This window comes from Plectrocnemia conspersa, unplaced genomic scaffold (assembly GCF_051122295.1).
Source record: "Plectrocnemia conspersa isolate PC_06_02 unplaced genomic scaffold, ASM5112229v1 ptg000005l, whole genome shotgun sequence".
Taxonomy (NCBI): Eukaryota; Metazoa; Arthropoda; class Insecta; order Trichoptera; family Polycentropodidae; genus Plectrocnemia; species Plectrocnemia conspersa.
The window spans coordinates 8,681,428-8,796,209 of record NW_028277169.1 but is presented as its reverse complement, the minus strand read 5'-3'; the positions used below and the strand labels follow the sequence as shown (position 1 = coordinate 8,796,209).

General features: G+C 26.9%; 1 protein-coding gene across 1 annotated transcript; it reads right to left on the bottom strand.

Annotated features, from left to right (window-relative positions):
- Window positions 1-48,891: 48,891 nt before the first annotated feature.
- On the bottom strand, window positions 48,892-100,427 carry LOC148234799 (trissin receptor-like). Its single transcript, XM_088185984.1, has 7 exons — window positions 100,370-100,427; window positions 79,438-79,731; window positions 76,349-76,493; window positions 76,123-76,282; window positions 70,945-71,142; window positions 70,072-70,215; window positions 48,892-49,478 (listed from the first exon to the last, which is right to left on the bottom strand). Exons 1-7 carry the CDS (start codon window positions 100,425-100,427, stop codon window positions 48,975-48,977), a joined length of 1,503 nt encoding a protein of 500 aa, XP_088042110.1. The 3' UTR covers window positions 48,892-48,974.
- Window positions 100,428-114,782: the final 14,355 nt, after the last annotated feature.

The following is a 114,782-nucleotide window of genomic DNA, read 5'->3' as shown; positions in this document are numbered from 1 at the left end:
AACTACTGTAATTATTGTACTAAGATTTTGTCATATCCTGAGCAAATAAAAAAAGTATATTTTTATTATTTGAAAAGTTTTTAACCTACATTTTTCTCTAGGGCATTTTTAAATTTGAAAAAAAATGGGAGATTGAATGTCTAGTAAATTTAAATGTATTTAAAGTATTAGTTTCATGATAATATATAATTAAAACAGCGCCAATTATTGAGTCATTAAAAAAACACATAAATGACAAAAAAATTTAATCTCATTTTATTGTTTATTTTTCAACATGTTTTTGCCACATTACTTTTTTTAACAAGTAGACATATTTTTATGTTTTAAATAGCTTTCCGAGCTATTTAAAAAAAAATATTTTTAGAATAAGTTTCATGGTGATATCATTAAAACTATGGCAGTTATTGTGTCTTTTAAAAGCCACACAAAAAGATATATTTTTTTTATTGCAATACAATTTTTTTAACGCTGTTTACTTCAATACTTTTTTAAATTTTTACTAAAGTTACGTGTTTTTTTTAATATCCGCTACTTTTAAATTAAATGGCTAGCGTCTGATCAAAATATTTATAATATTTATCTATAAAATTTCGTGAAAATATCATTAAAAATTTTTTTTCAAATATAATTTTATTTTAATTTCTCATCTAAAAAATTGTAATAAATTATTTTTTAACTAGAATCAAAAATAATTTTAATATAGGTTTTTACAAATTATAAAATAAACATAAGTAATTTAACGCTTTATAGCGAAAATATAATTAAAAAAAAACAATATTACAATATTAAAAGTTATTAAAGCAGTTAAATCGAAAAAAATTCATTAACCTTACAAAGAAAAGCAATACAATTTACGAATAATTTAAACTTTCTCATAAGTTAAATGGTATTCTAATAAAAATAATTACACTTTATGCTAAATTTAACGTTATATCAACCTAAGACACGCAAATGCAATAAGTCACGTCTTTTGATAGTAGTTAAATTTGAATAAACATTATCTTCTACGTTTTGTAGTGAGTCTCGAATTTAAAATATGTTGTAAACATTGAAAGATTTATATTGAAATTTTATTAAAAAAAAAACATATGTAACTCTCTAAATACAAATCGAACGCAATGTTTACGTTATAAATCAAATTTTAAAATAATCGCAAATGGAATGTTTTGAATTCACGTGATGCACCAAATTCATAAAGTAAGCATTGAAAAAGTAATAAATCATTGGGAGAATACTAGTGAATCATAAACGAAAATTTTACTACATAGAGATCTAATTATAAAAAAATATTATTAAACGTAAAAATTTACTCATGCGGCCCAAACACTTGTAATATTTTATCATCAGAATACACGATATCTCTTAGTATATTAAGTGTTAATCCGGATACTCCTATGGACAGTATCAAACAATATTGGGCTGCGTTGTTTGTTTTATTAATTAAGGATAATGCGCCCAAATAACGCGGTACCTTATCTCGTTTTACGGCATGAGAGCAAACTTATTATAAGCACACATTTGATCCTTTTATGTTACGGCACAATGAAAATTCTGAGTATAATAGATGTTTATAAAACGCGTTGTTTCATACGCGAATAAACGTAGCTCAAAGTAAGTTTTTTACCTTTGAATATTTACAAAATGCTAATATAATTTTATACTTTATAAATTAAATTTTACAACACATTACATATAAATTGACAGATTGCTTAAGCAATTTAAAAATTCAGAAAATATTTATTTTTATATTTTAATGTAATATATGTATATAAATTGATTTTTCCGCAATTAAATTAATTCGTTAAAAATATTTATATTTGACGCGATTCATATGCCTCACATTGATGACGTCACAAGCGATCTGTATGACTCTATATGATAGTAAGAATTATATATTAAGCTAATCAATATAATAATAAAAATATACTATTTAATTTACACAATAAGAACTAATTTGGGTAGTAATATTATTTTTAAATTAAAAAGATTCTACTATAATTATTGTTTTAACCTTTGACAGTTGCTTCTAATAATATTTAATCGTTTGCATAAACATTATACTATCTCGAGTGAAATGTAGGTTTTGCTACCTGATCCTGACTATGAGAAATGGCTTAGCTTTCCTTTTTATGCTTACGTTTTCAGCATCGTCATTGTATTGAAAGTTGCGCTAAAAAGTTGCTAGAAAACTATTGTTTTCATTAAAAAATCTTAATACTTTTAAGCTAATACATCTGTTTTTATATTTATTATTTTTTGATTTCTAAAAAATAAATAAGAAATTAGATGGCGTCTTTGTTGGACTAATTACTGTCGTATAACTGAGCATAATTAAATATTATGCGTATTTTTCGTTATAATCGACTTTATTGAACTATTAAATTAGTCGTACAAGATTTGTAAAATATTTATTAAATACGTCAAACCTTATAATATCAAACAGCAAAGCGTTCTTCATAATAAAGCCGAGCATCTTGAAAGATTTATCACAGACGTCGTGTATATGTAGAGAGAATCTCCACTTGCTCTCAAAAGTGATTCCGAGATCTTTAGTGGAAGTTTCTCTAGTCAAAATGTTCCCACCGAGATCGTAGGAATAAGCTGATAGCGTAGGGATCGAGAAAATGACACAGTATAGCACTTTTTGACACTAATGGGCAGTTGGTTAACGGAAGTTCATCTCCATAGAGTCCTCAACAGAACGAATGAATTTATACTATTTTAAATCATCTGCGTACAGAATAAAACTTGAATTTGTAACTGCCGTATTTATGTCATTAATTAATAACATAAAGAGCAGAGGGCCCAGGTTGGATCCTTGAGGAACCCCCGAAATAATCTTTTGACAATCGTTCGACATCGATCGCTCCAACAACTCGAGAATAACCGAGGTAAATCATCCGAGCAACCGAGGTTCAAAAATATTTTTAATAATAATCAAAGACAAACCTTGTCGAAGGCCTTCTCAAAATCTGTATATCACCACATATACTACCGTTAGGAAAGATTTAATATCAACGCACTCACCCACTCGATTCGAGTACATACATAAAAGTAAATTATTCAATAAATCAAAATATACACAATTTCCGAACGACCATCTGAATACATTTCGATCTCTCACGCATTCTTCTTCATTCGTAATTATGCTATTTTTATTTACACTTATCATTATTGTCGGGTGATAATTATCTTCCGGCACCAAAGTGATTTCGCTCTTAATTACTATGCAATTATTTACATTTGTATAAATTAAAACTAAATTTTAAATTTGTCATAAAAATTATTATTGATATTGAAATTTGTACTAAGCTCTATCGGGTCCAAATATACTAAACTAATGTTTGTCTAACATCAAGTACTGACTTTAACACTAATGAAAGAAAAATAAATAGAATCCCACCTTTTTTTATATTGTCTCAGAAACCAATTTTAATCAACGAAGAAATCCTATATTCTATATTAAAAAGCACGCTTAATAAAAATTATCTAGCAATTACTCCTAGAAACAGTATTCTAGCTTATGGAATGTGCTAACCTGTTTCTTATGTGATTACACTTATTTTAAGTTGCAAGATCAATTTTGTAAACATAACAACAATATGTATGTGTGTAGCTATATCTCCCAGATTCGTTATTGAATTTTCATCGCGTTAAATATATTTGTAAAAATCTATTTTTTATTTGCATAAAATTTTAAATAATTAGTTATATAAGCTAAATAAATTATTAAAAAAAATCTGCCTCATTATTGAAATGCAAATATAAAAAATACACTTAGTGTTATCTGGCTTTTTTTATAAATATTTTCTCGTCGGTAATTTTAACGCGATTTTTTTACCGATACCCTTATGAACGTTAGAACAGTGCTGATTTTAAGCATGTATTTAGTTAAATTCTCATAATAACGGTATAAATAGTTAATGATAAATTATTGAAAACAAAGTAACGAAATCAGCATATAATTTTCTAAATTAAAAAACATATATATGATATATCAACAAAAAACTAACGAAAGCAATAGACTATTTTAAGCACTTTAATAACAAACATAGGCATTGGATTTTTTTAACAGAAAAGTATTTTAAAATTTATGATTTTAACAGGTTAACGCCGAAGACTCGTTTACGAGTCTTGAAAGAACATTGTTTAGTGGCCTTGAACTCAGGCATGCGTCCTGCGTCATGCGTTTTTTTTATTAAAAATATACTGAGATACCATAAAGTTTGCCTTTATATATAAAAAGAGAGATGCTAGTTTACTGTTTCTTGATAATATTAAATAAAAAATAAATTATGTTTTACTTCAATTTTTTGTTAAAAGAATCGTCGCCTTTTTGGGGCGCGTGAATTTTTTTTAAAAATGTATGAACAATAATTATTCGTTTTATATAAAAAATTATATTTATGCTACATTTCTTAAATAAAAATAAATTTCAGGGTCAACATTGTCTGGCTAAGTAAACATAAAACCAATCCAATTAACAGAAATCGAAACATCCGCGGTTGATAATATTATACAGCAATTAACATGACTGAAATTCTGTATATTATTGCAAAATTAAAAAGTAAAAACGTTACGGTATATGTAAATAAATAAGATAACACAATAATCAAAGAGCTTGCAATAAAAAGCATCCATTAACTAACAAACATTGTTATTTTGATTCACAGATAAAGAAATCAGAAGAAAAAATCTAAAACGCTGTATAAGCTTATTGCCATCATTAAGTAAAATATTTAAAAAAAATATCGCGCTTAAAAGAATCTCTTAGAAATATATTCATGAACGAATAAGTAAATATTTTTAATTCCTAATATTTTGTATAAATTGTAAATCGTTTCCATGGTTATAAACCAGTTATTTATAATTTAATAAATGCTTCTGTAATTTTTTACATAAACGATTTATAAAAAAAATACCTATTTATAATATAATAAAATTTGCACTCACCAAATTTTACGGCGTCCTTTTTCTGCATACAACTGTCACCGACACATTTATTTTTATAATTGCACTTATAAACCACACTATACACTTATTTATATTTATTTTTATTATATACACTTTTTTATAATTGCCCTTATAAACCACACTATACACTTATTTATATTTATTTTTATTATATACGGCAGAATTTCACAACTCCCGCATGTGTATGCTCCATCTTTCCTTAGGCCGATTTCACACGTGCCGGATGGATTCGCCCGGCGCCGTGTAGTGGGGGTGGTGTTGTATGGGCTAGTACTGACCATTTCAGACGTGCCGACACGGCAAGATGTGGTAGAAACCGATGAAATGTCTTCAGAATCGATTGATTCCACTAAACTCACGATTAAAATTTTGATAGACACTGAACGAATAAAACAACGCGCATTGAAATAAATGAAAAAACAACCGTTTTTATTCATTCAATTGTTTTTCAAAATATGTTATTACGTAACTAAGTATTCATCGGTGCGATTAAGACCTCATATATTTATTATTGTCCGTTGAAGCTTATATTATATATTGTAAGGCCCGTCGTTCTGGTTTTTTCTCGTGTCTATCATCTGGCTGTTATGAAAAGTAAGTATCATTATGAAATCTCTTATCTTATTCGTTTTACAAATAAGCGTTTGACCTTTTCTGTCATGTTTCATCTGTATTGCATCATAATTTTATATTTTAGAGATTCTAGCATGCAAATGAAAGCATATTGCAACCGGACGACGGCTTTAAGGTTGCAAAATTGTTACATTTTTAATTCAATCCGTTGATCAAGGCGTTATGTTTCATGAAACGACATTACCGTAATGGTTTCTGGAAAAAAATGACAATACTGAATGTGATACATAGATTGAGTCGATCTTGGTACAAAATAAAGCAAATAACACTCGTTCGATCGTGGAGGAAAATTCTACTAAATGTAAAAAGTGATTTTTTGGATTCTATTGAGCAATAAAATATCTAAGCTATGTGAGCTAATGTTGATAGAGAAAATATTGGAATATGAATAATGTGAACCAGGTTTTCAAATAACGAGTGACGCATATATTAATTCCAATCTCATTAAGAGAATAAGACTGAAAGTGAAGAAGATATTATCAATCACATTAGTCACAACATGGCACTGATTTCTGATGACACTTCACTGTAGCCCATCGATTGAAGGTAATTCGAATATAACGATATAATAGCTCTAATAATAATAAAAAATATATATTAACGCCAAAAATTAAAATTTAGATATACTAACTGACTCTTGCTGGATGATGGTTGCTGGTTTTCTGAATAGAAAAATTAGGAAAATTGAATTCTTGGAGTAGTGAGGAAAAGTCAAACACGTTGCTAGCATAATAGGCTCTGTAAGCTCATTTAAATCCAAACTGGTTTTGTTGATATCACATCTACAGAAGAAGTCTTAAAGGAAATGGCAGGTAGCTGTAAATTTAATGTCATTATTTATTAATCACCTGCAATATATTTCTGCAAAAAGCAGTTTATTATCATCGAGACATCCTTTTACTTGCTAAATAAATATAATGAAAATAGTTGCATACATTGCAGAGCTTGTTCAAATATAGGTAGAAGAACTGGAGCTATAAATGTTGGACCTTCAGAGTAATATTATACTAAAATCATTAATATCATACGAGTACTTCTGGAATACAGTGGACAGAAAAAAAATTCTATTCCTAAAAAAAGTAGCATATAAAATAAAATCATTTTTCCGTTCCACATACTTTTGTGAATAATTTTTTCAGTTTTTTAGAAAATTCTTAACTATGAATTACAATTGCAAAAACCACACTGACTTTGAGAATAATATTATAATTTTTATATGACGTTTATTTTATATGTATGAGGCAACTATAGCGTGTTTATCTTTTTATAGAATATAAACAATAATTTTTATATTTTAAAATTATTTTTAATACTTGTTCAGAATGACGGCGCCACGCTCAAAAAGTATTTAGTATTCCCCGCTGCGTCACATTGCCGAGATTGACAATAGTTTGGCCCTAACGGCTACGAAAGCGGCCAACAATGTTTTGCTACATTAATACGTTTTAAAATTTAAACATGTTAAAAACATTTAAACCATTTATATAAGGTAAATATTGCTGTCAATATATACAATACACTTTTTAAGTAGATTCATTGCAGAGATTCATGGGATGTTCGCTGTTCTGACCAACGCCCACTTGCTGCCGCTCACTCTTTTAAATTTTAAAACGCCGCTTTTGTAGCCATTAGGACCAAACCAGCAATGTGACGCAGCGGAGAGTACATAACCATTGCGTTTTGAGCGTGGCGCCGTCGTTCTAAACAAGCACTATATTTTTTGTGTATTACTTTTTAGCTACTATAAATTTGCTTTGAAAAAATAGGTGGTGCCCGCTGCTCTACCAATATTTTAAAATGTGCTCAAGGGTACAAAAAATTAAGGGAAATGAATTTTCAAAAGGTATGTCTCAATATATTTATGCAAAAAATAATAAGAAAGCTATATATTAATTTTAAATTAAATAAGTTTTTTAATAATTGGTTTACAAGTTATAGGAAATTTACTAAAAAATATAATTGCTTGCCATTATTCTGCAAAATCGCCCGGCCACCAAGAAAAGTTTGGCAAAAACCTTAATTTCGGCTTAAGCAATTGTTAAAATAATTTTTATAATATTTTATCCAAACAAAAGTTAAATCGTTGTAGCTTCAAAAAAACAGGTAATGATTTTTCTTTATGGCAAAATATTTTATACAATGATACGAATTTTTTTATTTAATCACAATATTTTATACTCACAATTTGCGATGCAAGAATATATACAATAGTAACGTTTCATATCTTGAATTCAGTTAAAACATTATTAAGTTATTATTTCATTTAACTTGTTGCTACTCTTGATTTCCTCTTTAACTGAAAGTAAGTCGCACATCTTGATGCATTATTCAATTCCAGCATTTACAATATCTCTCAGTACGGTAATAGCATATCATATTACTTTTAAAGTCATATACTAGACGTCTAAAAAATATTATAAAATTCTTAGAAAACATACAAATATTCGTATGCTAAAAATAACTTTATTTACATACGAAAACATACAAATTTTCTGTTACAATGTATAAAATAATTTTATTTTTATATTTTTTCACGCGACGTCTATCGGTGCTTTTATCCTTTGGCTAACGTGAAAACGAAGTGACGTAATGTATTTCATTTTTGTTTGATTTTTCTTACACGTTAAAAAATCACGTGACGTAATCAGCCACGTCGCATTCCATTACAGTGTTCCGACTAAATATTGGTACTCATAGGGTAAACACAAAATACGGAGAGGTACTCTAGATAACAGCTCCCGGTTTATTTTTTAACCGTGGCGTTGAAAACGTAACGGGGACCAATCAACAGTACCATTCCGAATACTACGTCGATATTTTTTTCCATGACGCAATGAACCCTTATATTTTAAATAGAACACATGTCGAAAGTCTCATAGTATTTTTAATAAACTATTTGTATTAATTTTTCAAAATTATATACTTCTTATATCTTGTGTGGTTTTCTTATTAATCATATGAACTATGCGTCATCGTTTTACAGTAGCGGATGTTGATTTTCTTACATATTATATATACAATGTAACAATCGACGTTATTTGACATACGGTACATAATACATAAAACATTTCTTTACTACAGAGATGAGATAAATCGACCGTAATAAAACATACAAGATAAAAAAGGCAGTCATTTTTAATAACAACGTTTAAAATGCTGTTATACCATTTGTCTTTTTTCTTAGTTTAATTAGTTATTTTAATTTCTAGGACATTCTAAGGAGCATTTTGAACACATGAAAATATAAATCAACACATCAATTGCGTTATCATTTGGAAATATTGCATGGAACAGATCCGTCACATAAGTACCACCGACAAAAACTACTCTTTGTTTGTAGTTTTTTTGTAGTGCTAATCAACCATAAAAAGAAGAGGATTGTACACAATTTAAGAAGTTAGTACTATCTGTATTAATTACACCATGACACTGACTTCTGTTGAAACTTTATTGAAGTACATTGACCAATGCAGAAATGTATGTAACGATTTTTTTATTTTACTCTATGTACTTAGTTTGATTTTATTTAATCATTATAATATTTATCCGTAAGTTTATTAAAATCTAGGTAAAACAAATCTGTGATGATCGATCGAAATTATATTTATATAATAATCACTAATTCTGGTCTCTTAGTAACCATAGAAATTTACGTCTCGTCTATTGTATTGGTTATATATAACTATAACCGGTAGTTCCAATACCGGTAATACAAATATTGAGGAAAAAATTGATTCGTTACTAACGATAGTACTGAAAATATTTTTTTTGTCGTTTTTGAACTACAAAAACGATGCCCATATTGCTTGAAAGCAAAAGCGTAGAAAAAATTATGCTCATCTTTAGGATATCAAAGTAAAATAATATTATCTCATTAAGTCCAAAAACGATCAAAATTTCGGTCCATCTACGCAAAAAAATTTTGGCGCAAATTTAAAAAAAAAAATTAAGACGTATTTTTATATACGCGTGATGTGTTAACATTAAAGGAATATATTTGCTTTCCCCTAAGAAAATCTAACGGTACCTAACAGTTATCAGTAATTCTGTTATGTAACAGAGAAATGACCATGCTCTTTTTATGATAGGGATGGCTGGCGAAGTGAAAATAAAAGCATATATTTTTATCTCCATTCATACATATTCAAACAAACAGATTTACAAATTTAAAAAAAATATTTTAACATGTTCGATATTTTTGTATTTTTGTATACGCGTGATATGTCAATATGAAAGGAATACGTTTGTTTTTACTCAGGCAAATCTAATTGAACCGAACAGTTATCAGTAATTCTGTTATCTAACAGAGAAATGACCATGCTCTTTTCATGATAGGGATGGCTGGCGAAGTAAAAACAAAAGCATGTATTTTTAATCACTATTCATACATATTTTTACGTAAATATTTATAACTAAAATTTAATTAATGTTACTTTTAACATAAATAGAAATAAATATGTATGTAAGAAATAAATATTAAACGTGCAATTATGAAAATAAATAAATCACACCTCAATTACATACATATTAATATCATCAATTATATAAATCTGATTTTTTTTAAAATACATCATATTTTGAACAAACAGATTTACAAATTTCTATGCACTTCTTTTTTATAAGAATTTTCGGATAATCGAAACTATAATATATAATATATATTTCGGATAATCGAAACTATAATATATAATATATAATATATATAATATATATTCGACCATCGTGGCGCATTGGGGTAACCTGTTAGGCCACGATGGTCTTAATTTAATCTAAAATAAATAAAATAAATAAATAAAAAAATAGTGAGTAATTAATTTTATTGGCATAAATTGGCGAGTGATTATCTGATCCATAGTTTAAAAATTTTGGAGATATCCAGAAGTGGTCAATCTAAGACGATTTTGTCCTAAATTTGTTGTTCTAAAATTAAAAATATTTGGCACACGAATTTTCAAAAATATTTTTTTCATAATTAATGGAAATTAATTATAAAAAAAATTAAATAAAAAAATATGATATTGAATAAATCAAAACAATAGTTGCCTGATTTTTGGTACACCCATGGTAAATCATGCGAGCGGTTCTCGGATTATATTTTTGGTCAATTAATTAGTATAATAAAACCGGTATTAGCCGTTTTTCTCTCGGAAATACCGGTATTATTGCATTAAAAATTCATACTAATTTAGTCCCATCTTTGTAACAAACTGTAACTATTGATTTATATAAGAGACAAAAGTATTAAATTGCTAGTACTAATATAATATACAATAAATACGTGTCTTAATTTAATGTAAAAAAAAAGTAAATACATGAAGACTTTCGGCATTACTTACTTATAATACGCCCAGGACATTCTGAAAGTTTCCACGGTCATTCTATAATTTGTTTGTTTACGACAATTTTACTCCTCCTGTGTTTATTCAATTCTCGAGATTGTTAGCTCAGACTCGTATATTTTCAACTCGTATAGGAAACGTTTGTTTACAGCAAAGCCTCGTAAAAATGTTAGCCGCATATCTTTTCGGTTGAATTAAACAAAACAAGAAAAATGTTATCTCGCATTACATTGATTCAGATTCTGGATAATGTTTCTGGTAACGCTTATTTTCGAAAGTCGTTCTGGTTGGATAATCATAACACAATAATAACACATGCTGTTTCGATGTAAATATTTAGTTTACAGATTTTTATGATACTCGCACCGTGATTATTTAATCGGAAAATATCGATCAAATATGATGAAATGTGAATAGATAGATACAGGATGATTTCTATATTAACACACCAAACATACAATTGTTTAAATTAAAGCTGCGTTACTTTTTAAAGGTCTATCTTTAAATGATATTTCCGAAGATGGTGATTTATACTTATTAGTGTTTGATTAAAATAATGATTTATTAATATATTTTTTTTCTAAGACCCATATGTTTAAATTATGTGAAATTTTCTGTTATAAATTTTGTAGAATACAAATTAAATTCGTAAAATATGCAGCACTAAAACTGCTAAAATATTATTTCATATGACAATCTTATTGCTTCTACATTAATGATGCAGTATAAAATTAATAATGTATGCTTAATGGAATTCATGACAGGTATAATATGAATTAATCAGATCACGACTAAAAAAATGATTTGTGAAAAAGATTTATTTTAAAAAATACCAAGAATTAATTATATGGTAATAATTTATGATCAAGATCTAAGTAATGGGCTTAGTTCGTAAATTTTTCTAAAGCAGATCACAATGAGAATTCAAAACTATCGATCTTATTAGCTTATGTTGTCTGTATGTTCATATTAATAATTCAATAGAATCTTTTTTGTTGTTTGATTAATAAAAATATCCACAAGGTATTACTGTTTTTTTTTTATATTTATGGAACAGCAGAGTAGCACATTATCTTGTTAAAAGAAAAGCATTACCTTAGCGGATATGTCTTAGAAAAATAATATAAAATTTTATCTCCTCATAAAGCCAGAAAAAGTTTTTTCACCACCTCTACCCATAAAACTTGTTCTAATGGAACATTTCGTAAAAGCGTTAGATAAAAAAGATAAAATTCCCTAGAATTTTAGAGGGCAAGTTAGAGGAAAGTATAATGGTTGAACCAATGCGAAATATTATATAACAAGATGTTCGAAAAATATCTCACTGATGTAATAATCTAGATTCGTAGTTAACGGCTTTAAATGTTTCTTAAGCACGCAATTATTTTTATTATTTTATTTTATACATATAAAATTTATTTTATAAACTGAAATAGTTCATCATTTCAGCATATATGTGTGACCTAGCTAGATTTAAATTATTCAATTATCTGTGAGATTAGGAAAATCTAGGAAATCCTAATCTGCGATCGATCGAAATTATAATTATTTATTAAATACTGAATTCGATCTTACAGATATGAAAGAAATTAAGCAATTAAAATATATACATTTTGTATTTTTTCTTGCTGAAGAGTCGTTTTTTTGAGTACAATTCAGTACAATTCTTGGAGATTCAAAGTATTTGCTTGGCTGGACTAGATCGGACGATCGAAGTGGAAGCAACTTCTTCTCTGGATTTCTGGCATTAGCTAAGCTTTTTTAGGGTTTGAACTAAGCTCTCAAAAGTGTGGTAGTTCGAGTAGAAGTTTTTATTGAATTCAAAGTGAAGTAATTCACTATGGTTTTGCTGGACGTTGTCTTTGGAGATCTTTAGTGGGAGATTCTCTAACCAAAACGTTCTCACAGAGAGCGTAAGAATAATCTGATGGTGAACGAGATATAAAATGACACAGTATAGCACATTTTGATACTCAATCATTATATAAAAATAAAAAAAAACGAAAAAGATGTATTGCATTTAAACAATTTAAAATCATTTCTCTACAGATGAAAGCCTTATGAATAAATAACGTATGGATCAGAGGACTCGTGTTGGACATTTTAAGAACTCTTAAAGTGATTATATATTTTTTGACAATCCTTTGTATATTACGAACTATCTACGATTGCTCAAATAACTCGAGAACAACCGAGTTAAATCATCCAAGGAAACGCGGTCCATCAATTCTTTTGCTAACAACCTTGTCAAATGCCTTTTCAAAATCTGTTCACATAACGTCTACTTGTATGTCCACATCGAGAGATTTTATATGATATTAAATCTCAATGTAATAGTCACAAAGAAAACATTGAAAGAGTGATGGCCTTTTCTTGACACTAAAATTCAATTGAAATGTTTACAATAATTTAATTCTCATATATAAATGTTGTGTATACTTTTGTGCAAAGGCGTAAATTTATTATTAGTAAAATAAATATTGGTAAAATTAATACCCCTATACATATATACATAGATATTTGAAATTCGAGGAATATAGAACGTAAGCATTCCTACGCATTATTTACCTCAAATATATTTACTTCAAATTTAAAATTTGTGAATATTCTTGTTATTTCTAAACATAGAATCTCTATGGAGTATTATTTAATATATTGCTATTTACATAAATATTTTGATGGTTAAATTGTATTATCTTATGGCAATTACGCCCGAATATATATTGGCATATTGGCATTCAAAAGGCTATACTTTGATTTCATTAACTGTTATAAAAGTCTTCGGGGAATTTAAACTGTGAAGCTCTTCAAATACCAAAATTGTTTGTCGTCGCAGACTCAAAGCGACTGGTATAAAGCTTTTCTTTGAACTCTAAACTATTTTGTTTGTATCAAATATTTGATTTTCTAGGAACCTTTTTATTTTGTAATAGTCCATTAACCACATATAATACAACCTGTGAAATATCTAAACGTATACTTATACTAAATATTTATTTAAAATCAATGTATTGATGTATACATGATATCACGCCAATTGTTATAAAAACATAATATTTATTTCAAAGACCCAAACGTAAAATTTATAAATTTAGTTTTATGATAGAAATATAATAAAATATGGTTTTGCTGTATCTCACGAGATATTTAGTTGTAATATAAAATATATATGTTGGAAATCTTTGCCACCGTTGTGCTTATAAACTGCTGTAGAATGTGGTGTCGTAAAACGCTAATACCGGTTTCCATTTCCAGATGGTGCTCGTGCATATTCAATGCTTGAAAGTTACACAAAGAGCTCAAGTTCAATGTCTTGAAAAACACACATCGTTTCAGGAGAATACACCCACTGGAAGGTATTGAATCACGCGACGCTGATACATTTTAAATGTGTCTTACCCTTTTAACTCTCGAAAATTAAATTATTTCATCTCTCATAGAACTCAAATTGAATTCAGCTTTAATGAACGTGCCTTGATAGGTCTACGTATATATGTATATAAAATAATTTAAGAAATATTCTTTCCACATAATTATTCATAATTGTAGCACCAATTCTAAAGTGTCTATATCCTGTAACTAATAATACAATTTTAAATAAATATGTATTACTTTAATTTAAGGCGATTCTTTAATTACTTTAATTTAAGGCGACTCTGGTGTACAAGTGGACGTCGTATACACAGATTTTTAAAAAGCGTTTGATAAAGTTAACCATGCTTTACTTGTAAAAAAGTTATCTAATTTCGGGTTTTCTGAAGATCTCATAAATCTATTCTCAAATTACTTGACCAATAGATATCAATTCGTCTACTGGAGTAACTCAAGGATCCAATTTGGGTCCATTGTTGTTTTTATTGTTCATTAATGACATAGAAACAGCAATAGAGCATTTAGATTTTTTATTATATGCAGATGACTTGAAAATTTACAAGAAAATGCATTCGATTTCTGATTCCCTCGACCTACAGGAGGATCTCAACTCTATATGGAAATGGGCTTGCTATAACCAATTGCCTTTCAGTGTAAAGAAATGTCACGCAATTTCATTTTCAAGGTCATTAACGCCGGCAAAATATTCATACCATCTAGGCGGATATTTTCTGGAAAGGTTTTCTTCAACTAATGATTTAGGAGTGACTTTCGAAGAACGTTGGAAATTTAGCCAGCACATTGCAGAGACTCATAGCAAATCCTTAAAAATGATCGGTTTTATCTTGAGAAATACGCGTTACTTCAGGAATACTTTAGTATTGCGCACTCTTTATGATACTCTAGTCCGCAGCATACTAGAAACTAGCTCCATCATTTGGATCCCAGGCGTAATGAATCAATGTAATGAATTGAAGCTGGAAAAAGTACAACGTAAATTTCTTCGATATTTATACTTGAAGGAATACGGGTATTATCCGTTCTTGTTTCCCAGTGCTTTTATTTTGGGAGCCCTGGGATACGTTTCTTTGTCGACTCGCAGAAGTGTTTATGTAATTAAACACTTCTGGAAATTGCTCAAGGGCATCGTAGACAATCCTTCAGTGCTCGAGCAGCTTCAAATGTGGGCTCCTGAAGGTGGTTATAGTTCTCGGTCGCATCCACTATTCTTGCCTGTAAAGTCTAGAACTGGAGCACTTGCCAACTCTTCTCTGGCCAAGGCTATTTATCTGTTCAATTCTGTCCATAGTAATATTGACATTTTCTCTTGCACATATGGAGTTTTGGTTTAGTTCGTATGGGACAAAGCACACCTGTTGAGGTGATTTGTGTCTGTAGTTTTGTCTTGTTTATATTTGTATGTATTATGATGTATTAGTACTTTTGACTATCGTGACGCATTGGGTTTGCCTGTCACGTCACGATGGTTATAATTTTAATAAATAAATAAATAAATAATGAAAACACAAGCAACTCACATTTTAAAAATAATTTTGCGGTATTTAATATATCAGTAAATTATATACTAAAAATCAGCTCATACTTGATCAGACTTGTGCTTTTTTTGGACGAAAAGCACCTCGTTGTGATGCCGCAACCACTAGAAATACCCCCGCGATTTTAATTTTTTTCGAAAATTAAGACGACATTAAAATGACAGTCTTAAAAAAATTATGTTAACACAAAAAAATTAATGTAAAATCACATTATTTAACAAATATTTTGCAAATTAAGAAAAACACTGGTATAAGCTTTATTTGTGTTATTATAAATTTAGTCATAAGCTAAATTAATAAATAAAATAAATATGTGTATTATATCATATTTTAAGAAAGCAATGTCAATATTAAATATTAAATAAATACTTGTTGTAGCTATTTTTGCTATATTATTTTGCATTAAATGGCATTTAAAATCTAAAATCAGTGCCTCAATCATATTTTTGAATAATGGCTTTCATTCAGTTATAGCTAATTAAAGTCTTCTAAAATACTTTTCCAAAAACATCAATTTTTTCTTAATTTAAATGTCTTTTATCTCATGTATAACACGAGTTTTTATAGTAAATATTCTCTCTTTGAGAGAATTATTTTATGGCTAAATAAATCACTGCATCTATGACATTCATATGAGCGAAGGTCGCTTTCTAAAGGCGTATACCTATTTCGACGTTCAGCGAATGATCGCTGCATAATTTGTCGCCCGGACTCTGATGAGGAGAAGTCCAGCAGCCAATCAAAGAGACCAGCAGATTCACCGCCATCGACAGACGCAAAGATATGACCTGATACTCCCGAGCACGATCATCGCAGCAAGAGGAACTGCCTCCTGAGACTCGCGCCATCATCCCTGCGCCAGCTTCTCTACCACCGCTAGAAGAAAACGTTTCATCATTAATCGTCAGGTAAATATTGTAATAAAATTTCTATCTAGATTCCACCTTGTGTCTCATTAGCTACGGATTCACACCCCTAGGGTTCCCATACAAATAAAATCTAACATAAAAAAACTGAAATTAAGCCGCTATATAAACTAGGAACAGACTCAAATTATAACTAGCGCTTTTTTGCATCGTTAAGGCTTACATAAAATTGTTCACATATGAAAACATATGACATATGATTTGCGGTTAATGACAAGAAAATAAGTGAGTGCTAATAAAACCTTTTTGGAATGATAAATTAGATAATCTAAAGTAAATATATTTTGTGGGTTCTATCACCATTTAAAAAACAGCATAAATTCATATAATTAAAACACATCATTACTTTTATGTTGTCAAAATAATTGTAACACGTTTTTAAGAATTTCTATTGAAGTTAAACTTTAAACATACAGTACGGTTTAACCAATAATATTTGCGCTAAGCTTAATATGAATAATATTATAGCACTAACTGGAAATTACGATAATAACAAACTAAAATAGCACAAAATGGCAAAGCATACATTATTAATTGACTTTAATCGTTCGTTTCTTCCTTTCATCATTCAACCATTAAAAAAAACATTAAACTAATACCATACATTTTATTTCAATGTCTGTTTTAAAATGTGTTTATCACAGCGAAATAAATGTTTTATAACAGAAAATATACATTGTTATTATTATACTAGATGTATTAGTTTTTTACTAAATTTACGATGCATGTCAACAATTTTCGATTTTCAGAGCTTGCAAACTTGCAGAGCTAAAAATTCATGGAAAAACGAAACACAATAGGAAACATCCAAAATTCTTTATGAATACTTCTAATGAACTAACTTTTTATTTCAAATAAAATTGCTTATAAACATATCGATTTTTAATTAATTAAATAACCATCAATTCTGAACGCTAACCATCGCTCAAAGCGATACTCTTGGAGAGAATATATGTAGATATATTGAATAATCGAACACCAAAATTCAGTTTTAATTCCTTCCACGAATCGGATTATTAAATATTCCCATTTTGATTAAATCAGATTACTCGGGAATTTGAATAAAGTTTCGCTCGAATATCTTTCGTAGCCACAGCGACCGTTCTAATATTTCAACATTGAAACGTATCTACACCTCCCGTGTTGTTAAACTTCACCGTGTTGGCTATCTTCCAAAGTGGTTTCAAATGTCTATATCTTTACCTTTGAGCGAATTCGTTGACAGCAATAAATTGGCCGATAACAATACCTCGCGCTCGTTTGCGGCTTGCGAATGCCAGAATCTATTTCGTGAATTTGAACGTATAAATCAAGGCCTAACTTATTATCCCAAAAGCTCGTATTGTTTGCGCTTAATCTGACGTTTAAAGCTAAAATCTTCGTTTATGTGTCTTTGACGTGTTATGAAGATAATTATAATTTTAAATATACTGCGTAACATTGTAAGGTTGGATTAAATTGTTTAATCGGTTTTAAACAGTTCATTTCAAATATCAGATAATTCTAATCGTCGCATAATGAGAATGGGCTTACATGTTTTATATCAATACAGATATGGATAATGTTTTTAATTTTTATTTATTTTTATTAAAGGAACAATTCATAATCATTGTATTGCACGTATTTGTAGTACTATTTTGTTCGTACTGACTCACTGTGTGCTATCGAAACTCTCGCTCGCACCGACCGTGCCACGTACCAAGGCCACATTTTTACTCACTACACCAACTTTACCTCTTTAGAACAACATTAATACACCCTTCGATGCCAAGGTCTCCGCCTCTCTTTCTAGTTATATTTCACAATTATAAATTGCTAGGGGGGGAGCTACTATGTATAAAAATGCCAAAGTATAAAAATCTATTTGAAAGATAAATATTTAATTTTCTTCTTAAATTGTATTGCACGTATTTTGTAATAATATTTTTGTTCGCACTGACTCACCGTATGCTATCGAAACTCTCGCTCGCACCGACCGTGCCACGTACCAAGGCCACGTTTTTACTCGCTACACCAACTTTACCTCTTTAGAACAACATTAATACACCCTTCGATGCCAAGGTCTCCGCCTCTCTTTCTAGTTATATTTCACAATTTTAAATTGCTAGGGGGGGAGCTACTATGTATAAAAATGCCAAAGTATAAAAATCTATTTGAAAGATAAATATTTAATTTTCTTCTTAAATCATAAAAAAATCAAAGAGTTGAGTTAAAGTAAAATCTTTGATCTCTTTCCTTTTTTCAATCAACGTAAGTCAGAACGCTGCCGTAACAAAATCACTTTATTTTGGACGTAATTTGCACGCAAAGCTTTCTGTTAAACTTCTATACACGAATTCAATAAAACTAATACTGAATCGACACAGATGATACATTCAAAGTTTAGATATGAGTAGCCGCTTCCACTTTAATCGTCTGATCTATTCTAGCAAAGCAAATGTTGAAAGAGTTTTACTCGATAGGTGCAACAATTCTTAGGTTACAATAATGGCACACATTGTACGGCACATATTTTAAGTGTTGTAGACTATAAATAATTTATTAGTTTGTTAATACATCAACTCAAATGTACGCTAGTATATAATACATTCACACACTCTTTGACGGATATATTATCAATTTTTTTAATAAATTAATACTGCACACTTGAAATATATTTAAGCATCATTATACTTATTTTTTCTAGATCCTCATAGCTATCGCTAAAAACATCATTCACTCGTTGAGAAGGTGGATAGCTCGTGCAAGAGGAACGGTGTGAAACGCTGACTTCATGACCATGACGAACAAGAATAACGGACGTGATCGCGATTATTAAGCGCACTCTAAAACAGTAATATCCAAATTTTTTGATCGCGTACTCTTAAACCATTTTATTTTGATCTACTAAGTCAATTTTTTATCGTGTTTTTTTTTGATCGACAATGTTTTATTTATTTTATTTAGCTTATCTCAGATGGCATGTGTTTTTTAAAGGGATATTTTAAGAATATTACATAATAATATATATGCAATACTCTACTGTATTACAAACATTTTTTCATTCATCAAAATCTCTCGAGAAATGAGAATTCATCAAAATTTAAAAATAAATCTAAATACCTAGCTAGGTAGCATACTATCAATAGCCACTATTAGTCTTCAAAAAAAGCTGGGCAGCTTTGAGCTTTTATCTTTGTATGAAAAAAATGCATCCCTTATCATTTAGTTCTACTATTCTTTTAAGTACTTTTTCGCCGGATAACCAACAAACTTCTGTATGGAAAGGGAGATTTTTGTGATTATTGCTTATTTTATTATATATTATCATGAATATTCTACTATTTAAGAGTCTCGTTTTAATAAATTTAATTAGGCTGATAACATCCAGCAGTAGACTGTGTATTTCTGGCTGCAATATTTTGACTATTTAAAATACAGTGTTTGAATTTCATATGTAATGCTATTTCAATAATATTTTTTTGTTTTAATTAAAGCATCTGCTCCATCATCAGTTATATATACATATTTATTTAGTTTTTATTATAGCTAAAACATAGCGGTACTGTTTTAGCTATAATACTGATGTGACGTAGGCACATTCTCTTGGCGACTTTTATGGGTTCGTGCGGCCGGTGCGTGCCTCGTGCACTGTTTACCGGACAATAAAATACTACTGCAGCGGATTAAGCTGTGTATAATTTGTCGCTAAAACACCTATACAGATTTTCCATAAATATGTTTTATTTATATCTATAAAAAAACCTTGACGGTTTCAAAAAGTTAGTGCCAAGGTATTTATGGCGATTTTTAAAAACATAAAATAAAACAGCTATTTTGGCATATTAGTTATACAACAGTGATCTTATCATAGATTTAAATGTATTTTATAACAATAGTTTGTTTTTGCTATTTCTCTCTAGAAATATAATTATGCTGAATTTGCCAAAAGTACGTTTAAAAACTGAGGTATTTTAGTCGCACCATATTATAACACAATAAAAAATAGTAGCGTGGCTTAGCGTTGTCTACTTTATTTTTTTATTTGCTATGAAAATGGCGCAGTAGCTAAAAGCAACTTTCCTGCTCTCTAGTATTTTTATTTCTGCTTTATGTGTACGTTTATTTTAATATTCATTCGCAAATAGCGCAAATTGATTGAATAAAGAGAAAAGTTGAGGACCAAGGACTCCCATTGGAACTTTTCTCTGAGTGGAGTTTTCCCATCTGATCGCGATTAGATTTGTCACGCAAGTAATTAAATTAATAAATAAAACTTTATGCCACACAGTGTCAAAACCCTTCTCAATGTACAAACAAAGTATTATATATCTGTGTGTTTATAAACTCAATTGAATTGTTGTGTCATATAGTGGCCTAATCTATAACTAAATTAAATATTTTATATATTTTAGGGAGTAGTGCTCGATTTTAAAATAATATACTATATAATATAGAATGTCTATTTTGTTATTTTGTTAAAAGTTACTTTTTTTCAACTTTCAAGTTGCAAGTTGAGCTAAACAGCGACGTACTAACGTGCTACTGCAATACGCTAAAAATATTGTGTTTAGCAAATTGGTTATGATAAATAAAATAAATTAATTTGGGAATGAGCTTGAACCCTATTCCGGGCAAAGCCAGGTAATAAACTTCAAGCTAGAATGTTAAATAAAATTTGTAGTTTTTTAAATTATTCCAGTATAGTATTTTTATTAAGCTATGCTAAGCTAAAATTGGTTTTATTGACATACAATATGTTACAAACAACTCACCACATATTTCTTTTATAAGATAGTGTTTCTGTTTCGTGACGAGACTTGACGACATTAACCCTTGCATCGGCGGCTCCTGTCAGTTGCTGTCAGGCAATCTGTGATATTAAATTACAAATATAATGGAATAACGTATATCTAAAAAATTAGAGTTGAACGCTACCTGCATTAATGATCTCGTGCACAAATTACAGTGTGTACATAGTTGCAAAATATTAAATAAAGAATCATTGATTTTTTAAATATAAATTGTCGTTTTTTCAAAAAAAAGATTGACAAATTTATAGATAGCGTAGGAATGCTACAAATATCTGGATTATATAATATTATACATTTTTCTCGACAAACTACATGTAACTTAAATTCCAAAGTATAAAAAGCCTAATACCATTGATAAATATCTTATAAATCAGCTGCTAAAGCTATGTTAAAATTCGCGTTTTAATCAGAGACTAATATTAACCCATTAATTGCCAAAATTAAATTTATTTGCTTCTTGTTGGATTTGATACATTTTTACTATATTTTTAGTAAGATTTTTATTATTTTTTTCATTAAAATATATTTTTATAATCTAATATGCTGACCCAAAACAGTTTAAATTGAGCTCTCTTTATTTAAAATAAACATAACTAATTTAAAATTAATTAATTCATTAAAATAAAATTTAAAACTTAAACGTTTCCGCGAAAAAAATCACTAAATCAATTTTTTTTATAATAAACATATAGGAATAGTTGTATTAATTAAATATTAATGATATACGAGTATTAAATAAAATTGTCAATTTATATAAAAGTATAGAATTTATATTAGTTGTATATGTTGTAAAAACAATTAAATTTACATTAAATAAAAGCTAAATACAATTTACATAACAATTTAATAATATTTTACATTTTTATTTAGATAATATTTAATATTTTTTTACATAATATTTAATATTTTTTTACATAATATTTAATATTTTTTATCACACAATTATTTACATTTTTAGTTGAATATTATAATAAAAATATTATTAATAAAATTACTTTCCATTTGGTCAACTCTCACTAAATTAGCAATTGTAAATGTTAATCGACGCAATGTCATTTTAACGATTTCAGAAGCAGTTTCCAATTAAATTTTTTTATGCTCAGCACCATAATACAACTTTTCCAAGGCTTATTTTTAGTAAAAATCCGCCTTTAACTAAATTGCTTAAATTTATATTATTTTGATTGCGAAACATTTTACATAGCATACAGTAAAGAGCTTCTTTTAGTTTACTCCGTATTAACTATTTTCGTGGCAAGTGCTAAAATTTTACATTAGAAATATACGCGTTTATATTTACAAGTTATTGATCCATTTGCTAATATATTCATATTTTAAAAATAATTTAATGAATTTCAATTTCGTGTAATTTTATCTCTCTATCTTAAATATAGACACCGGCATAACTAGCAGAATACAATGAAAAAAGTATAAAAATATGTTTTTTTATTTATTATTTTAGGTCGAATTTTTGGAAAAAAAAACTATAAAAAAATTTCGAAAAAACGCGTATATTTTTAATTAAAATAAAATTTAGTCAAATAAAATATAATTGCCACTCAAAATAATAATTAATATTTTTACAAAAATGGGAATGCATGTCTATTTTTAAGATAAGCGTAAAAATATTGACAATACTAATAAAAGCGGACCTTTCCGAAGTTGCGACAAACGAATTCTATGAAGTTCGCCCATAGCAGGTATCAAAGACAAGTTGAATTAACTCTCAAGAATGAAGACGAACAAAAAGTAAGAATTATTTTTATAAAATCGATCGGTGACCCAGGCCCTCGGGCTATGGCCCCCCCAGCCCCCCTCTCTTGTGTAGGCCATGGTACTATCTATATTACTATTTATATAGTATTATTAAAAACCTCAAAAACCAAAGAGTTAAATCATAATTAATTCCAGCTTTAAAAATTAGTTGAATATTAAGTATTTAGTTAAATAAATTTACTGATTAAAATGCAGGGACGATTACTGATGCGCAAAAAAGAATTCCATTACTTTTCAACCGCAAAATAAATCCACCTAAGATTGAAAACCGTTACTATGGGAATAAACTTAGAGGTGAATGTGATCGTTTGCGTAAGAAACATTTTAAAGTGGAATATATTTTATTATGATAGAATTGTTTATGTAAGTATTTTTTATTTGAACCAAAATCAACTGCAGTTTATCCTCAAGTTTTTACATAATGTAGATTTAATGTCGTGTTAAAAAAAAAAATAATTTGTGAATTAGTAAAGTGGACAATAACAGTAATTTTATTGTGTCTATGTAATAAAAATACTTAAATCGACTATCAATTAATATACCTAACATATATTATGTTTATTATATGCCTTTATTGAAACATAATGTGTTCTATAATACAATACATTTTTTTTAATAAAACAATGATTTAATATACGAGTAAATACACATTATACTACGGAAAATTTAGCTTAAAAGAAATGGAAGAAAATATGTATATGAATATATTAAAATTTGAGCTTTCTTCGCGTGTAAAATATAATTTATTTTTTAATCATTACTTTAACACCTTACGCAATGAAGAAGTGTCTGTTTGCCTCACAAATAATACAATTTATAAATGTAATAAAAGTGAGAAGCACAATTTTATTAATATACAAGAAAATAAACCTATCACTGAATATGCACATACATTATATATCAATCATGGTAAATGTTGACATTTTTGACACTAACCCCACAGATCAAATGATATTAAAATACAACATCTGTTTATCATTAATCATAGTGATTTATTTCATGCTTATGTACCTAATGGCATTATAAACACCCAAAATAATATTCGATTCCTAGCCGAAAACGCCATGTTTACGAGGCGAAGGGTTGAATATAAAAATTGATTTGATTTCATGGGTTCTGACCTTATTTGAACGGTTTGACTAAAATACTGAGTAAGAAAAATCTTTGACATGAATCGGCATATTATTGTACCCTTTTTATTTGCAGATTGGTACGAAGAATATGGCAAACGAAAATATTCAGCGTGAAACCACATGTGTTGAATATATAATAGATAGTAAAATATGTATTTTTAAGATATTATAAAGCAAAGTTTGCGAATTATTCAGACATTTAGACGCTCGAAGAACTATTCAATATACTAACAGACAGCTAAATACACATGACTTTTACACTATGAAAAATATAAAGGGTGTTTAAAATTTAAGGGAATATAGAAAATTGATTTTTGTATGCATGACAATCACATCGTTTCTTAAACACAGCTCCGAAATTTGGTCACATCTTCATATAAACTTGTTAGATTACGATGGTCATAATAAATAAATAGTCTTAATAGCCACTCCGGCGATTAATAACCGGAAGGCAGAATAACAAAATTAATATGCGCAAGTGTATTGTGTCATTTTTAAATAAAGAGTTTTTGGCGTTACTCATGAGTAATTAACGTCTCAAAACGGGTATGCTTTTAGGTGGTCCGTGTTATATATAAAATTATAAATGCAATTTTTACCCATGAGATCGCTCTTTTATTGTTGTGAATGTTGTGAATTTATGGACCAGACTTTAGCGACTTTTGATATTTTTCTGTTGCTTTTAATGGACGTTTAAGTGCCCTCTAAATTATTACAAATTGTGCCAGTGGTTATACCTTTACAGAATATTATACTTCGGACTACTAACTCGACGTTGTACTCTGATTTTATTTACCTGGACTCTCGTTCTGCTCTTTATTTATCTGGACCCTCGATCCGTTCTCAATTTTATTTATATGAACTCTCCCGCATTCAACATCGCCGCCCGATAATGCCACTTGATTTAATTGTAAAATAAAATCTTTATAACACAGATCATCTGAGCGTCTTACTAGCTAATAAAATCACACAACTTGCTCCCAAAACTTAAAAGTATAGTAGTATTTTTAATATGGTACGCAGAAATATGTATTATTTGTATGTTTTTTTTAGCTTTATACAATTAGTTATTAGCAATATAAATTAATACATTTATATTATGTTTGAAGTATAAAAAAATATATAATATATTAAAATTTCTTATGTACTATGTAACAATTATTTCTGACAATCAATTATTAGTTTAACATGTTTTTTCATTTCTGTAAATTTGAAATTTCATTCTGATTAACTACGTCGTGTATATTTTAAAATAATGAGCAATAAAAATAACGTATTGTGAATCATACATTAAACTTAATGCTTAAAAATTAAAAATATCATTAATATAATTCATAAAAATATGTATTATGTTCACTTGTTGCCATCTACAATAAAATCAATTCAAAAGTTTAATTTTAGCAATGACTCAAACCTTTTAATTCATATTTATTTTTATATCCTATTTTTATATTGAAATACGTGGATTAAAGTATTAAAAATTCAATAAATATTATACATTTATATATTAGGAAATGTTTAATTCTAAAATTAACCTTATAAAATAAACGCGTCCATTGTATAACTGAAGCCCTTTCATTCAAGTTTATTCGAGTGCCACTGAGAGGGTCTTATCTCTCGTCTTCGTTCCTATCAAAATATCTTTTCAGACGAAATATTTCGTAGAAGTGCAGTGTTATATTATACTCTTATCTACATATATATATAATATATAATTAGTATTTTTTTCTAAGGAAGACTTGCGTATACCGGAAAAAATACTTCAAAAAATAATGTATTATGTTTCATTACAGGAAATAATAAAAAACGGGTCAGTACTTAAGATAAAAATAATTCTTAATCTCTTCAGACGGTTTATTTTTTATTATGCAGGATGCTCCAAAATTTATTACTCAATTAAATATTTTTTTTACAAATGCATTGTCTATTTAACTTTTATGATTTTGGATCATTAGGTAATTCTAAGAAAAAATGCGAAATTTCATTATAAATCATTCATACTTTAAGTAACTGTAATAAGATATATAGTAAAGTTTTAATTTATTATTTCAATTATAAATCTCGTTAATTTTTTAACAGGTGCTGAAGTTGGATGTATTATTATAAAAATAACTGAATATTTTTTTTATTGCTTTTAGCGTAAATCTAACTAGATATTTCTAACCTTTACATAATTTTAATGTTTTAGATTTATTTTATTTATGTATTTAAAGTAACATATAATTATTTTATATGTTGAATATTAATACATTTTTAAAAACTTGAGAAGATATGTTAATTTATCTCTGACACTTTGTAAATGCACCATCTCGAGCTTATGAATAATTTAAGACTTCCTCGAGCTTACAAAACTTCCGTCACGAATGCCTTTGTTCCGAAAATTTACTTTAATTCTAATGTATTATTTTCTATTCACTCTATTTACTCTCCTCATAATGCACCCTGCTGTAAAATATTTTGTGCAAAGATCAGAATAAAATTCGATAAAAAAATAATTTATTTCAATCAAGTCTACGCAATTAAATTTGTTTGAAAAAAAATCACGATTGGCTGAACACAGTGAAAGTTTTAATTAAATTTCTCTTCCCAAATACTGCGATTTCGACGGGTCAGTTAAACCCTAACTGCTATAGATAATTTAATAAGATAGGATCATTAGTTTATTCTATTTTATTTGTATAGTCAAAGCAAAAAAGTGTTAAGTATAATTTCATTAAATATATATGTACATACATACGTATTAAATAAGATTTTTAGGCCCACAAAAAATATTTTTTTAATCTGAAGCCTAGTTATTGTAAGAATTTTTTCAAGCATTTATATTTTGGTACAGGCTCTCTGGGGAGGAGCAGTGTCTTTGAGTTTCTAGGGGCGTTTATTAAGGCAGCCCCTTTATGAAGCACAATGGATTTTTTTCGATTTTAGTTTTATACGGTGAACTCGGGCCCTGGGAAAACAATGATTCCGGACCTCATGCAAAAATGACATTTTATACATTTTTAACATCATAGTATAATTTCTTAAATAAATAATAATAGGTATGAGCTTACATTTTCTATGCTACAAATAAATATAAAAATTAGCCACCGTTGCAACATATTTTCTGAAAATATATTTAATGCAAAATATTTTAATTCGGCATTAAAAATATCTGCTCATAATATTTACTTTATTATGTTTTCTTTGCTGCTTAGTAGTGCCATATAGTGAATTTCTAGTCCTGATCAATTGCAATATTATCGTATTAATATTAAGTATTTTTATAACAATATTACAAGCGAGAATCGAATAAAGCACATATAAAACCAAATTTTGACCAATAGCAGAGCGCAAAAAATAATTATCACTTCTCAGAAGTAAAAAATTCATATCAAAAGCTATAAAATCGTGCCGTCACCGGCAGTGGAAACACTTGCTACCGAGCGTTCACAGTGTGACGGAAACGAGCGCGTATGAATAAATCTACAATAATATGGGATAATTAGATTTTTTTTCGGAATTTATTGTTACATATTATGTATTTATTTTAAAATAAAAATAAACAAATTTATTTTTATTTTAAAATAAAAATAATAATCACAAAACTTTTATTTAAAATATTTTTTCTTAAAAATTTTTATATGTATGATGAAAACGAGAATGCTTTCGAAGCGCAATTTTAATTTTTATATGCGTATTTGTACTCAACGGCCGTTTTGTATATTCTGTATTCTGTGTTTCCAAAGGATTTAGATGCTAGATTTGCACTAGAAAGCTCTGTAATTTCAACGCTAGAATTAATTGGAATTTATTTTGTGCAAATCAACTCAAATAAGTGTTGTCTGGATATTTACATGACACAGCTATAATTATTCACAATAAAAAATATATGCGTAATACCTTACTAAAACAGCAAATTTTATACATACATTAGTCAAGATTAACTCTTAGAACAGAAAATTCCCTTGTGTCCAGGATCTGTTTTTTACAATATAAGATGATAGCTGTTTATAAATGTTGATTACAAGAAAGCTTTTTTAAATGAGCTGTCAATACAACGTATAATTCGTATAAGTTTTGTAGTATGTTCAGTCCTTAATTCAATATATTAATAAAAAAATTAAATATATATTGCTAATTAGATCCGTTATGAAATATGCCTAGTATTGTGAAATAAAGCTATATAAATAATATACAATAAACCTTGATTAATTTTATATTATATTTTTATTATTATTAATTAAAGAACATTGCTCTAATTGTAACTAAAAACATATTAACCTACTTATCTCGAGAATTATTATTTTATGTTATAGAGAAACATGAAATGCCTAACACAATCCTGTCTTAGAGCCATAAATTTGTAGTAATAAATGTCGTGCCCGTTAAAAAATCATGAATGAGTACATAAAAGTATTTACGTTACATATAATTTTCCAAAAAAGAATCTATCCCTTAATATTTATGAGCTCTTAATTTTTTTTCGATTATGAGAAGATTTAATTTTATTAAATTGATCACAGTGTGTCATTTGTATGTATGTAAAAGTTTACTTATGTTTCTAACTCTGACATTGCTTCAATTGCCATATTGATTCTTCTCTTAACCTTTGGTTAACATTTACTAGAAGCAGTGATTAATGAGTCTACATATCGCCATTACATAAAAAGCTAATCTATATAAAGATAATATAACTTTGAAACACTTTTTAAAAAATGAGAAAATAATTCCGGTACTAAAATACGCAATTTACGATTATAATATTTTCGTAATAAAATATTTTTTATTTATGCAAACATACAAAATTATTATATTAAACATAAATGATTGCTTTTCTTAGTATATTTCTTTTCAATACAACCAAAAAAATTCGATTTGTATAGTCTTTCAAGTTATTATGATAACAATATTTAAAAAAATCCCATTCCATTTTCATTACAGGACTTATTTAATTCATACCTTTTTGCTACTCCCAGTTAATTCTAAACATATTTTTAATGACATTGATAAAGTTATTGTTTTATATTTAAACTCAGTTAATGTTATTCATTTTTAGCAATAATATTTTTTATTTACCAAAATATGTATAATACACTTCTTAAATGCATATCATTAAAAAATGTATACTATATTACATGTTTACAAAAAAAATGGCATACAATATACAACACATTTCTTTTACTTTTATCTTTTTCTCTCTCTCTGATGCTTTGACCTTTTAACCTGGTATTACATTTTTGCGCTTTCATTCACTGAAATATTCAAGTGAGGGCATAGCAATTAGATTACGAAATGCGAGTACCAAAGGGATTTGACAACATATGAAAATTATTATACGGTTGGCTTGAAATTAATTGAACAATGACATTTCAGTTGTATAAGCCTAAGGTATATAGATACGATCTTCATGCCTTTAAACTGCACGTGGAGTGGAATACAAAGCCAGTCAAACTATGCAAACTGCATTTGTAACGCGAAATCAATAGCGATCGGATTCGATATAACAAGCACGAACGTTTGCTGAAAACATCGGTTTAATCAGCTTAACAAAAACACATAAAAATGTGTCTTTTATGAAATCAAAATTAAAAAGTCACTGATAAAATGAAGGTATAAGTAAAATAAAATAATTTATATGATACCCTTTTACGTCGTTCAGCTTTTATATTATAACATGTAGAGAAGCTGTCGAAAAGCTCTTAAGAATAATATCATATAACTAAGAATAGTTATTATTAAGTCCAATGACCCTAATAATATGTTATGTTTTATAAATATAATAAATAGCAGCAATATATTCAAATTTAATATTAAAAAATATTTAATATTTTTTACATTTTATTGAAAACGTAAATTTGTTAAATTGTTTAGTTGTTTTTGTACTAATCTTAAAAATGCACATACAACTTTATATTTAAGTTTGGTATTTTAAGTCAAGCTTGTGTATTGTGTTGTTTACTTATTATAAATTAATTAATCATTTTAACATTTATCGAATAAAATACAATGTGTTATAAATAAACAAATTATAATATAATATTGTTTGCTTAATATATTATGTAGCTTAAACATTCACGTTAAGTTCAGTTTTATAAGCTAAACTTATTGTTTAAAGTTACCTCGAGAATCTATGAGTATGTAAAATATTTGCTTATAGAGTAACTAAATCAATCGTTTTGATAGTTTGGGTTTTGATACAGGACCAAATATTGAACTTTCTAGTAATATAAACAAGTTTCTATATTGTATACTTGATTCTTATTTAAGAATTTGCTTTTGTACATTGAAAATAAATATATAATAGTATGGAAATAAATAGTGGGATGAAATATGAAATCGTTATTTATTGATTGTTGTTATTTAATCATAATATAAAATAAACTAAGAGCTTATTTAAAACACTTTTCTTAGAATTATAAAAACATTATTAAAAATTTATTACTTTTTACTTTTATTAATTTATATCGTATTATATTATATGTATATGTAATAACTATCAAAATATATCTACACCCACTTTCATCGCCTTTTAACCTTATAATTAGAGCTAGAGGCAGTTTATATAATAACATGTTCAAAGCAAATTATATTTCATGCATGAAATATATATATATATATATATATAAAAAACCTTTGTAACAATATTTTTTTAATATTTATAATATCAAATTTTTATAATTAAATTATACAATTCACATAAGCAAAATATTTTTTAGTTGTAAGTATGTTGTAGATAGTGCTGGTGTATAATCTGGTAGAAAAGTGTTGATCCCCTGAGGTCTAAGACAGTCATCTGTTCTCGCTGCGTATGTTTACCTCTGACCTTCTCGTATCGAATCACAAGATTGTCTTCTCCCGATGTGACAAAGTATCAGATCTTATCCATTTTTAATTCGAATCGGCGAATCACAAAAATGCAGTAATCAATTAACCAATTGCATTGCTTGTACATATATTATTGTACCACCGTAATATGTTCACGTTTTCAATAAGTGAATCAACACAATTCGAATGTCGTTATGCATAGGTGGTTTTTACGCCGGTTGGCCGCATTGTCTATTGCATTAATTATAAATATTTAATTTTATCATCATGTTAGTTGACCATTTGTCAAAACAAGTTATTATTTTATTTTCTTACGTAATAATTATACCTGCTGCCGAAAATATTACAATTAAAAATGCCAAAAAAAATGTTATCACAATAAAATTAATTCGATAAACTGAAAATGAAATATTATTTGCTTTGATTTAAAAATATAAAAAATATACGTTGTTGAGAAAATCCACAGCAGTAAAATATTAACATGGAAATATGAATAATTTCTAGAATTTCAGCATTTACAAAAATATTTTTCTACATTATTTTTTTTGTCTGTTAAAAATATTATAAATATAAGATGATAAATTTCGCAAAATAAAAAAAGGCACAACTGAGTTGGAGGTAATGCAGTGTTATATTAAAAAAAAACACCATTGCATTTATATGACTATTTTCATTTTATTTCACTTTTTTTAGTATTAAAAATTAAAAAAAAATTATTTTATACATGTCAGATATTCTCTATGAACTGAATTAACCCATTATTTATAGATTTTTTATGCAAATTAATTATTCATCACGATATTTAATGGTGAAAAAGTGAAATATAATCATGATCAATCGGGATTTTAATTATTATATAAAAAATATTCCTCATTTTTCAGATACAACAGATATTTAAAAACGTTAGGGTTTATTTGTGATTTAAGCCTAAGTCTTTCACATTATTTATTAATTTATATCATTAATCTATCGTGCCAGTGATATTTAACAGTCTAATATACAAAATAAAATACTATCCCTCGTTCAAAAACAAGTGGTCGGTCGGAGAGTAAATTATATTTTATTGCTCGACCCAAAAATACATGCAATGATTTGGCTCTGCGCTTGCACTGAGACAGCTGAGATCTGACCTGGATATGGCATTTATTATTCAATTAAAATTATTAAAAAAGCAGATCTCCCAGATATTATAGAAATTCAATAACACAACAGTTCATATGGATTCGAACCAGATCTTTCAGGTTAATGTGTAACAACTTATTCATATTTTACTACATGTATCAACGAATATTTTAGGAATGATCGGACAAATAATTTAATAACCAATAGTTAAAATGCGGGCGAGTATATTTGAAATCTTTAGTTACGGAGTCTCCAAGTCACATCTAAGATTGACTTTAACTCGGGCATTCGGATAAATGATAGTCGATTCGGCGTAGCTCCGCTTGATAGCGAAGTGCTAGTTTTTTATGTAATTTCGGATTAAAATGGCTTAAGAAAGTAGTAAAAAGTTTTATAATACGACAGATTTCTGGCTTACATACATATATATTATTAGAAGCAAGTGTGCGCATTAAATTTTTAAGCGGTATCGCCGTACATGTACGGCGGTCGATTTTACACTATTTTGAGGTAGCACAGATTGTTATAATTTTACATATTTAACCAAAAAAATAATAAATAAAATACTTAATATTTTTCTCTGAATTGATATAAAAAAATCCAGAAAAGCCGAAAAATATACAAAAAAATATGTAAAATAAATTAACGAAATTTAATAATAGAAAATTGTTAAAATAAATTAATAAAACATAGCAATACAAAAAAGTAATAAAATTAATGTATGATTTCTTTTTATAAATCACTATAAATCCAATACAATATAACAATTAATAAATAACAACAAATATATAATAGCTATGGAAAAATACCTAAAATAAACCACTCAGGTGTATGCTAACAAATTAACATATGGGTATAAATTAACTTACTACTCAAAGGGATAAAGTTCGCTATCCTTAAATGTCCAAATCTCTTTGATGATTAGAACAATATATGTATGTAAATCTTACTAAATTAATCGTTTAGTATTAGTTTTAAAATAAATTATGCAAATATAATTTTTATAAGCCTATCTACTGTTTCAAATTAATATTTGTATCATTGAGTCATACGTATAAAAATATTTTATTTTATATCGACTCCCAAAATATTTTTTTTTTTTCTAATATAAACCATAAATTTTTCTAGATAAATAAACTAAATTATATTCATTTATTTTTTACCATTTTTTATTTTAATTTATTAAGATTGTTAAACTGTCACCAATGAAATAAAAACGTTTCATTTCAAGAGTAACACATACATTTAAAAAAACGGTCTTAAGCTCAACGAAAAATGGAATTTTCAAGCTTCGGTCTGTTCTCTGGATTTACCCGTAGAACCGAGAACAAAAGCAATTGGTTTCAAAGTTTGTATGGCATAGAGCTAAATCTACTTACCCCATTGCGGTGCCATAGCCATAGTCCCTATTGTATATTTTAATGAAAAAATTCGATTTTCAATATAACGATATATAAATGTTGTGCCCGTTGAAAAACAAACGAAAAGTATTAAACCTATATTTATTTATTTTCAAAAAAAAATTTCATTCTTAATATTTATGAGGTCATAAAATATATTTATCAATTATGGGAAAATTGTTTTTTTTTAAATTGCTCACTTTATAATACTCTGACATTGCTTCATTTGCCATATCGATTCTCCTCTTCACTTTTAGTTAACATTCACTGGAAGCAATGTTTATTGAGCATACATATATAAAGCTTATACATGAAGATAATATTACTTTAAAACACTTTTTAAAAAATGAGGTTTTTCCTGTAATAAAATACGCAGTTTTTTTAAAATGTGGTTATTCCGGTGCTAAAACAAGTATTTTACGAATGTCATTTTTACGTAAAGAATATTTTTATGTACAGACATACAGCAACTAATATAACAAACATATATTATTGCCTTTTTTATGTACAATACTTATTTCCATGATTAAAAAAATATTTTATGAAGATGTACTTTTTCCTATTTATTGTATTTTAGCCTTACACTTTTCTATCACTTAAAACATTTTTATCTAATCAACGTTCACAATAATCATATTTCATCTTTTAATTAGCACTTCACACCCCCGATATATGTGCCGGTGCTGCGATACATGCACTCCTGCTAAATTCATTATATTCCAAGAGAGGGGCAAATTAAAAATTTATTAATATTTTAGAGTCTAAAACTAAATATAAAACATATATATTATGTCATTATAAAAATTAAATTTATTTGTATATGTTGCTAATTACATTTTTGGTAATTATAGTATAAAAACATGTTTTTCCGATTATTTGTATATTTAATAAATATTTAAGAAATATATATACTGGTGTCACTACACAGGCTTATGTTAAGACATATCTGATCATTTATTTTGTACTCGTTTAACGAAAGATAAAAAATTAAATACATTTTTTTGAGCACCCGTAGCGATTTTGTTTTCTCAAAATAATTTTGATAATAGTTTTTGAACAAAAATTTAAAAATATATTTTTAAGTCCTTTTTTAACAAAAATCAGAGATGGCTTTTAAAAAAATCTGAGATGATCTTCAAGCTCCTGCAGTAGTAATAATCACCTTTTTATTTTTATTATCCTTTGATATTTTAAATATCTGTTCATCGTTAATAAAACAAAAAATAACATTTTTTTAATTCCTTTAGCATCAAGGATGGAATAGCGTAGTCCGTAACGTCTCAGATTAGTAACTCTGAGGTTGCGGGTTCAAGCCCCGGCAACGGCACTTGAATTTTTATTTATAAAAATGTGTTACTACTAAAAAAACGCCCCAGCTGCAGTGACATCTATTGATTATATATTATATAGCACATAATAATTTATAATTAATAATATAGATCACCAATTTCCATTTAATTAATTTTAATTTTTACTAAATTAATGTTTGAACTAAAAGATATTTTATTATATAATATTTATTGCTCATTATATAAATAGTATAAACTAAATAATAAAAAAATATATTACTAAAATCAACTTATTTCTCAATCGTTATAAAAGTTATTCCTCTATTCCACAGTAGAAATCAGTCTAAATATTAGCTAAGAGTTAGCTGCGTATTATACCAAAATAAATATATCATATCTATTTAGTGATAGTGTACGGTATAATGCACTATATTTTTTTTTAAAAATGCACAAACACTGCGACGTTTGGTCTCTGCGCTAGATAATCAATATGGTCCAATTCTTTTGCACGACAATGCGCGAGCACAGATCGCACGATCGAGCAAAAGTTAAATGAGTTGTTCTATACGAAATTGAATCGTCCACCACGTTTATCATTTTTATTTTTCTTACATTATATATCAAATAAATGCCGTTTACGATCTGCTAATACAAGTACATTATATAATTGACAGCTAATACAATTACAATTTTATTGCCAAAATAAGAACTAGATGATTAACACATTTTATTATTTGCAAAGTTTTAGAGTTATTAGATAAAGCAGTTTGATTGCTTAAGACAATTTAAAAAAATACATATTTTATGGCACCCAACACGCTTTGGAAGCTTAAAAATAGAACTGTTTTCAGCCCTAAATATATAAGGGTTCTTTTGAAGGTTATTTAATAAAATTATATAGTATTATTTTTGTAAATTTTTTGAACTTCAATTATATTTGATTCATTTTATACTAATATTGATTAATATAAAAACGGAAAAAGTATGCCTAATGTTTAATCCGAAATAAAAATATACACCTATGCTATATGATTTATCGACTATTTTATTATATACGATATCGTGTCCACTTTCTGTATTATAGGCATAGTTAGAATGAAATTTATTGGATAATTTTCGTCGGTCGTTTATCACTCACGAGAGATTTCGGATAGAAATTCGACGGTGAGAAACGAGGAGCATAGCCGTGAAAGCATTTACTATACTCGTGCATAGTGACCGAGCACTAGAAAAATATTGCCGGAATTCACAAGTATTCCGAAAGGACATGTTTTATTTTTTATATATATATAAAAGAAAAAACTCAATTCACTTCCAATGTAGCTCTGGCTAAAAGGATAAAATGTTAATCCTCTGCAAAAAATATTTATTTTTTTGCCGAAAATAAATGTAAGGTATATAGGTTTTGCGTGCAATCCTTTAGACCTTTAGATGTTGGTCTCTCTTAATTGAACCAATTTAAAGTTTATACGTAAAGCGCTCAACACTAACACGCAGAGATTTCTCCAGTTAATGTTAAACGTCTTATTCGCATGAGAAAACTTACATGCCAACTAATAATAATCCTCATTAAGGTCTTCGTACATTGTATGTACAAATATAATACTTATTATTATTTATATAATACATATGTATGTATCTATTATATATGTATGTATATAGACGATTTTATAGGATTCAATACTGAACAACTACTTCACATCTAGCGATAACGAGATTTTCAAGTATTATTTAAAAATATATACTATTTATAGTGACACATAAACTTTTCCGTTTTCCATATATAATATGTTAAAGTTTCATTTTTTAAATACATATTTTAATATAATTATAATAATGTGTATATTTATGTTAAAACTAAAAAAACATATTTTTTAAATATAAAGATTTTTTTGCTATTTTGTGATGTTTGTTCAAATTAAAAAATATAAATTTGTAGAGTATATAGTATACATCATTTAAACAGATGTGCTTTAAGCATTCACTGTTAAAAAATGACCAATTAGGCAAATATAAAAACTCTAAGAAATAGAGATTGCCACAAACTTTCATAAACATAAATAAAATGTTTACAAACAATTGACGAATTAAGCTATAAACATTAATCGATATAGTCAATCACTTTAAATATGCGCATGGTTAATCTTCGTGTAATTTTAAGACAAAAAAAATGACTTTTATTTATTTTTTTATTAAAAAAAGCTACTCATTTTGTACTTATTTTATGTTTATTAAAATAAACCAAATATGTTTTTAAACTGAGAGTTATTCACATTATCATATATTTATCAAGTGCATACATTGAGATACATTCCCTTTCGCACGCTTGTGTGTTAAGTGACAAGAGTGAGTGAGAGATAAGAGCGTGCGTTACATGCGTTCCGCACGCCCATTTCTTCTCATTCACTCTCGTCACTTAACACGCGAGCGAGAGAAAGAGAATGTATACAGTGACTTTACTTGTCATGGTTTGCAGCGTATATGCAACGGATTGCTATATTCGGGTTTTTCGTAAAAAGCTGGTCCACCATTTTAGTCCGATTATAAAAACGTAATGATTTCTTGACTTTCATCATATTTTTACAAAATTAAAGCCTAATTTATAGTTTAAATATAAAATTTTGAAGTGCTTTTCTTTTAAAATGATTTTTTTTAGTTATACAAATATGACTAAAATAGTTGGTTAAATTAACGACTTTAGTTTTTAAACATTTTCTCTATTTTTTTAGTAAAAATACAGAAAATGTTTTTATCTTGCGACCAATCAAATTTCATGACATAGTTATGCATAACATCATAAAATGCGGCTGTTCATACCCAATAGAAATAAACTTGGAATACGTGGGACGTAAATTAGGAGGCGAGTATTGACAATAAGGCTAATTGGTCCAAATAAACATGCTCAGAGTAAATTAAAGCTGTTTTCAGGAAGCATGTAAAAGTGATTAAAATTATATAAATACCATAATAAATACAGCAGATATTTTCCTCAAAGATAAGATGATATAATTTATGGGTATGGGTATATGACAATACTTATTAATAACATATATTTTTTTATACCGTCGATTTTATTTTTGATTTGATATGTAAAGTTTCAATCGATATTTTTTTGCGTATTTACTGACATTTTTTACATAAATTATATATATTAGTAATTTTGATAGCACCGATTTAAAGAAATAACGTCTATTGCAGCTGTTAGGTAAATGTTATAAATAAGATCGGCGGGCGAGGTGCCGCCGGTCATCGTCTTTCCGTCGTAGTCCACTAAAAATATTAAAAATAAGCACATAATTTACATATGGTTCTTCAAGAGTTCATCCTAGGCCCTCTGCTCATCGCGCTATTAACCCTTTAAACGCCAGCACCTTTTTAATAAGTCACATATTATTTATATTCACGCGTCAGTGTCTCTTTCTAGAATAAATATAGTTGAATTACTGATAAACGAATAGGTACAATAATTTTTAATAATAAAAAAAAAATTTTAATTGTCAACTTTTAAGAATATTAATTTACTTAAAAAAATGATTAACAAGTGACTCACCGGTTAGTCTATGACGTTTAAGTCGTTAATTAATGACATACCTATGTAATTTTTAAAATGTAAATATAGTGTTTTAAAGCTAGGCTTATACCAGGACTCAAGCTAAGATTTATTAAACACATTTTATAAACTCGTTTTAAAGGACTTGCTGCAATTACGACCCTGAGAGAAAAAGTGCAATTACCACAAACAATTAAATATTATTTAACATATAATTTATTACACATTTTACTACATGTTTGCCTCAAATGAAGATTTAAAAATATTACTATTACTAATAACTTAAAATTTGCCGGAATAACTCTTAAAAAATAATATATAATACACATTTTAAGATATTTTATTGTTTATTAAAAAACATACAAAAAAACAAAAACAATATTTAATATAAATATAAGCACAAAATATCAAAGAACATATTCCTATAGAGAAAAAAAAATCAATGGTTTTAAATCTTTAGTTCAATTAGCACATAATCAATTAATAATATTTTTAACTTTATTTGTTCAAGGGTTTTATTTTTTTTATATATATTAACCACTAACGTTTTATTTTCTTTTTTTTTATTATATAGTAGCAAATAACACAATTGTTAACGTGTAATTATTAAAAAATTAGTAACCTGTATTAAATATATTTTTTTTTGTGTTCGTTAAATTAAAATATTATCTTATCGTCTTATAATAAGTACTTTTTTAACTTATTTGTTTAGATATATAAATAAATACTGTTATTTTACAATTTAATTTATTCACATGTGTATTTTATAATATTTTGTAATTCATTATATTTATTTTATATTATCCTCTTTTATTCATAGGATTTTTAATAACTCTCCTGTAATGGTTAAAATTTGTCGATATGGCGTTACAACAATTTTTTTACTTTCATTATGTTCTATAAAAATAATATATTTCGTTAATAATAAAACTATTTATTTGCAATCAGATAAATTATATTGTATCTTAAACGAAATTGTACATTATAATTTTTAGTTAAAATTTGAATCTTGGTCATGGATTAGATTTTAACTGTCTAGCGTATAAATACGTATTCAAGCGACAACCGGTTTACACTTAGAGAAGCTGAAAGCTTCTCAAACAAAAGTGCAAATAAGTACAATAAAGTCTCGTTTCAGAAAGTGTGTTTTTCCGGTTGCGTTCTACTACTGAAACCTTTTTGTCTTCAAGTTCTGATAAATGTCTTAACAAATATTTTTTCTATCCTTTATTGTGTTATTTATATGACTTTCGTGACATAATAACGTAAAAATATGCTATTTACATCGTATTACATTAAGGCGTTAATCCAATTTGCCTCCAACGACCAAGAATGAAATAATAGACGAGTATTTCTTCGTAAATCCAATATCTCGTTTTGATGTCACGTTCAAGGTCGAAGTACAAAGGAACTGAAGTTCTTTCATAAGTTCTTTCTAAACTAGTTAACTCTTGTTTAATTATTTTGCGATACACACGAAAGCCTCTCTGTGTGAAGCCAAACAAAACGCATGGAAAATAATCAAACGCCTAAAACTTTAGAAATTATAGGGGTTGAAATTATAGACGTACTCTAAAACAGACGACTTTATCTTAGAAGACCTAAAATAATTATTCGTCTAGGATCTAATTTGGTAAACTTTTATTGCTCACGTAAAGTTGGCAAGGTGATATTTGAATGTAAGAGTCAAAATTTAATTATACTGATGGTGTGGATGGCACAAAAAGGAAATAACGAGAAATCTCACTCTTATATACGTAATAAATATTTATTTGACATATATTTACTTTAACAAGAATTTATATATCCACATTATGTAGAAGGAAATTGATTTTTATGTACATTAAATATATTTTTTTATATCAAAAATATTTAATTTAAAACAGTTTTCTTAGAAAAAAAAAAATATATTCTTATATAAGGTATTAGAGATTTTATTGTTTGCATATAGCTACAATTATTTATAATATTCTTAATTAAAAAATAATCAATAATAATAATAAGCTAAACAATGATAAATCTAAATACTACGTTCAACTATGAATCATAGTAAAAAAAATCGAGTCACAGTCCGAATGAATCGCTTTTGAACTTTTTAACGAGCTTAATTCGTTATCGGCAATGTTACAAACTAGAAATTCGTCACGTTGTGAATTAGTAAGTCACGTTTTAAAAACATTTTTTTTTTAATTTTATTAAGCAATATTTTTGTATAAACATATAAATAACAATCAATATGTATATGTATATCACCTTTAAAATCATGATATTGTGTATATAACATATGCTATATTTTTAATACATTTATGTTTTTGCTTTTAAAATGTATTTTCACAGAAAAGCCCGTCTCTTAAATCCATGTTTGGGATATTCCGGTGCGATTTTGATGCTATGTTTAATCTTGAGAATATGTGATATTAATTAGAGCAGATTATTTAATGGCTCGACGAATTTAAGGATTCTTGCGATTTTATTAAATCAAAGAAATTTAAAATTTATCATTAGCGCAAAATTATAAAAATGCAAGGCAACCGACGCGATGCGACGCGTCCCTTCCCCCGCCGGCCTCGCGGGGGAAGGGACGCCGCGCCGATTGACGCCGAAAGCGCGATATTTACAATTCTAGGCATCATGCGGTTGACAAGGTAATGTCTTTGTAATTGTCTGTGTCATATAGTTAACCCTTTGTGCTAGTAACTCAACATCGTATTCCAAGCGTTGCACTCAAAACTTGAAATGCATTTATTGGCTTTGTGTTGGAGCTAATTTTTCCAATTTAAATTTATTAATGGTAAAAGAGCTTCAGGTAGACACAGCTAAGTAATATTGAATTCTAAACTTATGCAAATAAGTCAATAATGTTAAATTTACGAGTGTAAGTTTATTGTAAAATAATTCATCGGAATATGGCCGAATCGAGCTGTGTTAAGACCGCATAACGCTTACTTGACAGTTTTAAGTTATGAATTATTCCACTTAAACTGATTTTTTCCTTCAAAGGTGTATATATTTTTATGATATGTGATGAAACGGGATTATATGCTCTAATTGTGCATAATTTTTACTTAATATTGTGTGTCTGTTATGAAATAAAAGGATTAGAAAAAAGTTATTCCGCTCGCACTATTAAAATGAGCGATTGACAACTATCGATCTGGGTATCAACATTTTTAGCGGCAACTCAAATAATAATATTATATTACTCTTTTTGAGCTAGTAAATTAGTAATCTGTGTTTTAATTATTTATAAATACATATATTGATTTATTTTTAGAAATTATCCATATAATTACGAATGACGATATAATAATGGATGTTTAAGAAAGTGACGATGAATTTGATATTAACTGTGTGATTATTACTTTGATAGTAATAGTAGTAGGAATTATATCTAACTAATGAGGGGCCCTATTATACGCATTCATTGAAAGTCGAGTCGATAAATAATAATATTTTATTAATAATTTAAAAATATATTTTTAATTTATTATTTAATTAATAATATTAATATTTGTCAATTTAATGAAACATTGTAAAACAAACATAATGATAAATTTTAAATCACCGTTTGATTTTAGTACAAAATATTTATATAAGTATATCGTACGTATGGGAATGGGGAGCCATACTTTCGTATGTACGTAATAATTCATAAATAATAATGTTTTCATTGACAAATCATTTTAATCGTTAATACGCTCTGGCACATAAAATATTAATTTTACCGCCTATGTTTCGTGAATTTTTATTCCTTGTAAATTTTTCACAATTTACCTATATTTTGTATACCGCATTCCTAAAATATATATTATTTCATTTTCTTCAAGTATTTTTGCGCTCTTATGATGTGCTTTCTTTTGTCAAACGCTCATATGACTGTCTGCGCATTTGACGCGCGCTATTTTGTTACAGCGCTTATAATGCAGCGCTCTTTTGACACACGTTCATTTGTCCGCGCTTATTTGTGACGTTGCCATGTCAGGCAAATCTTTATCTTTTGCATACCAAAATAATATATTCACAATACACATTATTTATGAATAATATACATATATTGCATATTATCAGTGTGCCTTTACGAAATATTATGTTACATAATTACATTATATATTTGCGAGCAGGCATTTTTTTTCTCTTTACGTCATTTTATAGGTTAATATAATATGTATTGTTAGTATATAATAGAATTGTATGATACATTTTATGAAAATAAATATAAAGACGATTAGAAAATCATAAATTATATTAAAGCATATAAATAAAATCTTTAACAATTACTGACTAATGTTTATTGAAATTTTGAGCAGGTTTTAAAACGGTACTCAAATAAATTAAGCAAATTGCATCCTCACTTTCTGTACATTTGGTACACATTGTTAGCGTATTTAAACAACTTCAAAGCGAGTTTGCTATATCGTTTTGTACAACAAAATACGTGTTGCATTGGTGGAGATTTGTTGAAAGCCGCATGAATATTTATTAATCCCTAAAGATTACGTTACAAACATACCAACTGCTATCTTAATAAATTATTAATATAATACATTGCTACTAGATTCTTTTGTGTTTAATTTGGCATGTAATATAATATATTTAATTTGAATAATAATAATAATAAATGTAAAAAAAAATGGTCAACATTATTACAATAATTGAAAAACGAAAAGACGACATGAAATACCGCGATATAATAAGGAAATGATGTACATAATTTGATTAATTATATAATTTAACTCATATTTTATTTAAAGAAACGTATAAAGCGTCGCTTATTAAATATGTACAAAGGTAAGATACTAATTTTGAGAAAGCTACATATAATAAAATTATTATTAGCATATTTTCTAAGAGTTTTTAAGGCACGCAGCAGCATTTATTTTTAAATCTGTATTATGCTCTTTTTTTCAATAATAATGGTTGATTTTTTTAATATTATTATTAATTTATTAACATAGTTTCAATTGAAAGAATTTTACTTATACAATAACTGTCGGTAATTTATTTTATTAAAATTTAATTTAATTAAATTTTAGTTATCATAGCTATTAACAATTAATTATTTTTTGGTTTATGTAATATTAACGCTGAAACATAATTTATTACAGATGCTTTAATAAATGATCCCCATTTTATGAAAGAAAAGATAATTTTATACATATGTTTGTGTTGCTTTTTAAAGTTATATATTGCCAACCAATATTACTTTTTAATTCATAATTGTGCACATATGAATTTACTTGGTAAATATTTACATTATTCTGTCTAATTTGTATATATTGTATGTATTTAGTAAATATTAACATTATCTCTGGAGGATAAATTCATTGCTATATCATTCAAATCTAACCTAATCTGTCGAAAAATATCTTGCTGATGTTTTAAGTAAACCATAAGATATTTGTGCAATAAATAAAAATACTAAAATAAAATAGATCAATCCTATAAAAATATAATTATTCTGTATCTGTTAAATTTTAATACGATATATTTCTTAATTTGTCTGACAGCGTTTTAATTTCTTTCGAATGAGTGTTAAAAGTATTGACGCGTAATATTCTACTTAAAATTAACTTTGTCAACGTGTACAAAATTCTTCCCCTCAGTTTTTGAAACTCGAAGCTTAAAGTTGAAAAGACGTTTTTCGTTATTTAAGATGACATTTCGACAAAATAATAATATTTTGCCACACGCATATATATCTCTTAAATTAACAAGTTTCTTTGAAGTCTCTTTCACTGACAACTCGTTGAAATGATAAAAGTTTTCCTCGTACATTTTTCTTATATATATAATATGTCTTTGAATCTTTCAACTTGAAGATAGTGCGCCAACTTTGAAGCTCATTAAATTTTAGAATAAATCATATTTTTAATATTGTTTACTATTACTGAAATCCGTACGATATATAGAGCCGCATTATATTATAAGTCTATACGTATAAGAAAATCTAGGTCTTACATCCATTCAACACTGCGAAAATGATTTTCATGCGAATCGCGTTAACTTCGTTATAAAAAGGCTATTTTTCACATCAGCTTTAACGGTAATAAGATATTTTTGTATGTAAACATTTTTTTTATATAATATTAAAATATTATTTGTACAAAGCATTCCCTAAAAACGCTTAAAAATAATATTGTGAAAATGTACCATTTGCACAAAGAACTTTCATCGCAATAAGAATTATTTTCAATAGCAATTACTTTTTCCTAGCTTTGACAATGTTCGATGCTCTGGAATATCTCAAATTATACCTTGTTTTACTTGAAAAATGAGCTGATAAAATAAGGCAATTTATGTTGCATTTTTTTTACCGATTCTATATTTTATTATTAAAACAAACCATTCAAAATTTTATAATGCAATATAATATTTCAAAGGCTTTATATTATTAAAAAAACGTTGATATATTATACATATTTTACAAATTATTTAAATTTGAAACTATGACATGCATGAAATAATATTAATAAACCTAAAATACATTCTAAAATATAAGTATATTTTATATATGGTGTAGTGCCTTCTCTATACAATAATATTTTCATGTATTGGTTTTAGAAATGCTTGATGTAATACTATAACAGTATAATTTACGTAAATATATTGTTTTTATCGTAGAGCTCAATGTTATTCATGGTTGCTTTAAGTAGCAGCTGGGCTCAACCAAAATTTTGCTTTTGAAGTGAAAAAATTGCTTGACTGAATTTTTTGGTTCATGGTCATTGTTTTCGATAACATTTTGCATTTGGTCCAATTTATGAATTTGCAGGTTATTTGTATTTATTTTAAAGACCTCTCTTGAAAAATATGTTTTATACTTAATCAATATAATAATTTTCACCCAAAAAAAAACAATATATTTTTTATTTTATAAATATTATTAAAATATATTATTTGTAATTCTGAAAAATAAATTAAAATGGACCGCGGGGTATATAAGAGATAAAATTGCATTTGATTAACGTGTTTTTTAACATTAAAAACTAAATTATTATATCGCGTCTTTAAATTGAATTATTTGTGCGATGATAAAAAAGTGTATAAATTATAAATAAAGCATTATGTTCATTTTGTGATGGTATTATGTATATACTAATATTATCCAATATATGCATGTCGTCACGTCATGTACAATATACGTTAACCCATTACCTGCCATGATCCCCATGGAGTACCTGACTTTTATTGCTCTGCGGTTGATGGTACTTACTGAAATATTGCTACTGGTAACATAGTTACGTATTAAATAGTTTATAGCAGTACTCTCACAAAACATATTTTACAATTGTTTTGTTAAATTGGAGTAATAAGTCATAAAAGTGAATATTTATATATAAATAAAAAGTAAAAAAAAACTGGCTTTTATATAACATACTTTTTGTATTGTTTTATAAAATTATAAGTTGTTATCTTATTTATGGATAATGTTATTAATGTTTTATTTCTGGTTCACATTAAGGGATCATGGACAATGATGACATTTTTTTCTACAGTAAAATTTCTTGTGAAAGTATTTGAGACATTATTTGACAACAATTTAATGGTATTTTGTATGCTTTATAAAATAACCGTTATGGTTTCAATTTTTCGCAGGACTTTCTAAAGGATTCTCTGTTCCATTAACAAATATACTGGTGCGATGACGAGGATATTTAGAGATAAAAAGAAATTTATACTTTAATGACAATGCAGAATTAGTCAATGGACAATCCACGGATGTATATAAACAAAAAGTCCTTAAAATTTATAGATTTTTCTAAAATATTAGTATTTAGAATTATACCCATCATTATCTAAAATAAATTATAGAATGAAAACCAATACGTTTTGGATTCAAGCAATGGTCGATGTGTTGTGCCGAAACTAGATATTGCTACAATGCTGAATTATATCAAGAGATACAAGAGAGAGATTACCAAGAAATGAAACAAGGCACGTCAGTTATAATGAGAAATATTTCTGAAATCGATAATCCATATAACCATCCTTTCTATTCCGAAAACTTTTTTTACCGGATATGAGTTGATGAAAATGTTAAGGGTTAGACATATTGCTGCTACTGGCACATTGCAATATAATTAAACGAATAACTGTTCAATAAAAGATGACAACATTATGAAAAAAAACTCGCAGTGAATTGATTTTAAAAACAACATATACACTTCCATTATAAAAAGTATGTAGATGGTCAAAAACTGAGAAGGCGCATGCAAAAAACGAAAAATATGGGAGGTGTGGATAAATTAATTTAGAGTATAAATAAATATAGGATAAAAATTCATGAAAAATAATATTTTTAGATTTTTACAAATGTCGATTTAACAGCTATAAGCTCATATGCTATATATTGTATTTTTACCAAAACCATACCCCTGTTTGATTGTATGAAAAAATGGCATAAATAAATTTTACTGTTAAATATATTTTTTATTTTATACACCACATGCATTTTTTAAAACGGTAAATTGTTTTTCGTGAACTTATTTTCAAGTTGAAAAATAGCAAATATATCTCAAAAAAAATCAAGCAAGTAATGGGTTAAAAAAGATTTTTTATTACAATGTATTTATATTGAAAAAATAAAAATTAGAATGTAACTAAAGTTAAGAAAATACAGCTCTTTTTTGACTACGCATTAATAAATATGTATATAATTGTTGCAGCTATATTTTAATTTACCAGGCTTTCAGTGAGAACAGTTGTTAGAAAAGTTGAACACATTGTGAGTAATATCAATAGGCAATTAAACTCTTTAAGCGCTATAGCCGATTTTAGTCGATTTTTCACGGTTTTGAGGTACCCTAGATATATTTAATATTTTTTTAATTTGATTTAATTAAATTGATTTTCATATTAAATAATACCAATAAATTAAATGGTGAGAAATAAAGGAACATATCAACAAATATTTTATATTAGTTTTATAATTTTATATGAAATACTGAGAGCCATTAATATAAAAAAGATCTATAAAAGAAATATGAAAAATAAATTAGCAAAAATTAATATTAAATAAGCGGTAAAATAAATTATTAAAACATACTAATACAAATAGGATTAAATAAATCAAATTTATAAAACTGAAAGTCACTGATTTTTTATATAATATATCAACCTTTGAATTCCAGTTTAATAAAATGTTATTTTAAAATATGTAATTACATTATATTCATAAGTAAAACTTGTTAATAATAGAGACATGTATATTGATAAATTTACGATAGATTTCAAAAAGCATTATATATTTAAATAAATAACGAGAAGGGATCCAAAAGATGCTAAAATTATAAATTACATAGGGGACCCAAAAGTAACGAGACTCTGGCTGTGGAGGGACGGGACGTTAAACAAACGAGTTCTGGGTTTAAAGACATCCCATTAAGTGAGTTTCAGCACTTTTTTGAACAATGAAAAATCTTTAAAGAAGATCAAAATTGTTGTAAAAAAATTGAATAATAAAAAAATAAGAAAGTCTCGTTATTTTTGGTATTAAAAACCATACATTTTTTTAATTACTTAAATTTTGATTTCTAATTCGCTGAGCCTTAAATAGTACCGAACTAGCCCTTTTTTGTTGACCCCATGTATAAAGAAAGAGAAATATTGATTGGAATGTATTAGAATATCTGCTAGCTTCAAAATGTATATTCTGCTTTATAATAAACTCTCGAAGAATTATACCGTTTTGATTTTATATTTGCAAAAGCAAATATAAAATTAAAATCTTTTGCCTCCATTCTGAGTTTTTCTACATTCATATACCTATTTACGTATATAATATACCAAATAAGAATGATTAGGTTTATTATAGATTTTTTTATTAAATAAAAATCAGACTGATTAATAATATTATTTTATTTAATTTTCAACAATATTGTACAATACGAAGCACATTTTTTATTTTACATAAATAATAATACTTGAGCATACAAAAATAAATATTTTTAAATATAATACCAATTTATGTTTATATTTAGTTCATCTATATATTAAATAAAGCTTAGGACTTAACTTAGTTATTATATATATTATATTATAGGATAAAACAGATTTTTTAACAATATTTTGAGTATATTAACAATACACCATGTATAAGTATAATTTGTTCGCGAATAAAAGGATTTCACATAAATCCCTTCAAACAAATAAAAAAGTAATAATATTTGATATTGTCAACCAAAAGTCAATTTTTCATTTTATGTTTACACTCAATTACACTGATATGTTTTATTTATATGTATTATTGTCGTTTACATGTCTTTCATCTCTATGTCGCACGTCGTTTGCGACACGTTAACCATTTTTCAAGACTCTAACCCGTTCGCTGCCGCGGCGGTGCTGCAAGGGGCCCTAGTTGATCTCGTTGAGCTCCTTCTCAGCATCGACGGTTGCTGATTACCCTGCTGATTCAAAAGGTTCTGCTTTTGCCTGTGCTGCGCGCCCCGACAGTTGCAAAAGAGTAGCTCCTTCATCCCCTTGCGGAAGTTTCTCGAGAGGAAAGCGTACAGCAGAGGGTTTATACCCGAGTTGAAGTAAGAAATTAAAAAGGTCAAAGGGGTTAGCAGCGTGCTAAAGTCGCTGCCGCCCTGGTAGTTGGTCGACCAATATTGCCACATTTTTCGAGCGTGGTAGGGTAGGTTGCAAAGGGCGAAGGTTAGCACGACGACTATGAGCATTCTTATTACCCCTCGACGAGCTCGCAGCACGCTTTGGGTCAAATGGCTTGGATGACCGTGCAGTTGGCCACCCCTGGCTCGCCACGTCGTCACCACGGGAGTGTAACCGGGGTTGTCGGCCACCATGGAAACCTGAAACGAGGAATTTCAATTGTTATCGTGTCCCTTAACGAACTCGACTCAAGGGTGGATAATTAAAGGGTGAATCATGATTTAGAGTTACAGTATATGGTTCTGGGAGAGAAATGGGAGCTATATGCATTAAAGATAATTATTTCGCAAGCTACTTGAATCGTTTTACATATAATAATAAAAATAATATAAATATAAAAACTCTCTAATAAAGAGCAACTTCAGTTTAAAAAAAATATCATATATAGTATGTATATATATATAAATATATGGTATAAAGCCTTTTTAATGTGAGCTATATATTATTTTACCGTTTTATTTTAAACAGCTCAAATTACTAACGTTACTCCACACCTAGCAAGCGTATGTTATTACTGGTTTATTAAGTGTTTTCTTTTCAAATATAGGCTCAAGAGACGCAATGGCTCGCAATATATTTAGTATACCCAAATGTATATCCAGGTATTAAATGAACGTCTTCTATTCCGCCTTCTGTTTCGCGAATTCAATGTTCACATTTAAGAGGTAGAGATTACTTGTAAAATTGATTGCATTATTTTTTTTGCTTTTTTTACTGAATTATCGTACATTTTTCAAAATATAAATTTCAATAATATATATTTTACAGAAAATATATTTTTACTGCCATTTAAAAAGTATATAGATATTTACTAGTAAAAATATTATTTATCTGACAGATTATAGTAAATATATATGCGTGAATTAAGGCGTGAAACGTGTTAAAAGTGACGTAAATGGTCATCTTTAATTAACAGTTGTAAACGAAACTTGTTAAATCTTGTAAGTTACCAGCGAATTTTTTTTTAAAAATATTGTATATAGTTAGTATATATTGCTTAATAAAATAAATACAGTTTTACTTACATTAACCAGTGAAATATTTTTTATTGCACAGTGCATTTTTAATATAATTAAATCTTTAAGAATTTGGATATCTTCACACAATTCTACTGTTAACCCAGAAGTCGTAAAACAAGTTAAGTTTTATACATTTTGAAACAGCTGCCGTACCCATTAAAATTTTACTATGACCTTACACCAATTGAAAGGGTTTGCACTTTTTACATAAATAGCATTACGAGCTATTTCCATTTAAAATTTGGTTCGCGTTTCTGTGCTACATATATAAATTATAAATTATTATCTCATAGAATATAAATTGGATAGGTCGCTTTTAGCTCTCTTAGGTCGCGCACGATTTAATTAATCATATTTAGGCTGACGTCACTATATTTGTAATATTACACTACAAGATATAGATAATGTATTACAACGTAGTCGTTTCCTATTTGTCTTTTCCACTAACAATAATTAGTAATATATATATGTACACATGTTCTATTATTTAAATCAGACTGACTTCCAGATACAAATTTTGATAACTACTTATGATTTTCCGTACGCCTTAGTTTTATATATTTGAGCAATATTATATATTAAAACAATTTTATATAATATGTTTTTAATAAAACCAGATATATAATATGTTGGTTAAAATAATAATACACAATATATAAATTGTTAGCGTACGTGTTTTATTTATATAAACTAATATAAATGTGTTTTAAAAGCAAACCAGTAAAAATGAAATATGATATCTTGATATCTTCAATTTTTTTTCATGTCAAATTGAATATCGACTTTCGATTTTGCAGTGAAAGCAGAAACTTCACGTTTCGCTAAGGGGCTTTTATATTACTAGAAATAAAATTTTGATGTCAGATTTCTTGTATAGAATCGTATTATGCGTTACTATGCAATATCTTTATAAAACAAATATTTTAGTTTCATGACTAGAATATAAAATATATTCAGCCAGTTAATATAGAGCAGCTACAACTAACTCCGACAATGCTAAATAAGTTTGGGGGCAAAACTTTACATTCAGCCTCAGTCATTGAAAAGACAGTTACAATTTCATGCTAATTTTAGAGACGCTTTGTGTATATTGTGATATATATATAAGTATATATTTTATATTTATTTTATTTAGTTATTTGAGAAAGAGCCATTGACCTCGTTGTATGTTTTAAAATAAAATAAACATAGATACTATAAATAAGGCCATTATATTTTGAATCAAGCTTGTTAATTAAAATTTGATCTACATTTTATTTAGTTACACTGCTAAAGTTAGAAAAAAATTAGTTAATATAATATAATAAATTACATTAATTATAAATATTTTTTCTTTGTCGATAATAATAATTGCTTAGTAGAAATTGAAATATTTCTTATTTCTTATTTGTACGCTTAATTATACAATTTCTTTTAATTAAATAAAATGATAAATATACCTGATTTTATTAATCGACCTTTCAAAGAAAGATTATCAGAAATTTATAGCAAAAGGTTTTCCTAAAAAATAGTTAATCAAAATTAGATTTTTTTGTGACAAAAAAATCCTTTAATTTCTTATATTATATGCCATTATTTTAAATGCAAATATACTTTGGTCAATAATTGGGTATTTTATTGATATATTTCGTTTTAATATGTACAACATAATATATTTAATTATAATCTTAAACAGTATTTTTAATATTTAAAAAAGACTTACGTGTAATTTTTCCTATATTTTATTTTTACTTATATATTACATATACGTCTAAAAAATATTTTTTTTAACTAGATTTGCCTTATTTTTATAGAAGTGAACTCTACGTGATCAAATGCCTGGCTCTGGTTGCTTGTTTTTATTTGCTTCAATCTCTTATAACTTTTCTTCGAACCATCTCTGCATATGAAGTAACGTAACATGTTAAAATATATTTAAAACAATGGCTAGGTTAAAAAAATACTGTATAACTAAGAAACTGTAAAAAAAAGATATTATCGATTTAATTATGCATTCTATACCTAGTCTTAATTGGTTCAATTTAACAAAAACATATTTTCTAACAAGATAAAACTCGATTAACATGCAAAAGTTATTGCTTTTATAAATTAATATTATTAGTAAAACAGTTTTGAGATTATCCTGAAGTCTTAAAGTAATTTTTGGATTTGGACTTCGTAGCTGAACCAGATTCATTTCACTTTGCAAAAGCAGAATAGTAGGAAAGTCAAATTCTGAAATGGATGCCGAAAGGAATATTTATTATTTTAAGATACGTGTGATTTTTTTGTTTTTTCATGCTTTTTAAGGCAGAAACAGACTATGTTTTGCCTCTTACTTTTTTATAATAATGACTTTTTGGCACTTGTAATTAAGGAACCTGTCAACTATATTCCACTGATTTGTTAGCACTTGTATTGATGCTTTTGTATTTGAATAGACGGCTTTTAAAAGATGCTTTTTCAAGTTTATATAATACTTCAAAGTTTCCGATCGTAACGTGCACTTATATAATATTGGCGTGACGAATTTAAATGAAAACATTTTTAACTACACCTTATAATAATATTTTGTACTAAAATAGCCACCGAATTTTTTCTATGTATTTTAAATATTCCGTTGCAACATGATATGCGTTAGCCCAATGCGTTACAACAGCGTAAACACAATCAAAAACTACTAAGAATAGTAAGATACCACGCTGTTATTGAAATATATTTCATTAATTATCAATATATGTCGCTATAAACGATATTCAGCATATATTAGAAAACCTAATCTGTCATGATCGATCAGAATTGATTTTATAAGGTAATCACATATGTTTGATCATAATAATTTATTTGTTAAATCTTTTTCAAAACTTAATTTGGTTGCAGCTAAGGGTTAACTAGGGTTTCTTCTCAAAAATTTCTCGAGAAAAATGTCAAATCGAGAATATTCATTTCTCGAAAAATGTTGTTAAGCATTTTTATTATATAATAATAACTAATTCCGTTTCAAATTGTAGCATTAGTCCAAGGGTCAAATGTAAAAAATACATATATTCAAAAATGTATGTATTCACGAACGTAGTATACTCACGGCACTTCCTTTCGAAATACACTTCCATCAGAGTCTTTCATCTTGAACTTTCATTAGTCAGTACATGTTTTTCAACTTTACTTCAGACTTGCTACACATTTGAAAAAGTTGATCTGAATTTTTACTAAGTGAATTTTTGTCAAGTACAGATCATGACTCCGTCATACTTGGTCCAGCTACAAAATCCTAAATCAAGAATTTAACCTGATTTTCAGAGATGACTTGATTACTACGTAACGTAGACTACGAGAACTAATTGCACAAACCCTACGTGACTTTGAGAGTGTTGCAAAACGTTGTATATTATAAAAATAAACGTGCCACCGCAAGGTTCACATTAAGCTAATACATGTTAATAAAAATGTATTCAACATAATTTCTTAAATATTAAAGAATAGGCATAGGATGTTTTTATTATTATATATATCTTTCTCAACACATACAAGTAATAAAAACTTTCACTTAGTACAACAAATCATCCAAGCGAGCAATGCCATTTATTACGTAATGATCCATTACTTTTTTTCGCAAACTTTATTCCAATGTATAGATCATACCGCAACACAACATTTATCTTATTTTTTAAGCGAAAAATTAATAACCCATATCTGGTGGGAAAATGAATCATTCAATGGACCGTATTCGTTGAACTACGCTGTTCTTCAACACCGAACCATAAACAATAGGGGTTATATTTCAATTCTTGTATGTGTTTATGGACTATTTATTCCAGTATCGTCTTCAAACAGCACGTACTAGTAGCAAGCCGTTAGGATATATCACCACAGAAAAAATAAATGTGTTATGTAATATCGTATAGCACAACTGGGAAGCGAGCGAACAAAGAAGAGCGACGGAAAAGCAGCTGCATATTAAGATTAATCGAGTTTCCTGCGCCATCTCTCAAACCCTGCACGGGATTATACATAGCTGGTGTGATTTTATACCAAAAACCGGAAACCAAGAAGGCCAAAAACAGCACAGCAAACACACAAAGGTCGTTAAACATAATTACAGTCACATAACACCAAACGACTTAAATATAACTGGCTACGACTAACATTAAATACATTTGAATATTAAAATCAACTAAGGTTGTTAAATATAAACTAGAAATAATTATAAAAATCTAACTAATAAAATATGGTTTTGCATCACTGTTAAATATTATAAAGAGTGTATAAGTTTATCGGAAAGTAGGGATAAAATAATAAGGATCTTATTATATTTAATTATAATACTCTAATTTTGAACATAAGCACAATGGTCAAATATGGTTTATTAAAATATTTATTAAGCATAAGAATTAGTTAATTGATTCTAACGTCATATATGTCTCACTTCTGCTCCCTTTATCGGCACCCAACGTGCGCAGAATATCTTTTAATTTAGAATGCTATTTATATTTTTATACATATTGAAATTACAAAAGAAAGTAATATAAAGTAGAAGTAGTCAACCTGTTTATTGACGGGATCGAATTTTTATATATTAATATAGTCACGAGCTACCTAGAAAATTTCCGAAGTATTTATTATAATTTCGAAGACACTTTGATATGTAAAACACTATAAAAAACTGAACAAAATCTGCACTTCCTAGTTTTGAACCTTTCATTAATTGTTATTTTATTTATTCTAACATATCATTAAAATCAGAAGAATAATTTAATAAGGTTTGCCTTAAATAATATTTTGTGTGATTACTTGACTTAACCGTTTCAATGCCGCGCGAGCTTTTTGTCGCTAAATGCGGGAATGCCGCGCGACATTTTGGCTCTCTCGCAAGAAACTATTATTTACGCTTACAAAAATTTTACAACCCGAGTTGTGTATATAGAGTCATCTATGAATAAGTATTTAAAATTATGATAATTATAATTTGAACAGCGAGATTTTTTTTTCTTGAGCGGTACCAGGGCTGTCACTGCGTTCATACAAATGCTGTTTCCTACAAATATAAAATTTAAATATCTATCGATTGCAAACATACTTGTAAAAATATCGTGAAAGTAATATTTTAATATTCAAATGAAATAGCTCTGAACACTTGCGTGAAATGAATAATAGTTTAAAGATTTTATATCAATTTTTTCTGATGGAATTATATATCGTTCACCTGCCACCACTAGTATATCGTCTGTGCCATATATGATTTCGCTAGCAATTATTACTTAGCTCGTGAAATTGCTACATAAAATTCCCCACGAGAGAAATTTCCCAAGTCATTTTATATTATATTAAGCGGCTGTCGTTTATTTCCATGCTAAATAAAAAATAAAGGTAGATTGAAGCAAGAAGGCAAAGAACCAAGAAGTAATGTAATTGTAATAAAAATAAAGAAATTATATATATATATACATATATATCTCAATAATTGGATTACTGTTAGAAATTTATTAATCTACATTTATATTGATATATATGCTCGTTTTTGAAACATACCTTGAGGATACATATCTCACACAAAATAGTAAAAAAATATCGGAATCTATATTACATTATTGTAATTTGAATAAAAATCTAAGTACCTATCTACATAGTTTTCTTTTAAGACAAGTTGCGTTGACCTGGAAAACCACAACATAAATTCATATCGCTAGTGTTACATTCGCGCGTTATTAATGCGACAAAGTTTTTGAATTACATAATATATTACTTTGATATACATACACATACAACGATTGTGTTATATCTATAATGTGAAAGTTGGTTACACCAGAAAAGATCGTAAATTTTGTAAGAATGTGTTTCCGTGACTCGATTAGTAACGTTCTGGAGCGAGTTTTCAAGATTTTAGAAGAACGATAAGGAGATGCATTGTAGATTTTGTTCAATACTGTACTAAAGAGTATAGATACTCCTTTATATTGTATTTGAGAAGCTCACTTATCAATGATAACAAATAGAGTCGTGAAATAAGTATAGGTATCAAAAGTTTATTTAAATATTACTAATGCTATAAATATAAATCAAGTTTATTCACAATATATTTATTTATTGTAAATCGGGATTTACCCGATGCATTACAACGAAGTAAATATGATATAATCAACCACTACTAAGTAAGTAGTGAGGGCAACGTCACAAATGAGCGCGGACAAATAAGCGTGCGTCAAAAGAGCGTTTACCAAAGTAGCGCTGTAACAAAATAACGTACGTCAAATGCGCAGACAGTCATAAGAGCGCTTGTCAAAAAAGAGTGCGTCATAAGAGCGCAAATATACTTGGAGAAAATCAAGTAATGTATATTTTAGGAATTAGGTATAAAAAATATTATATAAGTAAATTGTGAGAAATGTACAAAGAATAAAAATTCACGAGATATATGCGATAAAATTACTATTTTATGTGCCAGAGCGTAATGACTATTAAAATGATTAGTCAATGAAAACATTATTATTTATTAATTATTACGTACATACGAAAGTATGGCTCCCTATACCCATACGTACGATATACATATATTTTTATTAAAATGAAACGCTAAATTTTAATTAATCTTTAGATTTGTTCTGTAATGTTTCATTAAATTGACAAATAATTATCGACTCGATTTGCAATAAATGCGTAATATAAATTAGATTTATATAATATTTTTCATATAAATAAACTTGAAATCATCGACATTATACTTTTCGAAGGTCAATAACAACAACAAGAACAACAGCAAAGGTGACCTTCGTGTCACTCTCGCATTAAAATAAATCAAACGAGAGATAGATATTTTAAAAATAAACTAACAACTTGCATTAAAATAATTGGTATTATAAATAAATATTTAAAAAATAGACAAAATATTTTTTTTGTAATCTGAGATGCACGACATTTTAATCGTTATGGTCTATATGAACATAACACGAAGCATAACCTTGAACACGTTTGAACTTGTTTATGCATCTCGAAATATTTAAAAAAAATTCAGTAGCTATATGACAATGGTCATTAACGGTGGTGTTACATTTTTGTCGAATAAGTGTTTTCGTTTATAATAATATCCCTTTCGATGTTTTTAATTATAAAGTGATAGTGTAATTTAGTGTATGTGCAGTGTATACAAAAAATGAGTGTTTATGCAAGGCCGTTGCAGCGGCGCGGCGCCGGGGTCAATAACCGCCGCCGACGCCGCGGACCACCCGTCACGCCGAAGCGCGAGACCCGCGAGGATACGGTAATGCCGTTGTAATTTTCTGTGTCTTTCGAATAAAGTTAACCCGTGCTTCTAAGTCGACAATTGTAAAATTCCAAACGTTGCACTCGAACGTCGGCAAAATTTTCAATGCATTTATTGGCTTTGTGTTCGAGCTAATTTTGCCAATTTCAATTTATTAATTTACATTTTAGTATTATTGAATTTTTAACTTAGGCAAATAAGTGAATAATGTTAAATTTACGAGTGTAAGTTTATTGTAAAATTTTTCATCGGAACATGGCCGGACCAAGCGCTCTTAAGACCGCATAACGCGTACTTGACAGTTTTACTTGATTTTTTCCTTCAATGGGTATCTATATTTTTATGATATGGGATGAAACGGGAGTATATGCTCCAATTGTGCATAATTGTTACTTAATTTTGTGTGTCTGTTATCAAATAAAATGATTAGAATATTTAGTATGACGGAAAAAAAGAGCGAGATACCAACAGAGCTCGCTACTTCGCTCGCACTCTTAACCCTTTGCGCTCGTAAGTCAACTATGTGTCGACATCGTATTTCAAGCGTTGCACTCGAACGTCGACAATATGTCGACAAAACTTTGAATGCATTTATTGGCTTTGTGCTCGAGCAAATTTAAAAAAAAAAAATTTATTAATAGTAAAAAGACTTCTGTTAAACACATTTCAGTAATATTGAATTTTTAACTAATGTAAATAGCTCAATAATCTTAAATTTACAAGTGTAAGTTTATTGTAAAATTTTTCATCGGAGCATGGTCAAAGCGCGCGGTGTTAGGACGGCATCGCGCTAGACTGACAGATTTAGGTTGGCAATTATTGCTCAAAAACTGATTTTTTCCTTCAAAGGGCATCTATATTTTTATGATATGTGATGAAACGGGATCATATGCTCTAATTGTGCATAATTTTACTTTATATTGTGGGTCTGTTATGAAATAAAAATAAAATTTGTAAGACGGAAAAAAGAGCGAGATGCCGTTATGCAAGCAGAGCTCGCTTACTCGCTCGCACTACTAAAATGAGCGATTGCCAACTATCGACCTGGGTACTCAACTCAAATGATAATATTGGTCTCGACACATTTAATTTATTTTCGAGCTAGTAAATTACTAAATTATGTAAAACAGAATTAGTAACCTGTGTTTTAATTATTTATTTTTAGAAATTATCCATATAATTACGAATGACAATATAAAAATTGATGTTTAAGGAAGTAACGATGAATTTGATATTAACCTTGTCATTATTACTGTGACAGTAATAGCAGTAGGAATGGTATCTAACCACTTACAATAAGATGGATTATGCCAATATTTGATGCAAATAATCAATACGAATCTTATTATAATCTTAAATATTATGAAAATAAATTGGTATTATTGTTAACCTATTATAATAACTCTGAACCAAGAGATACACAGAGACCCGAAACTATAGAATAATATATCGATTTATAAAAACACTAATCAATTTACTAAGAGAGATTAGCATAATAGTGTATTATTATTGTTTGTAAGCTAATAAAAATATTGTTTCTAAAACAAGTTTATATATGGTACCCCTTTAAAATTGTCAATTCTCCAATTTTTAATATAATTTTCATTTTAATTTTTAATTTCATTTATTTTATACACTTTCTGGATTGATGGTGCAGCTAGGGCATTTAGTACATCATAGAAATCAAATTTCTCATATGTATTTAATTCGATTCAACGACCTGAACGAACGTTCAACATCAGACCAATTTTAAATCTTGTATAAGTTTCAAGTTTCAAATAATCTTTTAATTAAATCATTTTTTATGATAAATTTAATTAGTTTTTAAAAACTGTTTTATTAAATTCTTAAATATTTTGGTATGTCCAACTATGGTTTTAAATTTAAATATCATTAGGGAATAACAGTATTTTCATATTTCCAAGGTATCGGGTTTTGTAATAAGAAATTATATTTTTTGTCTTCCACTAAAATTTATGTATAATTGTCAATTGGAATTTGTAAGTCTATTTAAGAAATTTAATCTTTTCATTGAGCAATGTTTCAAAGTGTTATAGTGCTGGTTAAGGTGCTATATAAGTGTAATTATTTGATTGCAAAACATTTTATTATTCGATTTTAGTGATTATTTTTAATATTTTTCTTAAAAACCACAAGATTTTATGTCTATTTTTATCATCCAAATTATAATGCACAGAAATACTGGGGCGATATTCAAAGCTAGTTATGGATAAAAAGGATATTTTGCCAAATATTGTATATCTTACAGTATTATTTATAGTAATATTCTCGTATTATTGCTTTAAGATTAAATTTCGATTTCCGAAAGATATTTGAAATACATAATTTTTTGAGCGTCGAGGCGTATCAAAGTCAAGTGTATCTAGTCCGGTTTTGTGCTGCGTTATATACACCGCATACGCGTAAGCTGTACTCGCGAAGATTTTATTTTCGTCAGTTTAGTAGTTCGATCGCAGTTAATTAGTTCTAGTTAAAATTTATATGCAAATCCGCACTGTAAGCCAGTGCCATAAGAGTTTCATTACGATGCAGGTTTAGCTTCTTAACATTTTTTATGGGACACACTTTTTTATAGAATTTTATCCGACGAAGTTATGATATTTAAAGTTTTTAAATTTGCCACCATTTGGCAAAAAATTAATATTGTTTTTTTTTAATATTATAGGTGTGCTTAAGAATTCTATATTATAAAAAAAAATTTAGTCAATAAAACAAATGGATTACGAGCCTTAAGAAAAGTCTTATAAAAGTTTGTATGGAGGTTCGATCAACTTAATATAAAACTTGTTTTAAAGAAAAAATCATTTTTTTTTATTTTATGTCGATGACGGTTTAACTTTTGAACGTTTTTTATTTAGCACTTTTTTATGATTTTATCCAACAGAATTATAAATTTTTAAGTTTTTAAATTTGCCACCCTTTTTCAAAAAAGTATCATATTTTATTTTTCTAGAAAATATTATAGGGGTGCTTAAGAATTTTATATTATAACAAAAAAAAAATTTTTAGTCATTAAAACAAAGAAAAAGCCAGGCTTAATAACATTACAAGTTTATATAGAGGGACGATTGACTTAATACTAAACTTATTTTGAAGCAAAAACTTTTTTTATAACATATTTTTCTTTTTTAGCGAATACTATAAGGGTTATTAAATATACATTTCAGCTTACAGTCAACATAGGCCACTATGCATAACCTAGCTTGATTTTATTTTAATTTTAATAACGATTATTTTTAATGAAATTAGAAAAACATTGTTTTATTATTATTATATATTTATTTACAATCTGTTTATACATAAACAATAAGTATTTTTTTGATTACGATATTGACATATAAAGAAAACATTAGATGCCTCTCCATATTTATTTTTACAATATCTTAATTATTTTAAATAATACTAATTTATTTGTTCATACTTATTTATTATTTTAAATGAATTATTTATCATGTCTGTCAAATATGTCAGATGATCTAAATCGTTTAAGACATCTGGTATCGTCATATATACAGTCAAATAGTTATTTTTTGTATTTCTTGTGTGTGTTGCGATACACCGTTGGCGTTCCATACAGCAATATGTAGTAAGATGGTCATTTTGCAATTTTAGAAATAATTACTGTCATGAGTATAAGACATATTTATTTCATTAGCTCTCTCGTCATTTATTTATTTTTTTGATAAGTCATAATTTTATTTTAATCTTTCGATTGGCTGCGTAGCATCATTTGTTCTCGGTTGACTGTTGTATTTGCGTTGGTTGGTTCTATTTGTTTTTTGCAGTTGTGGGTGCTGTTTTTATTGAAGTTGCTCTATACTTTCTGGATTATTTTCATTTAAGATGCACATTTTACGTCATTAGTTTTGTCTTTATTTTGATATCCATACACCTTACTGATTTATTGCAATATTTTTTGGTGTGACCGTATGTTAAGCATTTCATACATTATATTGTTTATTTTTTAACGTGTGGTTAAAATAATACATATCTTTATTATTTTGTATTGGTTCCAGATCGATGTAAAACAGTGACAGACTTTTTTTGTTATTTTTTGTACAATATGCTCTTTTTGTTATTTCTTTAACGATTCCTGATCGGACGATAAATATAGATTTTTTAATACTACTATAGTTTATCTTGTGTATTTTTTTTTCTATACGAATGAAATTGTAACTTTCGTTGCCACAGATTCTAATTTATATCCAAAAAACACGCACTCTAAACTAATACAACTGTATTGTGGGAGTTAACATTATATCTTATTTTTTATATCTTATGTGATATTATATCTTATTTTTATATTTATTTTGTGCGAAATGGGCTGAAATATTTACATTTATAGTCGGATTTGATCACTGTTTGCTATTCTAGTTGTCTATTTTTTTGCGCCATATTTTTTTAATACACGTGCACTGGTTTTCTATCCGAACTACCATTTCGATTGAGCATAAATTTGTAACTGGAACAAACACATAAAAACCTAATCTGTGATAGTAGATTGTTATATCCTTAATACCAAAGATATTAAAAAACAATATGGTTTATATTGTATTTAAACCTAGATCTTTTAGGTATTAGTCATCGACTTATACCACAGGTCTAATGTGCTAGTAACCTAAGCAATTTTAGTTATAAAAATAAAAGTTGATATAACAAATTATTTAACTAATGCATAACAATAAAATATGCAGCTTAAAAATATCCTTTTATCACACACATAACCACGCCATAGTTTAAATATCTAAGAAAGCAATTATTAATTTTACGGAGGGTCCAACCAGCTGCACCGTTAACTCTAAGGTCATTCAAACAACCGGTTTAAATATTATGAAAGGGTAATAACAAGCTCGCCAGACAAAAGGCCTGAAAATAAAATAGAATGCGTAATACTAAACAATTGCGTAATAATTAAAAGAGATTTCACAGACCACACGGGCTAGCACATACGTCCCGTTAACCATTTATAATGACCGTAAAAACCTTTTTTGCGTGAAGGATGCGCAATAGACAATGCGTTTATTTTGCGTAAAAATTCTTATTGTGTAGTCTCACTTAAAGGCGTGAACATATTTTATTATTTGGATCATCAAACGATATAATTGACCCACTAACATTTGCTTTAGATGATTTGAAACAAAAAAGTCAGAGACAAACTCAGTGTACAGTGTAATTATAATAAATGGCTTAAAATGCGTTTTCCAAACTATAGTTAAAATGGTTTTCGAACATATTGAAACTATTGAGTATTAGTCTATCTTTATGATAATATATATATAATATGAAATTACAGTATATGCGTTAAATTTGCTAATATATACTTAAGGGAAATAAATAAGGAGAATTTTTGGTTAAAAAGTTAGTTGTAAATTAACTTTTATATTAAAATACTTTTCATCGGGTACAACGTTAATTATTTTCTGGATTTTTTTATTTAAATTAAACATTGTTACGCACATGCCTATCCTATAATGTAACAGGATCTACGTAAAAGCTTTACATTCTTTGCAAAACACATTTGTTATAATACAAAATTACAAGTTTAACCAAAAACAATTACGTTTTTAACAACGGCACAATTAAAATTTATTCATTTAAATATTTTATCAAATAAAAATATATTAATTTTCTTTCAGGTTATCTTTAGAACCTTCAAATCCACATTGTGTAAATTTCGAATCTCCATTTGTTTGCATAGAGCATGCATAAACTAGCATATACCCATTTGTATGCACATATATTTATTATTAAACGTTATTCATCAATATACTGTATACATCCCCGCATGTTTATAATGAGAATTTTTAACATAGAACTCGCCCACAATCTGCCAGAATGTTTTTCCATAATGACAAAAGCATGATATGGAATGAATGTGGCAAAAAAGGTCGCTAAAAATTCCCCGAGACTTTTATATATAAATGAATACGCGATACTACGAGACTTATGCTTTAAATTGGCACAGTTCCATGTTACATGAGTAAATATTTTGTTTTGTTTGTTTTTTACATCTAAACTTAAGTGACAAGACAATTTGGATTACGTGGGACAGCTTCAAATTTAACAGAGCTTTATAGCAATAATAATTTGTTTCATAATCTGATTAAAGGTATATTTTTGTTACAACTGGTGGAGTAAAATTAAGAATTTCTAGAATTAATAATATCTTAAAATGCACTTTCAGCAGAAACTTTTATTTATAGTTGTTGATATACTTCAACAACTAGAAATCTATTAACAAGACGTCTTATTATAACGTTGAATGAAGCAATATTAATTCATACAAACTCGTTAGATTTTTAAAAACCTAATCATACATTTTGCGATTTTTTAAAACTACTTTGAAATTTAATGATTTTACCAATATTTAAATAAATAATCATATTAAATAATATAAGGATCGCAGTCGTTAATAAGTTAATCTGGCATACTTTTGCTTTCACAACATATTGCTTAAGTTATATATTTATATTTAAATTTATTTAAATTAAATTAAGATCATTGTAACATAACATTGTACCTTAATTTTATTAGTCGTTTTAAATTAGTGAACGTCAGAGCTTCCACTTTTTATCCAAAACACACGCACGCAGGACTAACACAATCACACGTTAAAAGTTACAAACAAGCAATTACTGTGATATTACATTAATATGATTTTTTTATTTAATTTGTGTGAAACATTTATTTTCATATTTAAATAATTTATATATTGACGAGTCACTTATCTAATGATGCTGTTTTGATAGGGTTTTCCAAATATATACATATATGATATTTTAAATGTTTGAAATTTATCAAAAACCGCAACCAATTCAGAAATATTTCATTTTTCAAGGTCCAGTACTTAATTATTTTAGTGTTGCAGAAAAGATTGAGGCTGAAACGAAATGTGTCATAAAACTTACATTGTGAAAAAACACTTATTTTTCAACTAAGCTTTTACGTTGATTTTTGTAGACTTCGAAACAAATTATTAGTTCATTAACAAACTTTACTAAGCATGGCAATTTATTAATCTGGCTTTTGCTTCACTCATATAATAATTTAGGTTAAATATTTAGCCAAACTCCACTTGACCTAGTGTTGTACGTAAATTTTATACGGACAACTGACCGAGCTATGTACGCTTAGATAACCCTTATAAGTCAACTATCCAACAACTCAAAGTTTGATTAAGTACATTCTGGTATATTCATATATACATACATGTCAACGTTAAGTGATTAAACTAGTCAGAAACTAGCTCTGAAACTCACTAAATTCAAGGGCAGTTCAAAAAGTTTTAAACACGTATGCTTTGAAAAATTCTATTGAGTTCTATGAAGTTTGTGGCTAAAAATCTAGGAGATGCTTTGAAAAAAGTGTATTAAATTTGTGGCTGTTTTTTTAATAAAACATCAACGAGTTAAATAAATATCGGAAATAAACAGAGCTTACAAAAATAAATCATAAAAAGTGTACATCAGTTGAGAATGGCAACAACAAAAGGAAGTCGCTAAAAGTAAACCTAATATTCGGTAAAGAAACAACTATACTTAGACAAATGATGATTTTATGGATCTTGGAGATTTTCTTTTAATAATAAAAAAAAAACGTTGATGTTTTTTATCTTAGCGAGAATTTGTAACGGATTAGATAAAATAAGAGGTTTAATTTTAAACCTAAAAGTATAACAATCTCGAATAATTTGCTTTCAAGTTTGACAATTAAAATGTGTTAAAAGCATTCTTGTTGTTCAATATTAAAAATAAGTAAACACAACAGAGTAAAATACGCAGTATAATACTCTTGCACTTTTGCCACAAAGATAAGGTTATTTGTTTATATTAAAAAACAAACTTATTTTGAAAGTCATTTGATTTTTATATATAATCTTGTGATATTTTAAAATGTTTTTTTTTCTACTTTTAAAAACATAATTTAAAATTTTAATTATATATATATATATATATTATAACCTAAATCAATGAAATATGTTAGTTTTGCCTTAAAGAATAAAAAAAATTATGCATAAAGGGGAAATATTTTTAATTTTCCAAAATTACAACGAAGTAAACACAATTAACAACTACTTAATAAGTATGATCGTTTAGTTCAATTAAGACTATAAATAGAAGTCACTGTGCACGACCTAGCTTAAGTTTATTTTAATTATTTCTCTGAGAGAAAAGCTTAATCTGTATCAATTAGAATTAAAATAATTCTACCAGATACGATATAAATTGAAAAACAATTATTCTTAAGCTCAGGTCTTATTATTAAGGTATATTAGGCACCGGCTTATACCACTGGTCATATATTTATTAGGTATTCTTAAGGTTAAAAATGTATAACGTAATCTATGTATGTTGCAAATTGAAGTGTAATTTAAATATATAAGTACAAAATTGCTGAAATATAAAATATATACATATTTCAATTGAAAATAATATTTTCTAAAGGTTTTGTTTCATTTTATTGTATATGAAAAACGCTCACATAAATTTGTTTTTTTTTCTCTAAAAAAAATGTAATCCGTATAGATTTTATTTTAAAGTTTTGATTTTATAATATTATTTAATACAATTTCTTAGTCAAAAATAAACAAAACTTTTGAATATATTCCAATGTCTTAAATTTTAGTGTTAGCTTTCGTCGTGACTCCTAATCGCTTTTTGGTTGTGGATTTGGGTCTACCTTAAAAGCCATTTTCAAGATTTACATCTCCGAAACTAAACTTCACAAACCCTTATCAACATATTGGTTGAATAATATTACCCAAACTTATATACGAAAATAAAATTGTAACACTTCCGTTAATTTCAGACACATGACACAAACAAAAACACAATTACTCAAGCTAAATAAACATTAGAGAGACGTGTTTCAATACTTGACAATGAACTGTCAACAAACTATCTCACAAAGCATTCAGATCTCTATTTAATTTTAATCAAGCGAACTCTCCAATATAATGCGGTAAATTACAGTATATTGATTACTTAAAATATTACATATACACGTGATATTCTGAACTAAAATATATAAACGTAAATTTATTCGCTAGACTTTAAATGATCGATAGCTACGTACGTTGTTAAATTAACGTTTAAAACGTGTGTAAATCCACAACTATGACAGATAATAATAATTGCCACGTTAAGCTTATAATAATAATAAAATTATTTCTATTTATAAACATTGACATGTATGAAAGTTAGCTCAATAGACTCATAGTATTGTGAATGAAACTCGCATTCATGAGCATGTTTACGGTAGAGAGAAAAAAAAGCTTTTGTACTATAATAACGCTTTGTGTATCTATAAACTTTGTTCAGCTAGATAACCTATATATGATATATACATTTATTCAACAATTAAATTAAACTAATGTGACAGGCTATATTTAATTATAATCTGAAATCATTGTATTATAGATTATATACTAAATATAACTTTAAGGTATGGATATATACCAAACAATACCTTGTCCATTGGGATGAAAAAAATATTTCATTCAGTTGGGATTCCTAAGGGTTTTCTTTGCAAACATAAACGCAAAAAATAAAAGAAGTTTCAATCGGAATACAAAGCGTTATTTGACGTTACTGTAGCATTCAAATCTACAAGGGTTAACATGTACAATTTATTTTTATAATAAATTATATTTTATATAAATTAATATATTTAATTTCTGACTAATCAATTATCTTTTTTATATGTCATAAAAATAAACAATATATTTTATTTATCTGTAAATAAACTAATAATAACTAGCAACAGTTAAAATAAGAAGCATATTATATTTTTTAAATGATATCTTTTATTTAATATTTGCGATAATATATATAAAATATATAGTGAATATGTGTATACATCAAATAATAACTCAGTCTCATAGGTTAAGCCATACAAAAAAATACATAAATCATAGTTTAATGACATAGCTAGTCAAAATACATAATATAGTAATACTAGTTTACGATACTAATGTTTATTTAGTTAAAATATAAAGTTGTTATTTCATTTGAGCAAATTTGTGCATTCGATTATCATTTATATATGTATTAGATACGTTATAAATTGTTTATTCCGCTGCTTTGCGTCGTAAAATCTCAAATTTGTCTCAAATCTTAAGTCAGCTACTGGTGACTCTAAGATAATGGTTAGGCTGGACTAAATCTAATGATTGAAGTGGAAAAGCTGCTTGTATGTGATAGCGTTCAGGCTTATTTATTTATGTATATAGTAAATTACGATAATGTTTTAAAGTCTAAGCATTGAACAATGGCTGTTAATGTGAAGACTTATTTAAAGTATAAAACTTTCAAGATTTAGTATTTAAATAGTTAGTAAATCGCTTGATAAATAAATGTAATGAATTATGTATTTCTTTTAATATATAAATTAGTGAGTTTGTTTGTCCTATATTTACAGACGTTTGCCCAATGCGTTACAACGAAGAAAGATAAAGAATAATAAAAATCTGTAAATCAGTAACAAATATTTAAATTATTTTAAACTATTATTACAGCACATATTCAATAGTTTTTTTTTATAATTATACATCCGAGAGACTTGAAAATCGAAAAAACACTAATGATCGATTTAAATTATAAATATATAATAATCACTGATTCCGATCTTTGAGACAGATTATAAATTTAAAAACACTAATCTAAATATGAGATACGAACTCAGATATTTCAGTAATAAGTCACTGACTTATACTACTAGTCGTTAAGGCAACAAATTGTTAATATGGTCTTTTCCGTTTTTTTTATATTAATTTCAATATTTAATTTATCGTTGTTCCTTTTTTATACATTAATTCTATCTTTCACTGCTTTATTTTGGATTAAATATAAGAATAGGCATGTAATAGTAGATTTGTAGGTTTCGCTACCTGCTCAGAAGGAACGATTTACGTTTTTATTTACCGAGAAAAAATTTTTTTTACAGAACGATCATCCATCTTTAGGGTACACATTCCTATGATATTTTTATTTTTAACACGTACTTAAGCCAACAATAAATAATTGTCGGAAAAAACTTTTAGCGTCATATCAATCATAAAATCCAATTTATTGTTGCATCATAAACAGCTTAATTTTGTGTTTATAAATGATACGCAACAAATATAATGCTATTAACTTTCCAAAAAAAATCGTTACTGCAGTTTTTCTAGCATTTTTAAATAAACGATAGTTTAAGTAATAGAGCTTTTATATGTTTTATAATATATAAGTAATTATATGTTGTACAAAAATAGGTATATAGAGTGGCCAGATTTAAAAAAAATATAGTGTTATTATAATTGCATTGTTCAAATATAAAAAGTCGTAAAAAATCCCAGAAAAAATACTTTCTGATCAAATCAGAATATAAATCAGAAACCCGTCAAATTAACCAGTTACATAAATTTAGTCTTTTTACGCGTCCATTTAAAACGGTTGTCTGATATCTCTTTTAAAAGAGCAAAAACTTGTCATAAAGTAATAAAACCTTATCACCAAAATCTTATTTTAGACGTTTACCGATGGCGGAAACTTTGGCGCAAATTAATAAATGCGAGCGGAATTAGCCCGAGTCATAAAATCACTTAAGGGACAAATTTTAACAAAAAACACTGGAAACCATCGGGTGCTCGGATCTGCGTGTCCGTGTCTAATCCGTTCGTTTTGAGCACGGACAGCGGACAGACAAATATGTTTCTTTTCTCACCACACACGATCGGATTTGTCCGCCAGGCACCAACAACGGACAAACGGGCTAATGGAACAAACCTCTTAAATTTTAAGGAACTATTGAACGAGGGCTGGTTTTAAACGACTTTTGTTTTATGTGAAAGAATAAACTCTTGTTAAAATAAATCTTCATTTGTAATGCCATTATGAACAGGTATAGCGTAAAAATGAGTGAAAAAGTGTTGAAAACTGTTATCAATAATAAAAAATAAGATGGTAATGAAAAATTTTGGGTGCTATACTTTAATGTTTAAATCAAGAAACATATTTTCAGCCTTATTAAAGATAGTTGTAAATTTGTTAAGTAGAAGTACATGGGTATTTTAAGGATTTTAATATAAAATCGTAAAATAAAAATTGCTTAGACGTAGTATTTATATTTTCCAAATAATTTTCCTAATATATACCATATATACAATACAAATTTTATTGTTAGTAGAATATAATGCGTTTTATTTTTAAAAAATCAAAAATACTACGCGGCATATGTATTGTAAGGACACGATACACGCGCGTCTGAAGTCTTGCGAACGGTGCCAGCGGACCTAGCAGCCGCCGAAACATAAGCCGGTATTCTTACGATATCTTCAAACGTAAGAATACAATTAATATATATATATATATATAGATTTTAAATAATAAAATGAATTTATGCATAAAAAAAATGCAGTTTATGTTGAATGGGATGAATAATTTAATTTCAATGCTATTGATAAAAATTACTTACGTGGCAATCTGCGGTAGTTCTGTGGTCGCAGTGATGAGAGCATACATTAGTCCTGCAAGGATTTGGCACAGGCACTCTGGAAATTCTCCTCTCCATGCTACGAGCACTCCTCCATAATACAACTGCTATCCTCGTGTATAGGACCTGTCGAGCGTTACAAACACGCGTCAAGCTTAACAACTGTTCATAAGTTCGTTACACTAACTACCTAATACCTAGTATTTAGAATAAGCTTGAGACAAATGGACACTCTAGTGTTATTCATCTCAAGCTAGATAAAATCGCATATATCCGTAAAATAAAGAGTGAATCATTTGATCTGTATGTACCGTTTTTGCATATTTTAATTATGTATTGAACTAAAATTTATTTATGAATTATTTGAGAAAAACATACGATATAAATGTAACAATGATAATTAAATTTAATTTTATGTTAATTGAAATTCTGATTGTTCATTATCACGTCACAATTTTAAACAGTTCATTAATATATAGGGTCAAACTTTTTTATTCAATTTATACAACTACGTTGATTTTTAACGAATATGATACCGGCGTATATAATTTAATTGGATTATGTTTGTTTGACACATTTTATAAAACCAAACTGAAATTCACAATTTTAATAAAACATCTCTGAAAACAATTACCATCTAGGTAGATTAGAGTTTCAAAAGCCAAGAGGAAAAATTGCTTTCTGCATATTTTTTTTAATTACGAGTTTACGCCGCGTTAAAACTCTGCAGAGCCCGTAAATATGCCAAGTTTAAAGTTAAACTCTTTTTTGTATCAACGTGAATTCTCTACGCCAACTTGACGTCTGCTCTCGAAATTTATGGCACAGCTCTTGATAAATTAAATTACCACTTACCGTCATAACGCACAATGGTAGCACATAAAGGAGCCCAAAGTTGATCATATCATACAGCTCCGAGTCGTATTTTCTTCTGTGAGTTATGCAGATTGTCTCCTTTTGTCCGTCAGCCAAGTCGTTAGTTATGGTTTGAATCCAAATAAATTTTGGGACACTGTATAAAGCGCTGGTGATCCACACACCGACTATGACTAGCTAAAATAAAAATCAGATTAAATCACTCTACTATAAGATATTTGATAACATTTTCATAATAGACACATACATATTGTTTTATTATTACAACATTTTAAGAAAAACTTTGACATGTCTTCGTCATATCGTGTATGCCCCGAAGCATTAATTAAAACTTGGAGATGGTTCGGGAAATAAATTAATTATTCAAGGAAACAAAATTTTGTATATCATAAATAAATTTAAAGGGTTAAAACACGCGTTAAAATTAAATATTTTTAGTAAAAAAAATCATATTCATGTAGATATTTATCTCATTTTTGTATTGACAAATTTTCAACTGAATTTAAAAAACTACTCCAATGAGTTGTACTATATTTCATAATAAGGTATGCACAGATTAAAATTATGGTACATAATTAAAACAAGGTCTTACATAACAAAGGGATGTTTCATTTCTTTCGGAAAACTGCTAAACGTGTACTTTTGCGGATTATCCAAGCAATACATCTTTCTGAAACATTACGTATGCCGTTCTCATTTTCGAGATCTGACTACTTTCAGTATTAAATCTATAAGTACTTCTTTAAATTCTTTGGTAAAACATTATTTTTTAACTTATTCACATTAATAAGAATATAAATACAGCCATAAATAATATTCCTCGATTCAAATTATTCAAACTTTTAGATTTATTAAATCTGTTTTAATTAAATACTTTGGTAAACATAAAGCTCTGTCTGCTTCATTGAACATACGTAATATCATTGTACAATAATTAAAATAAAGCAATATATTATATTTTACGGTTTTATTTTTATAAATGCGCAACTATTTTTGTGACACGTGCAATTTGTCTGCGTAAGATCTAATCATTTTCGAAACTCGGGATTTTGGACGTCTTAGCTGAACCAGTGTTGACGTAAAAGAGAAGCGGCTGCTTTCTTAGTCTTTCGGTCGATTCTTGGCGTAGCTCTGCTAGTGCTAGTAGATCGTGAAAATTCTCTTCAAAATTGAATTCCAAAAGGATTTGAATGAGGTGTGCTATGTGTGAGCTAATATACGCTTGATCGAAATGGAGATGGTTTATTTGATCTGTCTTTTCTCGGTTTTTGGATTTTCCCGGATATGAATTTTGCGGACACATTTTTGCAGATACTGATTATTCTGGACACTGATTTTACCGAATTTTTTTTATTATTATATTTAAAAAATAAGGTAAATATTTTAATTGTTGAATTTTAAACTACAGAGTGCAATATAGCAATCAATTCAAATTAAATCCAATTTTAAGGGTTGATGTCTAATTGCCTACCCTTGTGGCCAATGAGACTCAATGTGAATCTAGTAAGACTTTTTATTACAATATTTACATGAGTGCGACGGATGATTATCGACAAGATGTTTCCTCCAAGCGGTGGTGAAGCTGATGCAGATGATGATGCCCGTGGATGATCCTCAGGGTTCTTGTGGCTATCTGCAGCGGGGGTAGTTCTTCTTGCGGCGTTGGTCGTTCGGGAGTTCCAGGTCGTTTCTTTGCGTCTGTCGGTGGGGGTGCGTCTTCTGGTCTTTTCGGATGGCTACTGGTGACACTGACTGCCTGTTTCCTGACTGGGTGACTGTCTCACCCTCCGACTGTCTGTCTCTCCTCATCGGAGTCCGGATTATATGCTTTAGGGCTATAGGGCTTGCTGGCCAATCGCATATTGGCAGCGATCTTCCAGCCAATCACTTCGTAGAACGGCGAAATACGTCTACGCCTTTAGAAAGCGACGTTGGCTCGTCCAAGGTCTTATTGCATTTTCGGAAATTTCACGGTGTGCGAACCTTAACGGTGTTCGGATTTTTCTGGACATATTTACTCCGAACACGAATTTTGCGGACAGATTTTTGCGAAAAGCAACTTATATTACTATTTTTTGCGGACAATCAGTGTCGGAAAAAACAATGAACTTCTTCTCTAGAAGCATATATGTTTATATTCATATTCTTTCTAATAAGAATCGTAGCTGTTGATTGTTTGAACATATGCAGATTTGGCAACCTAGCACGTGTCGTTCCAAGTGGTACATTTCACTACCTGTCCGCTTTGTCATTGCAATATTTTTTATTTATTTTTGTAAAAGCTTCAAATCAGAACTAAACCGAAAACCAAAATCCGAAAAAACCGTTAGTTTTGTCGGAATGAAAGTCGGAGCTGAACTGAAAAAAATATCGGTTTATTTCGGTTCGGTTCATGTTCATAATCGCAGTCACAAAAAGTGCATATTTTCTCAGAAGATCAATAGTATTTGAATGACAACAATTTTTGCAATTTTTTATTACTCTAACCGGCCGGCGGCTTTATCTTTGCTTTGGTGATCTAAAAACCAGCTCCGATAAAAATAAATTACGCATGGGAATCAATTTTCTAAAAAGGTGTTTTTATAGTGTTGTAAAGTAGCAACAGCTGTTATAGACAATTGTCACAAGATTATTATACACAGCAGAAAGGGCCCAAATTTATAAAAACAATTTTCAACGGGCAATTAAAGAGAAATTGTATAATCTAAGAATCCAGACATTGATGTTATTAAATAAATATTTGCAAACTCCAAAATCAGTAGTCAAAAAAGGATTTCTATTGTTATTCTTCAAAATCAGAAATATTCAAAATGGAAAAATAAATTATTCGCAAATTATTTATTGGCTCAACGAATTCTAAGGACCCCTGCAACTCCGTTAAATCATTAGAATCAACAACAATTTGAGAAAAAAAATTCAGTGTTGTAAAAAAAATAGTATCTTACGGATTAATAGAGAATGAATTTAAAATGCAATATTATTGACTATGTGACTAAGTGGTTAGAATTATTATTAGACTATTTGGTTATAATCTAAGCATCAGAGACTTTATTTCGATGTGGTTTCTATTGAAAATTCAACAGTTTTGGAACAAATTTGCCTGTTACTCGTTTTTTGCCCACATTGTCAGTCAAAATAAATTTGCATAAACCGCACGAGATACCAACATTTTCAGCAGGCTAATTAATATTGCTTGCGGCGAATACTACGCATAATGCTCTTAGTGGTTAATGTGTTAAGCCCTATTAAGAACGTTTGTAATATTCATAAGCCGCTCGTTTTAATATTACTTCCTTTTTCAACATTTGCATTACTTTACTGCATTTTATTTCACTTTTAAAGCAAATTATTAGTGCAATCAATATACTATTTATCAGCAAAATAGTCTAGTGATATAGACAATGACTAAAACTCCTCGATGAAATTGATTGAACATCTATATTTTTCAATTTTTAATTAATGATTATTAAAAGCACATAATTTTAATTGAGATTCTCTGATTAGGTTAGATTTTCCTAATCTTATTAATTTATTTTTATATTTTTATATATTTTTCGGCTATTTTGATTTTTATTGAATTAATTGAGAGGCTCTCAATATCTAAAAAAATCAATATAACATATTTTTTGTTATGTTCATTTAGGTACTATTTAATTTAAAAAAAAATATTATTTAAATAAATAGTTTTTTATTTATATGTAAATATAGAACTATCTGGGGTACCTCAAAACAGTAAAATATCGACCGCCGTACATGTACGGCGATACCGCTCAAAGGTTTAATAAAGCTGATAATAAGGATGCACATCAAAATGAAAAAATAAACACATCATATTTTTACTAGTTAGAAAATCAGACTTTGGGGCTTTATTATATGCACTAAAAATTATTCTTTCTTTAAATAACATATAAGGCTTCTTATAAATTTTCTACCTTAACCATAAAATATTTTTTAGTCGTATATATTATTTAAACAGGATTTTTTATTTGGAGCAATGGCAAATTTTTTATTTAGCAATTTATTGCAAGATTTTATGCATAATTTAATTCATTAATCCCTACCCACTAATGTCCGAGTTAACTCATAAATTTGTATTTCTTGAATTCTCATTTAAAATATCAGAAAATTTCTCGACAAAATTGTCATACCATTTTTGTTAAAACTTTAATTTATACGATTATTTTTAAATGTTTTACAATGGCTGTATAGAAAAAGGTGTGTCCGTGCAAAAAGTTTTTGCGTCATTTTTAAAAAAGTACTGTGCGGTTAACGAATCATAAATTCTTATTGTGATCTTGCTTATAATAGCAAAACTATTATTTATCTAGAGCAAACATAATATGTATAGAAATTTAAGTAATTAAATTAATTCCATATATAAAGTTTTACATCAAAAATAATATTAAAAGCTCATGTGTTTTTAATGTAACATCACTGCAAATAATTTAATACTACGGCTTAACAAAATTATTTTAAAACTAACTCTTTTTTTAGAAAGATGATCATCAAAATATATAAGTATTATATACCTATATTTAATAGGTAAAATAATGCTCAATTAACTAATGTATATTTAATTTATTTTACGTTTAATTAAGTATATTTTATTTGCAGTTGAATAGCCTTTTTGTAAGAAGCAACAACAAAGACGGTTCTTTTACGACTCCTAATTTGCTAATTGTTAATAAATTAACTTTAATAAGATCTGATTGTAGTAACCCAATACTACGCATTTGTATTTTCTTTGAACTTAAGTTCGATTACTACAAAATTTACTAAACTATAATTTGATACTTTAATTTCACATTACATAGTAAGTATTGATTTTCAATCGTGAAAACATAGGTATAAATTTAATTCTATTTTGGTGTAGTATTATATAATTCACATTTTCAATTGTATTATCGAATTGAAATAGACTAACAATTTTCATTTAAACTCATTCGTCCGAATCACAGTCACTCTATTCTATTTCTGGAAATAATTGTATAATAACGTACAAGTTTCATCAGGCTAGAAATTGTGAGTAACGTGACTTGTGGGAGTCAAATATTGCGAGAGATGCAGGCAAGTTTGTCTCACGTGTATGTCAATTTACCTTTGTTGAAAGCGTCAGGTTTAATAACAGAAAATTAATATAAGCACCTAAATACGTACCCTAAGTCGTTTTGAAGTCAAAATTTGCTTGCATGTAATCGGATGGATTATTGCAAAGTATCTTTCTGTGCAAATTACAACCAGGATGAATATGGATGCGGTGTAACTGAGAGAGTGTACGAATTGATACATCTTGCAGAGAAAATCGCCAAATACCCAGCTGAAATCATAAACAATTTGTTAAAATGTATTTTGACTGATATATTATGCTTTTTATTATATTTACGTTGGTACTAAATATAATGAAAGATTCTGAAATACGCAGAATACTCCCACGCATAAGTCAGCCACTGCTAAGTTTGCTAAAAAGAAGTTCGTTATTGACCTTAATCTTCTCGAGAGCGTAACTACCAGTATAACCATCAGATTTCCTGAAATAAGATTTTATGATATAGTACATTAATTTTTAATATGCTTGTTAAGAGTTATTAAATACAATTAATTGCGGCACTGCACTAAATTTAAAAAAATATTAATAAAAATAAACTTCGTCTTTAAAATTTACATTATAAATTAAATATTTAATATCAACAATCTGTTTTATTTTATGATTAATTAAAATTCTCGGAATAAAATTTAAATAAGGATTTTTAAGAAAAAAGTAAATATTTTGTTATATTATGCTTAACTTTTAACTTTATACATGAAAAGATTAATTGTATAACTAAAGTATACTCTTAATTCCAAGCACTATAGAAATATTATATTTAATTTATTTATTTTATTAACAACTGTATAAAATATAAATATATAAATCAGTATTTTTCAAACATTGGAAATAAATAAAAACTTGTAACCATCTCACAGAAATCGAATTGAATTCAAAATAGTTTACTATTGTCTAACTTTGTCACGATTCTTCGTAGTCACACAGAAATTCCACACAACAAATATACAATATATATGCGTCCTTTCTATAATATATGCATCAAATAAAACCTTTTTTGTCCTAAGCATACCAATGCACAGAGTAATAATCAAATATTTGTATAAATAGTACAATCGAATCTTATACTGTTTGAATATGTGTCTGTCTGACATCCCATATAATATATAGGATGTTTATAAAGTTTAAATTAAAACTACATATGATCATGTTTTCTTTTTATATAATAAAAACAGTTTTTTACTTTAATTTTAGGTCCTTATAAAACACAAATCATTACGATGAATGTTTGAAAAAATCATAAAAAAAGAGTTTTCATTAAAGAGATCCCATTAACGGTATTTCCCACAAATATATGATAGCTTAATTTATATTAAAAAATATACGCTTTTTTAGCAAGCAAATTGAATACATATATTATAAATATTGTAAAATGCATTTTCATATATTTATTTATTTAGTAGTTAAAGCTTTACACAATAAAACATTAAATTATTAGTTTTATTTAGAGCTGATTACTACTATCTACATTTTTTTAGTAAAAATAGAACAATAATAAAATTATGGTATTAAAAATAAGCGCACAGTATATTTTGCTGTAACTCTTTTTAGCATGTGTGTTTCTTTATATAGTTGAACCATACATATTAATAAATACAGCAAATCTATGATATTAATAATATTTATTGGCAAAAAATTATTGTCATATGTATCGATAGTACATTTTTTCTTTTTATCTTAACTGTAATAATGAAATTTAATCTATACGTTATATATTTAAATGAAAAAAATACTTTTTAATATTTTTTCTTATGAAAATCAATTAAATTATATTTTATCTAATTAAATAGCAAAATTACATAAAAAATATTTTACTGATTTTAATTTCATATGTGACCCTTTCATTGCACAGCTGAATATTCTTGTGTTACATAATAAAAGAAATATATGATTAGAAAAATAATATTTCTCATTGAAACTCGTTCAAAATATTTTAGTTACTCTTTTCAATGATGGCAACAATTTCGGTATTTTTTGGCAATGTGGAAAATACCGATATAATTTATAGCAGCACGTAACTGTTCATATTAAAAATTGCTATTATTTTTTCACGCGAGTTATATATTGCATATTATATTTTTATATTTATGTGTTTTACCCTCGCTTTTATGTCCTTTGAAGTTTTCTCGATATTTCGCTAAAGATGTTCTTAAGCATAATCAGGATATTTATTTATGGTACTTTTTTAACATAGCATAAATAAATGTTTTAGAAACGCATTTGTAGGACATAAACGCTAGGATAAGACACATAAATTTAAAAAAAATTATGTGTAATATATAACTCACGTAAAAAATTAAAATTATATTTTTTAATTTAAAAAGTCACGTGCTGCTATAAATTAGTTGATCAAATAAAATTTGTAACAATATAATAACAAAACGATCAAATATTTTAAGTACGCTCTTCTGCGCGGGCCAGATAGTAAATAAGTTCGCAATTTAATTACCGTGTTTTTAGACATTAAAAGCCAAATTAATAAAATAAATTTCAAAAACTCTTATTTGTGTGACTTTAAAAAAAAGTGTACCATAAATACATATCCTGATTATGCTAAAGGACATAAAGAAAAAATATATAATATATATATATATATATATATATATATATATATATATATATATATATATATATATATATATTTATATATACATATATATATATATATATATATATATATATATATATATTTATATATATATATATATATATATATATATATATATATATATATATATATATATATCTGCAAACAATAATTATCAAACATTTGTTCAATGAATGATTAATTATCATTAAATATTATTATCAATGAAGATTATTATGTCATAGAATCCTCTCGAAATCTGTATTCAGTTTTAGCCAATTATACATACGTATAATTATCAATCTCAATAGATATCATTGTACTAAGAAAACATACTAAAATATTTTTAATAATGGATTATTAATTAAAATATTTATAAAAATATATGTGGGTAAGAGCACAGTTTTGTTATTGTTTACTTATTTTAATTATATCTAACGAACAACAATTTATTTGAGAAATACGCTAGAGACTTTCTTCTGGGAATTGAAAGGAACATTGTATTAATAGGTATCTATATATGAACCTGACTTCGATCTCTTTTGATTAAATAAAAATGCGTTCAACAAAAATAATAAAGAATAGATGTTCTAATATAATTTTTTTCTATATATTTTTGTATCATATTATACAGTTGCTAATAATATTAAATAAAATTAAGATGGTACCATTATTTATAACTTTTACGATTCAAATGCAATAGAACATATCTACACTTTTATTGAATAGTTATTAACACAAAAATAATATATTTCATAATAATTAAAAATATAATACTCACCGAAAAAGCAGCAGCAAAAAACTAGTGTGTACAATGTAATGAATATTGCCCTTACATCTGGTCTATCAAACACATAGTCTACTTGATCAGTTCCATTTTCTATTTGCGATCTATTTTTAAAGTCCATTTCGTACACATTATTCACAAATATATTTGACACATTCGACACTATAGTCACATTTTGATAAACAATTTTTAAGCCTGGCTCGTTGTGAAAGTCCTCTATGTCATTAAAGGCTTGCCACTTTTTATACATATTCACACTGAACACATTCAAATCAATCAATGGTAAACCTGTAAAAATTCAATCATATTTTAAAACCTGAAAAAAAAATTAATTCTTTACACAATGTTTTATTTAATTTTTAATATTAACCGCAAAAAATAGAATAACTCATTTCAAGCAATTAAAACATTTCATGGTTCATATGAGTATCGTACGTTATTAAAGAAGCCTTTAAAAATTCATCTTTGTATATATAATAGATTAAATTGAATATATGTGATTTAATTTGATCTGAATATTTATAAAATTGGTTCTCAAGACGCCATAAATTCTTAATCTTTAGAAATTTATAAAAAGGTTGACGAATAATGTATAAAGAAACTATTGACTAATTACAATGTTGTAAGTTCCTGCTAAAATATTTAAAATATTTATCTTTTAAGCTTTGTCTTTTAAGATTCTGTCTTTTACCAAAACAAAGACAAAATCATTTCATGCAGAAATACAAGTAAACGTAGTATATATTAATTTTGAAAAGGCCTTCGACCAGGTGCGTCTTAGGCATCAGTCAAAAAACTTTTGGGCCTAGTAGCTCAGATAATTTAACTTCATTATTATTGAGTTATATGAGCGATTATACATTGTTTGTGATCTATGGCCGCCGATTAACGAAAAAATATATTTCGCAATCAAAATGTTACCCTAAAAATCATAGGAAATTATTCCTATGATTTTTAGGGGAACATTTTGACTAAATAAATTGTCATTAAAGATCGCTAAATCTCTTTAAAAAGCAAGTAAAGATGCCATTATTCGTGTCATATATGGCACTTTATTTCGCAGCATACTTGAATCGGGATCTATAATTCCTTCTGCCAGTAACTGACAGTGACTGCCGTGATTCTCTCGAGAACACCAACATAATTGAAAAAATAAACAGTGTCGTTCAAGAAATTATATTTATATTAAAAATATATATTTTAATAAAAAAAAATAACAATCTAAAGGCCCCATGGTTAAATTTCACCAGACGGCCACTTGTTTTATAAATAAATAAAACACAGTTTAATTAGATAAAAATTTCAAAAGGTTAAGGATCCTTGCACTATAATAAAAAAATATGCCAGAAACATGGCACAGGGGTTTATTGCCGCAAGTATGGCACATATGTTGAGCCATCGGACTTTAATGGTTGTCTGGGTTATGGACATTTTTTTTATAAATTGGCATTTTCGTGCTATCAAAAAAACTTTTGCGTGCCACTTGAATACTTTCATAGACTTATCGTTTCTTGAATTAATTGAATCATATCAATTTTAAACTATAGTGACAATATTGTGAAATTTAATGAAATTTCTAAACGGTTGTTTCTTAAACTAAACATGACTATATTATAAGAAAATTTAAACTATGCATAAAACATTACCATGAAACATTAAGTATTGGTAAAATGCGAGATTTAATTATTTAATAAATACTACTGCAAAATTAAATTTTACCGTATTTCCCATATACCTCTGACCTTTAACGTACAAATTATCCCATTTTAAAACATTTACACCTCTTTCTTGGAAATACGAAATTTAATAATCAGAGTGATAATTAATATAAAAGCCTTCATAACCTAATAAATATTAATTTTTAATTACAGAAAATCATTCATTGTTAAATCGTTTAAAGTGTAGTTAAAAACATATCGTTTTATATATCGCTAAAAATCTGCCATTTCATCTGAAACCACTTAATAAATTTTATTAAAAATATATTAAATATATTATTGTATATAAATAAAACATTTGCCACAACTAAAAAACATAAATTTGTACTTTATTTTATATATTTTATAAATGTTCAAAGTAATATTATTTTTTATTGATTTAGTACTCTAAGCTTTATATAGCGAAATAATTTAACTGAAACATTAATTTCACTCAATTTGCATACTTGGTTATAAACGAAAAGTTGCTGAATCGCAACAACGCCCTTTCACATTTATCCGTGTCTTTGGAAAATTAGAATTATTTCCTTCGTTAAATGTACAGTTAGCATGCAAATTATACATCTTTATGTGCGACAGTGCCTGAAAATTTATCTTTCCCAAATTTTTAAATGAAAAATTATCATAAAGCTCCAGATGAGACTTTCAAGGTTTGCAGCTTTTCACTCTCTCTATGTATAAATCTTTATAAATAATATTTAAAATATAAAGAATGAATAATAGTACGAAAAATTAAAGTCATTGTATTCGAGAATGTAATAATAATATTATCTGTAATTGTAATAGGTATCCCAAAATTTAAATTTAATATATTTATATAATTATAAAAATATTCATACATAATACAAATAAATTAAAATAGCATATGACATGTCTGAAATTATTGAAATATATAACATATAATTTCTGTATAAAATAAGAAAATATTATAAGTTATTAATTCCCAAAGTTAATCTTAACTCAATATATTAAGATTATAATTTAATTATATAATTATAAATAAATTCATACAACAGATAATTAAATTATAATAGCATATAACATGTCTAATATTATTGGAATATGTCATATAATTTCAGTATAATTATAGAAGTTACGTTTGTTATTGAGAAAATATTGACTTATACTATTATTTTAAGTTCAATGGATATAAGCAAATTTTTATTATTACAATATGTGCAAATCCTTTAATCAATTAGAACAACCTTCCGATGTCGTATTTTCGAGTGATTGCGATTGGCAATTGATGAACAGGATATAGTTAGATATATTTTCCGAATAAAATTCAAAGGCGTGGGATTGGATGAAACATTTTCCGGTACATTTATCCCGAAGATCAGAGCGCAAAATTTCTAGCTTTAGATCTTATCCTTCCGGATAGAGGATTTTGCGGTTTATGTATTCGCATAATTTAACTCATACTTTTTCTGGGTGTTATGTAAATGCAAAATTCGGACAAACTGCGATTATTTTGCGTGAGCATTATTTTATTTATAACGAGCATTTATATTATTAACAACAATACTGTTTTTAATTTTATAATTTAATTTTTGTTTTTTAGTTCAAGCAGTTAATAGTTTAAAAAAATTCGCATAAAATTTTTAATAAAAAATCTTTAGACTTAAAACTTATATTCTAAGAATAAAGTAAATGTAAGATTTATTATGTATTTATTAAAAAATCTTATTATTTAAATAAATACGATTATGTTCTTTAACGTTTCAATAAATATTTATAAAAATATTGTCGTAGGAAAATCTCAGTATAGCGAAGCTCACGGAGTTAAGAAAAAATTTCGTTATACTGAAAATGATATATTTTTATTTTATTTTTAATTACTATATTGCTGCAGCATCAAAATAACGTCTTATAAGATTGACATATCTTGACGTATAAAAAATAAACTATATACAAAATAATACTATAATCACATCCTAAACCAATTTTATTCATTTCATTTTAAATTTAATATAGCTTATATTTTCTTTGATGTTTTGATATTTTTCTATGAAGGCATTCTTCTCAAAATCAACACAATTGTCAAATAACCTACTTGCTCGAAATACACGTCTTTATTAAATTGTATCATTACAGCGGAACCAATATACGAATTCTTGCGCACATATGTGTGTATAAATATATGATACTTCGCAATAAACTTTTGTGTTCTCGTTTTATACGGGAATCGTCAAAATCATGTTAGGCTTGGTTCGTGCTCGGTATGTTGCATTTTAATATCTTCATAGCCAAGTTTTCTTTTTGTATGCTAGCACATTATTCTATATAGACCTCTTTATACGGCCATGTATCCTGCGACAAAATTGTTTTCTTATCTCCGCTAACCGAGGATATCATGCCTTATTTACAACTTCATCAAAGTTATTTGACATAACAAAGCTTACGCTGGTATATTTACGAGTTTGCCATGTCAACGTTGTCGTTTCATACATAGGTGTAGGTCGTTCAAATTCACTATCGAAAATATGGATTTTTCTCCAAGCATCGATGAAAAAAAATATTGAAATAAAAAAATAACATTCAACGATTATTAATAATATATTGAATAAGTTTTGTGTGTTTTAACAACCTGTACAACTTTTATAATTTTATCATTTCAAACAAACTAAGAGAAAAATTCTGTGACTGAATTTTTGCATTATTAGTTAAAAAATATTGTAAGAACCACCTAATAGCACATCCATATTGAGATACTGCTGAAAAACTACTCTATGCGCGCTAAACAATACATTTTACGCTGAGCACTAACCGATATTTCGGCTCAAATTAAAAAAAAGCAGTTTCCAATAATTCTAAATGTTTCCCATTTTATGATAGGGATGGCTGGTGAAATGAAAACGAAATTTTGAGTTAATGTTTGAAAAAACCCATGCTCTTTGTTTTAAAAAAATAAAACTGATATAAAATAAATCTTAAGCTCATTTTTTATTTTAAATAACATAAAACGTAAGATAAAATATATTTGTATAATTATAGATAGAAGCCTTTTTTCAATGATAACTTACATCATATATTAAAAGTCAACAATATTATGCTTTAATTTACAGCAGTAACGGTCCATAGGAATTTATAATGGCGAGGCTGCAGCAATAAAAATTCAAAGAATTAAAAATATATCATTAGTAAAACTAAAATATGTATTATATTAGACCAAAATAATTTACTGCTAAGTTACATATATAAAAATATTTAAAACAGGAACATTTCAAATATTTAATTCTATACTGGGAGGGCTGCAGCCCAGCAGTCTATATGGACGAACCGCCACTGGTTTACAGTCACCTCACATACCTAACATATGTGCACTAGTAAACATCAAATGACCCACCTTTAGGTAATGCAAATAGAGGTACATGAAAACTCGACTCTAAAAACCTTGACCATAAAATTCACTACATCCTATTTTCAGAAATAAATATAATATTTATTTTTATTATTTAATTATTTAAAGAAGCGCTGTCTGTCCTGCTTATTTTAGTCTACGGGCATTTTTTCTTTCGCAAATTTTATGGGGGATAAATAAAAGATTGGGTAATTAAAAAATCAGTTCATGTCACCTCAAAAGTGATTTTATTTATACGAATATATGAAACAAGACAGTAAAATAATTCAGAGCTCAAAATCGTTTTTTTTTTTTTGCGGTCCGCTAGTTGAATAGCGCTGGTTTCAAGTATAAAATTTAACTTTTTGAAAAAAAAAATGTATGCCATAACTTGTACTTACTATTATTTTATAATAGTAAGTACACATTATTTTGCAATTAAGAAATTCGACTAATGTTTTATTATAGAATAAATGTTTGAAACTTAAAAGCTTTTTTATAGATTAAATAATGTAGCAATATTTATAACCTTTAAAAAATATATTGAAAGTAATATTATTTTTATAAATTCTTTGTAATCGATCAAATTTTTGCTACGAATTTTTCATACCCTCATTTTTATTTCTGTTTATGGCTATGTAAAACGATATTCCAATGATATTTAATATTATACCACAAAGCCTTGATTTTTCTACCTAATCTATTTTTTTTGTAGTAGTAGATGTTTTAAAACATATTTTTTATATAACATATAGCAGACCGCTGACGCACTTATGCATAATTTGTAAAAACTATCGTTATGAACCGCTAACTCACTTATGCGTTATGTTAAGGTGATCAGACGTCCACAGTTATCTCCATTAATCTATTTTTTTGTCCTTATTTACCCGCTTTAAACAAAAAATTTCAATAAAACCCTTTTTGGAACTCTCGTAGCAATCCTTCCCAAAAATCTTTTTTAGGATATGCCCTTTGGACAAAATATTAGAAATGTTTTTACTGAGCTCCCGCAATAATAATGACCATTTTATTTACAGTGTCCACCTAGGATATTTTAAAAATCTAGTTACCGTAGTTATGTGTAATTCTGACGATAATAATAATTTACATGTGGTAAGTAAAAAATCACAAAATATGATATTATATTATTTTATGTTATTTAAAGTGACAAAACGGATGTCACTATTATTTTTTTTATACTGATTCTTTATCTCTTAAGTTATATGTCTCTCTTGTGAAACTAAAATATATAAAAAATATTAACGATTATATTGAGAAAAAAATATTTGCATTACAAATTCCTATTTAGGGACAGATAAGCAATATTTTATAAATAGGGTATATCAATTTTTAAAATAGTTTGGAAATTACGATTTTAATAATATTTTTAAAAACCTTTTAAAAAATCAACAGATTAGATCAAACCACAATTTTATATTCAACTTTAATTTTTTTTATTTTAACTCATATATTGTGTCTTCGTAGCAAAAATTAATATTAAATCATAAATAGCCACAAAAAAACGATAAAATTAATACAGTAAATAACTGCAATATATTCCCATGGTTTCTATTATACAATAGATTTTTAAAAACATACTAAGCTATATTTCACGAGAGCTTTGCATTTTTAAGTAAAACATTGAAAGTATTTTCTCTGCTAATTTTTATTTTCTGTTTATGTAACATGTATTATATATATGCTTAGTTAAAATTTGTTTGATGTAAAAATTAGCTCTTAAGCTAAATAAAATATTAGAATAAATAAATAAATAATTAAGCATAAAAAACTATTAAAGCTATATACGTTGATAGCTCGTGCAAGAGAAGCGTTTTCAAGCGCTGATGCCATGGCCGAAACGGACAAGAATAAGGGACGCGATCACGACTCTCTAAGGCACTCTAAAGCTTGCAGCTTGAAGTCACCGAGCATTGTTGCCGACACGGTCTTTTAATACCTTGAATAAATGTATGAAATAAACGCTACGCCATGAATGTAATAAATTTAAAAAATAATGAATATGGTGGAACGATGCGGATGTAAACTCTTTTGTTGGTCTACTAGCGCTTACAAACAGTGATATTGAATATATCTGTAAATCTAAATCACTCTTTTTGTGGATCGGGGTGACTTTCGTACATTTCCACAATTCTTGAAAAATCATTCATGAGATCAAGAATATTGACATGCCAGAATTTCAATATATAGTCAAGAATGAAGTCTAATCCTGTAAAACAACGCGATTTGAGTTTCTCAAAACCTTACATTATGTCCAAAATGTCAGTTTCGTTTATGGCTAAAACGATCGACCAGAATATATTACAATATATAGTCAAATCGTAGGATTTTAAATTTATCGGGAAATTTTAATAATAAAATCGTGATATTAAAATGAAACGAATTGGAAAAATATATTTAAGTAGAAAATATATTTCAAAATCTCTTTTCTGTAATAAATTCATCTTGATAAAATTCTCATTTAATATAAGCAATCGAAAACAACAACAACAACTAAAATATTAATGTGTAACTTTTTGTCATATCATATCGATTCGCTGTATTACAAAATATTGATTTTATACGTAAAAAAGTGTATTTATTAAACCAGAAAAAAAATTGTTAGTAAATATTTATTTCGCCATAAAAGTAAATTATATATATTTATTGCGTAGCTATTCGAGCAAACATAAATTGAATATTAAACATTAAGGTTAACTTTAATATTCTGATTTATTTTGAAACATGGGTTTAATAAAATTAAAACGTAAAAAAATAATTTATTAAACTAGTAAAATTATAATTTAAACTCAAAATCATAATTTTAATTTTATACATTTATTATTCTTATTTAAATGTAGTTTAGCAGCACTATAATATTAATTGACCATTCCACAAAAATTACACTCGTTATGATTTTGTATATATAGATTTAATATTCAATAAATTCAATTGCGTAATAAATAGTGATTTATATTATATGTTTATTTTTTACCATTAAAGTTTTATAAGTTATCAAATTATATAACTTTTAACCTTTCATTTATAATATTTATCGATATAAAATATGATGAAAACATTTCACGAATAAATCTACCTTATATACCATAAGATGATTTTTATATTAAGTTTATTATAAAAAACGTATTAATAATTACATTTGTATATTAAAATTAAACAATGTATTATGTATCATTTCAATAACAAATTAAATTACTTTTATTTACATTTATATTTTTAATAGGAATATCAAATATATACTTCATAAAATATAAATCCGCAGGGCTTTGTGTATTTTGTAAATAAAAATCTTATTCACGATTTACATATATTTTTTAGGATAAACAATCTTCTGCCACTAGCAATTTTCGTTTGATTTTTTGCATACGTGTTTTTGTCTATTTTGGGCATTGTTTATGATGCGAAGAAAGCTAAAATTTTACGTGAGCTTCTGAATATATCCGAAGCTTAGATATTTACGAGTGAAAACATCGCACTTCTATGAATTTATTCTTATATAATATTTGACCGTCAATAAAATGAGTATAACAGTTTTATATGCTTTTTACAAATATATTTTTAAAAATATTTTTTTTATCTAAATGGATTATAAAATAAGATATTACCCGCACCTAATTATATTTCATTGAAAAACCTTATATTACTAATGGTTTTCTATTTCATCTTTGAAAAAGCATTCAATATATCTTTGGCTATTAACTCTTTGTGCCCAATCGACATTTTGGACGAATCCTTTCATAAAATAAATTCGAAAATATAACTATAATTTTGAATCAATTTCATTTGCGTATAACGAATCCATTATACACGTTCAATATTATGAAACGAATTCCCGATACTTTTTTATTTGATTTACCTCTATACAATGTCCAGAAAATTGAAACATCGAGAGAGGAGACCCTCGAAAACGTTCTATGTGTGTTCAAGCGAGGCAGGTTAAAGGGAATACAAAATTAGATTACGTGTATATCGTATTTAAATGTGTTATGATATATTGTATATAAGTAGAAGTTACCAAAATATCCACCGTTAAGAAATAAAACTGTCGAATAAATCTGAAGAGAAGAATACTAAAAACTATTAAGATATTTATCCGTGATATTAGGAAAATCCAGGAAAACTTAAAACTTTCCAATTATGATAAAATATTGATAAACAGTGTGTTTCATATTGGATTCGAACTCAGGACTTACTGATTCTGTGCTGGTTCTTATTAATTCTTGACTAGAAATTGAATTGAAAATATATAATATACATACAGCCATTGATAATAAATAAGACACTAAAATAAAAAGAGACATAAATGATTACAAACTTAATTTTAAAATATTTAAAGGCGTGTAAGATAATTTTTTAAATAAATTTTAATTAAATTAAGACAAACAAAACCTAACAAGTTACCTCAATGCGTCACGATGATCTAAAAATATTACATAGCATTATTGTAATACAAAAAATATGATAAAAATCATAATATATGAGCTGAACCAGCTCCTCATAGCTGACATTAAAGCCGAACCAGCTTCTCATAGCGACAGCTATATGCGAGTCGGCTAGTGCGGTCATCCTGACTCTAGCAGGCATCAAAAGAGGAGGCGATCATGATTCTCAAAGACATTCCGAAACCCAAAACTGGAATCCCTTCAGAATGGTCTGATTCTCGGCAACACCTTATAGTATTATTTAACAAGAACTTAGTCAATCATATCAGAACGCTTTTAAAATAATGGCGTTGGAATACTAGAACGGATAGTAACCAAATATATTTTTCGATCCTCAACGTAAAATGAGTTTCTCATAACAAAGCCAAGCACCTTGGAAGATTTATCGCAGACGTCGTTTACGTAAGAAAGAACATCCACTTGCTCTCGAAAGCGATTCGAAGATATTTAGTGGAAGTTTCTTTAGCCGAAATATTCACACCGAGATCGTAGAATTAATCTGATGGCAAACGGAGAGAAGAAAGTGCCACAGTATGTCACTTTCTCATATCTTTCGCATATATATATATATATATATATATATATATATATATATATATATATATATATATATATATATATATATATATATATATATATATATATATATATATATATATATATATATAAATATATATATATATATATATATATATTATAAAATATAATATATATATATATATATATATATATATATATATATATATATATATATATATATATATATATATATATATATATATATATTGTATATAAGTAGAAGTTACCAAAATATCCACCGTTAAGAAATAAAACTGTATATATATATATATATATATATATATATATATATATATATATATATATATATATATATATATATATATATATATATATATATATATATACAGCTATAATCGCTCTAATAACTCGAAAATAACCGAGTAACCGAGGTGCGACAATTTTTTTAATTATAACTTTTGACAAACTTTTCGAAGGCCTTCTCAAAATCTATATATACAAGGTCTACCTAATATATATGGAATTAATATGTAATAACAAAAAGAGTTGGGAAACGTAATTTTTACGTAGTACATTAGCGCTCGAATACGAAAAATAAACTACAACTGTGTAAATTTCAACAATTATATAACTACTTAAAAAGATAAATGTATAAAAAAAATATTTTTAATATGTTTGAATTAAGAATTTTTTAATATTGTAATAAATTATTTTTTTATAATTTAAGTTGTGTATTGATAAAATAATTAAAGTATAGGACCAGTAATAATTCCAGTAAGCATTAATAAAATCGACGTACGTTCGGCAAATAATTATTTAAAGTATAACATTTTATAGTTTTGAAGTTAACAACATTTTTAATAAACTTTAGGTATTGGGCTACTTTTTTAAAACGCTAGAAAAATGTAAATAGAGCATTAATACATGACTCAGCTATGCAGGTGCAATCGTTTGATGTGTGGTCACACGTTGTTGTGCAAAAGAATTGGACCTCTTTGATTGAAAATTACAGGGAACAAGCGTGGCAGTTATTTGTGCATTTTGTCAATTTCTTGCGAAAATCTTTTAACTGTTGTAATTTTTCTAGAATTAAAAGAACGTTTACGCAATACCTGCTTTTTTTTACTTCGCCAGCCATCCCTATCATAATAAAATGGCATGATAATTTCTTTGTTAAGAAATAGAATAACTGTAAACTGCAAGATACCATTTGACTTATCTGAGATAAAGAAAATGTATTTATTTTATGTTGACACGTCGCACATGTCATAAAAAAATATCGTACATGGTAAATTCAATTTTAATTTGCACCGAAATATCGGCTGTTGGAATTTTTCGCATAAGTAAGGTGAGCCAATATTTTGGCTCTTTGTGACCAAAAGGAATAATATTAATACTAATCGCGATTCTAGAGAAGATAATTTTCACCAAAACTATACATTGTTTTTAATCTTATTTTTTTAAATCATAAGCCACAAATAAAATCTATATTTTGATCCATATTTTACTGTTTTTTTAATTCGCAACAAGAAGTAGCTTATTATTAAAAAATATTGGCACATACCTTCTTACTTTTCATCAATTATTGCACTGCGCAACAAAATTAAGTATATTTTTTTTTAGTCTCGGTAAAAACATAGTATTGTTTGTGAAAATATAAAGTAAATGTTGATTTGTCGAAAATCATAACGGTCAGAAAAGTCGGCAGCAGTTTACATATTGCAAAATATTTTAAATTAAAAATATATATCAATAGAAAAATAAAGCAAAATGTAGGCTTGACGGCCTAATGAATAGTTTTGGCAAAAAATAGTATTTTTATATTACTCTGTAATCAAGAAAAACGTTTTTTATATAAAGCGTTAAAAATAATAAGAGAAAACTCCACAAAAACGTGTTTCGAGATAATAGTATAAAAATTAGACTTTACACTAAAAAGATTATTAACTATTAAATGACGTCTTAAAATATTAACATTAGATTAAGCCCTTTTAAATTGAGTTAATTTTCTATATTTATCCAGCAGAGCTTACCATTTTTAATTTAAGGACCTTAAGATATATTTAAATAATTAACTAACACTATTTTTTAATTAATTAACACATCTAGAGATATTTTAATAGTTGATTAACACTGATTTGAAAAACTAAATCACACCTTTTTGAGTTTAAAATGATTGATGATTTCTATGTATATTATTTTATTTTATATTAAATCTTTCGTTATAATCTGACATACAATATAAAATTTCGTTAGCTTATGAGCTTTATTGTGAAAATATATATTTAACTGCAAACGCCTGGTTTAACTGTCCTCCACTTATATCTACAACTAAAAGGAAAACCCAGCATGAACTCAAACAAATCGTTTGCAGTTGGTATATTCCCGTGGCATAATAATCTCTGCTCAGAATCACGGAAAATGCCGTAAAAGGGGTCGAATTTGTCCTAGTAATCTAATCACCTTCTAGATTTCGGCTGGAAGTTTATTGAGTTAAAGTTAAGCTAATATTTTTTGTTTTAAGATAAATTAGGATGGGTTTCGTGCAGCACATAAAATATATATGCGATTAATTTGCGTCATTTAAATAGACAACTATATATTCTAAAGCAAAACATTATTCTTGTTTTTTGTGGGGCCTTAAAGACCAATCGCTTTCTCGAATTTATTTAAGATATTTATCAAAGCAATTAAGAGGCACAGATTTCCTTTGAAACATCAAGCTTTTTATTAAATTTAATAACAAAGCGGGTCTTAAAAGTGTGGGTAAGGAAAATTAATTTTCATTAAACACATACATACATGTATAATACATATGTGTGATATATACCATAGGTATTACACATTTGCAGCTTCGCGACTCTCTACTTAATTGCATTCTGTGACCTACTAATATATAGTAAACCGTAAATTAAAAATCGGGCTTATGTCATCTATGTTTTTTAGCTATATATTCTCAAGCAATATTGCACGCCCAGCGTTTATTGAATTGAAATTTATAGTTTGTGTTATAACAAGAAAATATAGGTAAATATTCAACAAACCAAAACTTGTATACAAAAAAATAATAGTTCTTATATAATATACATAATATTAAATAAACAAGTTTGCTATATTTAGTTATACTTTAATATTAAGAAAACTTTTGTGTGTGTATGTTATACATATGGATATGATATTAATTTATATCAAATTTAAACATATTCATAAATTTATACAATATACCTAACCATTTATTTAAATAATCTATTAAAACCTAGAACATGAAATAAATTAGCCATGCTTATTCATAAATTACATAATCCAATAAAAAATATATAGTTATGCACGTTATACTTTGTGTTAGATGTGTCTATACGCTTAAAAGTTTTATAATATATATTTTTCATAAGAAAAGCTCTATGAAATACAAGGTGTTCAAAAATATAATTGAATATGAATTAAGATTTTATTTTACTTTTTGCGGATTTTATTTATGTTTATTCTTGTATAAAAGACAGATGTAGATTTATTTTAAACGCTGTACAGCTATTTTTAATAATTTGCGCGCTTTTGCCGATATACTATTTTTCTGCGCGTTTTTGACGGCGTCGTTTTGTCCTTCGCATCTCAAAATATGTTGATAAAGACATTATTATCAGGGATTGCAATCCCGGTATTATCGGTATTGAGGCAGAAATTGACCTTTGGTACATACAAAAAAAATTTTTTTACTCAAAACCGTAGATTTTGTTTGCTGAAAAAGATATTTTCCTAACTAAATAATGCTCATTGTAGAGGCAGAGACACAATCGTGTCGTGGCGTGACCTTACAAGTCAGAATAGTATCAGTATCATACATTTTATATGGGTAGAAAGACATCACTGTGAACCCGTATGTCGTGACGCAATGTGTAAAATGTATGAAATGATACCATTCTGACGCATCACGTCGCGCCGCGACACGATGGTGTGTCTCTGCCTTTGAAGAGTATCGCCGTACATGTACGGCGGTCGATCTTTAACTGTTTTGAGGTACCCCAGAAAGTTATATATATAACTAAAAAAATAATAAATTAAAAACATTATATTTTTTTATGAATTAAATAGTACATAAATTAATACAACAAAATATATGTTACATTAATTAAATAAAAAAGTATTGAGAGCCTCTAAATTGATATAGAAAAGTCCACAAAAGCCGAAAAATACATAAAAAATATTAAAAAGAAATTACGAAATTTATTATTAGAAAAATGTTAAAATAAATTATTAAAAAAACAATCAATACCGGTAATACCGGTATTAATTGTTTTTTTTTCTAATTTTATTGTAAGAATTTATTAAAATTCTTAAATTAGCAATAATTTATTTATATATTTTAAATCTTTCGTTGTGAAATCTCATCTGTAATCTAACTACATACACCCGAAAACACTATTTGCTCCTTAATAATACTTAATTTAATTTATAAAAAATTTCTAATGCTTTACTATTGGTTTAAACTCATACTTTTTTCTGGCCTTAATTTTTTAATTATTCACAAAATATTTTTTTGATAAACAGCAATTTTTTTCATTGCAACTAAATAGTGAAATGATTGAAACCAAATTGATGATAACCCTTTAATATATATATTTTTGCTTTATACATAATTTCTAATCTTGATAAAATATTAATATCATACTCGAATTCTAACAAAATTATTTTCTCGACACCGCGGATCGAGTAGGTAATATGATATTTCACTTGGGAACAGCGGGCCAGATAATTTTAACCAGTGGACCGTATGCTGCCGACACATAATTTAATCAATAACAAGTTATAATAACATGTCTATTAAGTGTGAAAGTACTATGAGTAAAACCATAAATGTATATTACCATCTTACTAATAAAGATTACTACCATAAGAGGGCAATATGTTTAATTTAACACTTTGTATGCGGGAAGCGAGAATCGTCGTTTGAGACGCTTATCGGATAAAATCGGTTTTTCCTAATAAATGAACAATTACAAAAGTGTCTTTTATACATACAATGAAAAATGAACCTATGATTTAAATAAATTTTATTATATTAAAAAATAAAATTTATCAGTATTATGGAAACTATATTGAATGATACTTAATTGATTAACAACATGGTTTTCGTAAATAAAGATCAGTAGCAAAAAATCTGCTCTGTTTTTCTAATTGTGTTATCTACATTAATTTTGTTATGCCTTAATAAATAGTAATTTACGTTTTTATATGCTTTTTTCGAATTACTTGATTTTTTTATAATTTAAAATTGCTGACAATATTTTTATTACTATAAATTATATGTCGATGCCGCACCATAAAATACCATAAATTTTAAAACAATTCTATAATAAAAAAAAATATTTAAAAGTTTAGTTTTAGGATCAGACAAAACTTTTACGGATTTATTGACTCTAGTACATTTGTGATGTAGAATCACATGTTAAATATTATTGTGTTTGCTTTATTTTCAATGAATTAAAGTTTAGCAAAAAACGTGTAACTATTGTTACTCCGTGCCTAGCAAGAGTGTATTATTATTTAGCTTTTTATATAATATATCTCTAACTAAATAATGAGTTTTTTTATTTATAACGAAAATAATCTATTTGTGCGACTAAAATGCCAACGACGGTCGAAGAAAAATCAGATGAGCAAAAGCACAGTGAGGTCAAACCATATTGATTAAATCCAACCATATGTATAGGTAGCTTTAATGTGAAATTATTCAGGTTTTTTCGGTATTTTTCAGGGATAATGTATAAAACATGTTTTTAATAATATAAAATAAATGAGTAATCATTCATAAAACTGTCAATATTACATAACTATGTATAATACAATATATAAACATTTTTTTCACATTGATATATGCATTAACATCTAACATTGATTGATCACACAACCTTAATATTGTATAAATATAGACTAAAATTCTAAAATCGCTTCTTTCCAACCACTAAGAAAAATATGAAAGAAATTCATTAAATTAAATAAAACAGTTTTTTTTAACCATATATTTAATATATATATAAAATAAATATTATACATTTTTTTGGCAAATCGAATTTATTTCAATATTGATAATTGAATTTTTTTTATAAAAGTACCTTTTTAATTTAACTTTTACTTTTAGATTTATCCGTGTTTTAACCAGCAAATTCTTCACAAAAAAGTTGTTAAATAAATATACCTTTGAGGATTTTGTTTATGCAATACCTACATTATGCGACAATGTATACTAACAATCTGTTTAATTTAATTAATTAAATGTACACCTACACTAACAATTTTAACAATGTATATTTATTATTATTACTTGAATAAATGTGCAATAAGAAAAGTCAAATTACTTATTGGTTTATCATTATTTTTTAATCATTTAACGTTGTTGAATTTTGCCGTTTTATAGTTTAAAATTAAAGTAAGGTGTGGTAAGCTTAGTTAAGGTTTTTTACTAGCAAAAGAAGCACTGAAAAGTGTATTTTCAAAATAAAAATAAAGTGTTAGCAATTTTCGTATGTATCGAGAGCTGTTAGAATTGAATTTACATAATAAGAGGCTTTTTATTGACTTATTCGTAACAAAGTAATATTTTGCTGTATAAAATTAAAGCAATGTAATAAACTATATATTTACATCATACACTTTGATTGTTAAATGTGCGATATGAATAGCCTTATTTTACATACAACTATTTGTATGTTATATTATTATTATTAGTTACCGATATAAACATTTCAGTTTAATAGTTAAAATCTCAAGTGTACTTAAGTGAGGTTAAGGGATGTTTATCGGATTTTTTTTCCAGCAAAAGATGCACTAATGAGTATAATTTCTCAAGCAAAAAAACGTTTGCGGATTTTAACTCTCGTAATTTTTTTATATTAAAATCTAAGAAAATATTTGATCAATGATTTATTTGTAATATATGTTTTATATATTTACTATTTAAAATTGGTGCAAATAAAAAAATAATTTAAATAAAATTTTTATTTTTTTGGCAGATGTGCGATAAAAATAACTGATTTTCTGTTATATTTTTAGATAATTACGAATGCAAAATGCTGCTGTGTTATAGTTAAGAATATTAGGTAAAGTGAAGTTAGTTTACGTAGGTGTCCCATCAAAAAAGCGCAGGGCAAAAATGCGCGGATAAAGGGACACAGCGACAAAATAGCACAATATAAAACGGCGCAATGACAAAACAGCACAACGCATAAATTAAAAAAATATATAAAATTAAATTACATTTTTTTATGTTGAATAATATTTGGCAATTTTATTATTCAGTTATATTTAATCAATTTAATTACAGGTTATTTGATTCTGCTTTTTTAAATCACAAAAAACTAAGGGAATTCAATATTCATAGAATTCGTTTAAAATATTTTTAACTTAATTTTAATTAAATTAAATAATATTAAAAGAACAGAAAAAATTCAAAATCAAAAAAAAAGGTTTCTTATTCATCGTTATTATGTTTTATAGAATTTCTCGTTTTTATTAAATGGAAATGGTTTTACTAATTGTAGAAACAAGATTAATAGATTGGAATGTGTTAAATGTTCAAAAAATATTGAAGATGAATGTTTTAGTATTTATATATAAATCTATGTAATAAGAAATACAGATGTACATGTACTTATTACCAGAAATAGAAAAAAATTAGGGATAGTTAGGTACATATAGGAAAATAATAATAGAATAATGTACGCAGGTGTGAATTTGTATTATTGCTAGAAGAATCCGCAATAATAAAATGAATAAAAAAACACCTTCGTGCATTAATAAATAAATTATAATATTTATGTTATAAATTATATGTATTTTTGGTGTGAAAATTAAATATTAAGTTAAATAAATTAAATAAATAAAAAATAATGCTAGTTTTTAATTAATATTATTATATTTTCGTTTTTTTATTTTTTTATATATCCGTTGCGCTGTTTTGTCGTTGCGTTGGTTAATTTTGTCAGCGCTCTTTTGTCTTGCACCCTTTTGATATGGCGCCGGTCAAATAAGGTTAGTCGGATTTTTTAACCATCATCAAGATGTACATATAAGTGTAATTATAAAATTAATAAAAAATCTTTGCAGATTTTTACTCCCGCACTATTTACTCTCATGTATAGATGATTGTTACAATTGAATTCACATTAAAAAATGCAAATTTTACGATATGCAATGTGACGTTCAAATAATTTCTCAGACTAAAACTCTGTATTTACATATATAGATATTATTGTCTACTTCTAATATTTTTTTCAAAATAAACTAAAAACAGATAATTTCATTGATAAAAAACGAGATACGTAATCTCTTGATTTTATAAAATATTATTTTAATTAGGATACAAAATAATATTAGTCTTTAAAGAGCTGTTTTAATATAAAATGGATTCTTTATATTTTTAATAAAATAAAAAATAATAAAAAAATTGAATAATATTATATAAAAATTAATTTTATATGTACGTCAAAAAATCAGAAATTGTTTTAATACTGATAGAATAATTTTTAAGTAGATTTTTGCAAATATAACTTATATAGACAAGCAATTTATACCAATATTCATCGTGATTTAGAAAAAAATTGATGAAAAATAAGCTATAGATTCAGGATATATTCAGCTGAAGCGTTATCTTTAGAAATAGAACTGTCTCTGCTTATAGTCTAATAATATACACTTCTAGTTTTAACATTTCTAGTAAAATTTCAATAAGCTCTAATAATGAACTCTTTATTTAGTTGACAATAAAAATATAAAAATTAATTTAAAACATAATATAAAACAGCGAATTTTAGCAAAAATATCAATGAAATAATTTCTATCATTATATATATGCTTTGAGTAAGAAAATCAAATTTTGTTAACAAAAATATTATACTAGAACTGCCATCAATTTATATACTTTTTTTAAATTTAATGAAATTTTATTTAAAAAAATATTTAAAATAATCGTCGTAAACAAGAAATATTTATTTACAAATTTTATCTATTAAAAAAATCTTGAATTTTTTTAATAATTACTTGAATCTATGAAAGATTATTGACCGCTTTGAATTTTAATTTCAATATTAATTAATAACGCAACAGAGCAATAATATGTAATTTAATAAATACTTATTAACCATATTTCAGATAATATCCTTGCAGATGATTTTACGTAATACGTGATTTTTCTATATTTACGTCATATCAGTTTAAAGAATGCCAACTCCAAAACCGTTAGCTATTTTGCGTCATATTTTTTCACTTAAATTACCATTAATATGTATTAATTTATTAATAATGTATTTTAAAAACCATTTCTTAATTAATTATTTTGTATTTATTCGAACTTGAATGTAGAATATTTATAAAAAAAATCACATCACAAAAATACTTGCTTTTACTCGATATTCACACTTTATATGCACTGTCTAAAAAAGGTAAAAATTTTCAGAGTCAAGCGTTCGATAAAAATCTTCGTATGTCTCACATCTTACAACGAAAAAGTACTTTCGTTCCCTCGGGACTTTGAATGGAACTTTAACGCGACCGACAGGTGTGTTGCGACTCGTGGTCAGAGTGCGACTGACAAGATCCCGCGGGGCACGATAGCCCTTATCCTCACTCACTTGCTGATGAGGCAAAAACAAAGGGTTTACGACTAAATTACTTTTATTCTCCTTATCGTATCCTAGTGAGAAACTTTACTAGGTATCGTTAAATGAAATGACATTAATTAAACTAACGATGAAACAGAGAAACTTCTTTCCTCGAAAAATTACACATTTTTTACTACAAAATTTGTAAATATTTAAATTAAATATTTTTAATAAAAATGTAGTTTTATAGTATAAACCTAATAAAAATGATATGGCAATGATTACATAACACTTTTTACTTTTAAATTACACATATGTGCAGATGCAGAGCGTTAAACGTTGTATAAAATATATGAATAATAACACAAAGCACAACAATATTTTTCCAGTCAAAAACACAAAACTATTGCTATAAAAACTGAGCGGACGGTTAATGAATAACACTGAAATTAAATTATTACTACAGATTAAATTGTTTCATTGATATTCGTTAGCCAACTGCCAATTTATTATTACTTGATTTTATCATCGCAATATTTGTGAAAAAATCATATCCATAGAAATTTATATTATATGCCATAGATATTTTCTAAAAACATGTTTTGTTTAAAATTATTATTATCACTTATTTGAGTTAAAAATCACACAAATACAGATTCACTGTCTTTACAGAAATAGCTGAAATCGCTGTAAAGATGGTCGATCGAAAATCGACTACCTTTCAGCATCTCCAAGTGTCACATTATCATATTTTCCAGATCCTCTTTCCCTGCGGAATTCTCTTATATATTAGGCAGAAGTATTTTTATCTTCAGAAATACTTACATCTATGATTTAAAAGTGACGTTTGAGTAGTGATGGAGTTTTCTATGCACATCGCCAATTTGCGATAAGGCGTCGTAGATGCTCGGCTTTGTCATGCGGAGCGCATGTCACTTAAATAATTCATTGGTGATACGCTAGTTCATAGCGTCTTCGAATATGGCTCCATTGTTTATAACCTGAATGTAGCGAAGTACTTTATCTGTTATTATAGGACAGTGTCGACAACCAATCAATGCTCGGTGATTTTCGGTTGCGAGCTTTAGTGCCTTAGAGAGTCGCAATCACGTCCCTTATTCTTGCCCGTTCTTAGAAGCGATTGGCTGGATGATTGCTGCATTATTGCGATTGGTCAGTCCTATATACTTAAGCCTGAATTCCGATGAGTAGGGAGCAGTCACTAGCAGTTACTCTAGGAGACCAACAGAAGCCCGCCGCCCGCAGACAACATACAATCACAGACTGACATCATCCCTCCGCCAGCTTCTCCAACACCGCTCGGATAAAACATCTTGCCATTTATCATCTTTTGCAACATATGTATATATAATGTAATAAAACTCTAACTAGATTCCACGCTGCGTCTTACTGGCTATGAAGTCACACCCCTAGTGTTCTCAAACCTTATACTACAAAAGGTAGATTAAATAAAATTTAATCTGATATATGATTGTTTACGAAGTGTAATTTTTTAATCGAGTAGATTAAACAAAAATTTAAAAAAATTCCCGATCCTAATAATTATATAATAAAAAACTAACTTGAAAAATTTTTATTGGAAATTATTTTTCAATATGATTTTTTTTAAGAACGAATTACAAATTTTTAGTCGTATTTTAAGTCGTCTCGTAGATCAAATTAAGCTTTTAGAGTTCAAATGACTGCTTACTTGGACATGTTTTCTAAGGCAATAAGGTTCTGAGTGTATTGGTAGTAAAATGATTTTATACGGCCATATACCTTTAAAATTTTTTAAAAAACTTCACCGTTCCAGTAATGTTTAGGGCAGTGATATGTTTTAGGACGGAAACATACTATTTGACTGATAAAAATATTGTTAGATCTTCGAAAATCGGTTAGATTAGCAAAACGTAAAATTGTTTGGTACCTGCTTGTCTAAAAAAATTGGGAGCCAACCAACGCATTGTTCCAATAGTTCTGGATGTTTTTAAAGTTTTCAAAATTGTTGATCTGTATTAAGCTGACAATGTCAAAAGAACACGTATAAATCAATATGTTTTATAAGATTTTTTTGTCGCAAGATTACAAATGGTCCTATCGAAATGCTTATAAAAAATATTAATAATAAAAAAAACTTTTTACCTAAATATTTTTAATACTAATTTTTATGTAAAAATTGTAAAAAAAATACAGTGCATAAAAATTTTCTTTAAAAATCAAACCAGTATTATTTTTAACTGTAAAAATTGGACCTTTAGATGTAAGTAGAAAGTTTAATAAACGATTTATTTTAATAAAATAGTTTAATAATATTGCCTTATATTATTTATTATTATTATTATTAAATTAAAACTGCTGTTACCCATTTTTTTTTTTTATTGAAAATTGAACATTAACTACGTAGAAATTATATTATCGAATTTCTCTCAAGAAAACTTTTGAACCCATCATTCATTAAATCAACTTTTGCTATATATTACTATTTTAGTATAGACAGTTAGGAAAGTTTAAGCTAACTGCTCTTTAAAACGTCGCAATAAATCAAACCCGTTAAATAATTATTATAAAGTATTAAACCTCACAATTTTCTACATGAATTCATTACTCGCCTAAATTCACAGTTTATTTAAAATAATAATATATTTTACTTATATACAAGTGGTTCTAATAATTTAATTAACATCGTTATAATACAATTTAACGTTAATTTTACTTCATCGCGTACTTTTGGGACATATATATTAAGGTTACAAGAAGCCATGTTTCAGTTAAATTAATCTTTCGCTTAAATTCGCGAGAGAGAACAAATTAAATTATAATTTGTAACTAATTAACAGTGCAAAAATGACATATTTATTAAATATTTTTTATACATAGTAATCATAATTTCATTTTATATATATTATATATGAATATACCAAGTATATGAAATATAGTTGTATATTGTACCGCTTTAGCATTATGAAATACTATTGCCACACATTTAATAATATCTAGAAGGATACAATTGTCAAATATTTTTCTCGTTCTTTACTTAGGGTATAGTATATTTACCTTAAATAATAACCTATAACCATATGTTATATAAGCATATATAACAAAAGTTCTATAACAAAAATAAATATTTGAAGCATTTCAATTTCTTAGAAAATGTAATATAATATCATATTTATTTATATTAAATTTTTAATAATATATGTTATATTTAATATATATGTGGTTATAGAGAAAGGTTTATTTTACAACACAGACTTAAATTGTTCCTAAATTATCTAATCATTTAGTCATTTATAAGTAAAGAAATTATATATTTTATTTAAATAAATAATATTAATTAAGCAACTTGCTAATATTTTAGATATACAAAAGCAAATTATGCTTAAAAATTCTAAAATAATTACGCGGTGTAGATTTTATATATTATACATAGGTTATGAGCAAATAACATCAATATTCTACGTAATTTAGTCCATGAACTCTTGAGATGAAAGCTTTCGAGTCAAACTATGTATCATTTTCGCTGATTTGACTTTGAAAGCATTGGACCTTCGAACCCTAATCTTACTTTTAAATCAAAGTGTCTTGTCATGGCGTAGCATTTTCACTGCTCTAAAGGAATACAATGAATAACATTTCAACGAACACTGAACATTTTCTGTGGAAAATCGAAGCTAGTTAACGACCAGTAATGTTATTGTTTATCGTTTTCTTGTATGAGATGGATTTTCTCAAGTGTAAATTTAAACGATATCCACAAATTATATGCGTGGGAAATTTATTACATTATCAAGCCTGCGGTTATTTTAATCGACTATTATTGAAGTACACGATATTTTATACATATCCAATAATATAAAATTACCAGAACTAATGGCGGATTTTGTTGTTGTTCATTAAATTGTAATATATTTGATATAACCTTAAAAGTCAATGTTAGCGTATTATATTAGAATATATGTATTAATAAATATGTACTATAATAATATATTAATCCATCAGAATCAATATTAAAAATGCGACTATACAAATATATTTCAAAATGTATTTAAAACAAGCACGAGGCGATACAACGTGACTGCTTGATTGAACTAGCTCAAATGAAAGAGAAGTTGGTTCGTCGAAAGTTGGGGTTAAACTTTTGTGTATTTCAAAGTATAAAGTTTACTTGGGAAGTGATTTTCTTACATCAGCGATTGGGCTGGTAAAGTGTTGAGAAATTGGGAAAACCTCACTGATATATTCTGGGTGATTTATAGCCGGAGCTGAAATCAGTTTTGATATGATATTCTCTAATAGTTATTGCAATAAATGCATGCGTCCTGGATTGCGTAAGTCCAACAACAATGGAATTTGTTTTTCACCTGGATAAAGAATATTTTCTCTGACCTTTTATGGCATTGGCAAAGTCGTCAAAATGATACATTGTTTTGGTAGTTGTGCCGTTGACAATACATATTGATTTAGCATAAAATTGCGTTAAGAAAAGATAAAATAATTTTTAACTACAATTATTTCTAGTAATTGTAAACGATTGATTAGTTTAAATACATTTTTACTAGTTTATCGCAAATAGTTTTAGATATATTTTATTTTATATATTTTTAGATAAATTTACTTTTATTTTTATTTTTAGATACATATATATTTTTTTTCTTTAGATATATTTATATAGATATCACAAATAGTTTTAATATATGTAGCTACAAAAAATAATTCTAATATTAAATAATAATGCCTATATTAACATACTTTTAAAGCTTATTTTTCAGATTTTTTGCCCTTAATATATTCGCTTGTGTAAATATATTTCTATTATTTAGTATTTTTTTAATACCAAAGTAAAAATTATAAATTATTTAATAGAAATATAAAAAATTGCAAATTTATATGTACCTCTCCTTTTGCACCAAGCAATGCTAATTATCTATTTTTAATTTGGGTTGTTTGTTATATTACAGTAAATTAAATTTAAATGTCAAAAAATTGACCTTAGTATATAAATCGCCATATTTTTTACAGCATCTATGTCGTAACTAAATTAAAGTTTACTTAAATTTGACATCGTGATATTTTTTCTGGCTTATTATTTTTTGCTATAGGTTTTTTAAACATAAACAAACAAAATTTGTAAACATTATCTCGCTGGAAATAATCTTGAATATCATTACTTTTTTCTTAGGTTTCATTGTTTTTTTTGTCATCGTCGATTTCATCAATCTTATTTATTTATTTAGCTTTATAGCTATTTTGTACATCAACAAATTTTTAACTAAACATATATATAATATATAACATAAACAGAAAATATAAAAAGTCCTAGGAATATTAATATATAAATTAACACCTCCGTACAAAATTTCTCTAGTCGTACTCGTTTTCTTATACCTAACCATCTTTAAATTATCTCTATTTCTAATATTAAATTTATGTACATCTTTATTTCTTATAAAATACTTAATAAAATACTTTGATAACATATTAGTTTCTTACTTATATAAAAAAATTAAAACGTTTATCTTCAATATTTCTTGAACATTCAACCATTCCAATCAATCAATCATACTTTTAAAACTAGTAAATCTATTTTTATTTAAGACTACTCTCATTGCCCTATTTTGTAATTTTGATTTTACCATTTATTCATTTATTTAATTTAAGTAATTATGAAACGTAATCGCTCAGAAAATCGGCTACAGACAACCATACCGAGGGAGCGGCTAAAGCCGACTGCAGCGCGAGCGGGCTGGCTGGCCTGCTGTTTCTCGCAGTCGATACGCGTGCGCCATGAATTGCTTATCGAGTATTGAATTAGTCGCGCATGCGCACTAGAACTTCAGCCGTTACTCGTGCTCGTGCTTACAGTGGCTCATCATCAACCGTTCATGTGTTTGAAGACATACACGAGATTCCAATAATATAAATACTTGCGAACCTCTAAAAAAACCTTTAAAAACTAATATATACTATATTTGTAATGAACAACTTTATGCAGAAACTTACACCTTTTCAATTTTATAAATCGTAGGTATAACCTAGATCGTTCATTTATAATTTAAAAAAATATAGTATATACCTTTTTTCGTAATCAATTAGCTACATATAATTAATCAAATAAATGTACTAGTTTTTTCAATATATTTTTAAAGAAAACATAATAAACATTTAGAAAAATATCCTTTAGATAAAAATGTAATAATTACTGAAATTTATTATAGCTTTGAATTGGACAAAAAATAATATATTTATACAGATTATTATATTTTATCATTAGAGAATAATATGTTATGAATTATGTTATAAAAATTTTATAGCATACAACTTAAAAAATATTTTATGATATTCCTATTAGCGAATAGTTGTAAATTAAGCACATCCCAAATAAAGTATGTATTATACATAGTTTGTTTCGCCAGTGTGCCGCATGCTCCAAGGTTGCCAACTTTTAACGGCCTCCGCAACTTTTTCATGTTTTCAAATTATTTTAATTATTTGTTTAAATATATTCATATTTAAAGTTTATAAATATGATTATTTTAAAAATATTTATATAATCAATTGTGGCAAGATTAATAAGTAAATTAATAGTGAATATTTTACGCTATGCGAGAATAATATAGACCGTAAAGAGCTATGTACATAAAGTAAGCTTATTTATATTGTATCTAAGCACGTTTGATATTACCGCCATATAATTATTTTAAAGATAATAGACTCGTGATTAGACGCTTTAAATTTATTATTTGTCACAAATAGCACCCGATATTAAATGAAGAATTTGTGGTATAGTATAAAATGTGTTTCAAAAACAATTTGTTGAATAATCACACTAATCGCAAAAAAAATCATAACAAACTGATTTAAATGCAGTCGCTACAGAGAGATGAAAACGAATAAATAAATGTAGACCTAAACTAGACATTACTTTCCAAAAACAAAAACAAACGTATCTTTGACCGTTCAATCATTAGATTTTTGTCCAGCTTAGCTGTCGCTTTTGAGCCACTTCGACGCCTTTTAGACTACGACTTGTAAATACAAAATAAACGATATATTCATGTATCTATATATAATTTATTACACAAGTATCGAACATTCCTAATGCACACAATTATTATGAATAAATTGAGACTGTCTAAAATTAGTGACAAATTTAAATAATAAATAAAAATAATATTTGTACATAACCACGCATATAAACTTATTAGTATAACAATAAAGAATATGTAATAAAAACGTAAATAGTTCAAAATATCCCACTCACTTTTTATTACATCCCTTATATTTATATTTTTATTTATCTAAAAAAAACATTCTATTTCAATCGCCAAATCTACCGTTAGGCTATACTACAATTTCACCGTTCGCTAAGTTTCTCGTTAATTTTCAATAAAGTTTCAAAAGCGAAAGCTAAACGTACATTATAACGGCTTTAAATATATCCGCGAGTACAAAATTGGAAAGCTTTTTATAGTATAGTGTAAAAAAACATTTTTATGCGTAAAAAAGACACAATTTTACATTTTATTTTAATATATTTCAGTAGCAACGATGTTGATTACGACATTAATGGTTGTTGTATATTTTAGTAATTCTAGTATCAGCCCTATAAAGCTTTTAAGGTGCGTTAACGACGCATGGTACTTATAGATGTTCCACAAATTGGAAGTCATGGATAAGGGTAGAAAAGCGCGTTAATTATTTGTTCATAGAATCGTATTTTTATTTTGTACACGCGTCTAGGCTTGACAAGAGATTATACAAGTCCAGTATTAAGCGCAATAGTATATGTATAAATAAATAAATAAATACTACTATATTTATTCCATTAAAAAAATCATTTCACCCAAAATAGTTTTTTTATTTATATTATTAATTAAAAAAAATCATTTAAATCTTTCAGCAAAATTTCTTAATTAATTTTGTGATATACTAGATTAAAAACGTGATGTGGTTAAATCAACATTAATAATATCACAAGTAAAAGATCATAACATATATTTTTTTAACTGTGTATTATTTCAATGCTCAATCGTATACTCAAATATGTTTTGAGCAAATATATATATGTATGATATAATTTAAATATTTATTTATTCAATATACATACACTTGAAAAATGTTCCCTCAAATGTCTAGACATAGGATTTTTTTCTAAAATAAAATTAAAAGTAGTGCGTTACCGTTGCTTTATAAACCTAACTTAATAATATTAAAAATGTAAAAATTTGCAAGTCATTTAATATATTATGTTGATATTCCTTTCTTAACAGGACGCTAAAACGCTGTTTTTTGCATAAAAATCCATTATATGTTAGCAGAACTTGTTCAAACTAATTGCATACCAATGATTATTAGTTTCGCCTTAAGAGTGATGTGTGGTTAATACAAAGGGTCGTGTTGTAAAATACAGACTATTGAACATTTTATACAGAAAGAAGAGTTTTATGCATAAAGTATATCATAATGAAATACAATTCTTTTCTCACAGAAAGGTAATTCAAAAGATCGTAAAAATAAGTTTTTACCTTTGGGTTTTTCTTCGGCAAAAAATAGCAGATATATCTTCTCAAATTGATGATAAAAATTAGCGGATTTTATTAAAAAAAAAATATTCTAGTATTTTTTTTAAGTTTTTTAACAACGTCTTTCTTTATAGATATGATATAATATAATAATGCACTGATACTTTGTTATGGCGACAATAAAAAAACATACAATTTAATTTATTAAATTTTATTATTATTATTATTTTATAATTTTGGATAAGATAATATTAGAAAATCTGTTATAAATGCAGCATTCGTAACCCTATTCCTTTTGCGACAGTATTCTTATACAAAGCAGCGCTTTCTTCTACTTACAATAAAAAATAAGCACAGGTCGTTCTATTCAACAGTAACTTTAGATAAAACCCTGTGAATTAGCATTTCAACCATTCAACCGGATGTTGGTTTGCGAAGTAAAAATATGTACTATTTTTATAACGAAATTACTGCTACATGCTTCATATGCAGTTAAAAATATATTAAATATATATTAATTGCTAGATACTGCTACTCAAAAAAATCTAGAGCATTTAATAATCATAAAATTTCTAGTTATTTTATTTTCTGTATTTGTATAAAGCATCGTATTCTTTTAATCAATCATTTCTGTTCATGCGAAAGAATAGACGATATTTGTTTCGCATCACATCCATCGCGATAGAACACATATTTATAATAATACGCATAAGCATCCATTGTGAATTTAATTTTTATTTATTATTTAAAATCATAATTTATTCTTAAACTAGCTTTGTATTTATATAATATTTTAAGACGGAACATTTTTATTTTATACTATACATAAAACATTAACAACAACATTTTCCACCAAGTTTGGAGTAAGAAGCTTTCATATGCAAATACACACGATTGTGAAAATCTGAAAATATTTTCAAGTTGCCACAATAAATCAAATATATGTGTCAGAAAATTGAACGAAAGTGATAAAACTGCAGATATTAAAGTTTTCTATAAAAACTTTTTGATGTTGAATATAATATATCAAAGAAATGTATTAAAAATATAATTTATTAATCGACTTGTTAGAAGCTTTTTGTTAATCCTTATAAACTATTTAGCATAATGTAACTACTTAGTTAATTAGATACGTATGATAAACAGGGATTTAAAAAAACTAAACAAGACCATATACTTTTACATCACTATTATATATTTCACGCCATTACAAATGTCACATCAAACACATTGTTACGATAAAACAAATTGACACAAGCATCACTCAAGTGAGGCTTATTATAAAAAAATATACACTAAGGTGTGCTAAAAAAATTTATACTCGTGGCAAATACTTTTTATATATATTTATGTATGTACTAGTATTTTAAAGCACAATAAAAAGACAATAAATTTATAAAGTAAATACTTTTTCTTAAATCACTTATCGATAATAATTATATTTTTAAATTAAACTCCATAAATATTTATATATTTTTTTTATGTAAAACGTTTCTATTCTGCTCAATTTTATTTCTTGTTAAAAAAGTAAATATTGCGAGAAATGCCAACAGCTTATATCAAACGAGACTCTTATTTATTTAAGATATTCTATAATAAGTGTTTCTTAAATTATATAAACACGGAAGTACACCTAAAAATAAAATTTGTTCATAAAATTATATTCACTCTCGGTGCTTTTCTAAAACGTATTTTTGATCTAATTCGCAATACGTCATTATTTCCTAATCTTTGGAAATGCACAAAAATCACCTCTATTCATAAAAAGTGCGATAAATTGTGTATACAAAGCGTCTTCGAGTATCACGATCGCGTCCTCTTTTGATGCCCGTTAGAGCCAGGACATCTAATATGGCTGTCGCCATCGGGCTCTTTAATATGCCTGCATTGCACGTTGATACATATAATGTCAGCTACGAGGAGCTGGTCCGGTTCGTATCATTACATTTTAATATTTTATTTTTACTTAATATATATTGTATTTTTAAATAATACTATACATTATTTTTTGACCATCGTGACATTTGAAATCACGATGTTTTTAATTTAATTAAAATAAATAAAAATATAATTTAATTTTAAAATATTATTCTATCAAAATATAAGTGAAATTAGGTTGTCAATTATTTTTAAAGGATGGAATTCTTATATGCACATAAAAAACTGTTCAAATTCAGGAAATTTTGCTTAATAAATGGTACAATAAAATAATATTTTACAAATATTTTTAAACCAATATTTATCTCTTAAATAATTATTTGTTGTAATTTATAATTAAATTTTATATTTTTTATAATGAAATCTCTCAAATATTTTCAGCATTAAAATGTTTTATATGTACTATTGAACTCCTACTGGCGTCAATATTTGCTTTGTGCGTGGGCAAACTTCTATTTGCCATTAAATATCCATATAGAAATATTATCCGAATACTTGATTTAATAAATAAAAGCAATTCTCTAACAGTTTTCGAAGACAACAAATTACAAGCGTTAAGCGGTTAATGTAAATCAAAAAATTCCCGGAACCCTAAATTTTACTTCAGAGAATCCATTTGGGAAGTGCTTATGAATATCATCTTCGAATAAATTTATTATATTACACCATAGACTAGAATAATCGATAATAAATATACAATTGAATATTTTATAAAAGTAAAAATTCAAGGCAAAATATATTACGCGAAGCGGTTAATGTACATAAAAATATTCGTGGAATTCTTAATTTTATTACAAGGGTCCATTCGATATATAAATAAAATATATAAATAATTAGTAATTAAAATAAAATTATATATTTTTGTATAAGTATTGACTTAAAAAAAATATAGATTTAAATGTAATTTATCACTTTTTAAACCTTTCAATAGATTATAATTCTGGTAATATAACTTACTTTTCATGTTTTTAAAAAAAATAAATAATATTGTATACAGCTTTTTATATTTCATAATAAAAATCATAAATAAAAAAAATAATTAATGGAATTAGGCTGAAACTAAAAATAAAATCAATCAAAATAAAACTGTACTTTAAAGTCTTTTAAGTTGCATGTTTTTTGTAATGGCATTAATGTTATTTAACATATTTTAATATTGCAAATTTTCAGATGCTAAACTAAATCATTACTAAATCTAAAACGTCGGCCACCATTATAGCCGGGTTACTGAAATTACAAAGTGGACTTAGTTCTCTCGACTATAAAGTTACTTATGGAGGCGTTTAAGAATTAATGTGTAATCTAATTGTACCGGATTATAAAAGGATAAACTTAATTAATTTACGCAAAACAATTAATAACGAGGCCAATTGAAGATTTAAAAAGGAGTAAGCCAAAGCCACTAGGTTATATTATTCAAAGTTTAAGTTATTTATCAGCAACGTCAGTGTCTATCGTTGGATTAATTGAAAATTTATACTATGGAATAATTTATAGCTAAATATAAATAGTGTGTAATATGTTAAATGATATGTAATATAATAAACATAAAATATTTAAATATTATATATTGAAAATAATAATCCGTTGACAAATAATTTAAATAGCATTAACATTTTTAAAAATATATAAAATTAAGTACTAAAATAATATGTAGCGAAATTAAAATTGAATAGAATTGTAACTTATAAAATAAATAAAATATTTTAGTTAAAATCAATTAGAACACCCTTCAAATATCTCACATATTTAATATTTAACACCAGCAGAACCGACAGACACTTTTTGCCACTCGCTGTAGACCGTACGTGACAATAGCCGGATTAAAACTAAAACTTTCGCCGAGTTTGTCTAAACTATTATGAAATAAACGTTCGCTTCTTTCTTTAAATTCAGGAACTTTTACACGCATAAGCGAAAAGAGGATTTTACATATTCCATAACATAAATATACAAACTATACGTGAACGTAAATTAAATTTTTGCACAATAATAATTATTAACGTTATTTTATATTAAAATAGGCAACCCTGACATTAAAAATCAGAACAAGCTTTTAATAACATTTGTTGTAGGTACTTTCATACTTATTTAAATTAAATTCTTAAAAAACAAATTATAATTCTGTATTTATATATATATATATATATATATATATATATATATATATATATATATATATATATATATATATATATATATATATATATATATATATATATATATATATATATATATATATATTTACGTAATTCCGTATGAGTACATATGAAATAACTTATTTTGCGAAAAATGTAATACATTAAAATTATAAATTTAATAACTATATTTTTTGAAATATATTAAATAATAAGTACACTCAAACTAAAAACATGATAAAGGAAAACAAAAATAAAAAAAAATATTATAGTGATATGATATATGTATTATTTATTACCTTAATACATTAAAAAAATATTTTTGCAAATTTTTTTGCAAATATATTTATTTGCTATTTATTATTTTTAATCAATTTATCCTAATTAATAATTAATACACTTGAAAAATTAATAACAAAATTCTAGTATTTATATTAAATGAAAATATTCTTAAATGTTAAAATATAAGCTCGATCAAAGTTACTAGGTTCGATAATGAGTTTAAAAAATGTTTTTGAAACAAACTTTATCTCTCGAATACTTTAATAAGAAATATTAATTTATAATACTGTACAAAAAAATCAACACCACTTATACAAATTAAAAAGCCTTAAGGCATAACGGAAGTTAAGGTCAAAAGAATTTTGATAACAAAAAGAAATATTTTTTCTCAGTCTCAGGAAACAACCAACAAATAATTGGAAATATAAAGTCAGAAAAATTGGAGATAAATAAGGTCGTTCATTTAGATATACTTGAAAAAGCAATATATTTTTTTGCTTTACTTTTAAATGTTAAGCAAATTAGTTAAAGCTTTGAAATTTTATATATTTAGCTATATATATACACTTTTCATGGTATATAAAACATGTCACGGACTTCATTCGTATATAATATTACATATTTTTTTTCAAACACTTCAGCTTTCACAAGCTTTTTTTTAAGCGCAGATATTATCTATCATCATTTTGCTAAAGTCTGATAATAGCACTAGGTATTATACTATTTCCGTTTAGCTCTCACGTCCACACGTCCATAACAATGTGATGTAGTGAGTGTACGTACGTTTTTTGCATACAAAACGAATGAAAATCGCATTTTGGTGGAGAATTTTTCTCTAAACGCAACGTACGTTATATATGAACATAAAAATATTTTTTTCATGTATCTTATATATTTAAATTAAATGCCAAAATGTGAAGTGTGTCACTCAATTTCACATATGGGATAAGTATTTCATGCGGAAACACGTTAGGGAAATTTGTCAAAGAATATAATTTTACTGATTTATTTTCATTGTAAAGATTAAGTAAAATTGTATTATTATCTACGTAATAAATATTTGTATAAGATATTAACATATTTGAAATATATTTAATAGTATGAACAACAATATTTTAACACAAATACTACAAATAGATTGTATTTATTTATTCAATAAATTTTTAATTTAATATAAAAAAGATTTCGCTGCGTAAAATATTTTCACTACAGAAAAAAACTGGAAGTAATTAAAAGTTTGCCACTTTAATATTTTATAACATGCTAATAATTGTAGTAATTAATTTTATTTTTTCTAGTATGAGCTATAGTGTATTTTTATTATTTTTTTACCAGCTAAAAATAAAAATAGCTAGAGGTTAAACTTATTACATTTTCATCGAAAATACTTTTTTTTATATGTCAGGTGCAGAAATTTATGAATTGACTCGCGGTCAATTCATAAATTGAACCACCAGCCAACTATAAACGTATATCAGCGATAAAGAAAGAGCAGGCATTCTTCACGTATAATAGAGCTGGTCTCAAACATTCAAAAATCTTTTAACAAAATTTACCCAGAGGCGTGAGAATTTCGATATTACGTTATTAAGTCATAACCAATCGTAAACCATGCAATTATCGGTAAGTGATATGCAGAGATATGTTCCAAAATTTTAAGAGCAAAAAATGCTTTTATACAAAACCACGATATTAAGTCATAAATATCAGCAGGTTAGTTGTTCCTTTTGTCATATCGACAAGTCCTAAAAATATTTTTACAATACAGGAATTGCGAAAACTTTTTGCCTTTTTGAATGCATTACAATATTGTTCTAAACCTAAATGGATGCATTCGGTTTTCAAAAATAATGACTAGTTGTACCCTATACCAACGTTTAAACCTTGTCATTGAAGCAAAAGGTAGCGAACTTTAATATCTTAAAAATATAAATACAGATACGTGGAAAACCAACGATTAATTGCCTAGAAATTTCCATTTGGTACTTAGACTTGAAACATTAATTTTAGAGCTTTACAACTTGGACTTTCTCCTAATCGAATTTTGTATAAATTGACTTATCTTGGGTTTCAACCCCTAAAGTGGTGATCATCTGTGTAGGCTCGCTACAATAGTAAGAAATTTTAGTTTCGGATACATTAATGTAAATTAAAATAACTACATATATAATATAAATAAATGTAGATGCTGCTTCAAGGCAGTGGAGTTGAAATATTTTTACTGGCGTGTTGAGTCATATTATTGTCGACTAAAATGTCGATGGAACAACTGAGATCTGTCATGATGTGTTCTTAGGATGTTCTCTGGATTAAACGCTGACATTTCTGGTGTTGTTCAATCTCCGAGCTGTTGTTGTGACTCCAAGTGACATATATTATATAATGCTGGTTCGAGACAGCTCTGGCGAGTCATAGATGAGCATATTTGCGAGACAATTGCATCACTTCTTAGACACACTTACAAAATATGTTTACGTTTTATAAAAAAACAGATCAGATATTCACTCCTGCGATTAGTAACGAAATGGTAGAATAACAATATAGTCCAGTCAAATAAGGCGAAATAAAGGCTAAATCTCGGAATGAAAGATAACAAGCTGAAATTTTGCACAGACCTTTGTTTTGATGTTCTAAGGAAAGGGTAAAAAGTCTCATAAAATATCGTGTCTGCTAATCAAGATATCAAAGATCAAAGGTCACAAAATTTGTTTTTTGCAAATATCTCGCGTTTTATGCGTTGCACGTCATTAGATGCTTCACAAAACTTGTAAAACATAAAATTATCTACAAGTTTAGTTATAATAT

What these genes read in the sequence shown, in the direction of transcription:
- LOC148234799 (XM_088185984.1), bottom strand. Translation starts at nt 100,427, where the DNA reads ATGTTTTATCCGAGCGGTGTTGGAGAAGCTGGCGGAGGGATGATGTCA. An exon ending in TACCATTGTGCGTTATGACG is followed by an intron (nt 70,216 to 70,944) that starts GTAAGTGGTAAT and finishes AACGCTCGACAG; the next exon opens with GTCCTATACACGAGGATAGC. An exon ending in GAACTACCGCAGATTGCCAC is followed by an intron (nt 49,479 to 70,071) that starts GTAAGTAATTTT and finishes TCCTCGTTTCAG; the next exon opens with GTTTCCATGGTGGCCGACAA.